A 144,179-nucleotide genomic window follows, 5' to 3' on the forward strand; every position below is an offset into this window, starting at 1 on the left:
TTATGTTAATCGAGACAATGGATTGATGTAGAGATTTACAGACTCGTTGAAGACGGATGGCAGGGAATATAACTCCAAGCCATTCAGATTAGCTGGATTCAATATTCCAAAGTCATTCTTTACCGAGCTTGTGGACCCTACCTCTGATCTTGCGGATGAAGTAAGTTATTAAGTTTGTTTTTTGAATTGGTTTTCAATTGTATTTCCTAAAACTTCAGCCTTATGTTTGTTTTAAAGTTTTTGTACTGTAATTTGGTAAACTTCAGAATTATGCATGCTTAAGGTTTTTTAGTTCATTTGCTAAAACTTCATACTAAAAGATGCTGAAGTTTATAGTTTAGCAATGAGTTTTTTCCTAAAAACTTCAGGCTAAAACTGCTGAAGTTGTTTAGTTTATTTGTTAATACTTCACATTAAACATGCTGAAATTTTTGTCATGCAGTCTCTAGTTTTAGTCTGAAGTTTTTTTTTCTCTAAACTTTAAATCATACATACTGAAGTTTTTTAGTTTATTTCCTAACACTTCATACTGAACATGCTTAAGTTTTTATAATGTAGTTTGAAGTGGGCGTATATTTCTTGCGCAAAAAATATTGCTATCACCTTCCAAGTTTTCCAAAACAAAATGTGCAGTAAAAAATTTACTTTTTGATCAGTATATGACTAAGTTGGCTAGTAATAAGGAAGAAAATGAGACTAGAGGAGAAAAAATGAAAGGGAAAAAGAGCAAATCAAAGAAAAAATGGGTGTCACGACCCAATTTCCCCTCTGTTGGGTATCGTGATGACATCTAGTCTTAGGGACTAAGTAAGCCTAACTTGTGCTGAACCACAACAATAATAAATAAAGTTTAACAGTCTCAAAATGGAAACCTTTGCTGTCACACCTCCTTTTTACCACCCGAGAGGGTATATAAGTGAGTTTTTCCAATTAAAGTGACATTATTCGAAATGAGATTATTTTATTTAATTTCTTCAGAGTCGCCACCTGGAATAGTTTATTTCGTATCCCAAGTCACCGGTTTATTTTAAAATCCCAATTCAAGGAAATTTGACTTTATTTAAAAGTCTGCGAAATCAAAAATTCTAGATAAGGAATTCTGTTAATCCGGGAGAAGGTGTTAGGCATTCCGGGGTTCCGTGGTTCGCCCACGGTCGCTTAAACTATTAAAATTGGCCTATTATCTGATTTATTACATGTTTTAAACCTAGTGTACATTTTTAACTTTATAACCGCTTTTAATTATTTAAACTGCATTTAGAATTTATGGGATTATTTATTGAACAAGTTACGATTGTCGTACACTTGCCGTTTTGGAACATACCGCAAATCACGCTACATGAAATGCGCCCGCGATTCGCGACATGTTTATTTTATTATTATTTGAAGTTATGATTGGATCACATGAAATGCACACCCGAATTGGGGATTATGTATCACGACCATGCCACGGGAACCGTACCCATAGCCGTGATAATTTAATTACGTGCCTAAAGCAAACTACGATGTTCAAGAATTATTTATTTGAGATTACTTGTGAAAGCTGAGGGCTATAGTGTTTATGAGACATGAACATGTGAAGTTGTTTAATGAAAGGCATCAATTGTTGGAAACAGAAAGATTTGCTTTATTGGATGAATGAGGCAATATAGAGACTTGCCCCAAATTCACTGCCCGTTAGATCTTAAATTTGAGAACTACTAATATGGTGAATTATGTGGGTCGTGGTTGGTGCCAAAATCATGATGAATAGGTTAGGCCAAACAAAATTAATGAAAGAGCTTTGGCCAAAATTTAGTAACTTAACTAGGGCCTTCAGTATTAGACTGAAGACTCGGCTCCAAAAGTCCCTCCAATGAGATAAAGACCAAGAATAAAACATTATGGGCCTAGCAAAATTGCTTTTGCCGAGCCAGGGATGAATCCGCCAAAGCTAGCCTTAGCTGACTTAATAGTCACAAATGAGAAGAATAGGACAAAGTTTTAACGAGCCCAAAAATTGAAGTAATTTCAGAATCTTGGCAGTATGTAGCACTCAAATTCCTACCCAAGTTATGCATTTTATAGAATGATGTTAAAATTTTAATGACCACAAAGAAAACTTGTTGACGATGCCGACTTCCATAGTGAATAAAAGAGCTGGCCTTAATTTTATGCTAACAGAAGCAGCAAATGAGGGAATTTCATCATCAATATTAAGATTTTTAGCACTCGATTTACTTTCAAAATTTGCCCAAAAATAGTTGCCAACTTCAATGAATCATTTTCCATTCTTGGTGCACATAAAACTAGTGTACAATGTAGAAATTTGCTATCAAACTAGTATAACTCAGCAGTGAGCAATTGTTCAGTTAACCAAACTGCAGAGATTCAAATATGACTTTAAGACAACGTTGGATAATTAAGGCTGCTCAAAACACATGATGCATATTAACAACACCGTTCAATTCTAAACAGAGCAGATCGAACTTAAAAGCATAAGAAATACCAACAAAAATAACATTTCCAACAAATAAATAATTTATACAATTTTCATTTCAATTAACAAAATATACAAGCCCACAAACAGAAATAGAACTCCAAAACAAAACAAATATGCGAACAATTTATGGGTTACATACCTTGCTGCATACAATTCAAATTTAATAGAGAAGGAAGCCAAATAAAGCTAGAATCGAAACTCAACAAGCAATTCTACAGCAGCAAGATCGTTGCTAGCAAAACTGAAACCCAGAAATCGGAATAGAGATAGCGAACAAGAAAAGCAAATGTTCCCCCCATGATGTTGATCAGAACTTCGATACTCACAATGACTTTCACTACCTGTCCCCAAACAATGATTAAAATGAAGTAGATGAATGGGGTTTTGAGCTTGAAAGGAGAGCAAAGAATTGCTATTTGTAATTGTGAAAATCAGAGAGTGGCCAGAAAAGTCTACAAGTTGTTTGTGTATATATAGTTTGTGTACATGGTGTTTACTAGGAGATTTCAGTGAGGTTTCTGACTGAAGAATGTGGTTTTGGGGGAAGGGGAAAACGACGCTTGTTTTCTAGGTTAGAGTGTCCGATTTTTCTGTGTTTTTTTTTAGAAAATATCGAGAAGAAGAAGAAGGAACCTATACTGTAAATGCGTCGTTTGCTCTCTTTTGTTGTAGAGCAGAGATCTCCTCAAATTAGGTCTTTAAGGTTTGGTTTTAATGAGGGGATTGGGCCAGGCGGGTTTGGGGCTGTTTTGGGGGAATTTGGATCTTAATTAATTGGGTCATTTTCGGAATTGGTCCAATTTTAAAAGAAACAAGACCAAAAATATATTCTTCCTATTTTCCTTTTCTTTGTTTTTTTCCTTTTTTCTTTTCTTTAATTAATTAAAATTTTAAATCAATCTATTTTTGTAGAAATTAAAATTCTTTATTTATTTTTAACATTAAAATGACTAATTAACTTAAAACTAAAGAAAAATACTAATTATTTAAAGACTAAAATCTAGATATGTAAAAATAACTATTTTTTGTGTTTTTTGCTTAATAAAATTAATTCCTACTTGCGAATCGAACCTAAGATGACATGAAATTAAAACGTGATAATTTTTATGATTTTAAAATATTAAAAATGCATAAAATGCAACTAAATAAAGAAAAACTCCTAAAAATCAATTAAAATTATTTTGGTCTATTTTAGGAGTTATTTCATGTAGGGCAAAAATTAGGTGCTCGCAGCTACCCCTGTTTGCTCGAAAATATGAAGAGTTTCCAGGCAAAGATAAAGTGAGCAACTACAAGCTATTTTTTGCCCATTTGAAACTCCATTTGGAAGCATTTTGAAAATGTTTGACCGAACCTTGCTTCGGAGGTTGCCTACATATCCTTGGCTATAAAGGAATCAGGTCGGTATAGTTCTGGAAGTTTTGGTAGCTGGGACTACCGAGAAATTGTGATTTCACTGTTGTTGTTGCTGCTTCTGCTTGTTGAGCTCCTTATTACACCAAAATGAAAAATAAAAAGCTAAACTAGCTAAGCCTAGTGATCGTGGCCAACCCTGCACTACTATTGAGTAGTGAGAGAGGTCGAAGCAGCTTTTACCCGATTAAGATCGGGATCAATTTTCACAGGGAGCTAGATATTGGAGTCGAGTGTCTATCTAAAGTGGAGTTGTGTATTTGCTCTCAATTGCACTTCTACATATTTTTGGTTTGATTTACTTCTAATTGTATAAAATGACAATACTTAATTAAGCTAAATAAAGCTAAGTTCAACTATTGCGAGTTGTTCAAATGATTAAAAGGCACTAGGGTAGTGACTTTCGCCTAGGTGGTCAATTGACGGATTCTTGAGTCTAAAGCTAGATTGTCACATTTGTGGAGTATGATATAACCATTGAACTATTCTACTCACTCTATACCTCTCAGTAGTTCGAGTGATTTTGCCCGAATTGACTTTCTCAAGACCAATTGGGTATACAAATTTGCACAAGCAATCAAGGTTCAAGTCAGGTATTACTATCTCTAGGTTTAACCCTTTAATTGGGGCTATCAATCTCTTGAGTACGCCCCAATTTCTTGTTGGACTAATTTCATGGACTTAGGCTCTCTTTCTTAAGAAGAGCCAAAGTCTACTAGGCATAAACTACTGTTTGCAACCACTAATTCACAATTAAAATCCTAAATTAGCCCAAATATCAAACACCCATATACAATCAAGCATCAAAACAAAAGACCCATAAATTACCCACACTAGGGTTGAGCCACAACCCTAGCTTATGGGTCTAGCTACTCATAATTAGAGAAGAAAACAAAGAAATAGATGAAGAAGAATTCATAATAATTAATTGCTAATTTAAACTTGAAGAAAAAATGTTGAAATTAAGCTAAAATTACTCAAAATAGGTAAAAGGAACGAAGTCACGAGCAACTCTTAGTACAAAACTATCTGATGGCCTAAAAATGAGAAAAGAAGCTATTTATACTAGGCTAAAAATCTTGGACAAAAATACCCCTGCGGGGCTAGTGCGGACCGCACAAAATCGAGTACGGTCGCACTAAGGCTCTGGTCTTGAATAATCAGCTCTCTAAACTCAGGCAATGTGGACCGCACGAAATTGAGTGCGGCCGCGGTGGCTTCCATTGCAGTCCGCACAAAAAGGACCGCGGACCGCATGGAGCTTCATCCTCCAAAACATCACCTCTCTGAACCTTGGCTCTGCGGACCGCATGAAATCGAGTGCGTCCGCGGTGAACTCAATGCGGATCGCACAATACCCTTTGCGGCCGCATTTTCTGTTGGCTGAACAGCAACCTCTCTGAACTTCGCTTGTGCGGACCGCACAGAATGGTGTGCGGCCGACTGGCCCTATTTTACTGAGCTTTGTCTTGTCTTGGTACTTGTGCAAGTTTCACTCCTTTTTGAGCTAGTTTTTGACACCTTGTTGATCAAACCTGCAATCAAGCACAACTTGTGAGCCTTTGGGACTATTTTGTACACAATCTAATCAAAACTTGAGTAAGAAGGAGTGTAGAATGCATCATATTCCCTAGTTATCAACTCCCCTAAACTTAAGCTTTTGCTTGTCCTCAAGCAAACAAAATAAGACCCACCCCTTAAGAGAAAATTCAACTGTCCTAAAGTGACCTCACCTAGCATCAATTGGGACTAACAATTGCCCTCAATACAAATGAATCATTAACAACATTTACTCTTTTAAATACCATGGATTAAGTGCGACACAAGAGCATCAAGAGTTGACTCAACACATCAAAGAACTCTTTCTATTACTTTGGTCATTGTGGAACCCAAACTCACACATCCTCAACTCTCCCTAAGCAAACCTCACCTTTAGGATAGTGGCACTCAGAACGAGGTTAATGGAAACACTCTCATCTCTCTCAAGAAAAAGTCACAAGTCCGGGTCTAAGTACTATATGCTTGCCCCTTATGTGAGTACCACTAATGTAAGCTTTATTCAACTCAAGATTATATAGGCTTTTGTAGAGACATAGTGAAGGCTTTTGGTTCAGGGTAGGAAATGTTTGGTCTAAGTAGGATCCATCTTCCCTTTAGCACTTCTTTTGCTTCATTTTGGCACACATTCACTTGACTTTTGAGTCATTTCACTTCTTTCTAAGGGGTTAGAGAGATACACTGTCACTCTTTCTTGTTTATTTCAAACATTTTCTCCTTTCTCAACTTTCCACACCTTTATTCTTTGCTTTTTTTGAATCCCTTTATTCATTTCTATATTGAACATTCTTTTTGTCTTTTTGCTTTTCTTTCTTTTTCATTGCCTTTCCTTTTTTTTCATTTTGTGCCTTTTTACCACTTTGTTGCAATCCTCGTCTCTCCCTCCAAACTTATAATTTTTCCATGTGCTAAGGAAAGATCAGGTACCGAGAGAGGGTATCTTTTAGAACGGGTAAAGGCTTGTATTATTGTTCTTGAAGGAAAAGGGTCTAAGGCTCAAAAGGGTTGACTAGAGATTTTATCATTGTTGGGCTATGGAAGTGTTCAAGCTATCATTTGGATCAAGGAGAGCCTATAATTTTTTTCAATTTTGAAGGCTGCATTCTTATTTTAATATAATAATATAGTACGTCAATGTAAAACTTCATGCCTTATAAGCTGAAGTTAGCATATATAAGTTAGAAACTTGAACCTTTTCTTATTTGAAGTTTATAGCTTTTGATAGTCATACTTTATAAGCTGAAGTTTTTTTCAAACATTTCCCGTTAATAGGCATATATAAATGTAACGACCTGTCTGGTCATCGGTTTTGGTTAATAGTTTACGGGTGTGAGTAGCTCCATATGATGTATTTTGACTTATGTGAATCGTCGGTTTTGGTTTTCAGGTTATTCGGGTCTGATTTGGAAGAATAATTCTCAACAAGGGAGCTTTAAATTTGAAAGGTTTGACCAAGATTGACTTTATAGTATTTGACATGGATTGGATTTTTGATGGTTCTGTTAGTTACGTTGAGTGATTTTGGACTTAGGAGCATGTTCAGATTGTGATTTAGAGGTCCGGAGTAGAATTTGACTTGAAATGGCGAAAGTTGGAATTTTGGAAAGTTTGACCAAGAGTGGACTTTTTGATATCAGGGTCGAATTTCAATTCCGGAAGTGGGAGCAGGTCCGTAATGTCAAATGTGACTTGTGTGCAAAATTTGAGGTCAATTCAGACGGAATTTGATAGGTTTCGGCATCGGTTGTGGAAGTTTGTAGTTTCAAGTTCATTGATTTTTTGGTTGAGGTATAATTCGTCGTTTTGATATTATTATGTGTGTTTTGAGGCTCGAAGTAAGTCTGTGTTATGTTATGGGACTTGTTGGTATGTTTTTACATGGTCCCGAGAGGCTCAGGCATGTATCAGATTGATTATGTATCATTTTCCTCCATGTTGTTATTGCTGGTTTCTGCTGTTACCTAATGTTTCTAGTGTTCTTCGCGATCGCGAAGGTCCAGCCACGATCGTGAAGTGTAATTTAGTCTACTGCAAATTTGTTCTTCGTGGATGCAATATAAGGTACGCGTTCGCGAAAGGTAAGTTGATTGGGTTCCACGTTCGCGATGGGGCGTCGCGTTCGCATAGAGCTGAAATTGAGGAAGTGAATGGTATGTCTTCGCGTTCGCGAAGGGTTGGTCTTGTCGTGCATTGTGTTTGCAAGGATTATGCCGCGAACTCATAGAGTTTTTTGTGTTGGTGTAATTTTGTTCATCACGAACGCGATGGTTGTCGTGCGTCCGCGAAAGAGGATGTCTGGGCAGATTATAAAGAACTCTAATTTCGAGGGTTTCAGCCATTTTTACATTTTGGAAGCTATAGAGCTCGGATTGAGGCGATTCATGAAGCAATTTTTACCATATGAATTGGGGTAGTTGATTATATTCCATGAATCTATCTTCGATTTTAGCTTTTGGTTGATGAATTTTAAAGAGGAAATTGTGAGTTTTGGCCTAAAGTTTCATAATATGAATTTTTGAGTTTTAAACATCGATTTGGAGTCGGAATTGAGTGAAACTAGTATGGTTGGACTCGTAATTGAATGGATTGTTGACTTTTGTGAGTTTTGTCGGGTTCCGAGGCGTAGGCCCAGGTGTGATTTTTGGCCGGATTTGGGATTTAATTTAGGATTCAATCTTTATCATTTGGAATTGTTTTCTTGGGCTTTATTTGATGTATTTAGGTTTCTTTTGGCTAGTTTTGAGCCGTGCGGAGGTCACTACAGGTGTGATGGCATTTTTGGAACATCGCTTGGCTTTCTCGACATTGTAATTGGTTTGTTTGAGGTAAGTGTCTTGCCTAACTTTGTTGAGGGAATTTTTCCTCCTATTTGACACGGTTTGGTACATGTGAGGGTTATACATATATGAGGTAACGAGTGTATATGTATGTGTCAGGGTTAATCATGCTCGGGGTTAGATTATGTTATATTTTTGTCCTGTAGAATTACATAACCTTCTTGCTTCATGCCTTACTTGACTTCTAGATATTAAGAACGTAGTATTAAATGTGGGAATCGAGACTTAGCCTAATATAACTTGATCAAATTTGATAAAATTCTGAGAATACATTGATGTGTCTAATTCGGTCATCTCTATGCATAGTAACTAATACATTGTTACGGCCGATATTTTGAGATGCTAGATTACATACTTGTATTGTTGATAAATTGTGGGATTTGTGGAAGTACTTGAATTATATGGCCCTTGATGGTTCATTGAATCATTGTTGGCTTGGAAAACAATGATTGAGAATTTGTTTGGAATATTCGTTTGAACACTCTCCTCGATGTTATTTATACTTCCTGTCTTGCCATTTTATTGATATTTATATGCTTAGTAAGGAAGAGTGTAAATCATGAAGGTGATGCCGTGCCATTTTGTATTCATTATCATGTGAGGAAGAGTGTAAATCATGAAGGGTGATGTCGTGCCATGTTATTAAGAGTAAAAGCACGAAGAGTGATGTCGTGTCATTTCATTTATATTGTTATGATTGTGTGTTATCGTGAGGTCATGGCACGATGGGTGTTTTCGTGCAGGCGAGGATGAAGGACATGCATTATGTTTGATATCAGTTTTCCGTGTATACGTTTATGTCTTTACCTTGGACTGTTATTGTCATAATTATAGACCTGATGTGACCTGTTGCTATTGTTTTGTCATTGATCTCTATTTTAATTGTTATTGTGTTGCTCATACCTTTTACCTGCTTAACTTGTAAATACCATGCCTATTTCCTGCTTTTTTAAATATACTCATGTTGTATCTATTCTGTAGCACTTAGTATAAGCCTTCCACCATGTTAGCCATTCATGCCCTTACTTGTCAACTTGTAAAGATCATGAATTTCCGTCTTATTTGTTATATTTGTACTTAGGCCTCCAATATGCTAGTTAATTGAAGTTGATATTCCTTGTTTTCCAATTGTTTGTTATTACTCACGTGCTTTCCGCTTAGTTTTTTGCTGTTTCCCACATGTGTATCTTTTTCCATTGTTGTTACTTGCGTTTCCTACTTTGTAATTCCTGTTATCGATATTTCTGTCATATGGTTGGTTCTGTTACTCGTACATTTGGGAGAATGAGTTGAACGCATGAAGTGCGTTGCCGTGTTAATTGATTTGTCACAAAAATTATGTATATATATGGTGAGGCAGAGATAGAAGCACGAAGGGTGTTACCATGCCGTTTGACTTGATATCTTGGATATACTTCTCATACCAGGAAAGATTGTAGATATTCTACTGTGATTCCTTTTAGTAATTGTTGACTGTCTCGCCGAGTTGTATACGGTACTTTTATCTATTATGCTTTGAACTAATTTTACTATTAATCTAATGTACATGTTAAAACAAAGAGCATCTTTTAACTAAATGCATCATCACTACTTTGACGAGGTTAGTCAAAATACTTACAAGTACATGGGGTCGGTTGTACTGATACTACACTCCTGTACGATATGTACAGATTTCCAGAACAGAGTTACTGGAGATGTCGGGTGTTGATATTGAAGATGTTCCTATTTTCTGGATATAGTTACCTCTTGTCCTTGGTAGCTTAGGTTTTACTATTCTGTTTATGTATCTTTCAAACAGAACGTGTATTTATTTGTACCAGCTTTGTAAACTCCAAGTCTTAGAAGCTCATGAGTCATACTATCAGGTCTTGGGTAAATTTGTAAATGTTCAATTATCTATTCTCTATTCTCTTATAATCTCAGTTGAGTTTTATTTTTTGTTAGTTGGCTTACCTAGCGGGTTAAGTTAGATGCCATCATGACTTGTGAATTTTGGGTCATGACAATAAGGCTATAACTACATCTTTTAATAGTCATACTTATCCATGAGGAATTTTTTTTCATTTCCTAAAACTTCACACAAAATATGTTGAAGTTTTGTCCAATAGTCTGCAATTTTTTTCCAAACTTCAGAGAGAATATGCTGAAGTTATTTAGTTTATTTGCTAAAACTTCAAACTAAAAATACTGAAGTTTTGTCTTGCAGCATGAATACTTCATGCAGAAAGGTGTAGTTTTTTTATTATATATATGTTTTTTTTTATTTTTGTGTGTGTGTTAAAGATATGTATTTCACTTACATTTTTTTCTCGCTGAAGTCATTACGTACTTTTTTAGAATCCAACCAAACCTATAAGCCGCCAACAAAAATAAGTGGTTTGTACTTCAAGAAATATATAAAAGCGTATTTTTCAATCCAAGAGCTTATTTTTTTAATATATGAAAACAATCACATTTCACATATATCATTCAATAATGAAAGTCTAATTTCAGAATATGTATCTTCCTTTAGAATGAATTTTTTTCCAAGGATTATTGAATGTTGGAGTATTTTTCAGCGTGTTTCTTGGAATATGGATGAGGTGTTGAAGAAGACAAGCAAGTTGTTCTGTTATGCCCAATTTATTTACAGCGACTTCATTTGATAGACTTCAATGATACTGATTCAGTTGCAGAGATATACCTCTTCTTTTGTCTTCTTACTTATAGAATCTCTACATCGGGAGGTTTTGTGATTTCAGATTCTACATTTTGTGTTATATCCCATGAATTTTGATCTCCCATAGTATTGACATTTCCTTCATATGTTTTGAACCATGTTTCCCTTGAATACCATTTTGATCAGTGATCATGTCACAACCCAAAATCCTTGAAAGGTCATGATGGCGTCGGACACCACTGTCAGGCAAGCCAACACCAAGAATTAGTAAATTCTCATTTTAATATTTCTGAAATCGTAAATTTCCTTCAATTAAATAATAAATGATGAATTTCATAGAGTAAGTAATAATATTTTTCGCAAATTTTATTACTGAATAATCTCATAATCATCTCAGAACCCGGTGTCACAAGTGCATGAGTATTTACTAACGAATAAAATAAAATACAATAACTATCCGGAATACAAATTTGGACAGAAAAGAAACATACAAATACTCTGAAGGAGACTCTGTTGGTTGCGAATCGTCTCACAAGATGCAGCTCACCTAAGTCCCTGTAACAACCACGTTGCTGCGCTCAGAAGGCCACTAGTCATACATATGCTTGTACAACAAAATGTACATCAAATGTAGTATGAGTACTAAAACAACGCGTACCCAGTAAGTATCCAGTCTAACCTCGAAGAAGTAGCGATGAGAAGTCAACTTCGACACTTACTAGTGGTCCAATAATATCAAATACAGTAAAGAAGTGAATAAACATAAAACAAAGTAAATATATGAAATAAACATATATAAAATTCGTGGTACAATTGTAACAACCCGACCGGTCATTCTGAGAATTTGCACTTCGGTCACCAGTTCTCGGGCATGACTAGCCACGTATGATGTATTATGACTTATGTAAATCGTCGGCTTTGGTTTTCAGGATAATCGGAATGGATTTGGAAGAACAGTTCTCAGTTTGAAGCTTTAAGTTTGAAAGGTTTGACCAAGTTTTGACTTTTTAGTATTCGATCTCAGATTTGGATTTCTATGATTTGGTTAGCTCCGTTACGTACTTGGGAGCGCATCCGAAATGTATTTTGGAGGTTCGTGGTAGATTTAGGCTTGAATTGGCGAAACTGGAAATTTGGCATTTTCTGGTCGGAAGTGGAAATTTTGATATCGAGGTCGGAATGGAATTCCAGAAATTTGAGTAGGTCCTTTGCGTAATTTGTGATGTGTGTGCAAAATTTTAGGTCAATAGCACGAGGTTTGATAGACTTTTTGATCGAATTCGGAATCAGGAGTTTTTGAATTCTTAGGCTTGAATTCGAGGGTGATTTGATGTTTTGATGTTATTTTGAGCATTTCGAGGGTTGGAACAAGTTTGAATGATGTTATGGGATGTGTTGGCATGTTTGTTTGAGGTCTCGAGGGCCTCGGGTGAGTTTCAGGTGGTTAAACGGATCAAATTCTTGTTTTGAAAGTTGCAGATTTTTCCTTCAGTTCTGTTGCAGACATTTTGTTCTCCGTGATCGCGTAGAAGGGTCCGTGATCGCGTAGGCTCATTTGGTGGCAAAGGTAGAGTTGCTCTATGTGATCCCAAAGGTAGGGTCGCGATCGCGTATGTGTATGAAGCCGTGTTTCGCGAACGCGTGGTCAGAGTCACGTTCGCACATAAGAAAGTGATCTGAAGAGGGGCTGAGGTGATTGCTCTACGCGATCGCATGAGCCATGTTGCGAACGCATAAGTCTGTGTGGTATAGCTTCGCAAATGTGCGGAGTTTATTATGATGGCGTAAGGTTAAATGAGGGCAGTCAGTTTTTGTGCTTCGCGATCGCAAGGCATTTTCCGCGATCGTGATTAAGGAATTAATGCCTCGGAAGAATATTTAAATAGCTATCTTCGCGAATTTTAGGCCATTTCTCACCATTGTTGGTCGAATTTGGAGCTTTTTGAGAGGGATTGAAGAGGGAATCGAAGGGAAACACTTGGAGGTAAGATTGTTGGACTCAATACTCGAATTTATTGTGATTTCTACCTAATTACACATGAAATTTATGGGATTTAAAGCCTAAAATTGGGAGTTAGGGCTTGGAATTTGGAGATTTTAATTTGAGTATTTGAGGGGTCATTTGTGGTTGGATTTTGATGCATTTGATATGTATGAACTCGTAAGAATGTAAGGATTCTAGTTTTGTAATTTTTATCGGAATCTGAAACGTGGGCCCGGGGGTCGGGTTTGGCCAATTTCGGGATTTTTGATATAAATTGATTATTTTCGAGTGGGCTTTGCTCCATTAGCATATTTTGATGATGTGGAACTGATTTTGATTATATTCAGAGCATTTGGAGACCGATTCGAGAGGCAAAGGCATCGCGAGCTAGAGTTTGGACCGGGTTGAGGTAAGTAATGATTGTAAATATTGTCCTCAGGGTATGAAACCCCGAATTTTACATATTTGTGCTACTATGAGGTGACACACACGCTAGATGACGAGCATAGGGTCGTGCACCGTTGGGGATTGTGACTTAGTCCGTCCCGTACGACTATTAAGTCACGTATTTGATTGAAAACTGTTTGATATCATTGTGTTTGGAAAGTATTACTATGTTTTGGGCTGAATGCCATATTTGGCCCTCGTGCCAACTGTTTTGGACCCTTAAAGGATTTTTACTACTATTCCTTACTGTTTTGACTTAATATCTATACTCAGTCATACTGTACTTTACTGTTTTCATAACTCGGTCATATTTACTCCGTTTTGACATTTTAAATAATAATTTGGGCTGAGCATCATGTTTTACTATTGCCGGAGTGGCTTGAGAAATTTCTGACGCAATGAGGCAGAGGGCATGTGTTGTGAGGATATGATGGGATCGAACTGTGCGCCGCAGTATGTTGTTACTGATTCATGATTATGAGGTTGAGGGCCTGACTTGTTATGCCATGAGGTGGCTTGTTATGAGGTCGAGGGCCAGTTTGATTATGCCATGAGATGGCTTGTTATAGCTCTTGGGTTGTAGGAGCCCCTCCGAAGTCTAAACACCCCTAGTGAGCGTGGGTACCCAGTGTGAGTGATGTGATATAGCCCGAGGGGCTGTTGTTGTTTCATGTTGTTGCTCGTGGGGCTATTCTTGATCCATGTTTTTGCCCGAGGGGCTGTTCTTGATTCATGTTATGCCCGAGGGGCTAATTATGAGGGATTGAGAGGTAGCCCGAGGGGCTGGTTCTATTGATATTATGCCCGAGGGGCGGTTTATGATACATGATTTGCTCGAGGAGCTGTTTACGTTTCTATCATTTTTACTCACTGTTTTATCACTCGTTTGAAACTATTGGAAGATGTTTTAAAAAGAAAAGGGTTTTCTTTTATTGAAACTGAGTTTGATTTATGAAATAAATGATTTCTGTACTGTTTTGGAAGCGTACTGTATTTTGTTGTAGCGTTATGACATGGTTTACGTGTTTTCTTACTGCTTAACTTTCATTTACTTTTATTACTTACTGGGTTGGCGTACTCACATTACTCCTTGAACCTTGTGTACAGATTCAAGTATTTCTGAACCCGATAGCAGGTGTTGATTTCTCAGTGGTAGAGTCATCGGAGTTAGCATGGTAGCTGCTCGACGTTCGCACCCTGCTCTTCTCCCTCTTGTATTCCTTAGACTGTTTTAGTATATTTTCAAATTCTTTGTTGTATTCAAACCTTAGTAGATGCTCGTGACTTGTGTCACCCTGATGTTGGGCTTGTGTTATATTTCGGCACGGGTTATTTAGACCTTTATTATTAGATTTCTTGTTAAATTAATGGCTTCAAATGACTTTTATAGAAAATGGTTGATTTGGGAATTCCTGTCGGCTGGCCTAGTTTCACGATAGGGGGCATCACGACCGGGTCAGTTTTCGGGTCGTGACAACAATTCCCCTCTTTACAATTTTACTCAAGCTCTCAACTAGCAAGTTTTCTCTGTAACCGGAGCATATATATATAGTGGATATCATCAAAGAGGTTGTCATAATTCAAATCAGGGAAAACCCCTCAGATACACTGGCTTCTAGCCAAATGTTACGCACGATTCCATAATAATAATAATAATAATAATAATAATAATATATATATATATATATATATATATATATATATATATATATATATATATATATATATATATAGGAAATGTCGAGGTGTATGACCCGATCTAACATAAAAGTAAATTGTGCACTGCCGAGGGTCGAACGGCGCGAACCATAGATGCATCTATTAACCTGCCAAGGAGAACGACCCGCTCCTATGAGAGTGTGGTACATACATCCTACCGCGGCAAACGGCCCGATCCCATAAGAGTAGTTAAAGAAAATACCCCGCTCGCGAATCAAATGTGCGACGCGGTCAAATGTAAATTTAAGGAATCACCCCGCTCACGGATCATACTTGCGATGCGGTCAAATATAAATTTAACATAAAATCATATCTCTTTATTGATTCTTTTCAAAATAAGGGAAATTCAGCTTGTAGTTTTTTTAAGAAAATTACCCCGCTCGCGAAACATACATGCGACGCGGTTACACATAGAGTTCTTAAGCTATTATAATATTCCTCAATTCTTTTCATAATTACGAAGTACAAATGAAACCTTTACACCTTAAATTCTTCAATTTCAACTCCTCTCGAAACATTTAATAAGCAAATTCAATCTCGCTCCCTCTCAAGGCAAACAATAAACATAAATCAATAACAATATCAACAAGGCATGATGTAAGTCTAAAACTACCCGGACATAGGCATAGCTAGTAGCTATGTACGAACTCTCATCACCCCATGCATACGTAACCCCCACAAATAGAATCACACAATAATCTATTTCACTTATGGGGTTAATTCCCTCTTACAAGGTTAGAAAGGAGACTTACCTTGCCCTGAAGTTCCATAACCGGCTCCAACGCCACTCTAACATCTCAAATCGATGCCCAACGCTCCAAAACTAGCCAAAAATGTGCAAACCAATGAAAATATACTCTAATACTCATAACAGTTCAATTTACAACAATTCCTAACTCCGCTCGGAAAGTTGATAAAATCACCCTCAGGCCCATGTGCCCAGATTTCAAAAATATTCAAAGATAACCATTACCCATAACATTATGAAATCAAATATATGGTTAATTCTCAATTTCACGCCTAAATTCGAGGTCAAAATCCAAAAATATAAATTTCTAGGTTTTCTTCCAAATCTCACAATTTTTACTAATTTCCATGATTAAATCCTTATACAAACCATGTATCTAATTTATAATCAGAGGGAATCACTTACCTTGACATTGATGACAAAGAATAAGCTCCAAACTTGCTCCAAGGCCGGCTCTCATGGACGATGAGGTGAAAATGAGCCAACCCCTCATTTTTAAAGAACACACTGCCCAGCCCCGACCTTCGCACATGTGGTCAAGTAGTCGCACCTACGGCTTCGCAGGTGCGATACACCTTCTGCTTCTGCGCCTTCTTCTGCTCCTGCGATGCATTTTATGCTTCTACACTTGCGCAGATACGGCCAAAAGCTCTACACCTGCGGTCCTTCACCTAGCCGGCCTGCTCCGCTTCTATGACTCCAATGTCGCTTCTGCGCCCTCCGTACTTGTGGCCAAAACCTCGTAGGTGCGGGTACACAAGATATCAGCTGCCTCAACTCTTCTTCAAATTCCAAATTCGATCCACTAACTACTCAAAATCCAACTGTGCCCCCCTCCCCCCCCCCCCCCGAGGACCCGATCCAATCACACTAATGTAACGACCCGACTGGTTGTTTTAAGAATTAATGCCCCGATCCCTATTAATTGCTTTTCCTGTAATTGTTTCTGCTATTTTGATTCGCCGGGATGTTTGGTTTTGCGTTTCGGAGTGTTTTGGGACACTTAGTCCCTAAATGAGAGCTTAAGCTTTAGAATTTGGACCGTAGTCGGAGTAGTGTGAAGATGGCCTTGGAATGGAATTCTATCAGTTCCGTTAGCTCCATTGGGTGATTTCGAGCTTAGGGGCGTGTTCAGATTGTGTTTTGGAGGTCCGTAGCTTATTTAGGCTTGAAATGCCAAAAGTTGAATTTTTTTAAGTTTCCGGTTCGATAGTGAGATTTTGATATCGGGGTTGGAATAGAATTCTGAAAGTTGAAGTAGCTTAGTAGTGTTGAATGTGACGTTCTTGTAAAATGTTAGGTCATTCGGACGAGGTTTTATAGACTTTTTGATCGAAAGCATAATTTGAGAGTTTTTGGAGTTCTTAGGCTTGAATCCGATGTTAATTGGCGTTTTGATCTTGTTTTGAGCGTTCAGAAGATTGGAACAAGTTTGAATGATGTTTTAGGATTGGTTGGCAGTTTGGTTGAGGTCCCGAGGGCCTCGGGTGTGTTTCGGATGCTCAACGAGTCATTTTTAGAACTTTGAGAATTGCGGAAAAGTTACAACAGTCAGTTCTGGTTTGACTTCTTCGCGTCGCGAGTGGGGTCTCGCGTTCGCGAAGAGGAGCTGGGGCTGGTGAAGGTTTAATGCTTTGTGTTCGCGAAGGTATTCCTGCATTTGCGAGGTTGTAGGGTCTTATACCTATGCGTTCGCGAAGATGGTCCCACATTAGCGTAGGAGGAGGGAAGATGGTCATCGCGTTCGCGACTGGGACATTGTGTTCACAAAAGAGGAAGATTGGCCAGTGGATTTTTGTGCATCGTGTTCGCGACTGGTATCTCGTGTTCGCAAAAAAGAACGTGTCTAGGCAGAACGTAAATTTCAAAATCGAGGGTTTTGAGTTCATATCGCAAAATTGAATTGGGAGCTCGGTAGGAGACGAATTTTGGAGAGATTTTTGGAGGGAGTTTGCAGGTAATGATTCTTAACTCCTTTTTGCTTATAACACATTAATCTAAACATGAATTCATCATCTAATTTCGGACTTGAGGTGAGAAATTGGGGAAAATTTTGGAAAAGTTCATAGACCTAATTTTCGAGTTTTTATTGAGGATTTGACATTGGATTTGGATAATTTTGGTATGGTTGGACTCGTGAGTGAATGAGAGTTCATAATCCGTAACTTTTACCCAATTCTGAGACGTGGGCTCGGGGTGTATTTTGGTTATTTTACCTAATTTCATGTATTAGCTTAGAATTTATTTGTGGATTCAGTTACTTGGAGTTATATTTACATTATGCAATTGAATTGAATAGATTTGTGCTATTTAGAGTCGAGTACTCGTGGCAAGAGCGTGGTTTCGGGTTAATTTTTTAGCCGGTTCGAGGTAAGTGGCTTGCCTAACCTTGTGTGGGGGGAAATCCCCTTAGGATTTGGTATTGTTGATATTTGAAATGCCTTGTATGTAAGGTGACAAGTGCATACTTGTGCTAATTGTTGAAAAACATGTTTTCATTAATTAACTATAATTGTGTTTCCTTACCTGTTTATTCTACTTGCAATTTAAGCCTGTTGTTAGCTTAGGGAATTATGTCTATTTGACTTAATTGTTTTACTTGCTCAAACTGCCTTATTTGGATTGTGTGCGGCATGCTAGGCTAGAAATACCTATTTTACCTTGGTTAGAATTTGAGTTGAATTATGTATTCTTCGTGCAGTTGCTATGTGTTTACTTTGGGACTATGGGACGGTAACTTGGAAGTTTCCCCTGCATGTTTACTTACAGATTGGTATTCCGGTAGATCCCGCTGCACATTTACATTGGAACTACGGGTCTGCATCCGGAGATTCCCCATGTACTGGATATTTACATTTGGGACTACGGATCGAATTTCCGATAGATCCCTGCGCATTATGAGTTGGACTATGGGACTGCACCCGGGAGATCCACTGGATATTTATATTTGGGGACTACAGGACGGTATCCTAGGAGATCCCCGGTTGTTATCTCTGTGTTGAGTTATATTCCTTTTCGTGATTATTTTGTCTCTATTATAGTTGTTGTTGTTCTTTCTATCTTGTGTTACTTCTTACTGTTACACTTAATTATATTGTCTTATTATATACTGTTATACCTTATATTTCATTTAATCTCAGTAGGACCCTGACTTTCCTCGTCACTACCCAACCGAGGTTAGGCTTGGCACTTACTGAGTACCGTTGGGGTGTACTTATGCCCTTTCTGCGCATGTTTTTCATGTGCAGATCCAGGTACTTCGACTCAGTCCTACCACCCTTGAGGTGAGGCGAGTTTTCCCAGAGACTTCGAGGTATATCTGCCGCATCCATAGACCGAGGAGTCCCTTTCTATTCTCTCTTTAGGTATTAGCCCTTCTGTATTTTCTTTTGTTAGACATTCTGGAGTTAGATACTTGTAGACATTCAAAAGCTTGTGATTTCATGAGATTCCATGTTTTGGGAAATATTGTTTCAAATTCAAGAGTTTGTATTCTATATGCCGAGCGGCATCTTAAATGCTTCGTTATGTTATTTCTGTAGTTTATGGTTAGTTTTATTCTGTTATTTCTGTTTCCGCAATTCATTAGGCTTACCTAGTCGTAGAGACTAGGTGCCTTCACGATAGTTCACGGAGGGTGAATTGGGGTCGTGACAACCAACCAGTTCTAAAACATAACGCAAACTTGGTCGAGGCCTCAAATCTCATCAAACAACATCGAAATCATGAATCACACCTCGATTCCAGCTTAATGAACTTTAGGATTTCAAAATTATACATCTGATGCCGAAATATATCAAATCACGTCCGATTGACCTCAAATTTTGAATACAAGTCATATTCGACATTACAGACCTACTCCAACTTATGGAATCGAAATCCGACCCCAATAACAAAAAGTCTATCTCCAGTCAAACTTCTCATATCCTTCAAATTTCTAAATTTAGTCAAATGACTCTAAAATGACCTACGGACCTCCGAATCCACTTCCGGACGCGCTCCCAATACCAGAATCACCATACGGAGCTATTCCCAGGTCGAAATCCAAAATGGAAATCGAAAACATTGAAATGCACTACAACCCAAATTTATAAAATTCTTCTAAAAATGTTATCTTCCACAATAGGCACCGAAATGCTTCCGGGTCATCCAAAGTCCGATCCGAACATACGCCCAGGTCCAAAATCATCATACGAACCTGTTGGAGCCTTCAAATCCTGATTCCGATGTCGTTTACTCAAAAATTCAACCTTAGTCAATTCTCCCAACTTAAAGCTTTCGAAATGAGAATTTGCTTTCCAAATCAACTCTGAACTTCCCGAAATTCAATTTCGACCACACATACAAATCATAATCTTGAAGTGGAGTTGCTCATGGCCTCAACCTATCGAATGATGCGCTAGAGCTCAAAACTACTGGTCGAATCATTACAAATCAGATTTCTGCAAATATCTTTTATTGATAGCAACAATTGCATGTGGACAGGGAAATTCATCAAGTTGGAGTTCCAAGCAGTCACAAGTTCTCTTCTTTAAGTGCACAATGAATTCCATTCCTTTACTATTTATTCTAAACAATATTAAATTAGGGTTGAACACCTAAGAAGGAATATAAAAGTAAAAAAACTATATTAGTGTATTATTACTTCAAAAAGAAAAAGTATGAAGTTTTTTATATGTAAGCAGTAAATCACTGCAACAGATATTAAAAGTTGAAGTGATTATACATTAGTTAATTACTTCAGAGAAAACATATTGATGTAAATTCTGAAGTTAATATATATACTTACAAACATTTTGCAAGCCAAGTTCATCTTCTTATTCGTCTCTTCTTTTGTCCATATTAATACTTTGTGAAAGGTTTCGTGTGCTTTTATTCTCCGTTCATAAAACCATTCTCCCAACTTTTCTTGGATAAAATCTAACATTCTTAAAACAGGCATCTCTCTAGCTTTTAGTAACACAGAATTCATTGATTCTAACCATGTTTGTTGTCAACATATCATAACGTCGCCGTGGGAACCACGATCGAACCCATATCTCTGGCGGCTTTTCCATTATGTAATTGTATGTTTTCTTGTCACACTTTTGATTTTGGACATTAACTGATTAAAATCCTCACGTCTATATGACCTTGCAGCGCTTTGAAAAAGATTTATTACCATTTTTTCCGCATGTCTTTTCTTTAAATTCTTCTAAAAGTGATAGAGGCAGATACCATGGTGAGCTTCAGGATAAATTTGTCTAATCTCATTTGCGATCAAATGGTTTCTATCTGATAAGAAAACCAGTTCACAACAGACTTCAATTGCTTTACTCATTTCTCCGAAGAACCAAATGTATGCATCAATGTTTTCTGAATCTACTAAACCAAAAGATAGAGGAAAGATTTGATTGTTTGCATCATTTGATACATAAACAAATATAACACCACTATATTTTGACTTTAAAAATATTGCATCTACTGCAATCGCAGGTCTACAAAAAACACCAACCAGCTATTGAACTGCAGGAGCAAAGAACATGTAAGCAAACATGTACGGGTGAAACACAAAAAAAAAACAAATCATAAGGTGTGAAGTTTTTCAAATAGGAACATTTGAAACTTCAGACTAATGGTTACTATTGTTTTGCTTACCGATTATGATCATCTCTTTTTATTCTAGTGTACGTCACTGGGTTTCTATGCACCATCATGTGTAGGTATGAAGGAAGAATCATGTAGTTCTCTTCCGGTGTTTCTCTTATGCAAGTAATAACTTTTTGAATATCGCTCCATGCCTTGTGATATCCAATGTAAATTTCATATTTCTTTTTCGTTTCATTTTCTACAAAGGCTGGTGTAACCTCAATCTTTTTATCCTGAACATGTTCTAAAATTTATTCACTTATAAAATTTGATGTAGCATGCTCCTGATCTGATTTTCTTACATCAACCGAGCATTCATGGTTGTTATGAAATTTATCACCCTAAAAAGTGTGGAATTTTTTATTCTGGTAGTACGTACATTCCAACCATATTTCTCCATGATGTATTTCAGCTCGTATCTCTTTGAACATGATCTAACAGCAGTGAATTCAACTTTTTGGTTTATCTCCAAGCTGTAGAAAAATTTAGTCATGCTCTTCTTGTTCTCAAAAATTGATCCTACTTTTACTTCCTCATGCAATGCATCGTGCCTAGGTATTTTACATGGTGGAGATTCTTTCAGCTTTTTCCTCACTCTTTTTCTTGATTTCTTAGAAGCAGTAGAAGTTTAAGCAATTTCTTCAATTGTATCTGATGTTATCGGTATAAATTCTGTGTTTTCTTCATTTTCATTGTTGTTTATCATTGCAGAAGGTAACAAAAACTTTGTTGGATTGTGTGTTGGTTGTCTATTTGTATTATTAGTTGTCCTTCTTTTTCTTGGGCCTCAACAAATTGGTAAGAATTTATTGTAGCGGCAGGTAATTCTTGCAGCATTCCATATTCTGAAGCAGCTGTAATGTTAGAAGGTTATCGCTCGTTGTCTACTTCTATTATTGGATGTTCTAGTTCATATTGATAATCAACAAATTGTTCTAAATCTATTGTATGTGCAAGAGATGGTTAGAAAGTTGCAGATTCTGAAGCAGTTATATTGTCATAAATGAGTTGTATCGACAAAATGGCAATTCTTGAAGGCTGAATCAGTTGTTAGCAAATGTATACAGGTTGTGAGTTCTTCATCTGAAGTTACAAGCATCCTTTTGCTTGTATTTAGTTTGATATCAAACCATATTTTTAGTGAATATTTGGTTGAATCAAAATCTGCAACTTCACTAATTTTCTTCAGGAAAGTATTGAATGATACTTGTTTATTAAGCAGAACAAGTTTTGTATCATGATCCAAGTATTTGTAATCAAAAGTCCACCTCCCACTGAAAGTGATAACAAGGAAAATCGAACTCATCCTACAGAATGAAAACTTCAGCATGTTTAGTGTCAAGTATGATGAAAATGAACAAAAAAATTTAAGCATGAAGTTCAGAAAAAATTCATTAGAAAATTACATACTGCAGGATAAAAACTTAAGCATGTTTAGTCTGAAGTTTTAGCAAATGAACTAAAACACTTCAGCTTGTTTATACTGAAGTTTCAGAAAAAGCTCATGAAAAAACTATTGAATGAACGACAAAACATAAGCATGTTTTTGTATGCAATTTTAGCAAATAAACTAAATAACTTCAACATGCATTAAATAAAATTCATTAGAAAATTACATACTGCAGGACAAAAATTTCAGCACGTTTGTCCTGAAGTTTTAGCAAATGAACTAAACAACTTCAGCATTTTTCTGCTGAAGTTTCGGAAAAAGCCCATGACAAAACTGTAGAATGAACTAAATAACTTCAGCATACTTTGGTATGAAGTTTTAGCAAATGAACTAAATAATTTCAACATGTTTCAGTATGATGTTTTAGAATGCATTAATCATATACTATACAGGCGTTAACGTAACAAACACATTTAATGTATTATTTCGCGTTGGGGTATGTATTAGTGTAATAATTACATTTCTGTCAACTTCATGCATGCTTTATACTGGACATTTAAAATTTCTCTATGCCTTTTCATATTCCATGCAGAAGTTTTTTTCACCCATATAAGTACACAATGTCTTGTGAGTTTATTGACTCAAACACATATATTTTAGGAGATAAAATACAAAAGAAAGAAAAATGGATGTTGTCATAAGGCAAATCATTGACAAAATTAAGCAACATATCATAGAGGCATTCGAGTTGAAACTCGATAAGTTCATCGACAAGTACGATAAGGATTTAGAAAAAAATCAAGACCAAGCTCGATAGGCTTGAGATGCTAGCCAGAGATGGATCCTATGATAGTCTTGGAGATGCAGCCGCTCGCCCATCTGACAGTGACGACGATGATGATACGGATGATTAGTTTTTTATTTTTGTTTTGTATAATTGTTTTATTTAAAGGGTTATTATCTTATTTCTGTTTTTATGTAATTTTAATTTTTATTTATTTTGTGTCACGATCCAAATTCTCCCTCCGTGAATCGTCGTGACGGCACCTAGTCTCTACAACTAGGTAAACCTAATATTTGCGGAAAAGAACCAAAAACATAAGAACTAACAACTAACAGGTAAATTTAAATAAGAAGTTAAGATGCCGCTCGACATATAAAATAATCACTCTCGAAATGTACATAAACTCTCTCAAAACCCGGAATATCATAAGTCACAAACTATAGAAAGAAAACAGTATTTCTATATTCCAGAGTCTAAACAAAGGAAAATACAAGAAGTGTTTGATATGAGAAAGAGTAGAAAGGGACTCCGAGGTATGCGGACGAGGCAGATATATCTTGAAGTCTCTAAAGCCATCTCGTCTCACTGATAATGCGACTGATAAGCAGTACTTGGATTTGCACATGAAAAACATATGCAGGGAAGGGCATGAGTACACCACAACGGTACCTAGTAAGTGCCAAGCCCAACCTCGGTCGAGTAGTGACGAGACCATGTCAGGGCCCTACTGGTATATATATAATAGAACAAGATAGAATGAAATACTGTAGTAAAATAAAAACTGAAACTAAACAGGAATGAAATCATAGAAGATAACAACTCAGTACACAGAGATAACAATAGGGGATCTCCCGGAATACCGTCCCATAGTTCCAAATGTAAATGTGCAGGGGGATCTCCCGCTGTTTCGTAGTCCCAAAGTAAATATACAAGACAAGGGAATCTCCCGAATACTGTTTCGTAGTCCCAAAGTAAATATGTAGTACAGGAAGATCTCCTGGAATACCGTTCCATAGTTCCAAAGTAAATATGCAGTTCAACAATAGAAATACGTCCACAACACGAAACCTACAATTTAGACTAAGTACAAGTCAATGAAGAAGCGGGAAATTCACTAAGCATGTTGTACAGAGTTCAGATAAGCAATTAAGATACGTAGACATGCTGTTATAAACTAAACAGGATAATTACATATGCTTGTGTAGCTCAAAAAAGGGAAACAAGTATTTTACTTAATGAAAACGGAGTTTTGCAACAAATAGCCTGAGTACGCACTCGTCACCTCACATACACGACGTTCATATATAAAAAACAACACCAAATTATAAGGAGAGTTCCCCCACACAAGCTTAGATAAGCCACTTACCTCGAACCAAGCTCAATCAATCAGTCACAATGCCTTTCTCACGAATATCCGGCTCCGAGTGGCCCAAATCTAGCCAAAATGAATTACATAACATAAATATAACTACAAGAAACCAATCTAGCTAATGAAATCAAAGCTAACGCAAGAAATTGGAAAATCACCCAAAAAGCCTCCTCGGGCCCACGCCTCACAATCGAATAAAAGTCACAAATTATGAACACCCATTCATTCACGAGTCTGACCATTCCAAATTTACTCAAATCCGATATCAAAATCTCGATCAAAACCCCAAAATTCGGCCTAAGAACTTTTCTCAATTTCTCACCCAAATTCCTTAATTAAATGATGAAATCAACTATGGATTAATGGAATACAACCAAAAATGAGTTAAGAATCATTAGCCAATAGCTTCCTCTGAAAATCCTTCAATTTATCACATAAATCCAAGCTCTCAAGGTCAAATGGTGAAAAATGACATAAACCCTCGAAATCATCTCTTTTCTGCCCAGCAAACTCGCTTTTGCGAGCCTTCAACCGCACATATGGTACCGCACCTGTGGGAAAGCATAGCAAGTGCGAAAGTCACTTACGAAAGTTGGGTTCGCATCTGCGGCAATGGGGCCGCACCTACGTGAGCGCGCCTACAGATACATGTCCGCTTCTGCGGTCCTTCGCCGCATCAATGATTCCTCCCTCTCATCTGTGGGCATCGCAGATGCGGAACTAACCTCGCACCTGTGATCCCAGCCTGGGCTGCACAAATCCGCTTTTGTGCTTGCTTCTCTGCATATGCGAGCCCTCGCCTGTGGTGTCCCCACTGCAGGTGCAAAAACACCAGATGTCTAAAACTTCAACAATGACCTAAGTCCAAATTTCAACCCGTTGAGCATTCGAAACTCACTCGAGGTCCCCGGGACCTCAACCAAATATACCAACAAGTCCTAAAACACCATAAGAACTTAGTTGAGCTCTCACATCACATCAATCAATGCTAGAATCATGAATCACCCTCCAATTCAACCTTAAAGAACTTGAAACTTTCAAACTTCTAAAACCGATGCCGAAACCTATCAAACCATGTTTGAATGACCTCAAATTTTGCACACAAGTCATATTCAACATTGTGAACCTACTCCAACTTCCGAAATCGGATTCCGACCTTGATATAAAAAAATTCACTACCGGTCCAAATCTAAAAAAAATCAACTTTCGCCATTTCAAGCCTAAATGAGATATGGACTTCCAAAACACAATCCGGACACGCCCCTAAGCCCAAAATCACCCAACGGAGCTAACAGAATTGACGGAAATCCATTCCGGAGCCGTCTTCACACAGTTCCAACTATGATCTAAATTCGAAGACTTAAGCCTCTTTTTAGGGACTAATGTCCCAAAACACTCCAAAAACCAAAACGAAACCCCCCGGCAAGTCATATAAGCAGAAACAGATACGGGGGAAACAGTTAATAGGGTATCGGGTCTATAACTCTCAAAACAACTGGTCGGGTCATTACATCCTCCCCCTTTTAAAACAATCGTTCATCCTCAAACGAGCATAGAGACACACCTGAAGTGGTGAAAAGATGAGGATAACGGATGCGCATATCTTATTCGGTCTCTCAAGTCGCCTCCTCGAGCGGCTGACCCCGTCACTGAACCTTTACTGATGCAATGTTCGTTGACCTCAGCTTTTGAACCTGCCTATCCAAAATAGCCACTGTCTCCTCAACATAAGATAGATCCTTGTCCAACTGGACTGAGCTAAAATCCAACACGTGAGACGGATCACCGTGATACTTCCGGAGCATAGGAACATGGAATACTAGATGAACTCCTGCTAGGCTAGGAGGTAAGCCAAGCTCATAAGCAACCTCTCCAACTCTCCGCAACACCTCAAATGGACCAATTAACCTTGGGATCAGTTTTTCCTTCTTTCCGAACCTCATGGCGCCCTTCATAGGTGAAACACGGAGCATGACCCGTTCTCCAACCATGTAATGTAACATCGCGAACCTTCCGGTCCGTATAACTCTTCTGTCTGGACTGGGCTATGCGAAGTTTATCCTGAATCACTTCTCTAATGCATCCTAAACCAAGTCCGTACCCAATAATCTAGCCTCCCCCGGCTTGAACCAACTCAATAGGGACCGACACTATCTATCATACAGAGCCTTATACGGTGTCATCTGAATGCTGGACTGATAACTATTGTTGTAGGCAAATGCCAAGGGGCAAGAACTGATCCCAATAACCTCCAAACCCCATCACACACGCACGAAGCATATCCTCTAGAATCTACATAGTGCGCTCAGTCTGTCCATCTGCCTGAGGGTGAAATGTTGTGCTCAACTCCACCTGAGTACCCAACTCATGTTCTACGGCTCTCTAGAACCGTGATGTAAACTACGTACCTTGGTCAGAGATGATAGACACCGGCATGCCATGAAGTTTAACAATCTCGCGGATATAAACTCGAGACAGCTGCTCAGAAGAATAGGTAGTCATCATATGAATGAAATGAGCTGACTTGGTCAGCCTATCTACAATCACCCAAACTACATCAAACTTTAGCTGAGTCTGTGGGAGTCCAACAATGAATTACATAGTGATACGCTCTCATTTCCACTCTAGAATCTCTAACTTCTGAAGCAATCCACCTCGTTGATGCTCATACTTCACATGCTGGCAACTCAGACACCGGGCTACATATTCCACTATGTCCTTTTTTATTATACGGTACCAATAATGCTGCCTTAAGTCTTGATACATCTTCGTGGCACCTCGATGAATGGAGTACCGCGAGCTATGAGCCTCCTGAAGAATCAACTCACGCAATTCGCCTACATTGGGCACACATAGCCTGCCCTGCATCCTCAATACACCATCATCTCCAATATGACCTCTTTAGCATCACTATGCTGAATCGTTTCCTTCAAGACAAGCAGATGGGGGTCATCATACTGATGCTCTATGATACGATCAGAAAGAGAAGATTGGGAGACCACACAAGCCAAAACCTGACTCGGCTCAGAAATATCTAATCTGACAAACTGGTTGGCCAAGGCCTGAACATCCAATGCCAATGGCCTCTTGGCTGCTGGTAAATATGCTCAACTCCCCAAACTCTCCACCCTGTGACTCAACGCATCGGCCACCATATTGGCCTTCCCGGGATGTTACAAAATAGTGATATCATAATCCTTAGGCAACTCTAACCACCTCCACTGACACAAGTTAAGATCCTTCTACTTGAACAGATGCTGCAAACTCTGGTGATCAGTGTAGATCTCACAAGGGACACTATACAAATAGTGACTCTAAATCTTCAAGGCATGAACAATAGCTGCTAACACAAGGTCATTGACACAATAGTTATTTTCATGCACCTTCAGATGTCTGGACGCATAGGCAATCACATCAACACTATGCCGAGGCCAATTCGTGAGGCATCACAATAAAGTTTATAAGATCCAAAACTTGAAGGCAATACAAATATTGGGGTTGTAGTCAAAGTTGTCTTGAGTTTTTGGAAGCTCTCCTCACACTCTTCCATCCACCTGAATGGAGCACCCTTCTGGGTCAGCCTGGTCATAGGTGCTACTATAGATGAAAATCCCTCCATAAATCAATGGTAATACCCCACCAAACCAAGAAAGCTATAGATCTATGTAGATGAGGACGATCTGGGCTAACTCTGCACTGCTTGCACCTTCTTCGGATCCACCTTGATCCTTCACTCGACACCACGTGGCCCAAAAATGCCACTGAATCCAACCAGAACTCACATTTTGAGAACATTGCATATAATTTCTTCTCCCTCAAGGTATGAAGCACAGTCCTCAGGTGTTGCTCATAATCCTCCTAACTCCGGGAGTACACCAGAATGTCACCAATAAAGACAATGACGAATAAGTCAAGATAGGGCCAAAATACACTGTGCATCAAATGCATAAATGTTTCCAGGGCATTGGTCAGCCCAAATGACATCACAAGGAACTCGTAATGATCATACCGAATCCTGAAAGCAGTCTTCGGGATATCTGGCTCCCGAATCTTCAACTGATGATAACCTGAACGCAAATCGATCTTGGAAAACACTCGGGCATCCTGTAGATGATCAAATAGGTCATCACTACGAGGAAAAGGATACTGGTTCTTCACTGTAACTTTTTTCAACTAGCGATAATCAATGCACATTCGCATAGAACTATCCTTTTTCTTCACAAACAAGATAGGAGCACCCTAAGGTAACATACTAGGCCAAATGAATCCCTTATCAAGCAAATATTGTAACTACGCCTTCAACTCCTTCAACTCAGGAGGGGTCATACGGTAAGGAGGAAAGAGATGGGCTGAGTTCCCGACAACAGATCAATACCAAAGTCGATATCTCTATTGGGCGGCATGCCCGGAAGATCAGCTGGGAATACATCTGGGAAGTACCTCACTACTGGGACTGACTCAACTATAGGGGTATCAATACTGATTTCTCTCCCATAAGTTAGATAGGCGTCACATCCCTTCTCAACCATTCGTTGAGCTTTAAAAAACGAAATAACTCTGCTGGGAGTGTAATCTAAGGTACCCCTCCACTCTAATCGCGGTACACCTGGCATAGCCAGCGTCACTATCTTGGCGTGACAATCAAGAATAGCATAATGGGGTGACAACCAGTCCATGCCCAAGATAACATCAAAATCTACCATGTTGAGCAATAATAAATTGGCTCTGGTCTCAAAACCACTAATATTAATCAAACACGACCAATACGCGTGGTCCACTACAAGAAAATCCCCCATAAGAGTAGACATATAAATAGGGAAACTCAAAGAATCCCGAGATATGCCCAAATGCGGGGCAAAATAAGATGACACATAGGAATAATGGAGCCTGGATCGAATAGAACCGATGCATCTCTATGACAGACCGGAACAATACCTATAATGATAGAATCAGAAGTAAATGCCTTTGTACGAGCAGGAAGGGCATAGTATCTGGCCTGGCCTCCCCCTCTAGGGTGACCTCTACCTCCCCGACCTCCACCTCGAGCTGGCTGAGCAGGTGGAGTGGCATCTGGTGCCGTAATCATAGCTTGGGAACCCTGTGGAGCATGATGTGGCTGAGATGTCTGTAGAGGTGCACCCCTCCTAAGTCTGAGGCAATCCCTCACCATATGGTGAGTGTCGTCACACTCAAAACAAGATTTAGGAGGGCGTGGCTGCGGTAGCTGGCTCGGGCCAGGTCTGCTAGATTGACCGCTAAAAGCACCTCGTGCAGGAGGCACACTAGATATTGCAGGTGCATAATGGGGCTCCTGAGGTCTAGGATGAGCTGGAATACTATTGGCAGCTAGAAGAGCTGAATGAATGGGGCGACTCACATAGACCCTACCATGTCGAACTGCGGCTGAGGCATGGGCACCAGAATAATGGCCAGACTCTCGAGACCTCTTGGCCTCTCTCTCCTCCCTATCTCGAGCAAGCATGCGCTCCACTCTCCTAGCAATATTCACCACCTGCTGATACGAGATATCCATCTCTAACTCCCGGGCCATGCTAGTCCTGATGCCGGGAATGAGTCCCTTAGTAAACTGACGGACCCTCTCTCGAACTGTAAAAACCAAGGCCGGTGCATGTCTATCCAAGTCACTAAATCGGACTGCATACTCTAAAACAGTCATAGAACCCTAGCACAACTGCTTAAACTTCGCGCATCATGTGTCCCTGAGGCTCTGAGGGACACAGTTTCTCATAAACATATCAGAAAACTAAGTCCATGTAAGGGAAGCTGCCTCAGCCGGACTGTCCAACTCATAAGTACGCCACCACATGTAAGGGAAGTTGCCTCAGCCGGACTGTCCAACTCATAAGTACGCCACCACTGATAGGCTGCTCCTCGAAGATGAAAAGCAGTGAAAGAAACCCCACTCGACTCTGCTATGCCCAGAGTGTAGAGGATGCGATCGCACTCCTCCAGAAATCCCTGAGGATCCTCTGATGGTAGACCAATGAATGTACGAGGGTCATACTTCTTATACCTCTCGAGCCTACGATGATCCTCCTCAGAAACTACTACCCTGCCCTCAGGCTGAACTAGGGCCACGGGTGGTACCGGTATAATCTCTGAAATCTGATCAACCTGAACCCGCTGCTCTGGGGTGTGGGCGGCGAAGGTTTGTGCTTCTCCCCAGCTTGAGATATGGCTAGAGCAAGGGGAATCAAACTTGCCTGAGCTAGAGTACCAAACATGCTCAAGAACTATGCAAGGGTCTCCTAAAGAGCTGGTGTAGTAGCGGTGGGCACCTCAGGTGTCTGCTCTCCGACTGGAGCTACTAGTGGCTCCTCTATAGCAGCCCGCTCGGGTGCTCTGGTTACACCGTATGGGCTTCCTCGACCTCTACCTCGGCCCCATCCTCTGGCGGCTCTAGCAGGGGGCGCGGGTGCCTGGTCATATCCGGCTGCACGTCTCCTCACCATATGTGGAGAATAGAAGACAGAAGTTTAAATTAATAATTTCGCATAATAAGGAATCAAATGAAGTGGAATTTTCCTAACAGTTCCAAAGCCTCCCGAAGATAAGTACAGGCGTCTCTGTACCGATCCGCGAGACTCTGATAAATCGGCATGAGACTCACGACTCCTAGAACCTAGAGCTCTGATACCAACTTGTCATGATCCAAATTCTCCCTCCGTGAACCATCATGATGGCACCTAGTCTCTACAACTATGTAAGCCTAACATTTGCGGAAAAGAAATGAAAACATAAGAACTAAGAACTAACATGTAAATTTAAATAAGAAGTTAAGATGGCGCTCGACATATACAATAATCACTCTCGAAATGTACATAAATTCTCCCAAAAACCGAAATATCGTAAGTCACAAATTACAGAAAGAAAACAGTATTTCTACATTCTAGAGTCTAAACAAAGGAAAATATAAGAAGTGTTTGACATGGGAAAGAGCAGAAAGGGACTCCGTAGTCTGCGGACGCGGCAGATATACCTTGAAGTCTCTAAAGCCATCTCGCATCACTGATAATGTGGCTGATAAGTGGTACCTAGATCTGCACATGAAAAAAATATGCAGGGAAGGGCATGAGTACAGCACAACGGTACCCAGTAAATGCCAAGCTTAACCTAGGTCAAGTAGGGACGAGACCATGTTAGGGCCCTACTGGTATATATATATATATATAATAGAACAAGATAGAATGAAATACCATAGTAAAATAAAAACTGAAATTAAACAGGAATGAAATCATAGAAGACAACAACTCTGTACACAGAGATAATAACATGGGATCTCCCGGGATACCGTCTCGTAGTCCCAAATGTAAATATGCAGGGGGATCTCCCGGAATACCGTTCTGTAGTCCCAAAGTAAATATGCAAGATAGGGGGATCTCCCGAAATACTATTCCATGGTCCCAAAGTAAATATGCAGTACATGGGGATCTCCCGGAATACCGTTTCGTAGTCCTAAAGTAAATATATAGTTCAATAATAGAAATATGACCACAACACGAAATCCTACAATTTAGACTAAGTCCAAGTTAAGGAAGAAGCAGGAAATTCACTAAGCATGCTGCACAAAGTTCAGATAAGCAATTAAGACACGTAGACTTGTTGTTCTAAACTAAATATGATAATTACATATGCTAGTGTAGCTCAAAAAAAGGGAAACAAGTATTTTACTTAATGAAAATGGAGTTTTGCAACAAAACTCGTGTACGCACTCGTCACCTCATGTACACAGCGTTCATATATCAAAAATAGTACCAAATTCTAAGGGGAGTTCTCCTACACAAGGTTAGGAAAGCCACTTACCTCGAACCAAGATCAATCAATCAGTTACCACACCTTTCCCACGAATATCTGGTTTCGAATGGCCCAAATCTAGCCAAAATCAATTACATAACATAATATAACTACAAGAAACCAATCTAGCTAATGAAATCAAAGCTAACGCAAGAAATTGGAAAATCACCCAAAGCCTCCTCGGGCCCATACCTCAGAATCGGGTAAAAGTCATAAAATATGAACACTCATTCACTCACGAGTTTGACCATACCAAATTTACTCAAATACGATACCAAAATCTTGATCAAAACCCCAAAATTCGGTCTAAGAACTTTTCTCAAATTTTCCCCAATTTCTCACTCAAATTCCTTAATTAAATGATAAAATCAACTATGGATTAATGGAATACAACCAAAAAATGAGTTAGGAATCATTACCCAATAGCTTCCTCTGAAAATCCTTCAATTTATCGCCTAAAACCGAGCTCTCAAGATCAAATGGTGAAAAATGACATAAACCCACAAAATCCTCTCTTTTCTTCCCAGCAAACTCGCTTCTGCGAGCCTTCAACCGCACATGCGGGAAAACATCGTAGGTGTGAAAGTCACATATGAAGGCTGGGTCTGCATCTACGACAATAGGGTCACACCTGCGTGAGCGCGCCTGCGGATACTTGTCCGTTTCTGTGGTCCTTCGCTGCATTAACGATTCCTCCCTCTCATTTGCGGGCATCGCAGATGCGAAACTAACCTCGCACCTGCGATCCCAGCCTGGGCTGCCCAAATCCACTTCTGCGCTTGCTTCTCCGCATATGTGAGCCCTCGCCTGTGGTGTCCCCACTGCAGGTGCAAAAACACCAGATGTCTAAAACTTCAACAATGACCTAAGTCCAAATTTCAACCCATTGAGCGTTCGAAACTCACTCGAGGTCCCCGGGACCTCAACCAAATATACCAACAAGTCCTAAAATACCATACGAACTTATTCGAGCCCTTAAATCACATCAAACAATGCTAGAATCACGAATCACCCTCCAATTCAAACTTAAAGAACTGAAACTTTCAAACATCTATAATTGATGCTGAAACCTATCAAACCACATCCGAAAGACCTCAAATTTTGCACACAAGTCATATTTAACATTGTGGACCTACTCCAACTTCCGGAATCGGATGCTAACTCTGATATCAAAAATTTCACTACCGGTCCAAATCTCCAAAAAATTCAACCTTCGTCATTTCAAGCCTAAATGAGCTACGGACCTCCAAAACACAATCCGTACATGCCCCTAAGCCTAAAATCACCCAACGGAGCTAACAGAATCGACGAAACTCCATTCCGGAGTCGTCTTTATATAGTTTTGACTACGGTCCAAATTTCAAGACTTAAGCCTCCGTTTATGGACTATGTGTCCCAAAACACTCCAAAAACCAAAACAAAACCCCCCACCACCCCCACCCCAGCAAGTCAAATAAGTAGAAAAAGATATGGGGGAAGAAGTTAATAGGGGATCAGGGCTATATCTCTCAAAACGACCGGCCAAGTCGTTATACTTTGTTTAAAGAAATCTTATATTTTTGTTTTAATCTTTTTGTGCGTCTTTTTTTACATTAAATCTCTTTAAACTCAGAAAATAACTAAATACTACAAAATTTCAGCATTTTTAGTATGAAGTTTTAAGAAATGAACAAAAAAAAACTTCATGATGGATAAGTTATATACATAGTTGTTGCAAAAACAAAGATTGTAGAGAAGTTTTAGGAAATGAAGTTTTTGAAAAATAACCTCCAAATATTACATACTGTATGTTGTAGACTTAAGGACAAAAATTTAAGCATGTTTGGTCAGAAGTTTAGACAAATGTACTAAAAAACTTCAGCATATTATAGACTGCTCGACAAAACTTCAGCAAGTATTGGTATGAAATTTAATAAAATGTACTAAATAAGTTCAGCATCCATTAACATGAAGTTTTAGCTTTAACATGTGGCATGAAGTTTTAGCTTTAATGTAATTTTAGCTAAATTTTAATTCGTGTTAATGTAGTTTTGTTTTAATCTTTTTGTGTGTTAATTTTTTTTTTATTAATTCTCTTCAAATAACAAAAGGAAAAACATAATTTTTCCTTCAGCATATTTCTACAAAACGGCAGCATTGTTGGTATGAAGTTTTAGCAAATGAACTAAATAACTTCAGCATGCATTAACAAAAATTCACTGGAAAATAACATACTGCAAGACAAATACTTCAGCATTTTAGTGTTGAAGTCTTAGAAAATGAACTAAAAAACTTCAGCTTGTTTAGACAGCAAGACTTCAACATGTTTTAGTATGAAGTTTTAGCAAATGAACTAAATAACTTCAGCATGCATTAGCAAAAAAAATTCATAAAATTACAAAATGAAGGGATAAAAACTTCAGCATGTTTATCCTGAAGATTTAGTAATAACTAAAAAACTTCAGCTAGGTTAGACTAAAGTTTCAGAAAAAGATCATGACTAAACTGTTGAATGCAGGACAAAACTTCAACATGTTTGGGTTTGAAGTTTTAGCAAATGAACTAATTAACTTCAGCATCCAATAGCATGAATTTTTAGCTTCAACATGAAATAACTTCACGCTAAATTAGGTTTAACGTGAACAATCTTCATGCTACAGTAGCATGAAATTTTAGCTTGTATTTGATTAAAACTTTAGAATTTAATGTGAAACAACTTTATTCTATATCTTTCATGCAAAGTTTTTGAAGATCTATAAGTGAAAAATTCATGTTTCATCCGTCAAACAACTTCATGCAAGTGTGATTAAATTAGCATAAGTGAAAAAATCTATATGCGTTGATAGAATTAAAACTTAAAAAGCATGATGAATTACGAAAATAATTGCAGAAACATATATCATGAAGATCAATCAGTTTCAAAAACTAATTTAAATTCTGAAGATGAATTGCAATACTTACAATGTATTTTGTAATTTTGAATTCAAAATTTGAATCTAGTTCAACTTTCTCGTTATGACAGAGATAGTGATTATGGCAGATGTGAGAGGAGATCTGAGGAGGGACGGAGTGATGGAAGAGAACGGTAAAGCGATTAACGTGTGATGCATCTTTTATATCTTTTGTCAGGGGTATAATAGTCATATTATTACGGCTATTTTATCAGTTGACTATCAAATTAATAATTTTTAAAAATAGGGTACAAATTAAAAGGTGGTACAAATATATGATACGATTGCAAATCGGACTAATGTTCCTAGGGAAGTGCACAAATAGTTGCTTTAGCACCACTATTTAAAGAATAGCCGAAGTTTACAAAAAGTTTAACCATATTTCATTAACCTAACTTTATACAATAATAGCAACAATAACTTACCTAGTGAAATCCCATAAATCAAATGCAGTTCAAACTTTGGGTCTGAAGTTGATCTTAGTAGAGCCTAAGTTCTCCATGTTAAATCTTATTTTGTTCAAATTCTATTCAATTATTAAAAAGTGATTACATTTTTAATAATTTTTAGAAGTTAGTTATGTTTTAAACATTTTTATCACAAGCGACTACTTGGTGTTATTTCTATTTTTTTAATGTTATATTTTGCAAGTTATGACAAAGGAGCAAAGTGAATAAATTGTTGTTTTCAGGACCCCTATTTTAAAGAATAGCTAAAATTTAAAAGTAAAACACCTCATAATCAAATTTCACATCATGGGGGTTAAAGTTTCGAACTTCAATCATCTGTCACAACCTAACCAACAAATGTGTAAAACAAGAATCCAAAAATATGCATAGTTATAGCTTAATTGAAACCAGTTTTGAGAAATATATACTCCATTTATCACTTTACACAAATAGTATTTGACTAAGCACAACATTTAAATAAATAATTTTGAAACGTGTCGTTTTAACCATGAGATTTATGTAGCTATAAGAAAAAAAAAAGAACATTTAATATTCAATTAATATAATAAATTGATTAATATTAAAATAGTGACACATAAAGGGAAATGGAAAAATAAACTTTGTAATTTAAAATATATAATTCATGTTTAGCACATGAATTAAAGTTTCCGGAACCAAACCGTCAAACATTCTCTTGCCAACTTGTGTCCCATTGATCATCAGTTTCAGTTAGCTCCCCTTAAGGTAACTCTATTCAATCATCAGTACTATTCAATAATCAGTAATAAATCAGAACAAAGAATCATTTGCGCTTTGCTCTGGTTTCATTTGTTGGTTTTTTTCGCTATTTGGTTTAATTATCAGATGGAATCGAAAGATAGAGTTGGAGAAATAGACCGGTTAGAGAGGGGTTTGTTAGTGGAGCATGTCTCAGAAGAAGAATCCGAAGAAGAAGTTGTTTATACGGCGTCGTTTGAAGAAGCTGAAGATTATTTCGTAAAATATCAAACAGCTCGATGGGTATTGTATTCGTTCTTGCTAATATTAGCATGGGGAATAGGGCTAATCATGTTGCTTTACTTGCCCCTTCGGAGGTATATTTTGCGCAAAGATATCCGCTCCAGAAAACTTTATCTTACTCCCAATGCCATTGTTTACAAAGTAGAGTAACTCCTTTTTCCCCCAAAATTCTTTTTTCTTTTACTATTTACTGCCTCGTTCTTAATTTATCTGATGATGTTTAATTGTGCATGAAGTTTTACAGCTTGTTTGAGTGGTTGTTACCTATTGTATCCTATCGTATTATTTGTTTTGATCGTTAGTTAAATTTTATTGTATCGTATCATTAAGTCTGTCATTACGTAACGATGAAAAGTGTCGCTTTGTGCAATGACAGATTTGGTGTGATGGCGACGTTACCTTGGTTTTTACTCTCATCTTGTCCTTCCTTATTATTAAATAATCATATTTTATCATTTATTCTACTTTTTATATAATATTTCTACTTCGTATCTTATTTTTTTCTTAGTAATATTGCAAGTCTATTCTTCATATTGTTGGCGTGTGACATCATGAAATGAAGGCAAATGATACAATCTATCCAAACGTTGTATTCGTCAAATAATACAATAAAATACGATACACTATGAAATGACATGTAACAACCATCCAAACAAGCTCTTAAGAAAGAAAGAAACCCTTTTATTTGTGTGATCATTGAGGGTAAATTGGGAAGGTTAAAGTTATATTGTTTCTAAATATAGAAAGTTGTCATTTTTTTGGGACATACTTAAAAAGAAATACCTCACATAAATTGGGATGGAGAAAGTACTTGTTTTGCTTCTTTGACCGTGTACCATATTGATGTGTGCATGTTAATGTATAAAAAAGATAATTTTTTTGTACACCCTTATTTAATCCATTTGTGCTAACTTGCAATCTTCAGTTTTTGTGATCTTGGGCAGTTTGATTAATTAGCTTGATATTATGCTATTATGTACCATGAATGCAAATGTGACTTTTACTTGAATTGCATATAGTAAGATTTTCTGCATCTGGTATAGGTGACAAAACCAGTTCCATTTCCATGTTTTGGGGATTTGAAGAAGGAGAAATATGTTTTATTGCCATCAGTTGCTGACATTATTGTTGAACAAGGTAAAAGTGACTTTCTTACTCTGCTGATTCTGCTGTTGGTATATGTGGTCTATTGCCAAGTTGACGTCTTTTTGAATTTTCTAGTTGAGATGGCATCCCCCAAGAGAAATTTTTAGATGGATATTATTTATTTATATATGTTCCCAAATGAACTTGGATGTGTTTACCTTTTATTGATGACTAATATTTCTTAGCCCAAGAGTGTTCAAGTTACCCATGCATGAAAAAGGAGAATATTTCAGGTTCTCATTTCATGGATTCGTTGAAGTTCCTTTTTGATCCTTACCACATGAAGTGACCCAAATGCACCTGACTTTCTCCTAAAATAAGTCATAGTAGCTAATACGACGTGGGCCTTCTAGATGCTCCTGGATGTGAATCTTGTGACAAATTTTTAAACTTGACTGGGAGGATACAAGAGAATTTTAATAACTGGCTGGAGCTTTTTGACTCGACCTACAATGTGGTACTTAAAAGAAGTGGAAAAAGAACCCTTACCACAATCGTCTAGTCGTGACATTCAATAATGGTTAGTATTGAATATCGATCTTTTGCTTAATCTCCTATGGATCTGATAAAAAATTAAGGATCAAAAGTACAAGTAACAGACCAAATGGAATGCTTCTTTCTTTTCGAAAGAACGGAAAGTGACAACAAAAATTAAGGACAGGAAATTCATCTTTTGGTTAAAGCTTCACCATAATCTTTCTCTGTTATTTGGTCAACCAGTACTTCATCAGGTGCATAAAAGCTCTACTGCTTGGAGGCATTTCTTTCTGGATAACTTCTTGTGGATTATCATATCAAAAGTCTGCAAATACAGATAACAAACACTTGCAGAAATGCACTTCTGTGATATCTTTCAGTTTTAGGCTTGGTACAACCAAAACTTGAGACTTCTGAATTGATGTAATTGCCAGGTTACTTACAGTCCCTGTGTGGGGTATATTCTGTAAGAATTGAAAATGTTGGTGTGAGAAGGTCCCCGAGTGATGATCTCCAAATCCAAGGAATTGCAGATCCTCTTGATTTCAGGAAGGTATGCTTTACCTCTAGTTATTAACTTCTTGTTAATATTATTTTCTCTTGGAGAGATACTAATAATTCCTCCTTAAGTGAGCTTGCTATAGGTTTGAGAATTGTGCCGTGAATCTAAGATATATGTTGACTTGTGAACCAATGATTCGTTTTCTAGGCTGTTCTAATGCGACTATCAAATCTTAGAAGTGAAGCATTCTCTAGACAAGCTTCAGCTGTTGATGATACTTCGAATTTGAGAATCGGTTATTCCTCTGCTGCTTCGGTATGTTGTGACTAGAGCAAGTCTTTTGTGTTTCTCGATCTCTTTTCTGCATTTCCAATAGCAAATTCTTGGTCTCATTTTTGTGATTGGCAGATGTCCCCATCGAGATCCATCAGACCTGATTCTATATCTCATTCGGGAGACCTTGCTGTATTACAGAAGCTGGAAGAAGTTGGGAGTTCCGTTAAGGTAAAAACAATACAACTTCCCCTAAATCAACATGAGTGTCTTCTGCTATCTAGTAATGCATGGGATTTTGTTCAGAGGGTTCAAAATCTGATTGAAGAACACCACTTTCAAACACCAGAACATCTGGCTTAAGGTAAGCGCGTGTACACAGGAAAGTCATATAATTCAGCGGCCAACTCTGTTCATTACTTTCGATGGTTATATCACTTTGTTATTAACTGCACAGGCGCATTTGTTCATTCCAGATGCTTGGCAAATGAGTTAGGATGTTTCTCTAGGAAAACTACAATTTCAGATGCTTTTTACTATGTGGGGTTTGCTTCCTCATTCCGTAGCAAATTTTGTTTGCTCAGAGTAGCTTTTTTGGAAGAAGAATTAGGTTGTCTCTAGTCAACATAGGTAACTCATTCAATTAACTGTCTCATCTAGAGTTTAAAAAATCATTTTGCTGTGTTTATTGTGGAGATATCTGCTGCAATAAATTACATCTCATTCGTACTTGAATACTTCTTTCAGACACTGCTACTCCCCATACATATAGACTGACTTTTGGAGTAATTGGCAAAGCATTATTGTGGTATTCAATCACCCAGTGATAGTGATGGCGATGGAGACAATTCAAAATAATTTGGTTAGTGCAATTTAATGCATTATGAGTCTTCATAGGATGACCCCATCAATGCAATAGTAGGTAGATTCATCAATGTGCATTAGATTTGGAGGTCATTCCCGGAGTCCGAAACTGAAATGATGTCTTTTTGGGCATAAAATACGTTTATACACTTAAAAAAAGTTACATTTTTACCTAAAACAACAATTTGGGCCCACTAAATATGTTCTGCAGGACTGACATTTGTTTGTTAGTGTAAAACGTATTATAATACTATGTTTTACTTAAACGTAATATTATACTGCGTTTTACACTAACTTTTGGGCCCACCAATAAGTGTTCCGCGGATAACTGACATAACAATAATTCAAAAAGTCCGAAACTGAAATGACGTATTTTTGTACTTAAAATACGTTTATACTGCGTTTTACTTTAACGGAAAGTTAGCCATTAAAGTAAAATACAGTATTATACTGCATTTTACTAAAAAATTAAATTTTTTTATAGGAAAACGCTATATAGTATTACGTTTAAGGAAAACGTAGTATTATACTGTGTTTTCCTTTAATAAAATATAACCCCTCCTTCTTCCCCACGACAGATCTTCCATTTTTAAAAAAAAAAAAAAAACCCTCCCCCACCATTCTGCTGGTCCCCCCGAATTGGGCCCCACCCGTCACACAAAAAGTGAAGAGCGTAGGTCCCGCATACAACCCAAGCCTTGGATTCCTTCTTTCGGGGTCAAAATTTCAAATTTCCGATATTTCAAAAAATATAAATCGAGGTATTTCGATTTAGTTTATGTCGAAACTCGTAGAGCATATGCATATTTGTTTTCTTGAATGTGTTTCCACGTTGATTTATGTTATGTTTGCGATTAAATTTGTATGTTATTTTCACCCGGATTAAATTATTAGTGTATTAAAAAAATAGTTAAAACTTGAGAAATTGTTTTTATTGTTAATGAAATTATTCACAAATATATTTTACTGTTTTATATGTAATTTCGTGAATGTTATGTTCATATGTTTGTTGTTTTTATTTAGTTTAAATTATTTATTTGCTTAAAGAATAGTGGCCTTTTAGCGTAGTAAAATATAGAGCTTTTTAGCGTAGTAAAATATAGAGTCTTTTAGCATAGTAAAATATATAGCATTTTAGCGTAGAGTCTCTGTAGTTTAAGTATGTACTAACTACAAACTCTATCCAATTACACTTTATAAAATTAATTATTTAATTTATAAAATAAACTTACAGAACTAACAAATTAATATATGTTGTCAAATTAAATATCGAGCGTGAAACTCATAGTTGTATACCCTGTCCAATTAAAAATTAATTATTTAATTTATAAACTAACAAAATTCTAAAAATATTGAAATTGACACACAAAAGAATTAAGGATAGTTTGGTGCTACTGGGCCTCAAATATCTAGCCTGGAACCCATATCTAATTACTCTGTCCAATTAAAAATTAATTATTTAATTTATCAAACTAACAAAAATTTAAACTTATTGAAATTGACACACATAATAATTAAGGATAGCTCGGTGCTATTGGGCCTCAAATATCGAGCCTGGAACCCATAGATAATTACTCTGTCCAATTATAAAATTAATTATTTAATTTATTAAACTAACAAAATTTTAAACTTATTGAAATTGACACATATAATAATTAAGGATAGCTTGATGCTACTGGGCCTCAAATATCGAGGCTGGAACCCATAGATAATTACTCTGTCCAATTCTAAAATTAATTATTTAATTTATTATAACACACAATTTTAAAAATATTGAAATTGACACACATAATAATTAGGGAGAAGTGTACGGTTAGCCACTAATAATACATGTATTTACTTTTAAGTCATTGTTTAAAATGTCTTTAGCCTTTAGCCACTGCTTTAATAAATTTTAACTGCCCGGACAAAAATACTCTTCTGCTCATGTCCTTAACTTTTATACTTAACTTCAGGACTATATGTCATTAATTTTTGACTTGGAACTCTAAGTTCAGGACTTCAGGACTACATGTCCTTAACTTTTGAACTTAACTTCAGGACTACATGTCCTTAACTTTGAACTTGTAACTCTAAGTTCAGGACTACATGTCCTTAACTTTTGAACTTGGAACTTAAACTTCAGGACCAAATCTCCTTAACTTTTGAACTTGTAAGTCAAAGTTAAGGACCTATTGGGTGTGTTTGGTATGAAGTTTTCAATTTTTTCCATGTTTGGTTGGCTAAAATGTTTTGGAAAACATTTTCCTTATCAATTCATTTTCCTCCAATTGGAGGAAAATGTTTTCCTTATCAAGAGAAGGAAAACATTTTCCAAAGCTCCTTCTCAACCTTCCCAACTCTCACCAACCCACCCCACCCCCTCTCCAAAAAAGTTTTTTTTTTTAAAAAATTTCAGTTTTTCCGTTACCACCCACCCTACTACCCCTTCACCCCTCCCCCCGCCAAAAAAAATTACCTTAAGTTTTTTTTGCAATTTTAAATTTCTGTTTTTTCATTTTTCTACACCACCCACCCCAACTCCCCCCTCCCCGCACAAAAAAAAATTTACTTTTTTTTTTGTAATTTAAATTTCTGTTTTTTTTACTGCCCACCTGCCCCCCTGCCCCGCCCTACCGAGAAAAAATTTAAAATATATTTTTAATTTTATTATTTATTGGTTTAAAAGCTCAAAATTTTACAAGTTCCAAAATTATGAGTTCGGAGGTTTATGTGTTTGGAAGTTTACGGGTTCGAAATTCCGTGGTTTTGAAAGTTTAGCGGTTCGAAAGTTTATGAAATTTGTGGGTCCGGAAGGTTGTTGGTTTGAAAGTTTATGGCTTCATGTTTATTATATCTAAATTATTTATGAATACTCTTGAGAAGTCATTTTCCTTAATTTGGGTACCAAACACCGGAAAATGAATAAGATTACTATTTATTTTCCAAGAAAACATTTTCCGTTATACCAAACACACCCATTGTCCTTAACTTTTAAACTTGTAACTGTAAGTTAAGGACTGTATGTCCTTAACTTTTGAACTTGGAAGTCAAAGTTAAGGACCTATTGTCCTTAACTTTTGAACTTGTAACTGTAGGTTAAGGACTGTCTATCCTTAACTTTTGAACTTGTAACTATAAGTTAAGGACTGTCTGTCCTTAACTTTAGAACTTGTAACTGTAAGTTAAGGACTGTCTGTCCTTAACTTTTGAACTTGTGTCCTTAACTATTGAACTTAACTTCAGGACTTCAGGATTACATGTCTTTAACTTTTGAACTTGCAACTCTAAGTTCAGGACTTCAGGACTATATGTCCTTAACTTTTGAATTTAACTTTAGGACTTCAGGACTATATGTCTTTAACACAAGTATCTTTGTCCTCAATTTTTTGGCTTTTTACCATATTTTTCCTTATCTGTTGTTTAAGAAAATCTAAAAGTCATTTTTTTAGAAAACCAAAAGTCACGTCCTTCCACGTCTGTGATTATTATGAGTGAATGGTTTACCAGGCAATTCAACTCCTGAAAGCAGACACAAAAGAAAATGAGAGGCTTATAAAATTTACATGATTAATGCATTTCGTTTCTTCTATTCAAAATTGGATTTCATATATGAAAATAATGGAAACACTCATACGGACCCTAGATTGCCATTGCAAAAGGAGAAGTGGAGCTGTAAGGAATGAATCTGAAAATGGCGTATTTCCGTTTGGGAAGGAAAGGGTAATACTACCTTTTCATATTAATTTTAATAGACTAGTGGCTACTTTTGTTCAGCATTAAAAATGATTGATAAAAAGTAAATACCACTTTAAAAAGTGGCTACCTCACACAATTTTTACTAATAATTAAGGATAGCTTGGTGCTACTAGGCCTCAAATATCAAGCCTGGAACCCATAGATAATTACTCTGTCCAATTATAAAATTAATTTATTAAACTAACAAAATTTTAAACTTATTGAAATTGACACACATAAAAATTAAGGATAGCTTGGTGTTACTGGGCCTCAAATATCGAGCCTAGAACCCATAGATAATTATTCTATCTAATTATAAAATTAATTATTTAATTTATTATAACAAAAACACATAATTAATATTGTTTAAATTGTAGTAGACGACATGGACTTGCCGCATGTGCATCCTGGACCAGCCGCGGATCAGATATTAGTGTTACAGGGCGACCATAGGTCCGCCTATGTATGGGAGGGACATGTATTGGATCAGACTCTCCGCGCCAGGAGACCGGACGACTTGTGGGACTTTTTGAGGGGGAGAGCTTTCCATGCCTGCGTAGTCCATTGCCTGCGTGCTACGGGCTTCCTTAAGATTTTTGAGATTGGGCGGATGTAGCTCGACTGGTCTCTCATCACGGAGTTGATAGAGTGGTGGCGACCAGAGACGCACATTTTTCACCTGCCCACTGGAGAGGCCACCATCACGCTTCAGGATGTTCAGGCTTTGTATGGGTTGCGTGTTGATAGACTGGCCGTTGCACTGCCCCAATATATGAGAGCTATGACGCGTCCCCAGTATTTGGATTTGCTGGGGCAGTATACTGGTTTCAGACCACAGGGTGAGGCTGCAATTAGAGGGGGCAGTCGCATTTCTGTGACAGCTATCAGACAACATATGGAGGTATTGCACCCCGACATTACCGACGAGACAGAGGATCTCCATATTGACCGGTACACGAGGTTGGCGTTGTTCCTTCTTTTTGGGGGTGTCTTGTTCCCGAACACTTCGGGAAATCTAGTGAGTCTGCGCTTTCTGCATCATCTGCATCAGCTAGATGAGTTACCCCAGTACAGCTAGGGTGTTGCTGTTCTAGCATACCTGTACAGGAGTATGTGCCGAGCGAGCAAGGGCACCCAGGTGGACATATGTGGTTTTCTGTCGCTTCTACAGGTGACAACATTTTCGAATACTCTGTTCATTACTCAATTCTATTGGTGGGCTCAAAAGTTAGTGTAAAACGCAGTATAATACTATGTTTAAGTAAAACGTAGTATTATAATACGTTTTACACTAACAAACAAATGTCAGTCCTGCAGAACACTTATTTGGTGGGCCCAAATTGTTGTAAAACGCAGTATTATAATGTGTTTTAGTAAAACGTAGTATAATACTGCGTTTTACTTTAACGGCCAACTTTCCGAATTCAGAGTAATGAACAGAGTATTCGAAAATGTTGTCACCTGTAGAAGCGGCAGAAAACCACATATGTCCACCTCGGTGCCCAGGTTCGCCCGGCACATACTCTTGTACATGTATGCTAGAATAGTAGCACCCCAGTTGTACTGGGGTAACTCATCTAGCTGCCGCAGATGATGTAGAAAGCGCACTCACTAGATTTCCCGAAGTGTTCGGAAATAAGACACCCCCAAAAAAAAAAGGAACAACGCCAACCTCGTGTACCGGTCAATATGGAGATCCTCTGTCTCGCCGGTAATGTCGGGGTGCAATACCTCCATATGTTGTCTGATAGCTGTCACAAAAATGCGACTGCCCCCTTTAACTGTAGCCTTACCCTATAGTCTGAAACCAGTATACTGCCCCAACAAATCCAAATATCGGGGACGCGTCATAGCTCTCATATACTAGGGCAGTGCAACGGCCAGTCCATCAACACCCAACCTATACAAATCCTGAAGCATGATGGTGGCCTCTCTAGTGAGCAGGTGAAAAGTGTGCATCTCCGGTCTCCACCGCTCTATCAACGCCGTGATGAGAGACCAGTCGAGCTACATCCGCCCAATCTCAAAAATCCTAATGAAGCCCGTAGCATGCAGGCGATGGACTACGCGGGCATGGAAAGCTCTCCCCCTCAAAAAGTCCCACAAGTCGTCCGGTCTCCTGGCGCGGAGAGTCTGATCCAATACATGCCCCTCCCATACATAGGCGGACCTATGGTCGCCCTGTAACACTAATACCTGATCCGCGGCTGGTGCAGGATGCACATGCGGTAAGTCCATGTCGTCTACTGCAATTTAAACAATATTAATTGTGTGTTAAGTTTAAAATTTTGTTAGTTTTATAAATTAAATAATTAATTTTTAATTGGACAGAGTAATTAGCTATGGGTTCCAGGCTCGATATTTGAGGCCCAGTAGCACCAAGCTATCCTTAATTCTTTTGTGTGTCAATTTTAATATTTTTAGAATTTTGTTAGTTTATAAATTGAATAATTAATTTTTAATTGGACAGAATATAAAACTGTGAGTTCCACGCTCGATATTTAATTTGACAACATATATTAATTTGTTAGTTTTGTTAGTTTATTTTATAAATTAAATAATTAATTTTGTAAAGTGTAATTGGATAGAGTTTGTAGTTAGTACATACTTAAACTACAGAGACTCTACGCCAAAAGGCTCTATATTTTACTACGCTAAAAAGCTCTATATTTTACTATGCTAAAATGCCACTATTCTTTAAGCAAATAAATAATCTAAACTAAATAAAAACAACAAACATATGAACATAACATTCACGAAATTACATATAAAACAGTAAAAGATATTTGTGAACAATTTCATTAACAATAAAAATAATTTCTCAAGTTTTAACTATTTTTTTAAAATACTAATAATTTAATCCAGGTAAAAATAACATACAAATTTAATCGCAAACATAACACAAATCAACGTGGAAACACATTCAAGAAAACAAATATGCATATGCTCTACGAGTTTCGACATAAACTAAATCGAAATACCTCGATTTATCTTTTTTGAAATATCGGAAATTTGAAATTTTGACCCCGAAAGAAGGAATCCAAGGCTTGGGTTGTATGCAGGATCTATGCTCTTCACTTTTTGTGTGACGGGTGGGGTCCAAGAATTATTTTTTTTTAATCGGGGGGTGGGGACCAACAGAATGGTGGGGGAGGTTTTTAAAAAAAATGGAAGATCTGTCATGGGGAAGAAGGAGGGGTTATATTTTATTAAGGGAAAACGTAGTATAATATTACGTTTTCCTTAAACGTAGTACTATACTGTGTTTTCCTATAAAAAAAATTAATTTTTTAGTAAAATGCAGTATAATATTGCGTTTTATGTAGAAATGTAACTTCTTCTTTTTTAACTGTATAAACGTATTTTAAGTACAAAAATACGTCATTTCAGTTTCGGACTCGTCATTCCCTGCGGTGTGAATGAAAACAACTCCAAGAAAAATACTTTTATCCCATTAGCATGCAGTCCCTCAACTATTCCAGAACAAGAAAATGACATTGTATAGTTGCTCTCAAAATAATAGCCGAAAAAGTGTATTTGCGTATATATATATATATATATATATATATATACAAATTCTATACACTTTTTCAGTTACCAAATATAAATAATTTTTGTGCGCGGGATAAAGGTGAAAAAAGCTCATGCCAAAATCCATGTAAAAATAGAGTAAGATGACATTGACACCAAGAAGGTTAACGTTATACTTAGATACAAAAGTTTATTCAGTTTATAAGATTATGTTGGATAGACTTTTTAGAACCATTGTTTAAATTTTGACCTTATTAAGAAAAGTCTATGGGAAAAATAGCCGCATGTTAGAATTTTTGAAGCACACAGGTCAGAAGTCGAAAAGCGGTTCTCGCAAAATTTTTAAGCACCAGGAATTCAGCCACCTCAATGTTAGAAAAATTATGGTCATCCGTCAAGATTTGCGGCAAAATCATGACGATCATTATATTTTTCTGTATTGTGGGTGAAAATTTTAGTGATCATGATCATAGTCAGGAGGATTTTGTCACAAATCCTTACAATCATAATTTGGTGAAATTATGACGAACATTCTTTAAAAATTGCGCCGGGCTATTTTTTTAAAAACTTTTGTTGCCGGAGTCAAAAAATCAACAATGGCACAAAAATATCCTATTTGTGTCATCCTTCCAAGCATATTCAATTTTTAATTTACAATGAACCAAACATCCATTAGAAACTCCATATGCACTAAATAATTTAATGATTAATAATCTTTGTATTAGAATCTCTACGTTATAATACTTGCCGTATTTTCTCCACAAACCAAACAACCCCGAAGGTTATTATTATGGCTTAAGCTAGGAAAGATTATTCTGATACGTTGCAAAAAGAAAAGTAGAATTTAATTGAGTATAAAAATAGAATAATGAGATATTATGGATAATTGGATATCTTAATTTCCAGCGGTGTCATTGTGTTTGGTTCACGTGATCCTTTTTCCGGTTAGTTTAATAGTCTCTTTGGCCAAGTTAAAGGTTTTTTTTTTTTTTTGTCAAAAGTATTTTTCTTAAAAAAAAAAGTTAGAGATTTTTGACCAAGCTTTTTGAAGGGAAAAAAAGTGCTTTTGAGTAGAAATAGAAGCAGCTTATGAAAAGCAAAAAAAAAGTAGTTTATCCCCAAAGGCATTTTTGAGAAAAAATACACTTAAAATACTTTTTAAAAGTTTGGCCAAACACTAATTGCTGCTCAAAAGTGTTTTTCAAATTGATTAGCCAAACACAAACTAATTTTCACCTGAAGTACTTTTTTGAAAAACACTTATGAAAAAAATACTTCTCCAAATTTTAAAAGTTTGGCCAAACAGGTTATAAGTCAGTTAACAAACAAATCAATTGATTTTTGTGTCCTTTTATCAATTATCATTGTCCTAGCATTTCTATTTTCTGGCCACAAGTTAATTGATTCCAATCTCCATAAGGTCTTTTGTTTGGACAACCCCCTTTACCACCTACTGTTAATTCCTTCAATTTTCTACATTTATAGGTGATGGTGGGTGCTTATTTTCCTGATTCCTAAGTACTATTTGCTCTATTTCAGAACCACTAGTAACCACCAATATTATTTTTCTAACTTTGGTGTACAGAAGAAAAGATGGAAAACTAAATGTTCAAAAATATTTTTAGGTATTAGAAAGTCAATGGCCCTATTGAGGGATTTGGACATTGCATGACCGATAAAAGAAAAAAAACGCCCCCTACCAGATTTTTTTTAGACAGAATGACCTAAATGGTCTTGTGTCACCTTGTTCAAAATCCATATTTTAAATCATTCTGACCGTGTGTATCTCACTTGCTTGACGTGAATGATACATCATATTCCATGTCATATCCCTTCTCCATTCACAACGAGAAGGTGGAGGGGAGAAAGAAGAAGGTGGGGAAGGGAGAAGCGTACGTCAGAAAATAGTTGCCTAAAAAAACCTTCCAACATCATAAATCACATTCTTCATGAAATCTATTAACCTAGACATTACAATTAGAATTGTAAATTGAATCATGAAGCAACTTTAACTTAGGATAGGACCCACAAAACTACCAATAAATAGAACTAGTAAAGTACTCCCTTTGAATTCCCCATGAGTGAAAATAACAGAAAACGTCAAGTGCAGTCCCTTGCCATCTAACTGTGAATTTATGTACATGCCTTGAGCTCTACCAATCTCTTTGGACTTTGGATCTACACCTTCAGTTACTGGATCATACACGGCAACCATTGTTGCATCCCTATTCCAAATGCAACTTCTTTGAAAAAGAAGAACTAGTATAAATTCCAGAACATATCAGCCATGAAAAGTAGGAGGGGAGAAGCGTACAGGGGAACAAAAAGGGAGGAGGTGTTGTTGGGTGTGGGGGTGACGAAGAAGCGTACTGGGGAACAAAAAGGGAGGGGAGTGTTGTTATGGGGGGGGGGGGGGGTTACAGTGCGGAAGAAGAAGAAGCGTTTGGGGGAGGGTCACGCTCATTATCCGCGTGAATTACACTCACTTTGTCCGATTCAACCATTATTTTGTCATATGTGCTTGGTCAATGGTCAGACGGGTTTAAAGTATAGATTTTGAACAAGTTGAAGTCTCTGAATGAAAAAAAAAAGTAAAGTAGAAGGACCGACATGATAAAGTGACACAAGTATAAGTGTCATTTAGGCCATTCTTTTTTAATAAAGAGGGACTTAAGTAGACTCTGGCCGCTTTCTTGAAAGTAATTGATAGACACTTAATTTTTATAGAACAAGCTGGCGATAATCATCCCCCCCCCCCAATCAGTAGGATTAGTACATAGTAAATGATAAGCTAGCTAGAAACATAGGCATAATTTACTATGTTTTGACTCTCTTTAATTTTTTAGTATATTTACTTTTATATACTTTAATACCCTTAATAAAAATTCTGGTGAGTTGATGGGGCACTTGCAAACCTGCTCTCTGCTCCCACTCAATGCAACATAGAGGGGTGTGCTACATTAGTGTAGTTCCTATGAGACCACAAATTTCCTATCACTGTTGAATACTACTCCCCCATGCCTGTCTATTTTAATTATTGCAGTCTCTTTTACAAGTGCCTTAAGAAACTATTGATAAGAGTGCTTTTTGATTATCATACTCTTGTTTAATACTCTTATGGTTCATAATAAGTGATATTTTTGTTTTTTTATTTTGTTCAAAATAAGTAGTATTCATTTACATAATCAAGAAGGAATTAATTTTATTTTTTCAAAATTTACCCTTATTTACATTTCCTAATAAGTCAAAGTAACAATATGCAAATTCTAATAAAGGGTAATTTAATTAATGCATCTTTTTTTTTTTCTAAAAGTTCGTATTTTCTTAAGGGGTGTGCCAAAGACTAAAAAGTCACTTATTATAGACCGGAGGGAGTATTTTTTACTTTTAAGTTTTCTATGCTATGTACTCAATATTTTTACTTTCAAGAACATTTAATACTAAGCAAAATATAAATAAATGTTATAAATATATTATATTATGGATGTTCATTTAGTACTCCGTTGTAAATAAGCTTCCTGAAGAAGCTTATCCATATGTGACTCCACCGTAAATATGTTTATCTATTTAGTATTATATTGGAAATAAGCTTCCTGAAGAAGCTTATCACATCGGTACCCGGTTATGGATAAACATTACCCCCAGTAGAAGTTTATCCATACCGGGTATAATAAGCTTATTCATTCAGTACTCCGTTATGGATAAATATTGCTCTCAGTAGAAGATTATTCATATCTGGTATAGTAGCAGCTTACACAGCAGCTTGTAGCAGCAGCTTACAGAGCAGCTTCCTTTCTTCTATAAATAGAAGAGATTTCAGTTCATTATGTACATCAGTTTGAGTTCGAATAATATATCAGTTTCTCTCTATACTTGTCTTTACTTTACAGTCTTTATTTTATAACACGTTATCAGCACGAAGCTCTACCATCTCAAGCAAATATTTTGAAAGTATCTGAGGTAAGAACTTTCTTTTCCTAAATAATGTCAAATCTTTCTAAACTTGAATTTGTAGCCCTGGATATATCGGGCAAAAGCTACATGTCTTGGGTGCTTGATGCTGAAATTCATCTTGATGCGATGGGTCTGGCAGACACCATCAAGGATAAAAATCAGGCATCAAACCAAGACCGTGCCAAAGCAATGATATTCCTACGCCATCACCTTGATGAGGGCCTGAAAATGGAATATCTCACTATTAAAGATCCAGTCATACTGTGGAATAATTTGAAAGATAGATATGACCACCTGAAGATGGTCGTTCTTCCACAGGCACGTTATGATTGGACTCATCTAAGGCTACAAGATTTTAAATCTATCAGTGAGTATAATTCTGCTATGTTCAGAATTATTTCCCAATTAAAATTATGTGGTGATAATATTACTGATCATGATATGTTGGAGAAAACTTTCACCACTTTTCATGCCTCGAATATGCTCCTGCAGCAGCAATATCGAGAGATGGGATTTAAAAAGTATTCTGAACTTATCTCACATCTTCTTATAGCAGAGCAACATAATGGGCTATTAATGAAAAATCATGAAAGTCGACCTATTGGTTCTTGTCCATTCCCTGAAGTGAATGAGACGAACTTCCACCAAGCTAAACGTGGAAGAGGTCGTGGCCCCAGTCGTGGTCATGGCCGTGGTCGGGGAAGAAACCCCAATCATGGTAATAATAATGCACCAAAGAAGCCTCCTCACCACCAGCAGTGGAAAAGGAAGGAACAAAAGCATGAAGCGGTGCAAGCGCCAAATGCAGAAAATGCATGCTATAGATGTGGAGGAAAAGGGCACTGGTCACGTACTTGTCGTACGCCAAAGCACCTGGTTGAGCTTTATCAAGCCTCCCTGAAGAAGACAGAGAAAAATGCTGAAGCAAATTTTATTTCTGAAGATAATTTAGACTTCATGCATTTGGATGTAGCTGATTACTTTGCACTCCCAGAAGGAGAAATAAGTCATGTAATCGGTAGTGAATCTGTAGAAATGTAAATATTTTAATTTTTGTTGTTTGTAATAGATAGTATGGTTATGTAATTGTTGTACATAAATAAAAGTTATGCTTTGATAATGATGTTTACTATAATATATTTTATTTATGTTATTTTGAAGAATATGGATAATCCTCAAATTATGTTTGGATCAAAGACAAATCATGAAGATATTTGTGTTATTGATAGTGGAACAACTCATGCCATATTCAACGATCAGAAATACTTTTCTTATTTGCATAAGGAAAAAGCAAATGTTTCAACAATTTCTGGTAATATAAGTTTGATTGAAGGCTCCGGAAGAGCCATAATATTTCTGTCTAAGGGAACAAAACTTATTATAGACAATGCATTGTTCTCCTCCAAGTCCCGAAGAAACTTGTTGAGTTTTATAGATATCCGCCGAAATGGGTATCATGTAGAGACAATAGATGAAATGAACAGGGAATATCTTTGTATTACAAAGAATATTTCTGGCCAGAAATGCATTGTAGAAAAGTTACCAACTTTATCTTCTGGCTTATACTATTCAAAAATTAGTACAATTGAAGCACACTCTATCGTAAACCAGAAGTTTACGGATTCAAATACTTTTGTGCTTTGGCATGGCCGTTTGGGCCATCCCGGATCAATAATGATGAGACGAATTACTGAAAATTCGAGTGGGCATCCATTAAAGAACTTGAAGATTCTTACAAATGACGAATTTTCTTGTGATGCTTGTTATCAAGGAAAAATGATCACTAGACCATCACCGATGAAGGTTGGTATTGAATCCCCTGCCTTTTTAGAGCGTATACATGGGGATATATGTGGACCTATTCACCCACCAAGTGGGTTGTTTAGATATTTTATGGTCCTAATAGATGCATCTTCAAGATGGTCTCATGTGTGCCTACTATCATCTCGCAACCTGGCGTTTGCAAAGCTATTAGCCCAAATAATTCGATTAAGGGCACAATTCCCAGATTATCCTATAAAGGCCATTCGCCTTGATAATGCTGGAGAATTCTCATCTCAAGCTTTTGATGATTATTGTCTATCAGTTGGGATAAAAGTTGAACATCCTGTAGCTTATGTTCATACTCAAAATGGCCTTGCAGAGTCATTTATTAAACGCATGCAATTGATAGCAATACCACTACTTATGAAAACAAAATTGCCCACTACTGTTTGGGGCCATGCTATCTTGCATGCAACATCACTTATCCGTCTCAGACCGACACATTATAATAAATATTCTCCGTCACAATTAGTTTTTGGTCATGAACCAAATATTGCCCATCTACGAATTTTCGGATGTGTTGTATATGTGCCAGTAGCACCACCACAACGTAGTAAGATGGGACCACAGAGAAGGATAAGAATATATGTTGGGTTTGAATCACCCTCTATTATTCGCTATCTTGAACCATTGACAGGAGATTTATTTACTGCTCGATTTGCAGATTGTCGGTTTGATGAAACAAATTTCCCACAATTAGGGGGAGAGAAAAAGGAAATCAAAAGAGAAATTGTGTGGAAAGTTTCATCATTATCTCACTTTGATCCCCGTACCCCTATATGTAATCAGGAGGTCCAGAAGATCATCCATTTACAGAATATAGCAAATCAAATGCCAGACGCATTTACTGATTTGAAAAGGATAACTAAGTCACATATCCCAGCAGAGAATGTGCCTATCCGAATTGATGTCCCAGTAAGACCATCTACTAGCATGAGAGCTAGTGAACCTAAAGCACGCCTGAAGCGTGGTAGGCCTTTGGGTTCTAAGGATCGAAATCCTCGAAAAAGAAAATCGACAAATGATCAAAATGATACTATGAAGGGATCTCCTGAAGAGACCCAAAATCTGATTAATTTTGAGATTCCTGAAGAAATCAATGAACCCGAAGCTCATGTGAGTGAGGAACTTTTAATAAGTTCGAACGGTGATGGGATTAATTTAAATCGATTTGAAATAGTGGTGGATAATATTTTTGCATATAATGTTGCACTTAATATTATGCAAGATAGTGAGGATCTTGAACCTCGATCTGTCGAAGAATGTCGACAAAGATCTGATTGGCCAAAATGGCAAGAGGCAATTCAATCGGAATTGAAGTCACTTGCTAAAAGAGAGGTCTTTGGACCAGTAGTCCAAACACCTGCTGGTATAAAACCAGTTGGTCATAAATGGGTTTTTGTGCGAAAAAGGAATGATAAAAATGAAGTTGAAAGATACAAAGCTCGCCTTGTTGCACAAGGATTCTCACAACGACCTGGAGTCGATTTTGATGAAACATATTCACCTGTTATGGATGCCATAACATTTCGATATCTCATCAGTTTAGCACTACATGAAAAGCTTGAAATACATCTAATGGATGTAGTTACAGCTTATCTGTACGGTTCACTTGATAATGAAATTTATATGAAAATTCCTGAAGGATTTAAAATGCCTGAAGCAAAATCTCAGGAAATGTATTCAATCAGATTACAAAGATCTTTGTACGGTTTAAAGCAATCTGGGCGCATGTGGTATAATCGCCTTAGTGAATATTTGCTGAAAGAAGGTTACATAAATGATGTTATTTGTCCATGTATTTTTATAAAGAAAATGGCATCAGAATTTGTTATACTTGTTGTTTATGTTGATGACATAAATCTTGTTGGAACTCCAGAAGAGCTTCAAAAGGCAATTGAATATCTTAAGAAAGAATTTGAGATGAAAGATCTTGGAAAGACAAAACTTTGTCTTGGTCTGCAAATTGAACATTTATCAGACGGGATCTTTATCCATCAATCTGCCTATACAGAAAGGGTCTTAAAACGCTTTTACATGGACAAAGCGCACCCATTGAATACACCAATGGTTGTTCGATCACTTGAAGTGAATAAGGATTTGTTCCGACCTACAGAAGAGGACGAGGAACTCCTTGGTCCCGTAGTACCCTATCTCAGTGCAATTGGTGCACTAATGTATCTTGCTAATGCTACAAGGCCTGACATAGCATTTTCTGTTAATTTACTAGCAAGATATAGTTCTTCTCCTACACGGAGACATTGGAACGGGATTAAGCATATATTGCGATATTTAAAGGGAACTCTTGATATGGGTTTGTTTTATGCTAACAAAGATAGTGCAGACCTTGTTGGTTATGCAGATGCAGGTTATTTATCTGATCCCCATAAAGCTCGATCTCAAACCGGCTACGTATTTACATATGGAGGTACTATCATATCATGGCGCTCCACAAAGCAATCTATTGTTGCTACTTCTTCAAATCACGCTGAGATAATAGCTATTCATGAAGCAAGTAGGGAATGCGTATGGTTGAGATCAATAATTCATTTTATTCGAGAAAAATGTGGTTTGGAATGTGAGAAAAGACCCACAATTTTATACGAAGACAATGCTGCATGCATAGCCCAATTGAAGGGAGGATTTATAAAAGGAGATAGAACGAAGCACATTTCACCAAAATTATTCTACACACACGATCTTCAGAAAAGTGGTGACATTGATGTGCAACAAATCCGTTCAAGTGATAATCCAGCAGATTTATTCACTAAATCTTTGCCAACTTCAACTTTTGAGAAGATGGTATACAAGATTGGAATGCGGAGACTCAAATATTTGAAACAAGGTTTTCATCAGGGGAGTAAAATACGCGATGCACTCTTTTTCCCTTACTAAGGTTTTTTCCCATGGGGTTTTCCTTATAAGGTTTTTAATGAGGCACCTAACAATGCGTATTACTAAATATGTGTACTCTTTTTCCTTCACTAGAATTTTTTTCCCACGTGGTTTTTCCTAGTGAGGTTTTAATGAGACACATTATCTTTTAATGAACATCCAAGGGGGAGTGTTATAAATATATTATATTATGGATGTTCATTTAGTACTCCGTTGTAAATAAGCTTCCTGAAGAAGCTTATCCATATGGGACTCCACCGTAAATATGTTTATCTATTTAGTACTATATTGGAAATAAGCTTCCTGAAGAAGCTTATCACATCGATACCCGGTTATGGATAAACATTACCCCCAGTAGAAGTTTATCCATACCGGGTATAATAAGCTTATCCATTCAGTACTCCGTTATGGATAAATATTGCTCTCAGTAGAAGATTATCCATATCTGGTATAGCAGCAGCTTACACAGCAGCTTGTAGCAGCTTGTAACAGCAGCTTACAGAGCAACTTCCTTTCTTCTATAAATAGAAGAGATTTCAGTTCATTATGTACATCAGTTTGAGTTCGAATAATATATCAATTTCTCTCTATACTTGTCTTTACTTTACAGTCTTTATTTTATAACAATAAAATAATTATACCTTGATTTTCTAAAACGATATCTATTTTGGACCAAATATATTTAGTAACTACGACAACTAATATGGACAAGAAGGAGTACTATGACAATGACAAGTTTCTAACTCATTACTATCCCGTCTTTTACTATTATTATTCTGCTTCAAGGAAGCAAACCAAAGAGGTACTCCCTCCGGTCCACTTTAATTGATTTTTTAACTTTTTTATGGTTCATAATATTTGATTTTTTCAGATATCAAGAAGGAATTAAGTGGGCGTTTGGACATAAGAATTGTAAAATTCCAAAAAAAAAAGTGAAAAAAAAATTCAAGTGAAAATGGTATTTAAAAATTAGAGTTGTGTTTGGACATGAATGTGATTTTGGGTTGTTTTTGAAGCTTTGTGAGTGATTTGAGTGAAAATTTTGAAAAACAGTTTTTTAGAGTTTTTCAAATTTTCGAAAATTTCTAAAATGCATCTTCAAGTGAAAATTGAAAATTTTATGAACAAACGCTGATTTTGGAAAAAAGGAAAAAAAAATGGAAAAAGGAAAAAAATTCTTATGTTCAAACGGGCTCTAACTTTTTTTTCAAAGTTGCCCTTAGAGTAAAAGAGCCTAGGAGTATTTTTTGTATTTCTAGTGAACAAATTAAGGTTAATATGATCAATTTCATTGTAAATTATGTGAAAAAATAAAATTAATTTCTGGGAAGAGTAAAAATTATAATTAGAAGAAAGTTTTAGAAAGTTATGGAGTAATATCTTTGATATTTGTGGTACTTAACAAATACCTAGATATTCTAAAGTCTTGGATATTTAAGGAAGATATTAGTAGAAGATGATAGAATTGTCTAGATTATTTTTGTATCTAGAATCATCCCTAGACAAGTATAAATAGGAGTAGCCTTAGGTATTTGTAACCAAGCCAAAGCCAAGAAAGCCTTCTTTCCTAAACAAAGTTTTCTTTCCAAAACTTTCATTCTCTTTTCAAAGCTTCCCTTTCTTTAGTTGAATCCTTCAATCTTAGTTAACGATATTGGGCTAGCAGAAGGTCTCCGGATAATACTTTTCTTCTGCTATTCTTTACATGGTATCAGAGTCATAGTTGGCTTCTAGATATATTTGCAAGGTCGGGTTAGTAGTTAATTCAACTGATTTCTCTAAATGGATTTGGGTGGTCGTGCTAATGGACTAGGGACGAAGCTATTGAACCAGTCCAACTACAAGAAATAGAAGACTTGTATGAAGATATACCTTGTTGGTGAGGATTTGTGGGAATTTATCAATGGGAGTAACATAAGTCCTCCTGCTTACGCGCCAGAAAATAGCAATGCGCGTAAGAAGTGGAAAAATATTAATGCTAGGGCAGAGTTTATCCTAAAGAAATCTATATCTCCTAATTTATTTGATCATATTATAAGGTGTAAATTAGCTCATGAAATATGGAGGACCTTCGATTGGCTGTTCAACAAGAAAGACGAAGCTCATCTACAGATTTTGGAGAATAAGTTAGCTAACACCACTCAAGGTAATCTCTCTATCGCCGAGTATTTTTTGAAGGTTAAAAATCTGTGTTCCAAAATTTCTCTATTGAATCCGGACGAGGCTATCTCTGGAGCACGAATAACAAGAATTATTATTCGTGGTTTAAAAGCAGAATATATTTCCTTTGTTATATCGATTCAAGGATGGGTTCAACAATCATCTTTGGAAGAATTTGAGGATTTGTTGTCGTCACATGAGTTACTAGCTAAACAGATGGCTAGTGTATCTATTAAAGAAGGAGAAGGAATTGCTCTTGTCGCCGATAAGAGAAACTTTAATGGAAAATCAAGAGATATCGTGCACTTTCGATCATCAAGTGGTTCAAGCTCGCCAGGAAAGAAGGGGGAGTCTTCTAGCAACGGTAAAAAGCCTTTAAAATGTTATCGTTATGGCAAAGTTTGACACATAAAAAGATATTGTCGAGACAAAGAGAGCAATATGGCTCAAACCAAGAAAGTTGCTGAAGAAGAAGAAAAAGAAAAAGACTGGGGAAAGTGCTTCGCAGCGGAGACTCGAGCAATAAATGCCAACGCTTCCCTAAATTTTGAAAGAGATTGGATCGTGGATTCAGGATGTGGGCACCATCTCACTGGAGATCAATCCAAATTCTCCACCTTTTCGCGAATACAACAGACATGATGTCATTGTTACAACAGATAATACAGTCCATAATGTGGAGAAGGAAGACACTGTTATAATCAACGAGAAGCAAAAAGGCACTATCACCCTCAACAGTGTCTTTCATGTTCCAGGTACGAAGAAAAATCTTTTTTCAGTTGCAAATGTTGTAGATGCATAAAACTATTTGCTATTTGGCTCATGTGATGTGAAGTTCCTCCAAAATATCAAGGTGCTCAGGGCAGATATCATTCACTCAGGTAAGAGAGTTAACGATTTATATGTCTTATCTAACTCTAATTCATATATTGAGAAAGATGAGTAACAATGATAACACGCATCTTTGATATGCTAGACTTGGACATCTGGATAAATTAAAAACCATGGTAAAATTGAATCTAATAAAAGGATTGCCTAACTTAAGAAAATTTGGCGGAGGAGAGATTTGTGAAGGATGTTAATACGGAAAGGCATATCATCTTCCATTTGACAGATTCTTGTCAAGGTGCAATGCCCCTCTAGAACTTATTCACAGTGACTTGATGGGGCCAACTAGAGCTCCTTCATTCTCAGGCTATTCTTATTTGCTAATTTTCATTGATGATATTACTAGATTCACTTAGGTATATTTTATAAAGCACACGTCAGAAGTTTTCAATAAGTTTGTGGAGTTCAAAAAAACAGTTGAAAGTGAACTCGATTCCATGCGGCTGCGAACTGATAATGGTGGCGAGTTCACTTCAGATGAACTCACATACGCTGGCATGGCATTAAAAGAGAACTCATATATGATGATACGTCGCAACAACATGGAGTGGCTGAAAGAAAGATTCGACACTTAGCTGAGACATGTAAGAGTTGGCTTCATGCCAAGAATTTACCTAGATCCTTGTGGGCTGAAGGTATGAAATGTGCAGCGTATGTGATTAACAGGATGCCGCTTTCTTCAAATAATACGAAGTCTCCCAATGAATTAATGTTTGGAGAAAAGCCTAGCGTTAAACACCTCCGAGTTTTTGGCTCTATTTGTTATGTTCACATTTCGGATTTTCATCGGAGCAAGTTGGATGCCAAGGCAAGAAAATGCATCTTTGTCGGATATGATGAAAGAAAAAAGGGTTGGAAGTGTATAGATCCTAAAACTCATCTCTTCATTGTTTCAAGGGATGTCATATTCGATGAAGTCTCTTTGTATTATGGAGTTGCGCAAGAAGGGGCAGGTTCTAAACCCTTGAACCTTGAAACATCAAATCTGCCCATCGTAGGTACTTCTTTAGATAATGTAGTTGTCGAGGAGCTAAGAGAAAGAGGGAGCCCGATAACTCAACGATATGAAACTCAACAAGGAGATGATTCAAGTGTTTCAAGAAGGCTAAAAAGAACTATTATAAAGCCAACTCATTTCAGAGATGAAAATTTCGTCCGCACATACTCATGTTCCTTTGCAAAACCAATTAAAGAACCTTCAATCTTTGAGCAAGCAAGATGAGCCAGAAAAATAGTACTGAAATCTTCACCAAGACACGTCCTAAAGCATTTGCGACAAGCTTGGGATAGCTTCCAAAAAATTACTTTAAGGGGGAGTGTGAAAAAATAAAGTTGATTTTATGGAAGAGTAAAAATTATAATTAGAAGAAAGTTCTAGAAAGTTATGGAGTAATATCTTTGATATTTGTGGTACTTAACAAATATTCTAAAGTCTTGAATGTTTAAGGAAGATATTAGTAGAAGATGATAAAATTGTCTAGATTATTTTTGTATTTAGAATCATCCCTAGACAAATATAAATAGGAGTAGCCTTAGGCATTTGTAACTAAGCCAAAATCAAGAAAGTCTTCTTTTCTAAACAAAGTTTCCTTTCCAAAATTTTCCTTCTCTTTTCAAAGCTTTCTTTTCTTTAGTTGAATCCTCCAATCTTAGTTAAAGATATTAGGTTTGCAGAAGGTCTCCGAATAATATTTTTCTTCTGTTATTCTTCACAAATTAATGTTAAAAGGTTGATTCCTTAAATGAAAAAGTCTAATTGAGCAAAGCAAAGCTCTGAAATTCAAATGAAAATTAAATGGAGAAAAACGGGAAGTATGAAGGGTTGTTGTCTCTCAAAAAGTAAAGATTGTTGAGGGAATTTAATGAAATTTAAGTAGTTCAAAAAGATAAGAAAATTTTAATTTGAAGAGACAGGTTGTGTTCCATAAATAGGATTGAAGGGGGTGGTTGGTACTTGGTATAGTATATTAAATGGAGGCACCCAAAACTAACAGTTGAATGTATTAATTTCTCACACTAGTCTAATCTCTATTCAATACTACCATGTCTGACTTCCAAAATGGGGAGGCCCAACATTGTTGGTGGCCTACAACAAAATTTCGATGAGGGGCCCTAATTTATTAACAAAATAAATTTTTATATTTTTGTTTGAAATCTATTTGTTTAACTGTTTTAAATGACAATATAGCTAATCCGATCCATTTAAATTTTCATAATACATTATTGATCCTAATGCAAAATTTTTATAGGATAGGTATTTAACAAAAATTAATTCTTGTTATCTTATTGAGTATACAGATCAGAGTATTATCTTCTACTTGTAATATTTCCTTTAACGTCGGCTCCCACCCTCCAAGAACTCCCCACCTTGGTCTTGGGATAACTTGAACTCACAATCTCTTGGTTGGAAGTGGAGGATGCTCACCACTAAAGCAACTCACTCTTATCGAAAATAAAAGATATCTTTATACCTTTTAAATAAAAAATCAAATTTTACCCACTAAATAAAAAAAATCAAAGATATCTTTATACTCTTTAAATTATTAAAATATCAACTAGTGCTAGTCACAAATTAAAATTTTCTTTTTCCTTTTTGTATTAAATTATTTACTTTTTAACATTAAGATACTCAATTTTTATATAAAAAAATTAAAATTACTACCAAAAGAAAGTGGGGTCCCCAAAATTTGGGGCCCCTAAGCCATTGCTTGTGCTGCCTTACCCTTGAGCCCCCTACGAAAATGGATAGGCAGATAGCTATGCACGATTTTGACGTTCAACGGTTTTCTTTTTGTTAGAATTTAGAAAGAAAAAAATGTTTTTCTTTTTTAGGTAACTGAAATGTCCAAATAAAATGATCTACTAATTTTACTCTCCATCAATAATTATAGTCAAATACACGCATGCAATTATGAAATGAGCTCAAATATGCCTTTATTTTTGATGAAAAAGTGTTAGTCACATTGTGAGTAAGCTAGGAACGTAACCAACAAATTCAACTTTGAGCACGTGAAATTAAATTTAATAAAGTTTTTACTCTATTTTTTCCAGTTATATCCCTCAAATAATCACACATGCGTATTGAGGTACAACAAAATCTTATTAGTAGATTGCAAAAGACGAGTCAACATATTCTTACATGAAATTGTACCGAAATATTTGCTTAAGAAAAAGGATATTGTGTAAATTGAAAAGCAAGCAATTATGAAGGGATGCAATTTAAATGCGTTCATGATTTTGCCAAAAAGAAAAAAGAATACGGGCATTAGGATAAAAAGTAAAACAATAAGGTGTGAACTGTAAAAAAAGAAAAGAAAAAGGACAACATGTTATAGCCTGTTTGGCCAAGCTGGAGAAATCAGCTTATTTTGAGAAGTGCTTCTTTTCAAAAGTGCTTTTGAAAAAAGTACTTTTGGAGAGAAACAGTTTGTGTTTGGCTAATCAGTCTGAAAAGCACTTTTGAGAAATAATTTGTGTTTGACCAAGCTTTTTAGAAAGTGCTTTTGAGTGTCAAATTACGAATAAGGACATGAATAGATTTACTTAATAATTAATATTATAAGTAAATAAATAATATCAAAATTTTGTTAGTACATGCAATAATTAAAAAAAATTCATTTTATTTAAGTAAAATATGAAAATAAAATTTAAAAGTACTTAATTCTTTTTATATAAGTTAAATATATTAAAATTCCTTCAACAAATATAAAAGCATTCACCCCTAAAATCACTATATATTAGAAAGTTTTCCTCAAAATAAGAAGAAATATTTATAAATTAATATCCTAAGTATTAGGTTTAAGGGTTATTTTGGTATATACTATATTTTGTTAAGGGTATTTTAGGTAGGAAGAAAAGCCAAAACTGCTTCTGCTTCTGCTTTTGGAAAGAAGTTACTTTTTTCTGCTTCTCTGCTTTTGCTTCTTCCCAAAAGCACTTTTTTTCCCCAAATAAGCTTGGCCAAACACCTCAAATTAGGGGGAAAAAAAAGTACTTTTAAGAAAAAAAAGTGCAAAAGAGATTCTGGTACTTCTATTTAGTTCGTCAGCTAAGAGTTTATGGTTAAACTAGATGACATACCTGTGCAATGCACAAGCCCAATTGTTTTTTTTTTTTCTTTAAATATTTCTTGGTCTATTGCTAATTACCCACTTTATTTGTCTTTAGGGAAAGAAAAAAGAAAATAGGCGTTTGTGTAATAACGTATAGAACCACATTTACCTGTATTATTTTTTTTATTTTTTGCGTTATGTGTATTTTAATTTTTCTGAAATTGTATTTCTATACCAATCACTTTTTAATACTTGTCGAAGTCTAACACTTTATTATACAAAGATTGCAACACTTCAAGTACAATGCAGAGTATTTCTACACAACTTCTACACATTTTTATTTTAAAAAAATAATTTTGCACCACCAAACTTAAAATTGATTATAAAAAAATGATTGAAAAGTCAATTAAAAAATAAGTCGTGATGTATTTTCTCATTGTTTAAATTGAGTATATATAGTTTTGCTCTTTAGTATTTTCAATTGTGTTAGTGTCTAATTTTTTCTTTTTATATTAATCAAAATTTGAATAATAAAGCATATTCATTTTATTTCCAAATAGTTGGCGAAAAAACCTTTTTTGTTCTTTGAAATAATAATCATATTTTTTAATTATTCACAATTTTTAATAAGAAAATTTGACATATTCTAGGGTGTAATACAACTTTCTTTACCATAATGTTAAATTCTTTATTGAACACAGAGGAAGTACCCAACTAACTTTAATCAAAGAGGGAAAAGTATAATCTTGCATAATGATACTTCTTATGCTGCCTACTATGTAATAAAGAAAAAAAATTCCCAAATTAGTTGTCTTAATCTTTTGTTCAGATTATTCTTAAATATTTTTTTATAGAGGGAATCATTTTTATACCATTTGAACAATATTTAATATTCTATAATAAAAAAGGAACTTGAAGCTATATTTTTATTCTTAAATATTTTTTTCTCATTTTATAACGTATTCCAATTAAAACTGAAATTAATGAGGACCTCTATAAAATGATATAAATTGATACTAATATAAGAACACCTTAATAAAAATTTGCATAATTTATTGCCACTTTTAAAAAAAAAGTAGTCTATACCTAAAATAGTCAATAAATAAAACAAAGAAATAATACTTAAGGAGATAATAAAATTGTTATATATAAATGTATGTAACCATTGTGTGCTTTTAACCAAATGAACATTGAATTATAGAATTACCAACCAGATAATTTTTTTGAGTTAAAAGTACTAATTGGAAAAAGAAAAAAAAATTCTGAAGGTGTGAAGTAGTATGCTTTAAACAAATTGAAGAGTAACATTAATTAAGTAGTGCATTTAAAGAAGATAATGGAAAGTGGGGTCCACCTGAAGAATTCAATAGTTTGGACCACGCTACTTTTATTTTTTCCGGTCATTAGAAACCAAAAATCAGGCTTTTGAGCCTATTGTATAAGCAAACAATGCAGTTATATTTTTGAAATGACCATGATGTCCTTGGTCGACCTCCTCTTCTCTCTTTCTATATAATAGAAAAAATTTAATAGCCATGTTGCTGCCTGGATGGGGCAATAGAATGACTAAATGAGTGGCCTAAAGAAAAATAATGATTAAACAACAATAATAGAACCAGTCTAATCCCACAAGTGCAGGAGCGGAAGCACGCCTAATGAAGTAGTGTCACGGGATACCACTTCGTCAATTATTTTTACTAAATATATGTATTAATACTGTGAGGAAATGGATAAGTACAAAACAATGACATCAATTGACATAAATTATTTTTTGGTGTGTTGGTTATATGCTTGATTTTGTTTTAGAAGGTCGGAAGTTCAAACCTCAACTAGGATTTTTTTTTTGTGCAAATTTTTGAGAGGATCTGTATGGTTAAAAATTATGATAAAGTAGAATTGAACCTAAGACATTTTCTAACTTGAAACTCAACAAAACCAATAGACTAAAAATATTTCTTATCTAGAAGTATGATAATTGAAGTTATTATTCTCGTACTTGTATAAATTTCGATACCGCTTACAAAAATTTCTACGTACGCCTCTGCACAAATTGGGTTTAGAAAGTATAGCGTATATGCAGATCTTATTCATACCTGGTAAATAAAAAGATTGTTTCTGATAGACTCTCAGCTCTCAAGAAAAGGTGAAGAAGAAGAAGAAGAAGAAGGAGAACAAAGAAAAAGAAAAAGAAGAAGATGAAAAAAAAGTAGCACCAAAAATAACAACAAGAAATTAACATACACATAATAAATACATACTATTAATATTTAATTAATTAAATCAATCCAACTTTAGTCCTCAACTAGAGAATATTCACGTTGTTCATTTCCGCTATTCTGCTAAATGCTCAATTTGTGCAGATGCGAAAGCAGAATTTTCACCAAAGAAATATAAACACAAAAAAATTAAATACGCAAAAAAAATTAAGGAAATTCATCATCTAATATATATACATGAAATAAAAAGTTGACATTATATACACAATGTAATTTTTGCGACCCCTTCTGCCTACCTAACTCCACCTTGACCTCCACGGTGGCACTCTTCTCCCACTTCTATTTCGGCTAAACCCAGTAATTTTAACCTAATTTTCGTATTTGTCTTACAAGTTTAAATTGAACAATATATTTAATTTATATACATAACGTAACTCTTAGATTCTTACAAATCTAATTGAACTTTATATTTAATTTATACATACAACGTGACTCTTCGATTAAGTATATTCTATGTGATTAGACTTGACGGTAATAAACACAATTTTAATTATCTCCAAATAAAGTATAGTGGGAATATACCAGACTATTATTTTTTTTTAAATGTATATAAGTCGGTTAACTTTTTTGGATTTTGTAAGACTATAATTTTGTTTGCATAGAGTGGTGGTAGTGACACATCAGACATAGATAAGAAGCAAAGAATAGAGTTTAAAGAGGGAAGAACACTTGGCTGGTTCTGTCTGTAGGACGACTCAGATATTATGTTATTATTTTAAAGAGGAAAAAAAATAAGTACTAATTAAACAAGGGAAAAATAAAGAAAATATTAAAAAACAGAAAAGAAAAATATAAAACTTGGCTCTGAAAGTAGTGAGAGCAGAGAAAGAGATCCAGGAAAAAGACAGCATTTCGATTTCTTCATCTCTCTCAGATTTAACCAACCCCACAAATATATTACCCCCACACCCTACGTCCCTACCCCCCTACCCCCTACCCCCACCCACCAACCCAAAATTTCTTTAATCTCACCCCCTCCTCTTCTGCTCAGAGGAGTTGTTCTGAACTGAACTCTCCGCCCCTTACCCCCAACCACCACCCCTTGCATTTGTGTCTATACTGTATAGATTTTGAGTTTGCACTACATTGATATAAGTTATATAGAAAGGGATTTGTATATTGTTGATCGGAGAGTTTTAAGAAATGGCGTCATCGACGGTATCGTCATGGGTAATGGGTTCAACATGCATGTCAGTCGCTTGTGAAAGAGAACATGATAAACATTCTTTGTTTGGGATTTCTTCTAAGTCTAAATGCAAATGGGCTTCTCAAACTAGAACCAGGGTTTTGCCAAAGTCCAAATCCACTGCGCAAATAGGTAATTTTATTAAATTTAAGAATTGGATTTTACAGAAATGAAAAGTCATGCATTTGCTTTATTTTGTTGTTGAGTGAGTGTCTATTTTAAGAGCTGCATGGTAAGATTCTTATAGGAGTGTGATTTTATGTTTATTAAATTGGCTTTATTGTAGTCCAGAATTTTGCCACCTCATGTTGGCATTGTGTGTCATGTGAAATGAGTGTGAATTTCTGGGATAGATCATGCAATTTGCTTGTAGCTTGATTTTATGGTAATTTCTTTTTTAGTATTAGAGACTGAAAAGAGTTGTGTTGTACAAGTGTCTACGCTTGTACGTATTGTCTGCAACAAGTTTACGAGTTGTGATTATTGGCTGCAGGTATTTCAAACTTTATGGGTTTTGGATTTTTGAACAACGACTTCAAGTAACTTGGTTCTGAATTTAATATTTGTACATATTTAATGATTTTTTTAATACAAATACACTGTTCGAGCAGAAGTTACCGGGTTTGGCCAATCCCGTATGTAGGCTTCTAGCTCCACCCCCTAATTGGCTGGACGTAAAGGAATTCATTTCCCTCCTTTTTAGTAGAAATATTTTTTTCTTTGAGAATATTCTCGCGGTGAGCAAATGTTAGTAAATGATTTGATCATGGAAATGTTGTAGAAAATATTTTCCTGTGATGCCAAACACTCCTGCGTCAATGTACATGATTGGGTTTTCTTTGAAGTGATCACACAGAACTATAGAGATCTTCAACATCATCTTCTAATATGGTTTCCCTTTAAGCTATCAACTTTCCTACATTGATTTTGACGTGCTTGGCCGCTCCTTGTATTAGGGGAGGTAATGGCAATTGCTGCCCAACCGGCCATGGAAGTTGCAGTAAAGAAGAAACCTCTGACCAAGGAAAGGCGAGTTGTTGTGACAGGGATGGGTGTTGAAACACCGCTTGGTCATGATCCCCATGAATTTTATGAAAATCTGCTCCAAGGTGTCAGTGGCATAAGTGAGATCGAAGCTTTTGACTGTTCACAGTATCCAACAGTATGTGTTCTTCTTGGGCCTGTTTATCCAACTTTAGTTATTTAAATGTTGTTAATGAGGTCCAAATTTGCAGAGAATTGCTGGAGAGATCAAGTCTTTCTCGACTGATGGTTGGGTTGCACCCAAACTTTCTAAAAGAATGGACAGGTTCATGCTTTACATGATAACAGCTGGTAAGAAAGCACTGTCAGATGGTGGAATTACTGAAGACATTATGGATGAATTGGATAAAAGAAGATGTGGAGTTTTAATTGGCTCTGCTTTGGGTGGAATGAAGGTGATCAACTTCTTCTTTTTTCCTTTAATCGTAATTGTGATGAAAATTTCACTGGTTAAATGTGTCAAAAAAAAAAATTCTTTTCCATTTTCATTTTTTGTTTATATGCTTCTGGGACCAGCTCTATTTGGTTGCTAACATCTCATATACGGAATCAACAACCTGTACATGATTGCCCATGTATTGCAGTCTCCTCCTAAGCAGACCAGTATGTAGGCTCTAGAGTCTTTGCTAGAACCAAAGTAAGTGACTACTGTCTAACTGACTTGCTTTGTTTGTGCAGGTTTTTAATGATGCAGTAGAGGCTTTAAGGGTTTCGTATAGGAAGATGAATCCTTTTTGTGTTCCATTTGCAACTACAAACATGGGTTCTGCCATGCTTGCCATGGACCTGGTTAGCCATTAAGATTCAGTTGCTATCTGTGATTTATGATTTAAAAAATCCCAGCTCTGTGCATTTGTTTACAAACTCGATTGCAGGGATGGATGGGTCCAAATTATTCAATTTCAACAGCATGTGCTACAAGCAACTTCTGCATATTGAATGCTGCTAACCACATCATTAGAGGTGAAGCTGTAAGTTTCGTGCCTTTAAAGTCATAGAAAGCTTTCGGAAGCAGGGGATTCATATCATCTTACTGTTGTTCATAGAGTTCCCTATGCATTGACAGATGTGTCCCAAGGATTAACATGCTTAGTGGCTTAGTTCTCTTGTTTTTACACACTGATAATTTGCAGGACTTGATGCTGTGCGGTGGATCAGATGCAGCAATTATACCAATTGGTATATTATATGTTCTTTCTTACTTGAAGTTTGTTTATCAAGCTGAGGTTGTTGATTACCTTGCAATAGTTATAGTTTTAAATAGCTTTTGATGTTATTTTTGTTTTCTTTTGCAGGATTGGGAGGATTTGTTGCATGCAGAGCGCTTTCACAGCGAAATGGTGACCCTGCAAGAGCTTCTCGGCCTTGGGATAGTGTAATGTCTTGCAAATCTTTTGCTCTTGTTCCTCTGTTTTCGCTCTAGTTGTAAACGTAAACTTTTATGTGGCATGGAGTGGCGATTCTAGAGCACTTACGCTATTCCTATTGCAGTTCTTGGGTTTGTGACCTAATAGGGAATTAGAAATTTCCAGATTTGTATTTTTCTTTGGTTGACTGAGTTGCCTATCCAAATTGCAGCTTCCATTCCCTGAGATTGAACTTGACGTATGTCATATTTTCTTCAGAATTTATGACCATGTATCCCCTTTGGTTTGGACTCATGTGGACTCAGTGGAAGGAGAGGCATGTGAGAAAAATTTGTAGGAATTGGAAACTCCTGTTTTTATGTTAGTGGAATAATTATATTTCTGGTATTCGTTTGGAGCAAATATGATATTCCAGTCACTATTCACAGTTGGATGCTCTTTATCATCATGCCTCTTTGCGGGATTCTCTACTTTTTGTATGCATCTTATAGGAGCATTCTTCCAATCAAATCAATAAAAATTATACTCCATTATATATTTATTTCCATGTTCTAGCTCGTAAGCTGCTGTACTTAAATGACTTGTAAGATGAAGCAATAGCACTACAAAATTTCAACCCTATCATCCTCTGTGTGTGTGTGTCTCAGAGTGTGTGTAATTGGTGAGAATTGCTTCTTATTTTTATCTTAATCCTGGACAGAATCGCGATGGATTTGTTATGGGTGAAGGAGCCGGAGTCCTGCTTCTGGAAGAACTTGAGCATGCCAAGGTGATTTATGTTTCAAAGTCTATAAATGCTTTCCTTTTAACCCACTTGTTGATCCTTAAACAAAATATGGAAGATAGAAAGCCAATCCCTGGCAACAGAATTCTTTTAAGTTTCCTTTTTTAATTTCATGAGCAGCAAAGAGGTGCAACTATCTATGCTGAATTTCTGGGTGGAAGTTTTACTTGTGATGCTTATCACATGACAGAGCCTCATCCTGAAGGTAATTCTCTCTCTCTCTCTCTCTCTCTCTCTCTCTCTATATATATATATATATATATATATATATATATATATATATATAAAAACCATTTTTTGATCACCTTTGGATAGATGGGTAGTCTTTTCGTTGGTTAATAAAAAGGTAAGCTTTTGGCTGCAAACATCAGAAAAAATTTTGAACGTTCAAATTTCTTGATTTCTAGATGGACATGTCTTACACCTTTTCCCATTATTCTTCTGGGCTGTCTACGATTGCCTTGCTTTTTGTTGAGGATGACATGTGCGAATGTAAGATTTACTTTGTGCATGATGAAATCAAAGAGTCTTAAGTGTAATTTATCCATCCAACAACTAGCTGTGACATATAGGCCTCCAGAATATGATTCCATCACTCTAACAGCTTATACTCTGGAGGGGTCCAAAAATTGGTGAGAAAGTCGTTTGGCTTAAAATAGTTGTGGTAATACATCTCCTAAACCTCTTCTGTACTTTTGGCTTTAAATTTCTGGCGCCTTGCCTTTTCTAACAACTGTAGCCATATGTATTCTTGAATGTGTCTATTCATCCATCTCATAAATGTACCACCCTAACCATACTGGATTTGATCCTTTTATTTTATGTTGGCTTATTTTGCAAAAAAATATTTCTTCTCTTTTGTAATAACTAATAACTTGCATGTTTTTCTTAGTCACCAAGATTTTGTTCCACAAAGGCATTAACTCCTTTATTGGCATTTTATAAGAATTTCCTTTCATGGGATGCATCAGTAACATGAAGCTCCTGAAGGACTCCTCCTTGTTGTCCACCTATTTTGTCATGCTTGAAGTCATTCCTTTTCTCATGTTAACGGCTCTCGAAATAAACTGCTTCTTCCTGGTTCTTAGTGAGTTAAATGATGCACTACTTCTGTGCTCCTTTTGTGTTTTGACTAAGTTGGAGATGCAGTTATACTCATCAAATCTAGTTCCTCAAGTTCTATGATTTTCTGATAATTGTACCTGAAAGATTCTTCTGGACCAGATAGATTGGCTTGCATAAATTGTAGCTTACATAGAACGGAAGATAGCTTAACGTACTAAGAATGCACGATCTGATGTTTACTGAGATATACAATAGAGAAAAGGATAGCTTTGAACTCTCTTATCCCCCCAAACTAGCAGGAACTGGAGTCATCCTATGCATAGAGAAGGCATTAGCTCAGTCAGGGGTATCCAAGGAAGATGTAAACTACATTAATGCGCATGCTACATCCACACTAGCAGGAGATATTAAGGAGTATCAAGCTCTTCTCCATTGCTTTGGCCAGAATCCAGAGGTTAGATTGAAGTTCTCTTATTGAAATACTGTGCCCACACCATTCCTCTCAGGTTTTCATTTCAGCTGTTTATCAGTCGCTGTTCCATGTTTTCAGTTGCGAGTTAACTCCACAAAATCTATGATTGGTCACCTGCTTGGAGCTGCTGGTGCTGTTGAAGCTGTGGCAACTATTCAGGTGCTGTTATCTCATAATCCCTCCAAGTGTGCTGCAGCTGCAATTCAGTTGCTTTCTAGTTTATTGTGTAACATCTCATCCAACTGTTTTCTTGCATAATGTTATATTTGCTGGCTGAAAATTGTGGTATAGCGGTGTGTGTAGCCTGTTAGGTGACTTGTTACATTACTTAGGTTTCAGACTGTTGAATAGACTAAATCAATATTTTATTTATGTAACATCTACTTGAATTAGAGAAGGTCTTTATTAATTCACATATCATACTATTTTTCACAGTCCTTTAGGGGGGATTGGGGAAGCAACAAATGATTTGGTTCCTTGCTTGCTTGTGTCCTTCAGACCTTAATTGCTTTTTGTGAGAGAACTTGTGGCTGCTAAGACAGAGAGCACAGCAAAAGCTGTTTTACTGAGGAAGCTGCACATTTTTAAATTTTTATAACATGAATAGCTTTCCTTTGAATTTGAGTTCAATCATTCATATCATATACAGTAAAAGAAGAAAAGATATACATGGTTGTCACCATCATTTGTGAGTGCAAAATGCAAATGTATGCCAATTGGTATAGAGGACATGTTGTGTGACCTAAAGAAGGGGGAAGTAAAGGGACTGGCTGACCGTTTACAGAGAGGAAAATTAATAAATGCTACCTGCTGGCGTTAAAGATGTCGAACTGCTGCTCAATGTAATCTCAAGTAGACATAAATGGCTCATAGGAATTGAAACATCAACTGACTCCGGAATCTGGAAAAACTAAACCTTAGTGATGATGCCATCCTTTAGAATTGCTACTCTTTCAAGTTAAAGAATTTCCGAAGGGTTATGATTTACTTCTGATCTACCAGTCTGAAGTGTTGAGCATAAACCTGGCAAGAGTGGCAGTAAGGATTTGGGTTTAGACCTCCATATAAAAAATGAAGAGCATGTCAAGATATGTGCAATATCTTGTTGATAGCTGCACCGTTTGAGATCCAAATCCTCCGTCTCCACTTTGTACAAAGTTCATCCTCTTAAAAAGGTGCTCTATAAATGATGGAACGGGTATGCAAGCATTAACTACCAAAGAATTAGTTTCTAGCCGAGGAATCTGGGTCCGCTTATTCAGCATATTCATCTTTGGAGCCTTAATGCTAATAGTGGTATATAGACCAACTTAGTCAAGGTGAGGGTATGCGGTAAAATGAGTTCTTGTAATGTTTATTGTAGCCCGGAATATTGTGTCCTATGTAGTTTCTGATGCTTTTCATGTTGGATGGAGGTTTTCTTGTATTATCCTCCATCAAAAGACTACGTGTCAAAGTTACCCATGAATCCTTGCCTCGAAGTTAAATCGTCCATGCTACATTAATTTGTTATCTGAAAATGTTGCTACAGATGTTATAAATGATAATGTAATGCAGGTATTTTGCAATCAATGACTGACAAATTTTTATGTACCAAAATTACTCCATTAGGCCTGGGTTGGGTCTTCTCTGATGTTTAGACTAGGGAAAAAGACATGACAAATGACACTTCTGAGGTCTCGCTCTGTGTGTGTGTGTGTATATTTGTAAACAGGTTAACCTATACTAGACTTTTGGGTGTAATTTAAAAGTTTTTGGTAGCTAACTGTTTTATCATCAAATAATAGGGGAAAAAGATCTGGAGAAAGTTTATAGAAAGTTTTATGTAAAAGGAAGACGTACCATATTCATAAGAAAAAGACAGCATACTTGTACAATACGTACCATATTCATAAAAGTTTATTGTATTCTGAATTTGAAAGAAGAAAACCATACTTGTAGAAGACATTTACAAGGAACATTGGGGTGGGAGTCTTGACACAATGCATAGGGGGAACTTTCCATCGTGGTTATTTTATTATTTAGAAATAGTTGTTTTTTGCAATCATTTTCGCTGCTGGGAGTTACTCCAGCTTGAAGTTGGGAGCTCTAAATAATTGGTAGTAGAATAACTTCGTAACCTTAAATTATTCAAATACATGTTGATTGAAGAAGTAAAAGAGCCAAATTGTCTGAGTTTTGTTATTATGGGGGTATACTCTTTTATTTTGGCTACAAATGGAGCTATAACAGTTGTTTTTCAAAAAAGGAATTGTAGGATAAGTGGCTAACTATTTTTAGATAACTCTAGGATCATTTACTTCCTCGTAGTTGACAGGTGATGCACAGTGTAGTTGTAGTTAGATTTATGTCATCTCTGTTCTTGAATATGCTATGCAACGTAATATGCGCTAGACAGTGGAGAGGATGATGAAGATAGGCACTTTCTGCACATTTACTTTAGCATTATGCGGATTCGTGTTTTTGCTAATTTCTTGATGATAAATTTATCTGATAGAAACTAGATGTTGCAGAATTTATTCTTAAGGTGATTGATTATTGTGGATTTCATCCTATAAAACTCTCTTGGTTATATTTTTGAACGTGGCCCTTCTTTGCTTAACCTATGCAAAAATTATCTGGCTGGAATTTCAGACTGACAGTTAAATTGGGACTTTGCATTGCAGGCAATACGAACTGGTTGGGTTCATCCAAATATTAATCTGGAAAACCCAGATGAAGGCGTGGTAAGGATTTATCTTCTGTGCATTCTCAACGATTTCTTGTCATTAAGCATGGTTTATCATCATCACTATAGAATTTTATCAGATGAAAACTGCAAAGAACACTTGCGTGTCAAGTGTACAGAGTTGGTCACCCTTCGTGGCTTGAGTAGCTAGATTTAAGATGAAATTCACAGCTTTTCTGAATTCGTTTCTGTATCATTAAAAGCTGGTTTCCGGAGGAGTGTCGTATAGAAATGAAAAAACTCACGAGTTACAATGGCCATGTCTATTGGTTTGATTCACATTGTCTGCATTAGTCGACTGATCTCTCATATTGCAAGCAAGACAGATTTCTTTGTGATATGAATACAAAGCATGTGATATGTCCTCTCTCCCGTGGTTCCCTATTGCACCTTTTCACCCTTAGTTGACCTGGTAATCACCGCAGCTGATGATATGTATATCTATGAAACAGGATACAACTAAACTTGTGGGTCCCAAAAAGGAACGACTGGATATTAAGGTGGCATTATCTAATTCATTTGGATTTGGTGGCCACAACTCATCAATCTTATTTGCTCCTTACAAGTAGATCTCTCGGGCAATGTTGGTGCATCTGACAGATACAAAAGGTATGTAGATTCATGCTTGTCTGTATTGAGGAAGTGAGAAAACTTAAAAAAGGCGTGTATTTTGAAGAACATATGTTTCATTTATTTCAGGAATATGGGGAAGGATCGTTAATTCCAGAGTCACTATGGACACTCTTAGAAGAGACCTGTGTCTCAAATGGCGGTGCTACTGCGATGTAGAGAATTCCTTTTTAGATGATTGTTGGAGACAGAAGAACCTGAAGTGCAGAATGGGCAAAGGATCAACTTCTTCTCCATAGTGTGACAATCTCCTTGTCTCTGCTAAACTGAAATCTTTTTCTTATATATCCTTACACATAACAGCCACATGATTTATGGAAACTGAGTTGGCATGTGACCTTTAGGCGGTTGCATATGGCCCTTAATACCTAGTGAACTAGTTTCCTTGTATAAGCGGAGAATGCGATATATACTATAACAGCTTTTAATTTTGACTTTCCAAGATTTACTGCACTTCTTGACATTTATTAACTTGAGTGGACAAACTCTTTAACTTTCCCAAAGGGGATATGCGGGATGATTACATTTATATCCAATGAAGTTGTATGCGTCTGTAGTGCAGATTCTCAGATATTTAACTTGATTAATACATATTTTAATCTAACTAGTATATGTATCCGCGCGCGAATTAGTTCAAAGAGATGAACAGCAAAAGAGATAATAGAAAAAGATGTATATGTAGCATTAGCCACGGGAAATACCAAAGTCCTCTCCATTGTTGCATCAATTAAAGTGACGTTGCTTGTTACTTTTGCCTTTTGAGCACTTATGCATAATCTTTTCTTTCATATTCTTGACAATAGTATCTTGCATAGACTGCTTGAGATCATACGTCAGTCATCTAATATAATAACATATTTCTTTGTGGGTTCGACTATATAATTTTAGAGTTTGAAATTCTCACACAGAAACTTCATTTTAGGAAGAAAAAATACGCTAGATGCGACAAACAAAACTCAAATATCACATTTGGAACTCATTGTTATGAAGAGATTTGTTCTTTATTTTGTAGCACCAACTATTATTAATTCCTTCTTTAAGCACAAAACTTCGAAATCATATTGTTTCAAATATCATTACACACCTGAAAGGGGTGTGAACTTCTTTTAGCCCACTACAAAGTAGAATATAATGTTGAAAAGTTAATGTTTGTGCCATATTACCCCTTGAAAAAGCATAATATATAAAAGACTAAATATAATTGTACATGATTAAATACAACTGTACACGAGGCTTGCTAAAATATATGTTTCCTTATCAACATATGCTGTCGAACAGAAGCTCTTTCCACTGGTTGATAAAGATGAAATGGAGGTTACAAAAGTACATATCTATGTCCAGTTCCGAATGTTCGGGGATTTCAATGCGTGCTTTTGCCCTTCTATTCATAATTACCCATTCTTTTTCTGCACAACAGTGATGTTGTCCTGCATTCTTTGCTCGCTTTAGTGCTAGTTGATTATCTCTCTCTAAAGATGCAAGTCTAAACTTTTCTGCCACAGGCAATTTTTCTGTGCTTGAAACTGATGAAGCTGATGTTCTAGTTACAAATATAGATACTGCGCCAGTCCGAATAGTCCTGAACCTGTCCGAATTGTACCGGGCATCCTTGTCATGTGCTTGTCCGATTTGTCCTGCACCTGTCCGATTTTGTCTTTGACTTTGGCTCAAAATTGTCCGCTTCATGATATGAAGCGAACACATATAGAAGGTGACATATCCTCTCCTGATAAACATAAAATACAAAGGGTAAGTTGCAAATCTACAATCAAAGATTCATGTGTTATACAACAGTTTGTTAAATGTAGTACTATCGGGCAAAAAAAATTGTAGTTCAAGCAACCAATTTAGAAATGTGTATTTAATGTATTATAAGCTCATTTATTTGAAAGACAATCATTCATGAACTTTTAGCATGTGCTTGTCCGACTTGTCATGTGCCTATCCGACTTGTCCTGCACCTTTTTGATTTGTCCATATGAAGGCAGCATTTGTAGAAGGTGACATACCCTCTCCTTATAAACATAAAATACAGATAGGTGTCAAACACAATATACATACTTGCCTTATGTGGGGCAATTTCTAACTTTAGTATAACAGTTCTAACTTTTTAACTCTAATACTTCATGTTCTAGCAAATCACTTGAAATAAGGTTGGGCAAACCAACTTGAATTTAATTCCTTGAAAAGAAAAAAAAGTAATTAAGAACCAAAATAGCGAACAATCACCCAAAAGTCGCCTGAATCAATAGTTTCTCAAGTTTTTAATCAATGCAATCCATTAGTATGATTTTTGTTCTTTTCTGTCACATTATTCTTTCTTTTATCATAATTATAAATCAAGTTTGAATTATTATTTCATATGAGACTATTTCTGAATAAACATGTATTTACAAATAAACTACTTTATGATTTTCATCACGAGTTACAAATAAGAAGGGGTTGAAGATTGTAGTGATGATGGTGGATAAATAACAAATGAATTTTAAAAAATTAGTAAATAAAGATTTTTTAGATTCATTTAGTTATAATTATTCTTATTCGTTTTGAATCATGTTATATTTTTATATTATTTGTAGCACAACCTATATAATTACAATATTTGAATATCATTCAAAAGTTATTTGAAATTATATGAGTTGTTTAATATAATTACAATGAACTTTTATTATTGGATAGATAAGACGATAATTATAATTTAGTTAAAACGTATGATGTAACGTGCTCAAATAAATCAGATCAGTAACTAAAATTTTTTAGTTTCCTATACATTCGGAAAAGGCAGAACTAAATTATATTCCGTGCTAACACAAAGACGATATAACTTTATATTTTTGAATTTTCTGAATTTTAAAAACAGTAACTTGTATCATTCAGTAATACAAAATTAAGCAATCCAGCCAAAAAAGCTTCACTCAGAAGATAGTTTTCTCAAAGCAGCTCATTGGAGATCTATCTTAACTGAATTCGGAGCCTCCAACCGGGGATATTAACATGAGTGTTCCAAGATTTTAGTATCTAGTTACAAATGTATGTCAGTACCAAACCATACCCAATAAGTAAACCTTACCACAATTAGTTAACAGAGGCGGATTCAGGATTCCAAGATGATGGGTACACTAGTGGATCTAAAATTTATATTTGACGGGTTTAACTTTAGTCTTGTCATGAACCCACTACACTTTTGAAATCGTAAGTTCAAAATTAGATTCATTTTAAAATTTTAGTGATTTTCATATATATATATATATATATATATATATATATATTTCTATACTCCATGTCGAAAACAAAACCGTCCAAAATGAAATTTGAACAGCCAATTTCACTTGTGGAAGTGTAACTAATAATTATTGCACAATAGGAGTTTTTAAGCATTGGTGCATGTACATATATTTAAATAATTTTAAAAAATATAGCATTGTTATACATGATTTAAGAAGAGGAACATGGGTTTACGTGAACCCATACCCTTAACCTAGATACACCTAATAAAAGAACGAGCCAATTTGCTGAATTGAGCAAGTTGCGTTGCAACAATTGGTTGGAGAGAAACTTGAGGCAGCTGAACTTTTCTAGTATCAAAACCCCGTGCTAAAATGAAATCTCTCTGGGTTGCAACAACAATTCAAATGATTTCGAGAAATTTAGCAAATCGCAGGTGACTCAGATTACTTTCATGCACCAACATGTTGCACTTTGGTAAGAATATTACAAATAACCAACTTAAATAGCTAGCATTTGACGCATTCGCTAATTTTCCTATGGCAACTACGAATACTCGATTTCCTTCCTACCTCCTTTTCCTAGACATTCCTATCCAAAAAACAAATCACTTCAACATGTGATATACAATTATACATGGACGAATTAAATGACAAGATGACATCAAAAAAGTACATGGGGCGCCAGATTGCTAGAAGCCCCAAGTGCAAACTATGGCACAAACTAGCGAGCCTCTGGGCTGAGGTCTCCATTTTGACCTAGCATCAACAAAGCAGATTTCACACCTTAGTCTTTTTGGAGCTGGCTTTCTTTTTAGTTTTGACTCTCTTTGCGGACAGTATGGACGATGCACTCTTGCCTTCAAGATTCTTTGTTAGCTTCACAATGCTTGCCATTCCTTTTCGTGCTGCTGCTCGATGTTCAGGCCTACGGCTCATCATCTTGCGGTCAAGGGGCCAGTAGGCATATGGCTCAAGTTTGTCTTTCCTCTTGACATCACCACCTGCCTTCTTGCTTGCATATTCTGTTCCAGTGTAGGCCCATCCTGAATCAGACGTTTTCCTCCGTTTCTGAGTTTTCCTTGAGCTCTCAGAAAAGCGACTTCCTGCTTCGCTTCTTACATCAAAATCATTAGTAGGTGGCTTGACTCGTTTTTGCTTCTTATCTCCCTCTTGAATAATCAAACGGCCTTCAGAGTCTATTTCTGCTTCATCTTCTGACTCAGACTTCCGCTTGAGATTGCCAGATCCTCTAAGAGCTGACCTGGTCTTCTTCTGGTCAAGTAAGTCAAGTGGCTCGTCGTCTAATTGATCATACAGATCTTCCTGCAAACTCTTGGCTGCTTTCCGTGTTTTCTTGGACCTGGAAATATGGCATACACCCACTCATCTTACATGTGAAATATAGTCTAAACTAGAAAGCATCACTAAAGATTACAATAGCTTCCAGCGTCTGTAAAACATCCTCAGGATGATAAATAGTAACCATTACATATTAAAACATTCCCACTGACCGTAATAAAGATGCTTTGGAGTCTGATACTAATGTAGCCTTGCTCCTACGACCAGCATCCATATATTCTGCATCACTATTCTCAGATTCTCCGTCATCGTACTCAGAAAAGATTTTTGTATGATTCCATCTGCTTAGCCTGTAATAGGACAGGGATGTTAATACCATAGGTATTTAAAATAATGCTTGAAAAGTTACCAAGCACTGAAAATAAGAGCTTCTTATCCATGCAGGACAAAAAAGATTAGTGATCCAAAGAGCCATAGTCCACCTTACTTGGGATAAATCTGAATATTGAATATTGGTAACCGCCAAAAAAAAGGCAAATATATATATATATATATATATATATATATATATATATATATATATTGCTGATAAATAAACTTGTCCAAATCAACAGAGGTACATAAAATGCTCCAATATATCTTAGTTGCTTCCCATGTGTCAAGCATCAAATATTCTTCTGTGTATTATTCTCAACTTCAGTATGCAGGTATATAGAGGAAGGAAAACAACCTTGATGTTGTTGCTTTTGACATATGAGATCTGCTTTCCTCAGAATTCGACGCGAGTTTCCTATCACTTCGCTCCTTGATCTGCTTTTTCATCAGAAGAATAAATAACTCATCTGAACATTTAATATTCCACGAGCATTTTCACAGGTTTAATTTCAGTTCATGACAAACCTTTCTTATATTAGTAAGGAGTTTCATGTGGTCTTCAGGCATCACCTCTTTTACAGCATCCAGACCACACTTCTTGATAAGCATTTCAATAAGCAGCTTAACCTATGAAAAAGATAACATGCACGCAACCACCTTTCAATCAACAAGCCATCTTTATAATAGAAGAGATTCCAAAAACCAAAATTATATAAGACCATGGAAGATGTACTAATTGCATACAGGAACCAAAACCAAATGAAAACACAGTAGTTTGGGATCTAGGAGAAAAAAAAAACCTTGGCTTTGAAATGCTTCTTGGTATTATTTTCCCAACCAAGAAGGGCCTCTACCATGCTCCTTAAATGTGCTTGTAGTCCCTCAGCCGGCGACTTTGAGACCAGTACCTTCAATAGCCCTAAATTAGCCTGCATTTAAGACAAGTTTCAGGTGAGAAAAACTTCAGAATATGGCAGGTGAACACTGGTTTTCCACAATGTAGTCTTAATGCAGACTGGAACAGACCTTAATTATTTCTTTGTTTTCTCTCTTAAGGAGAAGAAATGTTGATGGAAGGACACTGTACGCAGCAGAAACAAGGTCGGTGAATTCATAAGCCAGGCGAGCTACGCCTTTAACTGCTGCACTGATCATATGAGGTGTATCTCCAGCAATACCCCCAGCAACCTGCAAGTGAAAATGCCAAGGACAACAGTGCCTATGTCAAACAGAAAGAGGCCACTCCATTACGTAAATTCATCAAATTATTACTTATCGTACCATAGTAAAAAACTGATGCAGGTTCTCCTTTCTGCCACCTCTCTCTTCATCCCCACAAGCATGGCCAATTTGGACAAGAAGCTCGTACGCCCGGTTCCTTGTTTTCTTGTTAGGCTTACATGGAATCCTCAATAATCTCAGTACAGGAATTAAATAATTATAAACGTTTTACATTTATAAACCGTTCTTCCACCTAGGCAGCCAAGACTAGTTAATGGTGAGAAAGTTATTACGTTACTACAACGTTCTAAAAGCTCTCATAGCAAAATGATCATGAAAGAAGATAGTAACTGTTTTAAGCACTAACTTGACCCTTTTGCTAAGTTACCCAATCCTAAAGAGAAATCAAAGACCATTAATCGAGGCTATAAGTAACAAAACAATCTTTTACCTGGGATTTTGTGGTAATTCGAGGACACAACCACATGAACTAATAACAAAAATAAGGAGAAGAATGATGACAGTTGGAAAATGCAGAGCTCAAGAAAATGATAAAAGTCCACTAATTTTGGAGTCAAGTATCAGTAGAAGGAACAAGACTAAATGTAAACTGATGGAATTAAAAGAGGAGAGAACAAAAAATGTGGATACTGAGTGTAGTTTGTACAATCGTTTTCCATCCGGGACCTACAAAAATTAATGCTTAGCCCACTGTGCTTCAGAATGCCGTTTCACATGGAAAGACTACTAAACTTATAGCATGATTAGGCTAGAGACATCTAAAAGTTAGAGGACATACTTCAAGCCTTAGGAAAAAAACAAAATTTATTATGAAAACCTTGATAATAGCTAGCAACTTGTAGCCACTGCAATTAGCAAAAGGCTCAAACTTGATGTTAGAATAGCAAAAGGACTAAAGATATTACTAGAGCATATATTTCCTATAGATTCATCCTTCTATACCAACTATGGGAGAAAAATCATTAAGGATAAATGGGCACATTTACAGCAAAATAAATTCCTTTGGGAAAAAAAATACTAGTCAGCTCTATAGCAGATGAATAATAGACAAACCTCTTTGAGTGCAAGCAAAATTTCAGTCATAAAAGAAGTAATACTGTCACGCCTCCTCTGTTCTGGGTCATCCTGTAGAATGCAATGAAGTGTAAAAAACTATGCAATGCTATGAATCTGCACAAATTTGAGGCGTCACTGTTTTATCCACAAGAGGATATGTGTCACCTTTGTAACATGGACAATTAAAGAGTATAGACAGTCAAGTCTGTAACGTTTGGCTGAAAAATGATTTGCAGGTAGTGCTTCAATCATCAAATTAAGCAACTTTTCGGTACTTCTTGAAATAAATTCATCTGATTCCTGTCCAAAGAAGTTGCAAAACTTAATAGCCACAAAACAAATGTGCCAAAAATATAAACGAGAAATCATAAGAGAGGTGCTTTAACAGTATAGCTCAGATTTCTTTCTTCAGAACTTGTACCCCTTTTAATCTGAATATTTTCAACCATGCCAATGATATTTCACTTACTCAACTCACAAGTTATTTATACAAGTTGTTTTAATTTTTTTGGACATCACCATCCAGTCCTACATACGTTAGAAGAATACTGAGAAGAAACAACAACAATGCCTTTACATGATATTTGGTGACAACACTTACCCGAAGGATGATGGAAAGAACTTTATATGCCTTCTTCTGGATCAAGCCTTCATCATCCTGTGCCTTATACTAGTTATTAAATCTTCTACATCAAAAAACTGAAAGGTGCAGAAGCAAACACATAACTGACACCAACCATTAAAGCAGGCTCTATTGCACCAAACAGTGCATTAGTATGTTCAGCATCTAAACCAGGCAAGAGAGAAACCGCCAGATCAAATAACTGTGCCCTAAATGATAAGAAGCAAGAGATATTGATTCAGTTAACACAAAGAAAAAGGGACTTTGACAGCAGAAGGAATGAAACAAATGTGATTTTGATCATCCTACCTCTTTAGCGACAAAGAACTTTCACTGGATGAGTCATCAATCTGCATTGAATTGGAACTTTTGGCCTTCTCTGCCTTCCCAGACTCTCGAGTCACCTTCAAAAGCTCACGCATGGTCTTCATAAAGAACTTTCTTACTTCCTCCTTGTCAGCAATAGGAGCCAATTCACGGATTGTGCTCTGTATGTAATACGTATTGTTCGAAAAGTGAGCTAACAAGATATTTTCCAATCATTTTCTTACAAAAAATAAGTAATGCTTTCAGGTCTGACGACTTCGGAAAAAACATAAAGAGATGCCAATACACCAAATTATGGTCTTTATAAGTCATAAATGGGCTATAAAATTTGTGCGGTAATTATTTTGACCAAGTAAAAAATTCAGGCATACTGAACCACAGAAGAAAATGTAAGTGTACACTGTATCACAAAATATGAATAACATACAAGCTTTGGATTGCCAATAACAGACCTTGTCAACAGCTTAAAAGAGACTGAAATACTATAACATACATCACCTCTAATGAAAAATGTGACAAGACTACCAAGTGACAGCATCTCAAATGTGACGGATAACTAAAAACACAATTTTTTAAAAATTACTGAACTACACAAGCAACAAGGACGAGGAGAACCTTACATAGAGACCTTTTAAATCAACAAAATCTACTACCTCCATAACAATAACAATGGCCTGGTTTGGAGCAAACTGATCAAACCAACCAATCCTCAGTCTAAACGCAGATTAAAATATTTTTTGCAAGGAAAAAACCTTATAGATTAGGCATAAAATAATGTTAATAATTAATCAACAAAGGTTTGTTTAATTAAAACTTCAACCTGAATATAAACGATTCAGTCAATAGGGGAAAGGATCCATTCATGTGTTGAGTCTCGTTTGACTGAAAGATGTGGCCTTTTGGATCCCATTGCTTGATAACATCTTTGGAGCAGTAAAGAAAAGATGTGGTCTTTTTCTTTTGTATTAAGTATAATGCCTTTGGATAGCAACTAAACACATATGAGCAAAGTGGTCGAAATGGCTACAAGGACACAGAAAAAACTATTGGAGGATATGTTTCCAACGGCCTCTTTGGTTTCTTACATGCTACTGAGAGAATTAGCACAATATAGATATAGAATGCAGTTTCTTCTTCTTCTTTTTTTCTTTTTCTTTTTCCATTGGAGTGTTTCACTGTTTCTCTAATGCAGTTGTGACTGTGATTCAAAGATTCATATATCAGTTACAACACTAACAAAAGAAATTCATCCATCTGAGTATCTACATTGGCACATTACTATCCCCATAGGGTAATAATACCCTTTTTTACGTTACCTGCAAAGATCCACCAGTATCCTTAGAGGATTTTCGGAAGACTCCGGAGAGAACAGACAGCAGTTTAGGAGCAGAAAGACTCAATGCATTCAAGTTATCACGTGCAACTTGCTGGTTATAACGCGCAATGGCTCGTTTTTTGGGAACGCTCATTTCAGTATCAGACAAATCCACTTTTCCTTTTGAAATGCTATCGTTCTGCTGAATGAGGATTTGCAAACTGGAGCATATTATCCCACAAACATCAGGCTCTTCCCGTAAAGCTTTGCTCAAAACCTTCTCCAAATCCTTAAAGCTTTCAGCAGTGTCCACAGGGTAATTGCAAAATGAGGGTAACAACGACCACAATGAATACACAATTCCATCAACAGTTCTCGCAGTATAAATCTTTCCCTTGCTCTCGAGCTACCACAAAACATAAGAGTGAGCTCAGTGTAAATAAAAGAGGGGCACAAGAGGTGTCATTTAGCATAAACATACCATTGCAGACCTCTGCTTCATAGCTCCAACCATCGACAAAATTGAGTTGGTAAAGAAACTTAAATGCACACCAACGATGTTTTGCTTTAGAATTGGGAAAAGCCAGATGTTGGACTCCGATAAATCTTGCGCGTCCAATTTAAGAGGAAGAAGAGTTAGAAAAGATTCAGGTCCCATTGCACCAACAGCTGATCCAACACATTCGTGCAGCTGTTATCAACAAATCCTTAAATCAGCAGTGTATACTATCGGATAAGAAAATGCTATAGCTAGACAAGCTCACAAATCATATCCCAAAAGAACATTAAAGAACTAAAGAAAAAAGCAATTCAACAAGGGAAAGGGTCCAACACACATTCATTGGTTATATCTGTACATTTTTATGGGCTTTTAAAGTATATCTCACACTTATAAATAAATTTATCTCATAACAAAAACTCCAAAGACTATGCCAGGAGCAGCAGACACTGATAGTGGTTCGCTATCTTCCTTGGATCCCGAGAAAACAAAAAGACAATCATCAGCCGAAGGAGTTCGCTGATCCGTTCTTCTTGTCTGGTCTCAATTCCTCTTTATCTTTTTTTCCTCAAATGTCTCTATCCTATATTTTTCTCAGTCACTTCTCAAGTTGGTAGCAATTAGTCCTGTTTCTCTTTTCTGTCAGAGGGCCTTGGCCAAACTTTTTCTATACAGCATCAATCCAAGATGTCTTCAAACCAGAAGGACGTGCTACTTCATCCATTGTCTCTACATCTAATGCTTTCAGGAATTTCCACACAAACTTCACCTATATCTGCTCAAAACTGCTTATCAAGTTCTATTATTTCCTCATTTAGCGAATCAGATTGATCTGGATAGAAATCCAAACACGCTTCCTTTCCTTTGTCCAAAGAAGTCTATTCAGAAAACCTGCAATGCCCTCTCACCATTGTGATAAATTTGATCTCTTAAGCTATTTAACCAAATAAATTTAAATGCATGTAAAATATTAGCCTATTCTCCAATGAAAAAACATTACCTTATTTTTACCAATCAGACAATCTTTTATTAGTTTTTAGCCAATCTAATCATTTTTGTTTGTTTATACTGCATCTGCCATGACTATTTCCTTTTTTTTTCTTTGATTGATAGCATATGCCATGACTATTTAGTTTGTAATTTTTCCTTTTCGGTCCTAGTTTCCAGATACATAATTATATTTGTTCATTTGCGAATTTCAAAGTATTAGGATCATAACAACAGGCTTAAAATTGTGAGATCTCCATTAGACTCAATGTCTTAGGAGCAGCAACATTCCTGCATCATATTAATTTCTAAAAAATCGAGGCTTTGAAAATCGAAACATAAGCCCAGCTAATAATGGAGAAGTCAAATTTGATCATCAATTCAAATTGTCACACAGAGATCAAATACAAAAAGCAACTGAAACTGTTGTCAAAAAGGTCAAATTGCAAATAGTGGCAGCACCAGAATAACTCGGGGGGGGGGGGGGGGGGAATAAATACAACAACTACGACGACTCAGTACCAAACAAGTTGATGACAAAAGGCATTTCCATGATTAAGCTGCCCCAAAAGCAAGGCTCACCTGTCTACGGTAAGGGAAGTCTTCATCTGGCAACTTTTGCATATCAGCCAAACTCTGAAGTGTTCCCTTCAGAAGGTGAGAAGAATAGTGACCTAAAAAGAAATCAACAAAGAGAACCACTTCACTTGACATCCCTTGGTTTATATATAGAAAGAAAGCAACACAGAAAAGCATATCTAGCTCACTGTATCACCAATTGCATCCAATGATTGGGATACAATATTCAAGATAAAGAGTACATATGTGTGCAGACACACACCCATACTTGGGAATGGGGTGGATTAGGTCAGAAGCAGCTGACAGTGTTCATCACTTACTATTGGCATAGTCAGTAGTAGCAGTAAAAAAAGGACAGCCCGGTGCACCAAGCTCCCGCTATGCACGGGGTCTGGGGAAGGACCGGACCGCAAGGGTCTATTGTACGCAGCCTTACCCTACATTTCTACAAGAGGCTGCTTCCACGGCTCGAACCCGTGACCTGCTGATTACATGGCATCAACTTTACCAATTACATAGTAAGTAGTAGCAGTGATGCAGCTAAAATTAAAAAATGGGGTTCAATCAAATTATACCGTGCAAGTAGGGTAAATACAATTTCTTTGTCTATATATAAATTGTTGAATCGACTTAACATAAGAGAAGCTTCTAGATATGGCTTTTTTTTTAAATCCCCTTGTTACAACTCCTGGCTGCACCACTAATCAGTTGTAAAATACTAGGAAAGCAAGAAGCAATAATAAAGTACTCAATTTTATCAAATTGAACTTCATTTTAGGAAGTCCAATTCCATGGAAATTGATTTGAATAAGTGTCAGATACTGTGTAGACAGAATATTTTAGATCATTCAACAACTAGAAATTAAATATCGAGATTTACAACTTAAGATGGCTATATTTTTTTTAAAGAAGATAATAAGCAGTGCAACCACCTAGCTTGTCAAACATGGCAACCACTACTTGAAATGACATGTCCCAGACTGCTGCATAGTGATAGGTAATTAAGCTCTCAATTGTGGCACAGATTTTTTCAATGATAGTTGGTCCAGATTTCCTCATATCAGTATTAGAACTAATTATGTCATCCACACCCTGTTTGATCAAGTTTTCATCAATGCATTCATGTATTAAGCTCTTGAGTGCCTCCAGTGCAGCCCTTATTGCTTCCTCGTGCTCAGAACCCAGAACATCTGAGGACCATAAATAACAAAAAGTAATAGTCAAACAATAACTATCAAAATCAGAACAGAATTTATAGGTGCAGTTGAAAGCCTTCTTTTTGCGGTATGAAACAGATTGATTCTTAGTGTAATCCATGCAAGGTAAGGAAATAGGAAAGAGACCTACCACTAAGAGAGTTGAACACCATAGGGAGCTTAACCACACATAATTGCCTGTTAATCGAATATACTCTTCTCATCCCAATGCCAAGCAAGTGAGCTGTGAATGTCAGAGTATCAGCAGATGACTCATTCGCAGAAACTGAAGTAGCTAATGAACCCAAGAGGTCCAGAAGCACTTCTGCGGATACTTCTGCTGTCGGATGGATACAAAGAGCACTCAAACCATCTGTAATGCGCCTATTAACAAGAGGCTGATGCAACTCCAGTAGAGACTTGAAGTACTTCAAAGTACTATTCGAATACTTTGAAGACATATAAGGAAGACAAAGTTTCAGAGCATCCAGCACGTGTAAGACTTGTTGTGCTCCTTTGGGTCTTTCAGAGGCATTTCCAGTTGTTCCTCCTGCAAGTAGAAGGGACCTCTCGAAGAGATTTGTGATGGCTTCACTTGCAGGTGCCAATAGAGGAGCAAGCATAGGTGATGCCTGAAAGTTTTGCAAGACATCACAAATGCAACTATGCGACATCTTTCTCACCTGTTCCATCGATCAATCCAAACAAGAAGAAAATTCAATGTCAGTGTACTTGACCATCCTAACTTTTGAGTTGAAGCATTATGTAAATGCAAAGAAACATTACAAGTAAACAGATATCAAATTTTTATACTATAGTTTCCCTGTTCTCTAATTTCTGCTTCCATGGGGAATTGAGATCCATGTATCTTATAAATTTTTCGTTGAACTGCTTTAATTGTTGTATTTTCTCATTCTTTGTTTTCTCATCAAACGCAACTTGATAACAAAATAATCTCAAATCAAAAATAGTAACTTCTCCTTGTAGTATTATAAAATCTAAAAAAGTATCAGAATTGCTGGGCATGGCTGTACGCCAATAACCTTTTGAAATAAACATAACATTACCTTAACTATCAACTCACAAAAATATCATTCTGCTCATACACAAATCTTTTATGACACAATCATTATAACTTTGTTACCACCATGACGTGTTGAAATCGAAAAAGTTATCAAACTGTAGATCATGTAAACATGCATCCTACTTATCATATCACTACACGGGAAAATTCTAAGCTTGTGAAAGCACAGTCTATTACTTAGTTGATAAAGCTATCTTGTTCTTCAAAAACCTTCTTTTACTATGGTGCTAACGCAGGATAAAAGAACCTGGCTCAACCTTTGCTCTAACAAGAAACATGGACTGAATAATATAACGATCGCCATTCAAGAGAATAAACATGAAAACCCATTCCTTAAGTAGCCCCTTCCCACATCATGAAAATACTGTTCCCCATAAGATTATCTCAAGTCACCTTTCCGACATGAGTTTAACTTATATGCACTGACAATGTAAATAGTGTATTTTCGCCAATTATAAAAGATTGATTTTCATTTCTTAAGACTGGTGTTGTCAAGGGCTCATATAAGGCGCAATTGAGCCCTTAGCGCTTCCCGTGGCTTAAGCCCCACTTCAGTGTAGGCAAGCACTAAGGCATGAGCCTCATTGCCCACGAGTTCTATCTTGAATCGAGATGTACTAAACAACAAATATAATAAGCAAATAACACATTAGTTGTTGAGGGAAACATTGTGAATGAATTTGTTTCTTTTTTCTTGAATTACATAAAATATACATATATATTTATTTTTTCTCCTTCATTGCACCTTTTTTTTAATAAAGCTTGTGTTTCTTAGACCTGGAGTGCTGGAGCTTTGGACCTTTGACAACACTGCTTAAAATTACCAATCAATGTTTGTATAGAGAATTACCTGCAGCGTCAGTACACACAACTTATGCTCTTCCAACATTTGCAATTTCCATATTGTTAAAGAAGCACTTGATAGATTAACCAAAAGAAAGGCATGCACTAGGCCAAAAGAACAAAAATAATCTAACTTCTTATTAAAATTGTTAAAAGAGAGAAGGAAAGTAGCGACCTTTTGGCGATCATCCGTTAAATAACAAATAAACACACCATAGAGTTGAGCAACATCCGACCAGTTCCCTTTGGATCCCACAATTAGCAAGTGCATAACACACTTTAAGCACCCAATGATCCCTTCGATACCAATGGTCTTTAATCCAAGCAATTGAGTCATAAGGTTAGACAAATACTCGTATTTCTGCTTCAAAATGGCTTTGTTTATTCTAGGAAGGACGAGGGATAAAATCGTGGAAAGTGCATCGATTAGGTGTGATGGAGGCCCTTCAGGGGAGGAGGTATATAGGCATTGGAGCGAGGAACACGTGGCGCCGAAGTAAGTGATTGGGGTAAGAGGAAGGTTCTGGTCTTTGAGCTCCTGTGACATTGTACCAATGGCGGTGCAGATGTGGACGTGGTGTTCGTTGTTGGGTGAGCTAAATTGTGATAGTACCGTGTTGCAGAAGTCATCTGAGGACACGTCAGCATTTTCCGGTAGATGAAATTCCATCTCGACGCCTTCCATGTTTGTGAGAAACCTCTGAATGCGGCGGCGGATACAAACACCCTCTGCAGAACTCAATAATAAGTTTTATATTAGTCAAAACTGATTCTTAAATGCAAATTAGCAGAGCTATTAATAGAAGCAAATACAGCAGGTTAATCCAATTCACAATTTTTTTTGATTTAGCAGTAAACTTCACTGCAAAAAGGAATAGGCTTTTGGTCTAACTAGAGATGAGAAAGCATGAGAGAGACAAAGAGAGTACCTTTTGATTTCGTCTGCAAGGAGAAGAGAGGTGTTTGTTGCAGAAAGAGGTAGAGGAGAGGAGCAGGGTAAGCGGAGGAGGGTTTTTGGCAAGATTTTAGGCGCAAAATTGAATTTGGGCTTTATTTGTTTGTTTATCGCCCACACTGCTTACAAGGAAATTGGACCTGGGCTAAGGTTCAAATTCAAAATGGACCCGAAGTATAGGAATTACACCATGTAACCACTTGTAACCAAAAATTGCATAATATGATACTTTTTGAGGCGATCTCTATCTTTTGATCCCCGTTTGCTCCATGGACAGAGCTTTAAGGTTAGAAGTTAAAAATGTTTTTCCTGGGACAAGCGAAATGCAACACTTGTTAAATTTGAAGTTCTGGCCATGAGACAGAAAGGGATAAAAATTCAAGACTATTCACTTTGGATATTATTTGTGTACTTCACCGGCTCGTAACACTCCAATTATAAATACATATCATTTTTAAACATTATTTAAATTTTAGCTCTAGGCTTTCAGCTTTGCCAAATCTTAACTTCAAACTTCGTGTCCAAAGTTTGAACCAAAGATGTGGAGTTATGTTTTGACATAGCCTAATGTAGACATGTAATTTTTGACCCTCCCCAAGATTTTTTATATTTTAGCACGTAAATATTTAATTTAGGTATAATATCGCTATTTCAACTAATTTTGACTCTTTTACTTTATTTTATTACCAAAAAAATGAAAATTACAAAAAAATAGCTTCATTAATGTTTTTTTAGTCATGTTGAATCTTGAAAAATACCAAAAATAGTTTTGTGTTAACGGTCAGTCTTATTTTAATAGTTATTTTACTTAAGTAGGACAAATTAATAAATGAGATCATATTTTAGTCTCGTTCGCGGGGAAAGAATAAAACTTGGGCTCGAGCAACCCATTTTTAGGCCTAATTTTTGGACCTAGCCCATAATTCCCAAACTCATAATTCTTAGGCTCATACCCCTTAACTTAAAAAATACTGCAAAACATAGATCCCTATCTTCTATAAAAGCCAACCTAAAAACGCCTAAAAACCCATCAGATCCGTCGTTTCTTTAGCAAAAAATACAAGACAAAAAAAAAAGAGCTGACCTAAAAGGACCTAGAGAAAAAAGCTGACAAACGCCATTTTTTAACCAAAGAGCCCTCCCTTATCGTTTGGATCTTCTTCTTCGGAGAAGAAAGCCAAAATTTCATGGCTTCTTCCTAATCAAAAAGGACCAAGGAGCTAGACACTTGAAGCACCAGCAAATTCACCGTTGTAACACCGGAAAACACATACCCCTCCACGATTCTGTTTCTTCTTCAACCAAAACGAACAACCAGCCTATCCCTGACCCCTCCACAACTGCCATAGCATTCCTTTCTCTTCAAGGAACAAACCATCCACCATTTTCATAAGAGACCACCATGAACAGCCACGCACAGCAGTAGCCAATCTCCTCCCCTCTATTATGTAACGAAAACACGACACTCATCTCCCTCTCGCCGAAAAACACTTACACATAGTCACACACACACACAGAACGGGAAAAGGGACAGCAGCAAACTTGTTGAGTTTTTGTGAGCATGAGAGGCACGTGAATCTGGTTTCAAGCTTCGCTTGGTTTATTACAGATATCGTTCATTCAATTTGTTTTGAAATCGCGATTGAGGTACTATCGGAGGCGAGGTTGTTCGTCGAGGTCTTTGTACGTGGTTCGCGAGATTTAAACGATTTGTTATTATACATTTGAGGTCTAATTCTTGCTTTGTTCCTCTAATCTCTTTTATCGTGCTGCCTATCTTATAAATGGCTTGAATATTGAAAGTAAATGTGTTATCTTTGTTGGTTGCCCAAAGTAGTTTGATGTCATGAATATGATATTTTAGTAGTTTGGATATTATTGTTGATAAAGTCTATATAAAAAAGAAATTAGTAATAGTGCAAAATAGGATGAATGCGTCATGGGATTTGGGTCGAACGGAATTAAAGGTCTTCTGGCCTTAAAATAGTTCTCGTTATTTTACTTCTTATTTATTATTTAATCGCTAAGAGTATGTTCAAGGCGACTACACCGTTAGAGTGCTTTAGGCGCGATTAATAACAAATCATCGTGACTATGGGTACGGTTCCCGTGGCATGGTTACGATACGTGAATCTCAATTCGGGGGTGCATTTCATGTAACCCGATTATAACAACTTCGAATAATAGAACCCTTTGGAATAATTTGAGGCGTGCGTGCCATGCCAAATAAAACCCCTAAGCCCATGACCCTCATATAATTAATACTAACTCTTTGAAAATCGAGGTGTGCCATCAATTAAATTTTCCATGGCCCTCGCAAACCTTGTTATTAATTTAGAATTTCGTAGTTGCTTTAGGCGCGCTATTTAAATTGATTTTCTTTTATTAAATTTGGGTGTACATTTCATGTGACCTAATTTCAATTCTTAACAACGTTAAATAGAATGTGTCGCGAACTGCGGGTGCATTTCATGTGGCGTGGTTCAAGGCATATTTTAAATAACGTTGAATCTTCCTAAAAAAAGTTAAAAGCGGTTAATAAATTAAAAATGCACATAGGTTTAAAAGTGTTTTAAAATCAGATAATTAGGCCAATAATAATAGTTGAGCGACCGTGCTAGAACCACGAAACTCGGGAATGCCTAACACCTTCTCCCGAGTTAACAGAATTTCTTATCTGGATTTCTGTGTTCGCGGACTATAAAATAGAATCAATCTTTCATCGATTCGGGATTTAAACCAGTGACTTGGGACACCATAAATTATCCCAAGTGGCGACTCTGAATTTTAAGTTAAATAATTCTGTTTCGATTGTCACTTAAATTGAAAAAAACTCCCTTATCCCCTTTCGGGGTAGGAAAAAGGAGGTATGACACCTAATTTGATACTTATATGTCTAAATTTAGAAACTCCAAACTCCTAATTTCTAACTTTAGACTCGCATGTTTGAAGTTGATTTTAAAAAGGTTAAATATTAATTTTTTTTTATAAATTTCGAATTCTCTTTAATGGGGGTCTTAAAAATAGCTATTTATACACTTCGCATATATTGAACATGCTTATCCTTATAACTTTTATAGAAAATATTTGAAGTAAACTTAAACATTAAAATGTCAAAACCATACCCTTTAATTATACAATCCATTATATTATATTATGTATTAGAGTTGTAATAGTTTAATACTGGTTGCAAAATCAGTCCTACAAAGTGCAATGCAAATCCTTTTAGTAGGGACATGTATTATTTGATTATAACTTCAAGTCTTTTGAAAAGTGTTTAACCGAAAAATAGATTTTTGGTCAAAGCTTATATTTAGAAAAAAAGGGGTTACTGATAACCAAGTTTTACTCCACTTTTACGATCAGCTATTTGCAAAATAGTGAAAATTATAGAGAGAATTAACAAAGAGAAATAAGGAATAATTCAATAATCAATCCCTAAAATCAAGGTTGTGAAGCAAAAAATTGTCGAATGTATTTTAGTAGTACTTGGAACTTGTCCTTACAGATAAAATTTTGTATCCTTATATAGGAGTGTACAATCATAACGGTTTTCTTACATAATGGGCATTAATTGTATTGATTACCCATAACCGTAACTGGCATATTTTATTGATATAAATGCTTTATAACTGCTTTGATTCCCCTTCCTTATTTACTTCTGGTTCATGTATCTTACCTTCTTTTTTATCCTTATTCATTTCGTGCTCGCCTCTTAATTGACAACTGTGAGGTCCGATTTTCTTCTTTGTACTGTCTCGTGGATGTTTCTCCCATACCTTTCTTGTATTCTTAATTCTATTAATTGAGAATGTCATTTGTCGTTATATCATTGCTCCATGCGTCATGTAATGTCCGCATACTAACATATCACGTGTAATAACTTTTTACACCAATATAGATAATTTCCCCCACTTTCTGAATATTCTCACCTGAATATTCGGGAAGTGGTAAACTTTTATGGCGGGAATTCTCTGTTGCCATTTTTCGAGTGTTATCATGTCTCCTTCAGAATCAATGCGATGCACATCACATCTATTTAACACCCACGCCACATGGCTTCTAACGATTTGCTCTGCAGTTTTTCAATGCTTTTTAGGGGTTTTCTGCAGTTGCATCAGTCATGAAGTGACGGTTCCATTATGACACTTCATAATGACCAACTTTAACAATGATCGAGTCTCCTTATAAATACTCCATTCTTTTTTGATTTCTTAGAGTCTTCTTTCCTCAGTATCCATCATCTTATCCCTTCTTTGCATTTTCTGCATCCTTTCTTCTGTATTTCTTTAGACAATCATGTCTTCATCAGACCCTCACAAGGTTGTAATTGTTGACGAGTTTGTTCCCTCTAATGCTCATACTAGAAGTAGGAGGGGTGGTAGGCTCCGTAGTCTTGGTTCAATTTCTAACTGTGGTTCTTCTTCCCAGAATAGTGTTGCTAAGCCATCTTCTTTTGAGCCTAGAGCCCTTTAACCCCTAGATCTTCTTCTAAGAATAGAGATTTAGCTGATCCTGTACGCGAACCTAAAGTTGCAGAGATCGTTCCTCAAGAATTTTCTTTCATTAGTGATCGTGAAACCAAAAGAAATCAAGTTTCTTCTATGGCCTCCCTCAATCCTGATGAACTTTATCCGAGTTTGATCACTACTGGTCTTCTTTCCCTGGTTCGAAGAGAATGTTACTGGAAACAAGATTTCCCAGTTTAGTTCCTGGTGCCAACCAGAGAATTACTTCCTATCATGCTGGTTTTTCTTTTGTTTATACCTACCCCTTCACTTTAGGGTTTCAAACCTCCTATTGATCCAGTAATCATTAAATTCTGCCGTTATTTCAATGTATATCTTGGCTAGATTGGCCCCATAGTACGGAGGGTTGTTGCATGCCTTCATTATTTAGCAAATCTGGTTTCCATGCCTTTCACTTTTTGGCACTTGCTTCACCTGTACTCCCCCAAACTATTTTGTGAATGTTTTTACCCTCGTGGCTAGAAGTAAGAGAGTTTTGGTTAGCCCTAAAGAGGATCGGGGCCGTGGCTGGTATGCTCATTTTGTTGTTGCTCCCACTAGTGGATTAGTAGGCGAAGAAAATATGTCTTTCCTAGAGAAATGAAACTTTTCACGTAAGCTTTTTTTTAAAAAAATATCTCAAAGGTTTTCGTTATAATCATATACTCAATTTTTCAGCAACCATGAAAGTTTTTGATGAAATTCCCAACTTTCGTGCTTGGGTAAAAAAATTGTTAACAGCTACACCTATAAAAAAAAGGTCCTAGAAGTAACTTTCTCAAAAATTTAGTTGGAAAGTGAAAGCGCACGGTAATTTTTACCTTCATTATTTTTCCTTTTCTCTTCCTTATTTGTTCAAGAATTTCTCACCCTTCCTTTTTTATTAGGGTTTCCTATTCATGGCATTAGTCACGCGTCTGTTCCATCAACCGGGCTTTCTATGAGTCTTGCTCGGGAAAGAATTTTAAGTGCTTCTTCTTCAAAAAAGAAAACTGATAGAGCCCATGGCTCTGATGGCGAAGACGAGATAGAGGAGAGGTCTTTAGTACGAAGACCACGAGTTAGGAGTTGTGTGATTTCTAATGATGAGTCGACTCCTTCTCGTGACCCTCCAACAAGTTCAATCCCTTTTAGACTCACGGATGAGCTAGAGAGTGCTCCTTTGTTGATTTCCGATGAAGATGTTGTTGATCCTCCCCCAGGTTCTGTTGATGGATTGTTTGCTCATGACTTCGAGGGTAATGAAGCTTTTGGACCTGTTTTTGAAGAATTGCCCCTTGCTTCCCTTCCAGTTTTAGTTTCCATTAACCATCCCGTGTCCTTACCTAATGTTACTTCTACTATCTCTGTCGCGACTGGTTCTACTCCATCTGCTACTCTCGTGACTGCTTCTCATGTAGAGGTCGGACCTTCTGTCAGAAGGAGGGGAATGAGAAGAGTTATTGTTGAGGTTCCTGAAGGTGAGAACTTATTAGGAAAATCTGGTCAAGCCGACGTATGGTTGAAGCCTCTACTAGGTCTCGTAGAGAAGAAGAAGAAGTTAGAGAGTCATAGCTCTCTGACTTTAATGAATGATATTGTTCATTATTCTTTGAAGGTACAAGCTTAATTATATTTCCTTTATTTTCTCTTTCTTATTCATAACTCTTTCTCCTTGTTTGCAGATCAACTTGATTGGTAGAGAGCTTATGACAAGAGTTTCTCAGACGGAGCAACAAGTTATAGATTTTCGCACCGAAGCTGACATCAGGAAAGAATAATTCGATGGTCTTCAACTGGAAAAGAGGTTTTGGTGGAAGAAAAGAATGTTTCGGGACAACAAATAAGGGTGATTGCTGTTGAATTAGCAGTTGAAAAAGCTTCTTCTAACCATGTTGGAAAGAACAAGGATATACTTGAGTTCTATTTCACTGGACAACTTTCCAAGGCAACTGAAGAGATAAGGAGTTTGAAGGACCTCCTTAACCAGAAAGAGGTTTATGCGGGAGAATTGGTTCAAACACTTACTCAAGTTCAGGAAGATCTCCGTGTCTCTACTGATAAAATTCATTCTTGGAAATTTCTCTCGCCCCTTTGAAGACAGCTTACGATGCCTCTGAAGCAGAAAAAGAAGAGCTCGGAGCTGAGATTGAACAGCGGGAGAAGGATTATGATATCTCGAGGATAAACTATCGTTGGATGTGATATTGGCTTTCTTTAACACTCACATCGAGACTCTAATTGAAGCCAACCAGGAGGGTTTTGACCTTATTGCTGAGACTGCTAAGGCTAAAGAAACAATTGATAAAACTCAACAACGTCAAAACTTTTCCTCACCTGAAGGCGAAGGTCCCGAGGGTGAAGGAGATGGACTTGTTCCTAGTGAGGCTAATGTTCAAGCCTCTTCTTCTCAAGTAAATCCTTCTTCTCCCATTGGTGATGCTCCCATGGATGATGCTCCTTAGTTTTTTCCTACTTTTTTGTTTATGTTTAGCTTAACAACTTTTTTGGAAGTTTGTTGTTTTTGGGAATGTTGTTTTTTTACCCCTGGCTTCTGTTGGGGTTTAATAACAAACTAATACCTATATTTCTCCCAAGGCTTAATATATATATATATATATATGCTTCGGTTACTTTTACCATTTATTCTACTCTTTGATATTTGAGCTTTTCCTTGCATTTAAAAAATGCTTTAATAATCCGTGACTTTAATAAACATGTGTTTCTATAAATAAAAAAAAAGGGCCCTTTTATGTAAACGACACTAATGAAGATGATGTCTCATCTTCATATTGGTGTAAATGTATGAAAGACGAAGTAAACAAAAACGAAATAATTTGAGAAAGTCTTAACTTTGAACTTTCAAATAAATTTCGTACAACATTTTCTCTATTATTCGTTCAACACTTTCATAACTGCTTTCTTTGTAGCAGATTTGCAGATACAAAAGTACAACACTTTCATAACTACTTTCTTTGTAGCAGATTATAAGATACAAAATCGGGTCTATTATCCAGTGACTATATTTTGGCCTTAATCTAAAACTCGTAGGTACATGGAACGTATCTTGTATCATTTTTGTGAGTTCACGCCTTCTCAAGGTTGCTTCAAGGTTTTTGATTCAGGCCTGCTTTTTGGCTCTTTTGCTTCTTTGTCTATATGCATAGTCCCCCCCCCCAGTATTAGAGCTTTGAAGTATGAAATCTCGAACGCTGGGTTACTCTTTCTTTTTGGTCCATTCCTTGAAAAGGAAAATACAAATGGGACTCTGAGATATATGTTTAGATGATGACTGCATAACCCCTTTTTCATCAAAAAACTTACAACCTAGAACGAGAATAATTTAGTATTCCGCATTACTTTCGGGTTTAATATCATCATTTGGTACGAGCTAGCTTTTTCCTATCATCTAAAATTGTTAGTAAAATTCAAAAGAACAAAAAATAAAATTGTATTTGCGTGATACCTGACCATAGGTACTTCCTTCGTCTAGAAGCGGTACTTCTTTAGATGAACAACATTCTAGTTTGATGGTAGTATGTTGCCATCCATAGTTTCTAACTCATATGGTCCCTTTCCTGCGATGCCACGAATCCTATAAGGGCCTTCTCATTTCGGACTTAACTTTCTCGCATTAGCCGCTTTTGTTGATCGAAACACCTTTTTGAGGACGAAGTCCCCAATCTTGAAATATCTCAGATTGGCTTTCCTGTTGTAATATTGCTCAATCATCTGTTTTTGAGCCACCATCCTTATCAGCACTGCTTCTCTCCTTTCCTCTAGTAAATCCAAATTCATTTGCATTTCTTCCTCATTTAACTCCTCAGTAACATGTGTGTATCTCGTACTTGGTTCACCTATTTCTACTGAAGTAAGGCTTTAGTGCCATAGACAAGTGAAAATGGAGTCTCGCTCGTGCTTGTTTTTGTTGTCATTTGATAAGACCATAATACCCTTGCTAACACTTCTGGCCACTTGCCTTTTGATTCTTCTAGTCTATTTTTCAAGTTATTAATAATAACTTTTTTTGTTGACTCAGCTTACCCATTGGCTATAGGATGGTAAAGTGCATATGTAATCCGTTTAATCTGCCAACTCTAAAAGAATTCTGTGATTTTCGTGCCTGTGAATTATGGGCCATTGTCACACACGATTTCCTTTGGAACTGTAACGACCCGACCGGTCATTTTGAGCTTTTGCACTTCGCTCGCCAGTTCTCGGGCATGACTAGCCCTGTGTGATGTGTTATGACTTATGTAAATCGTTGGTTTTGGTTTTCTGGATAACCGGAATGAATTTTGAAGGAACAATCTCGGTTTGAAGCTTAAAATTTAAAAGGTTTGACCAAGATTTGACTTGTTAGTATATGATCTCGGATTGAAATTTTTATGATTTGGTTAGATCCGTTAGGTGATTTGGGACTTAGGAGCGTGATCGGAATATATTTTGGAGGTCAGTGGAAGGTTTAGGCTTGAATTGGCAAAATTGGGATTTTGACGTTCTCCGGTTGATAGGTGAATTTTGATATAACGGTCGGAATGGAATTCTGAAAGTTGGAGTAGGTCTGTGGTGTCATTTGTGACTTGTGTGCAAAATTTCAGATCATTCGGACGTGGTTTGATGGACTTTTTGATCAAAAGCGTAATTCGAAAGAATTTGGAATCTTAGGCTTGATTTCGATGTGATTTGGATGATTCGATGTTGTTTGAGGTGTTTTGAAGATTTGTACAAGTTTGAGTAGTGGTATATTATGTATTTGTGCTTTTGGTAGAGGTCCCGGGGGCCTCGGGGTGATTTCGGGTGGTTATCGGAAAGTTTGGAGTTTGAGTTGTGCTGCAGATTTTGTTGTTCCTGTCATTTCTGCACTTGCGGATTGGGGACCGCAGGTGCGAGGTCCGCAAAAGCGGTTATGTGGTGCAGGTTCGCAGAAGTGGTCGTAGGTGCGGTTTGGTCCCCACATCTGCGATGACTGCAGGTGCAGGTGTGGTCAGGCAACCGCAGAAGCAGAAATTTGCCTATTAATGAAATTCCGCAGAAGCGGAGGATTTTGCATAGATGCGGCTCCGCAGATGCGATAGTGTGACCGCAAATGCATTTTTGCTGGGTCAGAACATATAAATTTCACCCTTCGCGATTTTGAGTGGGTTTTCACCATATTTCATTCAGGAGAAGGCTTTGGAGAGCTAATTGAAGAGGGAATTCGGGAGGGTTTTATGGAGGTAAGATTTTTGGACCCTAAACTTGTTTCTATGATGAATTTTAACATTGTAAGCTTGAAATCCATGGAAAATCAGTAGCAAAAATGGGTAATTAGGGCTTGAGATTTATAGACCTTTGAGTGGGGATTTGAGGGGCCATTTGAGGTCCGATTTTGATGTTCTTGATATGTATAGACTCGTGGGAGGATGAGGATTTTATTGATGTGATTTTTGTCGGAATCCGAGATGTGGGTCTAGGGTCCGGGTTTAAGCAATTTCGGGATTTTTTATGTAGATGGGATATTTTCTACTGTGCTTTGTTCCCTTAGCATATTTTAATGGTTATGTTCTGATTGTGGCTAGATTTGGAGCATTCAGAGGTCGATTCGTGAGGGCAAAGGCATCACAGGCTAGAGTTTGGACCGGATCGAGGTGAGTAATTACTGTAAATGTTGTCCTGAGGGTATAAAACCCTGGATTTGCACATCGTTATGCTATATTGAGGTGATGCACACACTATATGACGAGCATGTGGTCGTGCACTGTTGGGGATTGTGACTTAGTCCATTCCGAATGATTGTTTTACCTCGTATTTGACTGAAAACTGTTTGTTATCATCATGTTTTGGGCTGAATGCCATATTTAGGCCTCGTGCCAACTATTTGAACCCTAAGGGACTTTTCTTGATATTTCCTCACTGTTTTGATTTTATACTTGAACTCAGTCATGCTATATTCTACTGTTTTCATAACTCAGCCATGTTTACTCTGTTTTAACACATTAAATGATATTTAAATGATATTTTGGGCTGAGCATCATGTTTTACTGTTGCCTGAGTGGCTTATGAGATTCTAACTGAGTAAGGTCGAGGGCCTGTATTGTGAGGATACTTTTGGGTTAGGCTGCACACCGCAACAGTGATACATTGATTATGATTATGAGGCCGAGGGCCTAAGATTGTACGACACGAGGTGGCTTATTGATATGAGGTCGAGAACTTATGTGATTATGCCACGAGATGGCTTGATATTGCACTTGGGCCGTAAGGGGCCTCTCCAGGAGTCTGCACACCCCCAGTGAGTGCGGGTACCCATTGTGATATGAGATATAGCCCGAGGGGCTAGTGACTGTTCTATGATATTGCCCGAGGGGCGGATTCTGTTGATATTGTGCCTGGGGGCGGATTCTATGCATTTATCTGTTCTAGCTGCTTTGCATTTAATTGCTTAACTGTTAAAAAGGCATTTCTAAAGAAGCTTAAAGTGAACTAAATTGACTTTATATATTTCCACTGTTCCATTATTTTCACAGCCTTTTTTGCTTCTTTATAGCCTGTTGATGTGCCTTTACGTGATTTCTTATCGCTCAATCTTCATTTATTATTATTGCTTACTGAGTCAGAGTACTCACATTACTCCCTGCAGCTTGTGTGCAGATTCAAGTATTTCTGCACCCGGTAGTGGGTATGGGTTGATTAGAGGCAGAGTCATTGGAGTTTAGCAAGGTAGCTTCCCGACGTCCGCAACACTGCTTTTCTCCCTCTTGATGTCATTAGGCTGTATTTAGTATATTTTCAAAACATACGTTGTATTTTAGACCTTAGTAGATGCTCATGACTTGTGCCACCCCGATGTCGGGTTGTATCTATTTCCGCACTATTCATTTAAACTTTCTTTATGCAATATTTGATTAATTAAAAAGGCTTAAATTGACTTATTAGAATTACTGAAATGAATTTGGGGATTGTGTCTGCTGGCCTTGTCTTCACGAGAGGCGCCATCACGACCGAGTCTGGTTTAGGGTCCTGACTAGTTGGTATCAGTACCTAGGTTACATAGATCTCATGAGTCATGAACAGGTTTAGTAGAGTCTCGTGGATCGGTACAGAGATGTCTGCAGCCTCCCATTGGGAAAAACTTCACATTCTTGAATTCTTATCATGCATCATTGATTCAGCTTGAAAAGTAACTCTTTGACATCCTTCCACGCGTTTGTATGCGTACATGAGTGCTCGGTATCAGATGTGATCGATAACTTGTGATTCCTTGATCGAGGGGCGAGATGTGATCTTGGCGTGTTGATGTTGGGCTAGTCTAGAGGACTCGAGGCTGGATTTTGCCTATAGCATGAGCATCGAGATGTTGATTGTGTGAGCACGTGCTTTTGAACTTATATGTTCGGTAGTGTCCCTATTAGTAGAAGTAATGACTGGATAGCTACGTGATGAGTATGTTTTGACTGCAAGGTGTATTCATATGATTTGGAAACGACGAGAAGGGTCTACTAGAGGATAGAAGAACTATTAGGTACTTGATTTTCATCTTGATTTGAGGTATAGCCCCGAGTTATGGGTGTGTGAAGAATCTCTTCATGTCTTCTAGTTGGGAGTAAGTAAATTTCATGTTGCGGTATGAGTTCAGACTCAGGAAGATTAAGTGACTGCGTAATGTTTATGACTGTGGAAGGTATACAGAAATGTTAATTTGAGGCGAAGTAGGTGGGGTTATCTCCTGTGGAGTGATCTGAAATTGTGTGATCCTTATGTTGTATGTTAGAAGATCTCATTTACAAGTGAAATATATGTGTTGCAATTTAAATTTGGGTCGCTGAAGAGAGTGGGTTTAACTATTGCGAGAGTGAATGCGAGATTTGCAGAAGATTTGAAGTACTAGATGGTTAGTGTTTCACGAGCTTAGGAAGGATTGAGTTTAATCTCACTATGGTACTATGGCAGCAGTATAGTATATGCGTTATGAGTTATTGTATGTGTTTTGATCTATGGCTTCGAGCCAAGTGAGGGAGTCTGCTATTGATTAGTTGGTTGCACGGTTATGTGCTATGTTGGTTCCATTTTGAGGCGTACGGGTTAATCAGCTATGGCTTGCGGAGATTGAGACCGAGAATGGCTCGAGTAAAGGAAATTTTTTACAAAGGTTATATTATGCTTCATAGGTGTATGAGAATCACGAAATGTCTTGAGTGGTTATTGGTAAAGGGTGTACGGTGCATAGAATAGGAAGTTGCTGGTTGCATTAAGGTAAGGTTACACTCTGCGGTGTCGAAGTACTAATGAGGTACAGGTTGTTTGGTTCGTTTGATCAGGCTAATTGCAATTTGAGTAGAGTGAATGACTCTTGAGAATGGTTCTAGTGGGTTCCAAATTTTACATGTGATAATGGGAGATTTTTCAAGTTGTATTTTTGGCTAGAAACTGAGGTTTGTATTGGAGGATGTCAAGACCTATGGCAATTCTATATCAACAATGGGATTCTATTTATCAGCATCAGGAAGGTGAAGGTAACAGATTTAGATTCGCAGGATGTCTTTTCGGGGTATGTATTTTGAACGTGGTGCTTTTGGGAATATTTAAGGGAGTACTTGGCGGCTTATGAGCCTTAGACAGTGTGGATTTATGCTTGGGTTTCGTGTGGTGAGTCTGGGTTGAGGAATTGTGATGGTATATCAAGAAGGAGTATCAAGTTAAAGGTAAATCAGAAGGAAACTTGGATAAATGGGACAACTTGGTAGTAGGCCGGATCAGTATGGTAATGATATGATTAGTTCCTTAGATGCTTATGAGGTAATGGGTTTCTACAGGTGTTTCACGGCAATGCTCTTGGGTTTTAGTGGCCTGCGTAGCTTGGTTGAGTTAGAAGGATTCAGTCTTGACAGATTTGGTTTTGTGCAAAAGGGAGTCGGAGAGTTCTTGATGGTTTCTACCACGATTAGAGAAGCGTATTTTTTGCGAGTGCAAGAAGCATGGGATGTGCAGTGATTTCCTTCTAGACGGGATCAATGAAAAGTTCTTGGTTAGTTGAGTATGTAGTTGCTTGTGGCTTGGAAGGGAGATGAAGTTCTCATGTTGTCCTAGGATGGTATGGTATATGCGGTATGTTGTGTAGGATTGAGATTTGCGTGTGTAAGGTTACAGTTCAGTTCTGAAAGGAAGGTCATAAAATTCTTAGGCAGCACGGGCAGTTTCAGATGATTAAGGAAATGGTATTACTAATTGGTGTGACTTGACGGGGGTATATGTTTCAGAAAAAAGGCAATGTGATTGAGATTGATGATACTTCATTGGTATTGCGACACTCTCTTGTTGGATCGGCTGCTGGTATTCGAGTTTTCTTGGTGGTACAGAAGAATTATAGGAGTACCTCTCATGGATATTAGGGTATTTAAGGTGTGTTGCATATTCAGGTAGAGTTAGGATCAGATATGGTGAGCCGTGTGCTATACAGATTGGGAGACTGGGAGTCCTCATAGACAGGTTAGGTAGTGGTTGTGAACCGCGTACATCGGTCTTGTGTGGTAACTATTGGGAGGTTTAGAGACTCGAGTGGATCCTTATTGCTTGGTATGTTAGTTTTTGGATGTGATATTGGGTATAGACTGGTTGTCTCCGTGTCGTATTATTCTGGCCTATTGCGCTAAGGCGGCGATGTTGGCCATGCAGGGAATGGCACGGATTAAGTGGCAAGGTTCGACGGATTATGTTCTTAGTAGGGTGGTTTCATATTTCGAAGACCTAGCAGATGGCTGGGAAGGATTGTCTTTCTTATTTGGGATTTTGTGATGGATGTCAGTGCAGAGACTCCTACCATTGATTCAAGTCCGGTGGTTAGGGACTTTTCGGATGTGTTTCTTGTGGCCGGGCATGTCGCTGGGCAAGGTTGTCGATTTCGGTATTGATTTGATACCGGGCACTATATCGTATGACACCGACAGAGTTAAAGGAGTTGAAGGAGCAACTTTAGGGTTTCCTTGATAAGGGGTTTGTTGGCAGGCCAACATGGATATGTGTTCTAACTTGAGTCAGCTTGGTTGGCTCTGAGTTGTATTGTTGAAGGATGTGTTGATTCGATCGTTATTGATCTTATTAGTAATTTGGGGAGATCTATGAATTACCTTTCCGTGTTACTAGGCATTGGGATTTGTTGGTTATAGGCACGTGTGGTGCGGTGTTATTGGGGTCTCTCAGTAGAATTCGAGCGGGAGGAGTATTAGATATTACTCGGCAGATGGCGCATCGGTTGTGTCCTTTCGGGTTGTATGATGTTATGTCAATTGTTTCGCCGTGGTTATGATGATTTTCTTTGGTTCTAGATGTCAAATTGCGCGTCGTTGTCGATTTTGAGCATAGTGACTTGAAGTGTTTCATGTGGACCAGTGTTTGGATGAGGTCGCGCATTAGAGCGAAGCTACGTAGAGATATGATCCTGCGGGTTGGATTCGTGTGTTTTATTTCTATGATGTGAGATGGGTTCTCAGCATTGTGTGTGGTGGTACTGGTGAGCTTGTGGTACATCTCTTTCATTTAAGTCATTTTCATGATTTGAGTATGTTCGGATTGCTACTTATTGGTGCGCGGATTGCACAAGTTGTGGCTTTAGTCTGTATTGATGTGTCATGTCACCAGAGTGGTTGTGTTGGATTAGATGAGATCGTTGGGATCTTTAATGAATACAAACGGATTCAGTTTCAGCATGCTGGAAGGATAATATCTAGGTTCTGTTCAGAAATTCACTATGGTCATTGCCAAAGGAGAAGTGGCTTCATGAATGGTTGATCTGAGAAATGATTATGGCTTTCTACGTGTTTCATTTATCTTTGGCAGTATATGAAAGTGTCGGAATGAGACTTTAGTTGATAAGAGGTTTATTATCGGTAATCGGTTGTTGTGTGTAGCTATCGTATTGTGGAAGTTATCGCTACAAGTTTCTGAGTTATGCGATATATCTTGTGATTGCATCGAGGGTTGCTGATATGGTTTGTTATAGCTTGTTCGGACTTATTCAAAGTATAGATGCGAGATTCTGATCGTATTGGTGATTTCAGAAGTGGAAATGTGGTTCTATGGTTTATGGGCTAGATTGGATTGTGAAATTTCAGTTACATTGTGTTATCAGACCTATATGAGATAGGGTGACATGGTATCACCCCCGAGTATGTGCATGGTAAACTTACACAGTGATTTGATGGTCTTCGGAACAATTACGGGCACGTTCGAGGATGAACGTATGTTTAAGTGGGGGAGGATGTAATGACCCGACCGGTCGTTTTGAGCTTTTGCACTTCGCTCGCTAGTTCTCGAGCATGACTAACCCTATATGATGTGTTATAACTTATGTAAATCGTTGGTTTTGGTTTTCAGGATAACCGTAATGAATTTTGAAGGAACAATCTCAGTTTGAAGCTTAAAATTTGAAAGGTTTGACCAAGATTTGACTTGTTAGTATATTATCTCGGATAATTTTTATGATTTGTCCAGCTCCGTTAGGTGATTTGGGACTTAGGAGCATGATCGGAATGCATTTTGGAGGTCCGTGGAAGGTTTAGGCTTGAATTGGCAAAATTGGGATTTTAGGGTTCTCCGGTTGACAGGTGAGATTTTGATATAAGGGTCGGAATGGAATTTCGGAAGTTGGAGTTGGTCCGTGGTGTCATTTGTGACGTGTGTGCAAAATTTTAGATCATTTGGACGTGGTTTGATGGACTTTTTGATCAAAAGCGTAATCCAAAAGAATTTGGAATCTTAGGCTTGGTTTCGATGTGATTTGGTTGATTCGATGTTGTTTGAGGTGTTTTGAAGATTTGTACAAGTTTGAGTAGTGGTATGTTATGTATTTGAGATTTTGGTAGAGGTCCCGGGGGCCTCGGAGTGATTTCGGATGGTTATCGGAAAGTTTGGAGTTTGAGTTGTGCTGCAGATTTTGCTGTTCCTGTCATTTCCACACCTGCGGATTGGGACTGCAGGTGCGAGGTCCGCAGAAGCGGTTATGTGGCACAGGTGCGCAGAAGTGGTCGTAGGTGCGGTTTGGTCCCCGCATATACGATGACCGCAGGTGCGGGTACGGTCAGGCAACCGCAGAAGCGGAAATTTGCCTATTAATGAAATTCCGCAGAAGCGGAGGATTTTGCACAGATGCGGCTCCGTAGATGCGATAGTGTGACCGCAGATGCGGTTTTGCTGGGTCAGAACATATAAACTTCACCCTTCGCGATTTTGAGTGGGTTTTCACCATATTTCATTCGGGAGAAGGCTTTGGAAAACTAATTGAAGAGGGAATTCAAGAGGGTTTCATGGAGGTAAGATTTTTAGACCCTAAACTTGTTTCTATGATGAATTTTAACATTGTAAGCTTGAAATCCATGGATAATCAATAGCAAAAATGGGTAATTATGGCTTGAGATTTAGAGAATTTTGAGTGGGGATTTGAGGGGCCATTTGAGGTCCGATTGTGATGTTCTTTATATGTATAGACTTGTGGGAGGATGAGGATTTTATTGATGTGACTTTTGTCGGATTCCGAGACGTGGGCCCTGGGGCCTGGTTTGAGCAATTTCGGAATTTTTGATGTAGATGGGATATTTTCGAGTGGGCTTTGTTCCCTTAGCATATTTTAATGGTTATGTTCTGATTTTGACTAGATTTGGAGCATCCATAGGTAGATTCGTGAGGGCAAAGGCATCGCGGGATAGAGTTTGGACCGGATCGAGGTAAGTAATGATTGTAAATGTTGTTTTGAGGGTATGAAACCCCGGATTTGCACATTGTTGTGCTATATTGAGGTGACACACACACTAGATGACGAACGTGAGGTCGTGTACTATTGGGGATTGTGACTTAGTCCATCCTAAATGATTGTTTTACCGCATATTTGACTGAAAACTATTTACTATCATCATATTTTGGGCTGAATGCCATATTTGGGCCTCGTGCCAACTATTTGAACTCTTAGGGGACTTTTCCTGATATTTCCTCACTGTTTTGATTTTATACTTGAACTTAGTCATGCTATATTCTACTATTTTCATAACTCAGCCATGTTTACTTTGTTTTAACACATTAAATGGTATTTAAATGATATTTTGGGTTGAACATCATGTTTTACTGTTGCCCGAGTGGCTTATGAGATTCTGACTGAGTAAGACTGAGGGCCTGTGTTGTGAGGAAACTTTTGGGCCGGGCTGTACGTCGCAACAGTGATACATTGATTATGATTATGAGACCAAGGGACTGAGATTGTACACCACAAGGTGGCTTGTTGATATGAGGCCGAGAGCCTATGTGATTATGCCATGAGATGACTTGATATTGCGCTTGGGCCGTGAGGAGCCCCTGCAGGAGTCTGCACACCCCCAGTGAGCGTGGGTACCCATTGTGATATGAGATATAGCCCGAGGGGCTGGTGACTATTCTATGATATTGCCCGAGGGGCGGATTCTGTTGATATTGTGCCCGAGTGGCGGATTCTATGCATTTATTTGTTCTAGATGCTTTGCATTTAATTGCTTAACTGTTAAAAAGGCATTTCTAAAGAAGCTTAAACTGAACTAAAGTGACTTTACATATTTCCACTGTTCCATTATTTTCACTAGCTTTTTCTTCTTCTTTATAGCTTGTTGACGTGCCTTTACGTGATTTCTTATCACCCAGTCTTCATTTATTATTATTGCTCACTAAGTCAGAGTACTCACATTACTCCCTGCACCTTGTGTGCAAATTCATGTATTTCTGCACCCGGTAGCGGGTATGGGTTGATCAGAGGCAGAGTCATTGGAGTTTAGCAAGGTAGCTGGCCGACGTCCACGACACTACTTTTCTCCCTCTTGATGTCATTAGGCTGTATTTAGTATATTTTCAGAACTTCCGTTGTATTTTAGACCTTAGTAGATGCTCGTGACTTGTGGCACCCCGATGTCGGGTTGTATCTATTTCCGCACTGTTCATTTAAACTTTCTTTATGCACTATCTGATTTATTAAAAAGGCTTAAATTGACTTATTAAAATTATTGAAATGAATTTGGGGATTGTGTCGACTAACCTTGTCTTCACGAGAGGCGCCATCACGACCGGGTCCAGTTTGGGGTCGTGATAGGAACTCCAAACTGGCATATAATGTTTTGTCAAATAAAATCCCTGACTTCTTTTTTTCGCAGTTGTTTGAAAGCTCTTACTTCTACCCATTTTGAAAAATAATCTGTTTAAACTAATAGAAATCGTACCTTTCCTTTAGCTTGAGGTAACAGACCTACGATATCCATGCCCCATTTCATGAAAGGCCATGGCGAGATAACTTAATGTAACAATTCTGTTGGGTAGTGCATGTTATTGGCATATCGTTGACACTTATCGCACTTGGCTACAGAGTTTTCTGCTTTTTCTTCCATTCTTAACTAATAGTATCTTGCTCTTATTAAAGTCTTTACCAATGACCTTCCCCCAGCATGATTGCCGCAATGCCTCTCATGTACTTTCCTCATCATATATTCCATTTGTGAAGGGCCGAGACACCGTGCCAAAGGACCTCCGAATATCTTCCGGTATAAATTTCCACAAATTAAGCAATACCAGGCGGCTTTTTGATGAAGCAACTGTGACCTTTTCTTGTCTTTGGTTAAGATTCCATACTGCAAAAAGTTAACAAACTCGTTTCTCTAATCCCAAGTTAGATTATTAAAATTTACCTCGTTCTTGTCCTGATCGAGTGCCGAATGAAACAAATGTATTACAATGACATTTTCTATATTTGTTATTCCAGTAACAGATGCGAGATTGGCTAGCGCATCTGCTTCCACATTCTCCTCCCTAGATATTTGTACGGCCTTCCATGACTGAAATTGTCTGACTAATTTCCCTACCTTTTCTAGGTATTGTTGCATTCGTGCCTCTCTTGCTATGTATGTCTCCTGCATTTGTTAACTACTAGCTGCGAGTCACTTTTGATTACAGTCTGTTCTATTACAAGTTCTCGTGCTAGTTCCAAACCTACAATCACAGCTTCGTACTCTGCTTCATTTTTAGTGATGGAATAACATTTTATTGCTTGTCTTATGACTTCTCCTAAAGGCAGAATTAAAACAATACCTAAGCCCGCTCCTTTAACATTCGAAGAACCGTCAGTAAATAAAATCCAAGTCCCCGGATTAGATCTAGTAAATACCTGTAATTTCTTTTCTGCTTCAGGAACTAAATTCGTGTTGAAATCTGCTAAAACATGCGGTTTTATTGCAGTTCTGGGCTAATATATGATATCATACTCACTGAGTCTATTTCTCACTTAGCTAACTTACCAGATAGTTCTTGTTTATGCAATATATTCCTCAGGGGAAACGCAATTATTACAAAGATAGGATGACATTGGAAATAAGGTCTCAACTTTCTAGATGCCATAATTAATGCTAGAGCAAGTTTTTCTAGATGAGGATATCGTGTCTCGGCATCTAGCAACGATTTACTAACATAATATATTGGAGATTATGTACCTTTATCTTCTCGTACCAACACCGCCCTTACCGCCACTTCTGACACAGTAAGGTAAATAAGCAGTCTTTCTTCGTCTTTTGTTTTGGCTAGCAAAGGTGGATTTGACAAATATGATTTTAGGTACTTGAGGGCTTGTTGGCATTCATCAGTCCATTCAAACTGATTCTACTTTTTCAATACCGAAAAGAATTTAAAACTCTTTTCCGATGATTTTGAAATAAACCTCCCTAGGGATGCTATTCTCCCTGTTAATCTCTGCACTTCTTTTTTGCTTGTGAGTACATCCAGTGTTTCCTCGATAGTTTTGATTTGTGCCAGATTCACTTCAATACCCCTGTTAGAAATAAGAAAACCTAAAAACTTACCTGAAGCCACGCCAAAGCACATTTTTTTGGATTTAGCTTCATATTGTATTTGTGGAGAATCTAGAAAGTGTCTGGAATATGTTGAAAATGATCTCCCGCTTATGCTGAGTTGACTAGCATATCGTTAATGTAAACTTTCATAGTTTTTGCCAGATATTCTTGAAATATTTTAGTCACCAATCTTTGGTACGTGGCTCCAGCAATTTTTAGACTAAATGACATGGTTTTGTAATAACAAGTCCCCCTATCTGTGATAAACGAAGTTTTTTCTTCATCTAAAGCATCCATCTTTATTTGGTTATAACTTGAATATGTATCTAAAAATATCATAGCTCATGTTCTGCGGTAGAATCAATTAGTTGATCTGTATGCGGTAAAAGAAACGAATCTTTAGGACAAGCTTTATTTAAATCAGTATAATCTACACAAACTTGCCATTTTCCATTCGTTTTTGGAACTACCACAGTATTAGCTAACCAATTAGGGTATTTTATCTGTCGAACGACCCAAGTTTTAAATGCTTTTGTACCTCATCTTGGATTAGTTGATTTTTGAAGGATCACTACTTCCTCATCTTCTGCTTGACAGGTGGATATGATGGGTCCTCATTCAGTTTGTGGGTCATCACCTCCGGTGGTATACCTGTCATATCTGAATGCGACCAAGTAAAGCAATCTGTGTTAGTTTTTAAAAATCAATTAACTTACCTTTTATTTCTAGGTTTAGGTTTGCTCTTATGTACACTTTTCGGTCTAGCCAGTGTATAAATAGCACCACCGCTTCGAGTTCTTCGATAGTTGTCTTAATGTTTTCATTTTCTTCTGGCTCTTGAATAACATGGGGTCTTGAATCAACATTAGTTTGTCCTGGAAAGCCTTCAGTTGAGGTTTGTATTGCGACGTCCTTAACAGAATTCTGTAGTTGCTATTTCTTGCATGCTACATCGTTTACCGTGCTTGTAACCACCACTAAATTGATACTTCTTGAAGCTCGTTGATCTTCACGGATCTGCCAAATCCCCTACTGTGACGGAAATTTAATAACTTGATGCAATGTGGACGGTGCAACATCCATATCGTGAATCCATGGTCTTCCCAAAATTATCAGTGCGTAATTGTGAGGAATCATCAAGTTGTCCGCATCATCATCATCAAATGTTAAACTGTCTCCATCCAAGATTTGACGAACTCGCTTCCCACGAGTTACTGTGACCTTTGATGCCTTTTTTGCAGCTGTATATGTCATACCATTGACCTCGTCTCCCCCTAGTTAGTACATTGACTGTTCTTTTTGGAGATGGGGGTTTCAGGGGTTCTTGTCTATTCTTCATATATGATTTTCTACCTTTCTCGCTGAACAAGTCATTTAGATAACCTTGTTTCAACAAATGCTCGACTTCTCCCTGTAGTAACCTACAATATACTATTCTATAGCCATGATCATTTTGAAATTCACACCAGAAATCTGGATTCCTTTTACTCGGGTATGATCTCATCTCTTTAGGCCATCTTACCTTATCTTCCATACCTTTTAAAACAGCCACTAACTCGCATGTGTATTGGAGTTGTTGCCTCATGCATCCCGTTCCTTTCTAAATCTAGATGAAGAACCCACATCTTTTTTCCTTGATATTGACTCAAATTGTGTGTTTCTTGGTTAGACCGAGAATCTCGCCCTACATGTCCTATGTAAGGCTTGTAACTATTTTTCCCGGTCCTTCTTTCTGATTTTGAACGTCTCGATCCTACTTTTTCATCAACGCTTCGCTGCTCAACCGTATCTTCTTCTATCTACAACTTCATGTTATACTTATTGTACACGTTATTCCAAGTTGTTGCTGCAAATTCTCGTAAACTTTCCTTCAGTCTCCTCTTGGCTTATGAACTTTTCTCGTTCAGATTGCTTGCGAATGCCATATCTTCCCAGTTATCAGGTACTTGTGGTAACATCATCCTCTCCAATTGGAAATTATCTACAAATTCTCTAAGGAATTCTGTATTTCCTTGTTTTACCTTAAAGATGTCCTCCATCCTTTTTTTTAACTTTCTGAGCTCTCGAATGTGCTTTTATAAGTGAATCTTCAAGCTCAAGAAAAGAATCAATAGAGTTTTCAGGTAAAAGAGAATACCACGTTAATACTCCTTTCGTGAGTGTTTCACCGAACTTTTAACCAAAACTGATTCGATTTCCTGCTTGGTTAAATCATTGCCCTTCATGCCAGTTGTGAATGCAGTTACGTGATCTCGAAGGTTAGTTGTTCCATCATATTTTGGAATATCAGTCATTTTAAGCTTTTTAGGAATCAACAAAGGTGCTGCACTTGGCTTCCAAGGCTGTTGTGAATATTTATCAATATCTACCCCTTTAATCATAGGCGGTACACTAGATATTTGCTCTATGAGATCATTTTGCTCTTTCATCTGTTTATGTAAAATTAGTACCAAACTTTGAAAATTAGAATTATTTGGTATACCTGACCTTCCATCATGAAATTCACTGGGATTTCTAGGGTTGCGGTGTTAACTGGTGGAATTCCTCCACTTCCAAAATTGTCGAGCCTAGAGCGTGGGTTTTCTAGGATTGTGGTGAGAAGAGTTTGTGGCGCAGTTGGCAATCCCCTAACAAAGGATTGAAGAGCACTCCTCACATGTTCTGCAATCAATTGCTTTAGAGCATCTTGTTCGACAGTTTGTTCATCCCCTTGCTGATCATTAGCGTGTGAGGTAGATCTTTCAGGTGATCTATCACGGCAGTGTTGAGGGGATCCTTGTGGAGAAATGAGAGGTGAAGTTTCTTCCTCCTATGGGTTCAGCTGGTTGTTATCGTTAACAGTTGACATAGTTGTTTGTCAGAAAAAAATTTGGAAAGTGAAAAGATTATCATATTCCTGGTAACGGAACCAATTTGTTTAACTAAAAACTAGATTTTTGATCAAAACTTATATTTAGAAGAAAACAGGCTACTGATAATCAAGTTTTACTCTACTTTCACGATCGGCTATTTGCAAAATAGTGAAAATTATAGAGAGAATTAACAAAAAGAAATAAGGAATAATTCAATAATCAATCCTTAAAATCAAGGTTGTGAAGCAAAGAATTATAGAATGTATTTCAGTAGTACTTGGAACCTGTCCTTACAAATAAAATTTTGTATCCTTATATAGGAGTGTACAATCATAATGTTTTTCTTACATAATGAACATTAATTGTATTGATTACCCATAATTATATTTTATTGATATAAATGCTTTATAACTGCTCCGATTCTCCTTTCTTATTTACTTTTGGTTCATGTATCTTCCCTTCTTTTTTATCCTTATTCATTCTGTCCTCGCCTCTTCTTTGACAACTGTCAGGCCTGGTATTCTACTCTGTACTATCTCGTGGGTGTTTTTCCCGTGCCTTTCTCGTATTATTAATTCTATTAATTTAGAATGCCACTTGTTGCTATATCATTGCTCCATGCGTCATGTAATGTCAGTATACTAACATTCCACGTGTAATAACTTTTTACACCAATACAAAAAGTTGGAGGTTTGATACTTGGATTTCCTGTTAGGGAATTATATGTACTCCATCCGTTTCAAATTAGATGAGGTACTTTACTTTTTGGTCTGTTCCAAAATAAATAATGTACATAACAGATATGGAAGAAATATAGAGTAAATGACTCAACATGTAAGTCTGGAAAACTTTGTAAACCATAAAAGACTTATAATGTCATGCACATGCGTATGAATATCATGTCGTACATAGGTACATATTTCATAACATCATTGTAGACATGTGATTTTTGACCCTCCCCAAGATTTTACATATTTTAGCATGTAAATATTTAGTTTAGGCCTAATATCGCTATTTCAATTAATTTTGACTCTTTTACTTTATTTCGTCACAAAAAATAAAAATTACAAAAAATACTTTAGTTTATGTATCTTTCATAAATTTAAATAAAAAAATAAATTGTATATTTAGAATGAAGAGTTAGTTTTGGGTTGGTTTATCCCATTTTAATCTTGTAGTCCATTTTTTAGTCTTTGGCCCAATTTTGAGGCCTAATAATACCAAACCCATACCCCCTTAACCTAAAAACCCTTTCTATATAACCAAAAACCAGCCTAGAAATCCCTAGACCTAGACCCTAAACAATCCGCCGCTGAACACAAAACGATCCCCCCTCCCCCCGGATTCCATCTCCCTCGACACACCCCATCGACTCTTTTCTTCTAAAACAAAAACACACCCAGACCTTAACCTTGCAGGTTTCTTCTAATTTTGGGAATAGAACCTAAAAAACTTAGAGCTAATGGACAATAAAACAGACCTAGACCAGTTGACGACCTTTAGTCCAAAACGAAAAACAAATCGAGAACAGTAAAGAAAACAAAATAAGTAAAAGCTGAAAACAGTAAGAGTCCAAAAGCTCGTTTCGAGTCCTTTTCCGGCGAGTTTCGAGTTTTCCAATTGAGTTTGGATGACTGTTTCTATCGGTTCTTTGTTGAAGTCGTTGTTCGAGTTTCCGTTTCAGTCGCACATCAAGGTACTATCGTCGGTTTCCGGTTCGAGTTTCATACATAGTTCATCGGATTGAGGTCCATTGCTAAACCTTGTTATTGATTAAATTGTAATGATTCTTCATTGTGTATTTTGATATAGAATGAATTTTTGCTCGATTTTTAGTTTACACAATGGCGTGTGTGTGCTGTTTCCATTTGGTTTTGTTTTGTCACAATGTTAATGACTACGTATAATGTTGTAGAAACAGACATTTGGGTTCAATGATTATTGTATATCTTGAAATGTATATTGCTATACCATTGCACCTGGAATTTGAAGGCAAAGAATGTTTAGAAATTGGAATATCAGTTAACTCTGTAAATAAAGCAGGTGAGAATTTTTCATCATGTAGTCATGAAAGGCAGCAGCTTGCAGGCCACTATGCCATGCCTAGAGAGAGTCAACCCCGTTTCCTCACTGAGAAAGAATATAGAAGCTATGGTCTTCAATCAGCAAAGCGTCTGTAGCCTACTGCTTCTGCAGTAGTTGGCCGCAAATTGGATCATTATGATTCTGAACAAGGAAGGGAGCAGCTCTGAAGGAATCCTGCCAGTGTCAGTAGCGATGCAACTTTAGCACGGAAAGAAACTGTATACTCTAAACCTTTATTTCTAAGCGAAAGGGAGTACCGAACTTATGGCCTTTACAATTAATCCAAACGTAGCAAAGAATAACTCAAAAATCGTTAGTATGCTTTAGGCACGTATTAATAAATTTGTCATCGTGATTGTGTACATGTTCGCGTGACATAATTATGATTTTTAAAATAAATTGAGGTATGCGTTCTCGCAACTTCGGCCAAATTTTATTAACAATTAATAAAGCGTTATTAATTGTGGACACGTTCGCGTGACATGATTTTTGACGCGCCAAACAAATGGGTACATGCACGCGTGACCTATTTTAAGATAATTTCTTAATTAAAAGAGGCAAATGCACATAGGTTCTAAAATGAGTAATTAGACAATTTGATTAAGACAAGTATGATCAAAGCGACCGTACTAGAACCACGAAACTCGGGAATGCCTAACACCTTCTCCCGGGTTAACAAAATTCCTTACCCGGATTTTTGTGTTCGCAGACCGTAAATAGAGTCAACTTCCTCGATTCAGAATTTTAAACCGGTGACTTGGGACACCAATAAACTATCCCAAGTGGAGACTCTGAATTTAATATAAATAATCCCGTTTTGGTTGTCACTTAAATTGGAAAAACTCCCTTATATCCTTTCCGGGGGTGTGTAAAAAGGAGGTGTGACAACTCTGGCGACTCTACTGGGGATAAGAACCTAGAATCTCTGGTTTAGGGTTCAAGAATTCGAGCTTGTTAACATGATTTTATTTGGCTTTATTTATTGTTAATATTATTGTATTTGTGAGCCTAATGTGCTAATTGTTGTCTATTTATTATTTTGATATTGTTTGAATTGTATTAAAATGCCTTCTTATGCCTCCCTTTTGAGTCTTCAAAAAAAAAAAAAACGGTGCACACGTTCGCGTGTCCCACTTTTTCTGTTAGAAGTTATACCAAATAGAACGAGGCCAGGCCAGCAACAAGGCCGGGTTGACTTTCGTGCTCCCGGTACGTTGCCCCCTCTTCGGCTCGAGTTGTCCGCTTGGGTAAGCCAGGTCAAGAACACAACCCTAGGTTTAAACTTAGAATAACATAACCTCATGCCAGATTCCTAGTAGGCATGTTTGTTTGCATCATGTGCATTTGACTTTGGGGACTCAACACAGGGGTTGGGTCTGTTTAGGACAAGTGTACCCAAAAATAAAAGACCATCCCGATGGATCCTATGTGCTACATGTTGCAATCTTCAAGGGTAAAAGGGTCATTTGGGCGACCAATGATAGATAAGGGCAAATGAAATAAAAGAGAGGGTGAAGTGTGAAAATAAAACAAGTAGGGCCCAGTTATGTTTTCTTTCACATTTTTGTTAAGAAAAAGAAAAAAAAACATGAAAAAAAAAGAAAAGATTTTGCACTTTTTCATCATTTTCCGAAAATCAAAAATAAAAATAAGGGAAAAGAAAATCCAAAAAGAGTTTACGTGTTTCATCATTTTTTTTTCAAAAAAAAAAGACAAAAAACATATTTTCTCTAAATTAGTTATTTTTTTTCTCGCCCGTATCCAATCTGTCCGAACTACGCATACCTGATTCTCGTCTCTCGGGGCGGGATACGTAGGCAACCCACATAGGGTCCGTTCTTCCTAGTGAATCTTAAGTTCTTGGCTTTGCGGGGTCTTTGCCAAATTTTGCACTTCTAGCCACCTTTTGGCCACAAAAGCTATTTTGCAAAAATAGCCTCAATCATGTCTTGCATGTGTCGCATAGGGAGTGTTATTGTCTCACATAGTGTTCTAGGTCTTTAACTTTATTTGGTCTTAATTTTCTCATACAGGTGTGGATCTACTTACCGGAGTTTGAGCATGACAGACACCTCGGGACCATCCAGTCAGGATCGCTCACTCAGAAATTGCTTAAGGAGATTTTTTATTTTTATTTTTTATGTTTTGAGTTTGTTTTTTCTTTTTATGTCGTCTTTTACCTTCTAGTTTTGTACAGTAATGTCGAATTTTTTGTTATTGTACTTTTATTTTGTATTTGAAAAAGTTTGGTGTAACTCAAAAATCCAAAAAAAGAGATTTTGCATTTTATATTTCCGTTAGAATTTTCTTTAGAAATGCTACTCCTAGAAATTAAAAAAAATAAAATTTGAGGTGGTTTTTCCTTTAGGAATTAATATCTAGAACTTAAAATAAAAAATTGCTTTTATATTTCCTTTAGTATATTGATACTAAAAACTCAAAAAAAAAAGAATTTTCTTTTGATACCTCTTTAGAAGTTTTCTTAAAGATATCAAATTCAAAAATAAAAAAGAGAGTTTTCTTTTGAGGTTTTTCTTTGGGAAATTAATAAAAAACAGAAAAAATTATTCTTTTTGTTTTCACTAGAACTTTAGGACATTATATATAGAAGCGAAAAAGCATACTTTATCTTTTGTTTAATCTTTAGAGTTTCCCTTAGGTAATCAAAATTGAAATCCAAAAATATTTTTTTTATTTCTCGTTTCGAAATCTTTCTTCAGGATATCAAATGAAAATTCAAAATATTTTTCTTCGGTTTATTCTTTAGGTTTCTTTCCTATAAAAAAGAAACAAAAAATATTTTTCTCTTCTAGGATTTTTCCTTAATAGAGTATTTGTTTCAAAAAGAAAAAAAAAGAAAAAAAACCGTTAAGCTTGAGTTTAGAATAAGTTATAGAACATTAAGTCTAGAAAACTCAAAAAAAAAAAGAGATTTGTTTCTTTTATTTCCCTTTTCTCATCAGAGTAGTCATTAAGGTAAAAAAAGAAAAAAGAAAAAAGAAAAAAAAGAAGAGAATGTTAGCTTATTCCCTTTATTTCCGATCTTCTCGAACTACGCAAAGCTTTGATTCATGCGGTGTCATGATACGTAGGCAACCTACATAGGGTTCGATTGAATCATTTTTTTTTATTAAAAGAATAAAAAGAGAAAAAAAAAGAAAAGAAAAAAAGAGATGAAATTATGGGATGTGAGAAATGAGGGGAAAGAAAAGAGTGATAATTAGGAAAAAAAGGGAGGAAAATGAGCAAGCCAAGAAGTGCTAGAAAAGAAAGAAAAGAGAAGATTGAAATGAACAAAATTGGGATGATGCCAAGTGACCTTGTGACCCTCGAAGTCATTCTAGAACCGTTAATTGTTGCTAGGTGCATTGCACACAATGTGATATTTGCAGCTGTTAAATGCCCTAACGCTAACGTGATGAACTCATTTTGTTCCTTTTTGTTATCTCCATTGAGCAAAAGGGTGGTTCGTTTGTGGTTCTTAAGGTAACTCATCAATACAACACAAGGTCCAAGAGCGAGGTAGTCATGACTGGCAAAGAGTTGAACACAAGGATTATTGATTCGTCTAAGGGAATTATTGAATGAGAATCTGAGTTGAAAGAAGAGGTCTTAAGGGTGAAAGGACATATGGCCGAAATATACCAAGCTTGGATTAGTGGGCGTCCTCCACCATCAGTTCCCACTAACTACACTGAAAGCCTTGTCACCATTCCGCCATTGTCACAAATCCAGCTTCCCACTGTTGCTGATGTCTACCTGCAACCTTTTCACACTTCACCCGCCAAAACCACCTCATATCCCGCTCCTTTGGCCACTCATGCTTTTGTATCTCCTCCTCCAAATACTTTTCCTCGATACTCTAACGAGACTGTGCTCAAAGTCGCCGATGCCCAATATTATGCTCCACAATCAACTTTCAAAGTCTCGAATCCATACTCTCATGCTCCTCATTTTGAGCCTCCCGGTGAAACTAAAAAGCCTACTAAGATAGTGGAGCAAGATAAGATATCCAGGAAGGTAAAAATCTTAGAGCAGTCTTTAAGAAACATACAAGAGATAGGGAGCCAGATGAGCGTGGCTTACAAAGACTTGTGCTTGTTTCCTGACATCCAATTGTCTGCTAGGTTTAAGATGCCGAAGTTTTATTTGTATGACGAACATTGAGATCTCGTGGCCCATTTGAGAGGCTACTGCAGTAAGATGAGAGGTGCCGGTAGGGAGGACAAATTATTGATGGCGTATTTCAGTTAGAGTCTGAGTGGGGCAACTTTGGAGTGGTATACCCACCAAGACGCTAGTAGGTGGTACACATGTGATGATATGGCTCAGGCCTTTACCCAGCACTTCTAGTACAATATAGAAATCATCCCTGATCGTATGTCCCTCACCAAGATGGAAAAAAACCTAATGAAAGCTTTAGGGAATACAGGCTCAGATGGAGAGAGCAAGCTGCTAGAGTCAATCCCCCGATGGAAGAAAAAGAGATGGTCGAGTACTTTCTTCAAGCTCAAGAGCCAACTTACTTTGGGCATTTGATTACGGCTGTGGGTAGGCCTTTTAATGATGTGGTAAAAATGGGAGAAATGGTAGAAGATGGGTTGAAGTCGAGCAAGATCATGAGCTATTCTGCTTTAAAAGCAACAACACAAGTAATTCAGAACGACACAGGAAGCTTGCTGGGTCAGAAGGAACACGATGATGTTGCCATGGTTGTTTCAGAGTCACGACGTGGTCCAAAGGGTCTGCCTTAATATAATATACCCAGCCTCAACTCCAACCCCAAACCTAGCCCCGAGCTCCACATAATCCACCTTAGTATTATCCTCCGAACAATGTCTGATTATCTGTCCAACCACTAGGTCACTCCCTATGACGAGCGCCAGCACTGCATAATGCATTCTTGCCTTCACAACATTTTCGAGCACCTAACACCCCTACAAAATAGGGGCAGGGAGGGGAACAAAGGCAAAGAAATAGTTTCACGCCAATCGGGGAGTCCTACACAAGCTTGTATGAAAAGTTAAAGCATTCTGGCCTGATTGAGTCGCTCCTTGGCTATACTCCAGACCCATATGCAAAAGGTTTTGATCCTACTGTACGATGCATGTATCACTCTAACGTCCAAGGGCATAACATTGAAGATTGTCATGCTTTGAAAAGGGAAATAGAAAGAATGATTCAAGAAGGGATAATTGTGATCAAGGATAGTGACATGGAGTACGCGAATCCTCTTGGGAACTTGCTGACTGAAGTTAATGATATTGAAGTTGTCACACCTCCTTTTTACACTACCCGAAGGTAGCACAAGGGAGTTTTTCCACTTTAAGTGATATTATTCGAAATGGAATTATTTATTCATTAAATTCAGAGTCGCCACTTGGGATGGTTTGTCTTCTGGTGTCCCAAGTCACCGGTTTATTTCTAAATCCCAAATCGAGGAAGATTTCGACTTTCCTTTTGAAGTCTGCGAACTAGAAATTCTGAGTAAGGAATTTTGTTAACCTGAGGGAAGGTGTTAGGCACCCCCGGATTCCGTGGTTCTAGCACAGTCGCTTAAACTATTATAATTGACCTATTATCTGATTTTAATACATGTTTCAGCCTATGGTATATTTTAACTTATTAAACCGCTTTTTAATTATTTTTAAAGAAGATTTAACATCGCATAAAATATGTCTTCGGATCACGCCACATGAAATGCACCTGCAATCCGAAACACATCTTATTCAACGTTGTGAGATTTAGAGTTGGGACACATAAAATGCACACCCGAGTTTAAGAAAGGTAATATTATTAAAATACGCGCCTAAAGCAACTACGAGTTGTTAATTTTGCGAGGGCCAATTTACCTAAATGGCACGCCTCGATTTCTAAAGATTCAAGATTAATTAAATGAGGGCCATGCATTTTGAGATTTTATTTTGGCGCAACACACTCGATTCCAATTTTAAAGGAAATTCAAAACTAAGCTTTTGAGGGCCATAAACTATGTCTTCTTAAATATGGCTCACCTCAACTTTACTTTAGGGGAATCTAATTAATTAATAAAGACTAAGGAAATTTTATTTTCAGGGAGAGTTTAAACTAAATTTAGCAAATTGACAGAGAATAAAACTAAGTGTTTCTGTCATCAGAAAAGATCTGAACCAGCGACAGGCCCAATTAAAAGGGTACAACTACTTATGACAATTACATGGGGCTGGCCCAATGGGAAGCCCAAGTCAAGGATGCAGAGTCAACAAATACAAAGAAGCTGAGCATAACTGGGCTGAAGCGGGCAACCCAGTTTTGTAATTCATTGTTAAAGCTTGAAGCAGACTACATCTTTCATAAAAAACACAAAAAATTTGAGCAAATGTTGGCAATCTTTTAAACAATGGCAAAGTGCATTTTTAAGGCCAACATGCATTCTTCAATAAACAATAAGCTTCCTAATGTGACAAAAAGCTTGTTCGACAGATTATTTCATAATTTAGCATCCCAAATCCAAAATACACAAATTAACTTAAACATTCTAAATTATACATCCTGTTTTTTTAAATGGAAAGAGGTACATGAGCAGGCCTTTTCTCGTTTTTTTCAATCACCAAATAAACCTTCATTGTCAAAGAACACACATAACCAAAAATCAGAGTCATCACATATTACTATTGAAACTAGCACACTTAATGAATTTGCCTTAAAACCTTATAACTATCCGAAACAAATGTCAAAAATGCAGTAGCATGAGTTGAATTTGTTCAGATGCCCATACCAACATTTAAAAGAGATAGAGAAAAAAAATCACAGGTTTAACAGTCCATTCCTAAACATGATAAGAGTAATCGAATCCAAATAAGATTAAACTAACAGAACCTAAGGTTTAAATATAAGCTCAATACATATTTGATATTCATGACCTAAATAAATACAATAGAGAATGCACTGAACATAAATTGATTGCATGCATACTCAGCTAAACTAATATCTGCATCTCCAACAAGGCTTCAAGTCTAAGCTTTCATATATTGATAAAGGTCCAAGAGGTACCTGGTTACAACAAAGAACAACAGGGGAAAATAAACTTGAAGTTGAAGAAAACCAGCAGTAAGGTATCAACAATATTAACACAGCCAAATAGCAACCAAATCAATCCTTCCAAGCTGTTTTTGAACCCAGAGTGAGCCAGAAAACTCTTGAAAGATTTCAGACTTGTGAAGATAACAGCAAAAACCAAGCTAATTTATACCAAGATGCAAAAGATTTGAAGTATTTCACACTCGGCCGTCTTTCAAATTTTCAGGATTTTTTAGTCTCCAATTTTCTAACGTGCTAAAGAAGAAAGTGTGCCTTTATAGGCAAGCTTTTTGGGGCTGCAGAAATGAGCTTAGTTTTGCACTTAAAACCTTTCAGAATTTTTATTTTTGCTCAGATACCCCTAGTTTAGAAATCAGTTTTTCATGTAAGTCCTAAAGGCACCTTCTAGGCAACTTCCTATTCAGTTAACAGATATATTCCCTAGCCCAAATTCCCAAATTAACCCTCAATACCCCTGTTTTTACTGTTCTATTGGTTTGGACCCAGGGGTACTGGATCTCTAGGTCACTTTAACAGCCCAATTTTACCTGGGCCTGGCACCCAAAACCCAAATCCAAGCCCAAACAGAATCAAGTCCAAAAGGTTCAACAAACGGGCTTGGACCTAAACAGGAAAAGAAAATTCTTCTGAAACAATGTACTCGAGAATAAAATTAATAAACTGTAATTAGTCTAATTGAAAAGTTACTAACGCTGAAAAATCAGTTACGCGCTAAAAATAATTCTGATTACTTCGGGCAGAAAAGAAAGGAAAAATAACAAAAGTACCAGTGAAGGAAGGTGAAGAAGAGGGATGAGATAGTATATACATTTATGAATAGAACACATTAGAAGAAGAAAAAAAATGCAAATTAAAGCTAAATCCTTGATTAATTAACAAAGAAACCAAAACTCTAATTTAAATTACTGAATTAACAGAAAAGGGAGGAGAGATTCGAGCTATTGACCGGTAATTGAACTTAAAGAAGAGGCAAAAAGGGGTATACCAATTAAGCCTTAGAACCTTCGAGAACACTGACGACTTCAATTCGAACTCCGGTGAACCAAAACTCGACCAAACAGTGAAAATTGCAACACGAATATTAGCCGAACTTTGTTCATGGCTAATGATTCGTGCAACAATCATCAACGTGTGCCAAAAGGAGCAAAACAGAGGCTCAAAAAGATGGAAACGCTCAAGAACTATTTTTCCGAAATTTGACCAAATCCACGGAAAGGTCTTCTTGATGTTCAAACAAAGTTATTTTGTTGAAGAAGCTGGGTAATTCCCGAGGTATTTACTATGGATTGAAGGTTTAATCCGAAAAACTTTGGAAAAGGAGGAAAAAGTTTGGATTTTTATTTTTTGATCTGAAATTCAGAGAAATCGGGTGGTCTTTTGGTGAAATTAACAGTGGGACAAGACTGAGGAAACGAAGGCTGTTGTAGGGTGAAAGTTTGGAAGGGTTTGGAGGTGCTCCACTACCGTGGGATGATTTTCGGGCGGCGGAGCTGTGGTGTAGGTGAGCGGCAATTTTCAGGGACAGGGGGCCTAGGTTTGGTTTAAAATGGGATTGATGAAGACTGAAGGGAAATTGGTCGTTTAATGGGTTGGGATAAATGAAACGACGTAGTTTTATCACACAACTACGTCGTTTTAGAGTGAAGGGGGCTGGTCGGGTTTGCTAGGGATTGGGCTTGGGTCAGGGACAATTTTGGACGGGTAGTTAGGGTGGATTTGACCCAAATTGGGTCTTTATATTAAAGACTCTCTTTTTCTTTTCATTTTCTCTTCTTTTTTTTCTTCAAAATTTGTTAATTACAAATAAAAAGGTAAAAATCTGATTTAATCCTGAAAATTAACTTAATAACTAATTGCTTCTCAAAAATTAATTAAGTCCTAATTTAAAAAGAAAAACTATGATAAATTCGAAAAAATTAAAAAGTAAAATGCAACAAGAGCTATTTTTGTGATTTTCTTTCAATTTCTGTAACATTAATTAACTAATAAATCAAAAAATATAAAATAAATCCCTAAAATGCAAATACAACATATTTTGTATTTTTTATGAATTATATAAACTAAATATGCACACAAAAATGCAAATAAACACAAAATCATGCAATAATTCCTAAAAAATCAAATAATTAAAGGAAAAATCCTAATTTTAGGAACTCTGTAGGAGTTATTCATGCGAGGCAAAAATCACGTGCTCACAGAAGTTGGTAATGGTTTTGGCAATATTGATGTGGAACTCAGTGGTTAAGATGCCGTGCTTGGTAATTGGAAAGATGCTCCATCTCTTGGCTAGCTGGGGAGGAGTCTTGGTAGTTTATTTTGTTGGCATTTCTGTTGTTCGGGTTATTTTCAGGGTTGTAATCCGAATATTGTCTTGTGACTCAAACCCTTCTATCCTTTTATTTTGACTAGTTTGTTTAGTCGTAGTAGCTCGTTTGGTGTTGTCTGGTTTTGTTCCAGGATTGTAACCCCAACTTATTTTACTTGTTTTGTTGTTCAAACCCTTTCACCATATGTCTAATGCAATTTCCTATTTTCTGTTATTTCTAGCCGGTGTTTGTTTAATTCTCTTTCCCTTTTATAGTTCTTTTCCTGCTGACTCTAGTGACATGACATGCACGCATATTTCTCAGCCTGATCTTAAAAGTAATTTAGCTATGAAACAATGAAACAATTTTGAAGATGATAGGGACATTTGAGGGAAATAAGTAAAGGCATTTTGAGATCACTTCAAGCCCGAATTGTGTGAAATTGGGCCAGATAGAACATAAAGAAACACTATTGAAACGCATCCTGTCGCATCAGGTCAAAGCTAAAGGCAAGTTTGCCCCAAATTGGCAGGGCCGTTCGTGGTAACGAGAGTGTTGTCTAATGGTGCTTTGTATTTAACAGATGTAGAAGGCAAATATGTGGATATGGTTATCAATTCTGATGCAGTCAAAAGATATTATATATGATTTCTTTAGTTTGTTTAATTGTGTTGTTTGTATTTGGCATGCTTTGAAGATTGGAATGACGAAGGCATTTTATTCTGCTATCTAAACACTTTATCCTTTGTTACCCCTTTAAGCCTTATTTATTTTCTTTCATATCCCTCTTTTGGAATTAGAAGCAGAGTTTAGAAATATGATACAGAAAAAAAGGGAGAGAAAAGAAAAAAAAAGAAGAGAAAAAGAGAAAGAAAAAATGGAAAAAAGTAAAGAAAAGAAAAGAACAAAAAAGAGAGAAAAGTATAAAGACAAAGCAATTCCTATGTCATGAACTACGTTCGACCTGATTCCTTTTAAGGATACGAAGGCAGCCTCACGGTTTGGTCTCATCAAAATAAAAATTCAAAAGCCTCCAAGCAAAGAAACTGGGGCAGAAGTTGTGGTTGTTGTAAGAGATCTGATTTCAAAAGTTGTAATTTTGAGCCCTTTTAAGCTGTTTTTGAGCCTTTATGATACCCTTTATTTCTAATCCTATCCAAAAGCCTACATTACGGTCCAAAGAAAGACCTTCCGATCAATCTTTGAGTAGTGCCAAGTCAAGCGAGTTAGAGTTATGATTCTCATTAGGGGCAACACTCCGTTCTACACAAGGAAAACAAAAAATGAGAGAGTCTTATCAGCGAAAACCTTAACATGCACCATAAGGCAATGGTAAGTTGAGAGAAAGAACAAAATGAGAGAGGCTTGATGGTGAAGACCCTTCAGGCACCACAAGTCGAATAAGGATCGTGAATCAGATAGGATAATCGGAGCATTGAAGCCCAGTTTCATGGTTTAGGGGGATAACAAGAGTTGAACATCAGACTTGCTTGACAGTTCAGGCCACTTAATCCGAAGATGCATGTCATGGTCATTTGAGTTGGTATCCACATCTGATAAGTTTCTACTTTGTAGTTTTCTTGTTAGGAATCATCTCTTTCCATTGTCCTTTATTCTGTTCCTTTTGTCTTGTTTACTTCCTCTTCTTGAGTCTGTTTGGTCAAAACAAGTGAGAAATGACTTCAAAATTTGCTACCAACTTTTCAATTGCACAAAACGGAATCTGTCTTTCACATCAAAGTGGCATAAGTCAGGAAAGAACAGTAGGCGCACTGAGTTGGCAACAATCAACGTGCTTTGGGATTCATGTGAAATGCAAAGGTTCAGTATATGGCAATTCATCAGCATAATGTAACAAATAAAGAGTATTGGGTTTGAACGGATCAGAGGTGTTTTCTGTGATAAGGATGACATAGAAAGTGTTTAGTCAACGAACAAGCAATGTCTTTCAAGTTGAAATCAAAGTTATCACGACAAGTGAAAGAGCAATCGCCACAAAGTCAAGGCCACAAACCAACCACCATGTGTAAACTAACAAGTTTTCTTTGTCTGAAATAGGGGTGAAGGTTATGTTCATATCAAAGCTTGGAAGATTTTGAATTTTTTATGGGGTAATACCCCAGTTCTGATTACGCAAAGGCTATTGAGAAGATCACACATCACCCCTAGGAGAAACACTTCCTAGTCTAAGTCGTTCAAGTTATATTTTGCTCTAGGAGACACACTTCCTAAATCGAGATTCCACCCCTAAGAGGCACACTTCCTAGTCTTGGTAATTTAAATTCATCCCTAGGAGATGCACGTCCTAGTTGGAGTCATTAAAGTTTCATCCCTAGGAGACGCACTTCCTAGTCTAGGTCTTTCAGGTTATATTTTATTTTAGGAGACGCACTTCCTAAATTGAGATTTCACCCCTAGGAGACGCACTTCCTAGTTTGAGTCATCGAAGTTTCACCCCTAGGAGACGCAATTCCTAGTCTGGGTTTTTCAAGATATACTTTTAGGATACGCACTTCCTAAATTGAGATTGCACCCCTAGGAGACGCACTTCCTAGTATTGGTAATTTAAATTCATCCCTAGGAGATGCACGTCCTGGTTGGAGTCATTAAAGTTTCGCCCATAGGAGACGCACTTCCTAGTCTAGGTCTTTCAGGTTATATTTTGTTTTAGGAGACGCACTTCCTAAATTGAGATTTCACCCCTAGGTGATGCACTTCCTAGTTTGAGTCATCGAAGTTTTACCCCTAGGAGATGCACTTCCTAGTCTGGGTCTTTCAGGTTATATTTTATTTTAGGAGACGCACTTCCTAAATCGAGATTTTACCACTAGGAGACGCACTTCCTAGTTTGGTTCATTCAAGTTCATTCCTAGGAGACGCACTTCCTAGAGTCATTTAAGTTTTACCCGTTAGGAGACGCACTTTCTAGTCAGGGTCTTTCAAGTTATATCTTGTTTTAGGAGACGCACTTCCTAAATTGAGATTTCACCCCTAGGAGATGCACTTCCTAGTTTGAGTCATTTAAGTTCGGCCCTTGGAGACGCACTGCCTAGTCTGGTTCATTGAAGTTTTACCTATAGGAGACGCACTTCCTAGTCTGGGTCTTTCGAGTTATATTTTGTTTTATGAGACGCACTTCTTAAATTGAGAGTTCATTCATAGGAGACACACTTCCTAGTTTGGTTCATTCAAGTATCACCCGTAGGAGACGCATTTCCTGGTCTGGGTCATTCAGTTTTATTTTTAGCAGACGCATTTGCTAGTCAAAGTTTCTTAGTTTTACTCATAGGAGACACACATCCTAGTCTAGTCTTTAGTTTACTCTCATCATTGCATCAATAGTATAAGGGGTTTACAATTTTGCTAACAACTCACAAATCTTCCTAGTGCAAATTGGGACAAAAATTTTGTTTGTTTTGTTTATTTTGATTGCAGGCACTCGCATGGAAAACAAGGGAACATAGAAAGTTTTAGTAATCAGGAGCCCGCCTAGAGAACAAAGGAAGACAATTCAAGTTCAAGGGAAGACAGTTCAAGTTTCAAGGGAAAGCAGTTTCGAGGGAACATAGAAAGTTTCAGCAATCAGGCGCTCACCTGGAGAACAAGGGAAGACAGTTTAAGTTAAAAGAGAAGACAGTTCAAGTTTCAAGGGAAGACAGTTCAAGTTTTAAGGGAAAACAGTTTCGAAGGAAGAAAGTTCAAGTTCAACAATCAGGCGCCCACTTGGAGAACAAGGGAAGACAGTTCAAGTTTAAGGGGAAAGCAGTTTCAAAGGAAGATAGTTCAAGTTCAGCAATTAGGCGCCCACCTAGAGAACAAGGGAAGCCGATTCAAGTTTCAAGGGAAAACAGTTTTGAAGGGAGATAGTTCAAGTTAAGCAATTAGGTGCCCACCTGGAGAACAAGGGAAAATGGCTCAAGTTTCAAAGGAAGATAGTTCAAGTTTTGGAAATCAGGCACCCACCTGGAAAATAAGGGAATTCACTTCAGAATGCAATTCAAGTCAGCAACAAAAGAAGCTCGCGGCAAGAATAAGACCGTGGACCAGAACCTCGACGGAACGACACCTCGATCGGCTCTCTACCTCGGTATACTCCATTATCTCACTCACTTCTGAACTACACGTGGCCTGATTCCTTTATAGCCAAGGATATGCAAGCAGCTCAGAAACCAGGGCTTGGTCACATTCTCCTTTCTTTTAGCTTTTGGTCTCTCTAAATAAGGGTCGGGTCAAAAAACCTGTCAAGTCGTTCTTTGTCTGAAAATACTTCATGTTTCCAATCAAAGAGGGGCAGCTGTAGATATGTGATTTTTGACCCTCCCCAAGGTTTACATATTTTAGCATGTAAATATTTAGTTTAGGCCTAATATCACTATTTCAATTAATTTTGACTCTTTTACTTTATTTCGTCACAAAAAATAAAAATTACAAAAAATATTTTAGTTTATGTATCTTTCATAAATTTAAATAAAAAAATATACAAAAATAGTACGTTATTTTTATTTTTATATAATCTTGAAAACACAAAAATAGTTCCATATTATAATTAATTAAGATTAGTTTTGTATTTTTATATTATAAATTGTATATTTAGAAGGAAGAGTTAATTTTGGGTTGGTTTATCCCATTTTAATCTTGTAGTCTATTTTTTTTAGTCTTTGGCCCAATTTTGAGGCCCAATAATACCAAATTCATACCCCCTTAACCTAAAAACTCTTTCTATATAACCAAAAACCAATCTACAAATCCCTAGACCTAGACCCTAAACAATCCGCCGCTGAACACAAAATGACCCTCCCTGGATTTCATCTCCCTCGACACACACCATCAGCTCTTTTCTTCTAAAACAAAAACATACCCAGACCGTAACCTTGCAGGTTTCTTCTAATTTTGAGAATAGAACAAAAAAAACTTAGAGCTATTGGACAATAAAACAGACCTAGACCAGTCGACGACCTTCTGTCCAAAATGAAAAACAAATCGAGAATAGTAAAGAAAACAAAATAAGTAAAAGCTGAAACTAGTAAGAGTCCAAAAGCTCATTTCGAGTCCTTTTTCGGTGGGTTTTGAGTTTTCCAATTGAGTTTGGATGACTGTTTCTATAGGTTCTTTGTTGAAGTCGTTGTCCGAGTTTCTATTTCAGTCGCACGTCAAGGTACTGTCGTCGGTTTCCGGTTCGAGTTCCGTCCATAGTTCATCGGATTGAGGTTTATTGCTAAACCTTGCTATTGATTAATTTGTAGTGATTCTTCATTGTGTATTTTGATAGAATTTCTGCTCGATTTTTAGTTTACACAATGGCGTGTATGTGCTGTTTCCATTTGGTTTTGTTTTGTCACAATGTTAATGACTACGTATAATGTTGAAGAAACGGACATTTGGGTTCAATGATTATTGTCCATATTGAAATGTATATTGCTATACCTTTTTACCTAGAATTTGAAGGCGAAAAATGTTTGGAAATTGGAATACTAGTTAACTCTATAAGCAAAGCAGGTGAGAATTTTTCATCATATAGTCATGAAAGGCAGCAGCTTGCAGGCCACTATGTCATGCCCAGAGAGGTTGAGAGTCAACCCCATTTCCTCACTGAGAAAGAATATAGAAGCTATGGTCTTCAATCAACAAAGCATTTGCAGCCTACTGCTTCTGCAGTAGTTGACCGCAAATTGGATCATTATGATATTGAACAAGGAAGGGAGTAGCTCCAAAGGAATCCTGCCAGTGTCAGTAGCGATGCAACTTTAGCACGGAAAGAAACTGTATACTCTGAACCTTTATTTCTAAGCGAAAGGGAGTACCGAACTTATGGCATTTACAATTTATCCAAACGTAGCAAAGAATAACTCAAAGATCATTAGTATGCTTTAGGAACATATTAGTAAATTTGTCATCGTGACTGTGTACATGTTCGCGTGAAATAATTATGATTTTTAAAATAAATCGAGGTATGCGTTCGCGCAACTTAGGCCAAATTTTCTTAATAATTAATAAAGCGTTATTAATTGTAGACATGTTCGCGTGACATGATTTTTGACGCGCCAAACAAATGGGTACATGTACGCGTGACCTGTTTTAAGATAATTTCTTAATTAAAAGAAGCAAATGCACATAGGTTCTAAAATGAGTAATTACACAATTTAATTAAGCCAAGTATGATCAAAGCGACCGTGCTAGAACCATGGAACTTGGGAACGCCTAACACCTTCTACCAGATTAAAGAAATTTCTTCCCCGAATTTCTGTGTTCGTAGACCGTAAATAGAGTCAACTTCCTCGATTCGGGATTTTAAACTGGTGACTTGGGACACCAATAAACAATCCCAAGTGGCAACTCTGAATTCAATATAAATAATCCCGTTTCGATTGTCACTTAAATTGAAAAAACTCCCTTATATCCCTTGCGGGTGTGTGAAAAAGGAGGTGTGACAATCATCAGCCTCTGAGGGCATCCCATCATATCATCTCGAACACTGTGGGCAAAATCATCAACGTATACCAGCTGATCAGGTGTTGGTGTGTATATAACGCCATAACCTTTTCCCGTATACCATCCATATACATATAATATACATATATATGCATATATAATGCCATCTAGTCATAGGTCAATGTACATGAATGCAATGCATGAGAATTACGTCAATAAAATCTTTTAGAGTGTCATAAGACCAGTATGTCTTTGAGTAATATTATGAAGTAAACCTTTTTTTTAACTTACGTATTTTTCTGAGACCCATGAATAGATGATAGAATAATATGACACATGGGGAATCAAGAGCATAAGCATCTCTAATACTGCTATGAATAGAGTCATTTATGGAAGTTGTGCATTTTTTTCATTTCGTTCATGTCGTATAGATCATGCCAAAAGAAAGAAGGGATAGCCTTAACATACCTGAGTCGATTCTCTTGATAATTCCTCTAGCACACATTAATTTCGACACACGTCACGACAATATCGGAGTAGAAAAAAATTCGTATGATATTCTTGAGAAAGATTATACCGTGCTTCCTTAGAATTTCATCTTTCGCATAATCAAATCTTGTATGAATTTTTCGAAGCAATTTCACGTTTCCATCTCTTGCATTCTTGGTCACTACTGGATTTGGTCTTGATTACAAGGTATCATATTTTGGCTTGGAAGAATCATTAATTTGGAGTGCTTTTTGATGCATAACTCACCCATCCAATTTTCATGATTGGAAAATATACTAATTTCCAATAGTTGGTCCAACAAAATGAGTCCAATTTTCAAGTTTGGTTTATTTTATGCTACCACCTGCTTAGGCTATGAATTGGTGGCAATGTGCTGCCATGTTTACATAAATCCAACGTGGATATTTCCCCCTCAATAATTATCCAACAAATTTTACTTAAATATTTATCCACAAAATAATTAATCAATTACCCATATAATTAAGAATTATCTCACTTTAATTAAAATACTACCCACTTTTAATACACTCTATACACATTACTATCATGGCCATGTGGTACCTTGTATGATATTAGTCCATAAATACCAGGTATTTTAGCTTGGGCTGTATTTTATCCCAAAATGTCAAACTTCGACGAAACTCATTTTTTTCGATTTGCTTACCCTCTCAGCTTCACGAATTTACTTATCCTTTTTTTGAAATAGCATAATGCTTATAATCTCCAAATAATCTTCTCCTTGAACTGAGGTCAATTATCTTACAACAATTTCACGTAACTACATGTAACGTCGTCGTAATAAAATACTGCAGAGCGTAACATTGTCGTAATGTAATACTGTAGGGCGTAACATCATCGTAACATAATACTATAGGGTGTGACATCATCGTAATATAATACTGCGGGACGTAGTATCGACGTAATACTGTGGGGCGTAACATCATTCCCTCCTTTGGAACATTCATCCTCGAATGTTGACTGATGCACTTATCATTCTTATAACCCATAGCTCTTGCGAATACTTAATATTCTCCTTTCCATTTAGGCAACCGTTATTTGAATAAATCCAAAGGCCACGACATTCTCCCCTTTAAGCCTCTTTCTCACACCACGACTTGTAGTCAGAATCCTTTTAATCTTGTAACTGTTGCTACCTCCTATCATGTAGCCTGTACGACTCTAACTTTGTATGTGCGCCTATGCGATGCTTCTCTCCTCTTTCCTCCAGCTCTTAGCCAATATCTAGGCCTCACTTTGTGAACATATACCAAATTATGTCAAGTTGTCCCTCTAGCGTCATTAGCTTTACTACCTCTAAGTAGGTCATACTATATCATAACTCTTACTTTGATTTATCCTTACTGAGGTCTGTGACCAAACTCTAGGTTACTCTCATTGCTTATCCTATATGCATAAAGCTAAGTCTTTTAATGCTTCTTCATTACTGTTCATCTTAAGGCTGATGGCCTAATCTCATCTCGTACTTTGTACCTTTCATTACTGATTCACCTCAGTGTTGATCTATAATCTTCCATTGATAACTTTAAATTTCTTACATAATACATTGCCACTAGGGCTTATGTCTCATTGGGGAACATCTGAAGTGATTAGACCGATCCATCTAGGGGCGATACCATGCTTTGATAATTGTATGTCATAGTATCCCAATGTGATTTACCTTAGGTGGGTATTTTAATCCCGTACAATTCATGAAATCCTATTTAAATCATTAATCAATTGAAGGACTAAATGTCATCCTTTATCTGTCACAATTACACCCCCATTCTACTGCCAGGGCAGTATTCCATTTCTTCTAAATTCTACTAGTATTAGACTCCTTTGAGTTCATTTAGGTTATAGTAAGCTTTGTATAACTTAGAGAAACCCTCAGCTCTTCTTGTTTTCATGGGCTTAATCCTAAGGACTTATCCATTTTTGTTACCTTATCACTCGCCCTTTCTTATCCTTACTCATGTCTTCTAGAAACTTGTCGCTTCACCATACAATAGCTTGCGACATACACATATCTATTTATATTACTTGCAACCTTGCAACTTGGTTGCATCATAGATTTCCTTATGTCCTTATGGAATATCAAGCGAGACATCATATCGCCTCTAACTCTTCTTTACTCTCTTAATCAGGCGTCTCGATACCTAGACCATAGGCTGGAGGATATGCTACTGACGATGCTGCTATTATTCCTAGATATTGAATCCCCACATTACTAGCCTTCTATCCGAATTAAGGACTATTCACAACCTTCTGTATTTGAGTATCGCATACATTGTCCACCTTTACCTTACTTACCTTACAATCTTGCATCACATCTTGTATCTCTTTCATGACCTTTCTTCCACATAGGTATAATTCACATCCATAACTTGAAGCTTTATTATCATACTTCACCTCTGGTGTATACATAGAGGGTGTTTGGATTGGCTTTTAAGCTGGTCAAATTAGCTTTTAAGCTCTTTTTAGCTTTTTTTAGTGTTTGGCAAAGTCAAAAAGTGCTTAAAATAAGTTAAAAACTACTTAAAACAAGCCAAAAACAATAAGCTGGGCAATCCCAACTTACTGCTTTTTGTCTTAAAAGCTATTTCTGCTGAAAAACTACTTTTTTTAAGCCAATCCAAATGGGCTCATAATCCGGTGAGAGCTTCATACTGACTTCTTATGAGGCTGGTATTCTTCTGATGCCCTTATAGAATATGGATACTGTACTATCTCTCTTGTACCTCTGATATTTAAGAGTGATCTTGTAATGTTCTCAATCATGAGGTCTATAATTTTCTGGATCCAATAATCAGACTCCTGATTTACTTACTTGATGTAACTCTTTAGTCTCCTTATCCCTTTGATCAACCCTCATGTTGGCTTAAGCTATCTTCCCGATCTGCGGTTCATGGTATTAGTTATTACTTTAGTCCTTCATGGATGCTATAAAATATCTAGGATATAATCTTTTAATAATTCAATTCATTGTCTATGACCTGGACACAATTCTTTCTTTTAACTTATATCAGAATCTTCTACAACTGTATGATTGTCAACATATATGTATACTCTGAAACCGCAAGTGCATTCATAATGTAACCAACTCTGGATCATTGATCAAATAGTTCATTCTCAACTTTCTTTAAACGTAAGCTATTACTTTTCCTGGTCTTCTGCCTCCTTGTTACATGTATACTTAGATTATCTTAGCTCCCACGCATGTCAAAATTTTTGTTCAACTCATATGATCTCAAATATTACTTTTGATTTTTACTCCCCGTTCGTTAGCCATGGTAGGTTCCACTCTTTTATAGCGTGCATACAATGTTATAGTGAGACCCTTTTTTTTGCATAACCATTTGTTTTTCTTCGAGTTACCATGTTTAGGTTGAAGCCTTCTTCCTTATTTCCTCAGTTAGTCTTTCGTTGTAGTACTTAGGGAAGACCTTTTGACTCTTGTAAAGTTGCGAGCTTATTACATCGCATACCCGATGGAATTCTTAATGCTCGTACTCACCTATATTTATTCGTAGTTCTTGCTTTCACATCCTTGTGCTTGTAGGGTTGCTTCTGAGCTGATATTTTGACTATCTTCCCAGTGGCACTCTCTTTTATTTCCATAACATTCATACGATACCTTTAACTACCCCAACTCCTATATGAATATTTCCCAAGTAATACAATGACATCATTGTGAGGTTGAATTCACTATATTAGGTTTTACTATGTTTATCTTGCACGATCTACTGACTCATCTGTAACCTCCTGTTTAGCTATAACTAGGCTCTTCCTGAATTAGCTACCAATTACTCGTTGGCTCATTCTCATATCAATGTTCCATGTAATCTTTCTTGGGTTATTTTCTTGTCTTAACTTACCTCACGTACTGGCTCCTTATCTATCAGTAACATCCCGGGTAGGAACCCTTACTCCCATTTTTTTTACGTCATACTTACATAGTTGTACACGGCAAAATCAGAAGACTTGATTTCTCACCGACAAGACATTTCGGGAGCATGCCCCGGGATCCCGAGGGCAGGGGGTCACAACCGAATCCTCAACCTCGGGACTCATCAAAGCCCGACTCGGAGAAAATGAAGAACGAAGCCAGGACAGAGGGGGAAGTCCTCTAGGCACATGGCTACATCTGACAGGCCCGGACTATCCAGAGCCTATGCTGAAGCATCATGTCAAGCCATCCCATCACCATACTTTGTAGCCAATCCCCACGTACTTGTAACCGAGTCTCCCCTCCTATATAAAGGGGACTCGCCCCACCTTGTAAAGGGCTGATGTTGCTCTATTTCTCCACAAGTGCAATAATCTCTCTCTCTCTCTCTCTCTCTCTCTCTCTCTCTCTCTCTCTCTCTCTTTTCTTCTAAGTGGTCCATCCTCGCAGGCTCGAGACCTCCTTAGCATTTATCATTTTCTTACTTGTTCTTCACCGTATCGTTTAGTATTGGCAATATAGAGCCTTGCTTTATCATACCTCTAACTGTTATCCCATCCCCGACCATCCTCGATATCCCGAGACCGATACCAACGCCGACCCTGTGGTCCCATCAACCATCTCCGAGCTCAGGCAACAGGCCCCTTTGGTTCGATTACTGCCTCGCCTTAACTCACATTTTATCTTTATACTTCACGCTCTTAGTATTAACTGCTTTAACAACCAAATCGGGAATAAATCACGTATTTTTAGAATCCCATTTGGAAATTTAATTGTTGTTACCATTTTCACGGTAAACAATAGCTTTCTGGAATCATAGCATATCTATAACATCTGGATAGGTGCAATCTCATTCCTTTCTCATTTTTATCGCATTCTTCCTTTATCATTCCATATTCCCCCCTTTAGGTGAGTACTAAGACTTGGATCTCAGACGACCTTCCTATAGATGTTTTTTCTCTTCATCTTTGGCGTCCTTTCACATTATCAATGACCCTTACTCGCCTTGCGGTAATCCTTCTACACCAAGAATAACAAAATTCCTCACTCGCGATGGTGACACATAGTGTAACTGGCACATACAGTCCCTTAAGCTTAACTTTGCTCATATTGCTTGCTTTAGGGAAGCGTCTCCCTGAATGACCATTCTCTGAATTCATCATAGATTTTGTTCTATTGTCCATTTTATTATCGCCGGAATGAAATCTGAAACTATCATGATGCTAACTATTATCAAATCACTCAGTTCCTAATTCATGTTTAGTTTATCTTGTTCACCAGTCCATACTGATTTTTATTATTCTGGGGTCTAACTTTTCCTTCTGTTAATCACGTTAGAGTCGCGAACTTATTTCTCGAAATGAGGATGTGACTGTATGGCCTATGCTCTTTTGTTATCTTAAGGTCCATCACCTTTCGTCTCTTTCTTCATATGGCTATAGATTCTGTAACACTCTACTTGTCATCCATGTGTGAGCACGTGATTTTTACCCTATATGAATTATTCTAACAAATTCAAAACAAAATAATTTCTTTCAGTGTTTGCAATTTTGTGGACTTTTGTGGCATTTGCTGTTAATTGGTCGCGTTTTGTTTGTGCGTTTTAACTAGTGAAAAATACAAAAATATGTTGCATTTGCATTTAGGGTTAATTTTACATTTTAGGATTAATTAATTAGAAAATTAATTGTTGCATAAAATGAAAAAATCATAAAAATTAATTTAATTTGCACTTTTAATTTTAGCTTCGATTTTGAGTAGCTTTCTTTTGTTAATTTGTTTTTAATTAATTGTGTTAATTATCATTTTCGGTTTAATTAGTTTTTTTAGTTTTAGGAATTAATTTTGATTTTAATTAAATTTCGAAAAAAAAGAAGAAAAAAAGGGAAAAAGGAAAAAAAGTCTTGAATTAACTTTGTTTTGAATAGAAATGAAAAGGGTTGGGCCAGTTTTCAAACTAAAACTCCCAGGACCAAATCTCCCAATGAGAAACCCGTCCAAACTACCTGAAATCTGGCCCAAACCCAGATATTATCCGGCCCAAGCTGGTAGTCTCCAAGACCTGTAAAACGACGTAGTATGAAAGCGATACTACATCGTTTTGAGTTCAGCTCCATTAAATTGATCTTAGCCGATCATTTCTCAGCATCCAACGGTTGTGAAACCCCTTCTCTGTTAATTAAGGTTGTCCAAAACCCTTTCTTCATCTCTTAGACCTCTCGTCTCTCACCACCGCCCACCACCCACCGGAATTCGCCACCGGTGGCGGTGTATCGCCAAACCCCACCAAATCTTGACCATATCACCCCCTTCGTCCCCACATCCCAAATATCCATCCCGTTACCTTCGAATCATAGCCTAGCTCGTCAAATCTCAGATCAAAGACCAAAGTTCCATGAACCTTAATCTTGCTCCCTTTATCAGAGTTCGAGCATTTCTGGGCCGATAATGGTTCGAAGTTTATGCCAGCCGACTTTTCTCCTTGAGAACGAGTGACTAGCATGGACTTCGATTCGTTTCGAAGCTCATCAGCCTCATGCAAGACCAAAAACCAGCAAGTCTGTTAAACGATGCCTGTCTCTGATAGCTTTAGTATGTGTTTCTCCTTCTTTATATCATTTTTCTCTAGTTTCGGTTGAATTCTCGTTAACATAGTTCATTGAGAATATAATTGTGGTTAAATACTCTTAAGTCGCATGTTCACTGTTTATTTTGCTTGATTCATTTGTTTGGTTTTACCCGATTTTGGTTTATAAGGTTCGAATTATTGCTAAATTGATTAAATATTTTTTTTCTTTTTGATTTAAATCATTTGAGTTCTCTGAGACTCATTTCTTTTCCTCCCTGCATTTTTCTTTCGTTTGACATGAACATCCTGGGTCATTTGAGCTTCAATGCTCTTTGATTGATGGTCTAAAGTTGTAAGTTTGGGCTGTAGTATACAGACCCATGGGTTTGGGCTGGGTCTTGGGATAATTTGACTCAATTTTGGTTGCCTGAGGGTAAATACAGGGGTCAAGGGTCAATTTAAGGATTTGAGGTTTGAGGGAATCATTTTCTGTTAGCATAGAAGGTTCTAGAGGATAAGATGAGAGCTGAGGGTTTCAGATATTTTTTCTAAAAGGTTAAAAAGGGTAAAAACAACTAAGAAAGAATTGGTAGAGAGGGAATTGGTCAGTTGTACTAGGGCTGCCTTAGGCATGCCTATATATGATCTCTTTCCCTTCATTTCCAAGCAGCTTTTGAACACTCCAAAAATACTGAAAATCAAAAACGGCTGAGAGAAGTTATTCTGAAAATACATTGAAATTTTTGCATCTTTTGGGGTGGGAATTAGATCTGAATCTGCTCCCTAATCTTGAGTTTCAACTGGAATTTAAAAAGCTTCAAAGAACTCTGGTTTTATCTGGGTAAAAATGGTTTAAAGAGCTGAAATTGCTGGATTTTGGAAAACTGTTTGATTTGGTTTTACTGCTGACCTCTGCTGCTATACCTGCTACCTTGGTGTTGCTTAGCTGATTCTCAAAGCTCTTTGTTTATCTTTGCTGTAACCAGGTACTCATTCGACCTCAAATGACATGTTGAAATGGAAATGAAAATGTTGATGATACCATATTTTACGACAGTCTATTTTTGATTATTTGGTTATGTATTCATGTAGTCTTGTTAAGTGGTTATGTGTTCATTGAGTTGTCATTACTAAAGCATTTGTAACGTGGATGAGTAATTTGGTCTAGTATGGTTTGAGTTATGGGCTAATAAGAGTGTTGTTAGATATATTTAACCATGCTTTTGGTACTGTTGGTTTTAATGTGAGATTGTGTTCAGAAGTTAGACATGTGAGCCTTGTTAATTAACTTGTGGTTATTTACCTCTTCCAGATTTTGGTTTAGGCGTTTGAACAAATTCATTGCATGTTATTGTATTTTGATAGCTGATTCGAATGGTTGTAATACTCTATTGAAGCCACTATTTAGTTTCAATGTTGATTAGTAGTAGTTCTGACTTTAAGATGCATAATATTGGCTGTTTTTGAGCATGAAGTGTGCTATGTTGCAATACAGGAAAATCTCTTATTTGATTTAGGTGAAATCAACCTGTGTTTGCTTTCTTTTCAAGGTTTAGAGTTAGGCAGTTCCAAGTCCATTGTTAATAAATGAAGTCTTTCTGAAACCTTAAATTGTTTTCTTCTTGTTGGAGATTCGAATTGGTGACTTTCAATGATGAAACGAGCTGCATATGAGCTATTGATAATCAGGAACTGTAACTTCATTTCAGCATGTATGTTAGCATCAAGAATGTGCTTTGCATTGGCTCAAGGTCGTTGGTGTTTGTTCAAACTCTAAAACTGCATAACAATGCAGTTTACTTCAAGTATTAGTTTTAAATCTTGAAATTGGGCTGCCATCGTTGGCCCAGTTGTGATCAATTTCCCCTTCTGTAATTAGATTATCAATCTGGGCTTCATGATTGAGCCCAGTTGTCTCTCGTGCTGGGCAAGCAGTAATGGGCAGCCAGTCGTTGGGCTTACGTCCAGCCTAGGCCTTTTAACAATCAAACATTGGTTTTATCTATTACTAGCTCATTAGTTATTAAAGTCTAGCTTAAACATTGGCTTAAAATAAGTAGAAATCCCCTTATGTCTTTTAATCAATTAATTACGCTCATTAATTAGTTGAGGTGTGACATATTAGCCAAACATACATTTTATGGCCCTCGAAAGAGTAGTTCAAACATCCTTTGAAATTAGAATCGAGGCGCACCATTTAGTGAATTTTCTATGACCCTCATAAAGTTAAGAACGCGTAGTTGCTTTAGGCGCGTTATTTTAATAAATAACTTCCTAAGCTCGGATGTGCATTTCATGTTACCCAAATCCAAATCTTAATAATGTTGAATAAAATGTGTTTCGGACTGCGGATGCATTTCTTGTGGCGCGGTCCAAAGACATGTTTTAGATGATGTTAAATCTTCTTTAAAACAAATAGCGGTTTTTTTTAAAAAAGTTATTAAAATGCACATAGGTTCAAAATGTTTTAAAATCAGATAATTATGCCAATTATAGCAGTTGAGTGACCGTGCTAGAACTACGAAATTCGGGAATGCCTAAACCTTCTCCCGGGTTAACAGAATTCCTTACCCGAATTTCTATGTTTGCGGACTGATAATAGAGTCAAATTTCCTCGATTCGGGATTTTAAACCGGTGACTTGGGACACCATAAATTATCCCAAGTGGCGACTCTGATTTCTAATAAATAAACGATCCCGTTTCGATTGTCCTTTAATTGGTAAAACTCCCTTGTATTTATACGCTTTGCGGGGTGTAGTAAAAAGGAGGTGTGACAGCTCTGGCGACTCTGCTGGGGAGCGAACCCAGAATCTCTGGTTCAGGGTTCAAGAATTCGCTCTTAGAATAATTGTTATAGTTGGTTGTATCCATTATTTGATTTTGTTACATGATTTGGGCCTAATGTGCTAATTGATTGCTTTTACCACTTTGATATTCCGTGAACTGTATATAAACTGTTGTGAAATCCTTTTCTTTCTGAGTCTTCTAAATCATGAAGAAGTGTGCACTTCGTGTGACTTCTTTTCTGTTAGAGTCATATTCCAAATTTAGAACGAGGTTCGGACAAGTTGCAAAGCCGGTGAAGCTTTTGTATTCCCGGTACGTTGCCCCCTCGGCTCGAGCTGTCCGCTCGGGTAAGCCAGGTCTAGAACAATAAACCCAGGTTTTGAACCTAGTATAACAAGACCTCACACCGGATCCCTAGTAGGAACGTTTGTTTGCATCATGTGCATTTTGGCTTTGGAGACTCAACACAAGGGTTGGGTCTGTCTAGGATAGGTGCACCCGAAACAAAAAGACTATCCTGATGCATCCTACTTGCTACTTGCGCATTTATGTGCTTTGGACTTGCATGCTGACCAGTTTATATTGGGAAAAGTTGAGGAAAATAGCAGTATGAGGGTTAAAGAGAGTTAATCGCCTCTTCTAAAAAGAAAGGAGAAACAAAGGTTGGTGTTTTCAAAAATAGTTTTATTTTCCAATGAAATAAAAAAAATAGTCATTTTCAAATAAAAAGTAGTTTGTTTTATTTGCCCGAGTTGCGCCAGTTTGATTCTCACAAGGTGTGAGATACGTAGGCAACCCCCATTGGGTCCAACTTCCTTTTTGCGAAAGTAGCCAAAAGAACAAAAATTTTACTTTAATTTGAAAATAATTAGGGTGATGCCCTTCTTGTTAGAAATAGCCGAATGTCCCTAAAAGGGCGCCGGAAGGCTGTTTTTGCAAGAATAGCCACTTTTGTCACTTTTAAAGGTTTTGGCTGGTTAGCTGACACAGCCTTAAATCTTTGTTTTTGAAGTACTGAAAGGCCGTGTTGGCAAGGCGGTGATGTTTTGTGGAAATTTTGAAAAATGGTCATTTCTCTTAAGTCAAAAAGAGTCATGGTTGTCTTTTAATTAAAATCACCTTAATAAATGTGCTGGATGAGCACAAATCAAAATGAACCTTTCTTAGTCCGTGAAGAGATCCCTTTGGAGCTACATATGTGGTGGCATGATTTGGGGGGCGACAAGCAAGAAAGTTGTGACAAAAGCATTGGGCGGTCTTATTGGGCTTTTGAAGGTCAAGCCCAGAAAAGACGTGATTGAGGCCTTGATACCGTTTTGGGACCCAACACATAATGTGTTCTACTTCACTGATTTCGAGTTAACTCCTACGCTAGAAGAGATAGTAGGCTATGCCGGTTTCGAAGGGAATCTCAGAAGTCAATACCTAGTAGCACCAAGAACAGTGACCCCCCACAAATTTTTGGACTTATTAAGCATCAGTCGGGACATCTGAGACGGAAATCTGGCCAAAGGATTTTGTACCTTCTACTTTTTGTATCGACGTTACGGGAATCCCCGTGGCTTCGAAACACCAGATACCGGTCTTACTCATGCTGGAAATCAAGACAAGTGGGAAGCTCGGAGAGGATTAGCTTTCATAGTGTCGTTCTTGGGTATCTTGGTTTGCCCGAGAAGAGACGGGAACATAGAGATGGGGCTAGTAGGGATAGCCGACTTTATGATGAAAAAGGCAAATGGGACTATAGTGCCGCTGATCTTGGCAGAAATCTACCGAGCTCTCACTCTCTGTCGAGAAGGAGCAAAGTTCTTTGAAGGGTGCAATATGCTGTTACAAATATGGATGGAGGAACACCTTTGCCACCGTCCCGGCTACTTGAATTGCGGTATGACCGGCCTTGAGTGCATTAAAAAACATGAAAAGCGAGTAGAGGGTTATGAGTTTCCGGATGGTACGAAAGCATGGCATGCTCATTTGATATCTTTGACAACAAATAAGATCGAATGGTCATTCGGATGGCTCTCGGTCTAATCTATATGTCGGTTGAGGTGTGTTTTTTGCTGTTGATGGGTCTGCGGAGTATACAGCCTTATGGTCTGCACAGAGTCTTACGTCGGTTAGGCCGATACCAGACTATCCCACATAATGAAGATTTAAGTTGGCAAGTCATTGAGTTAGATCCAAAAGCTGCCTTCCCAGAAGAGAAAGTACGCCGGATTTGGCATCAGTGCAGATTCTTAGGGCCTAATACTCAAGTACGAGACCTATCCAGAGGCGAGGTGGAGCCTAGTTATACTGCTTGGTATGGTAAAAGATCCCGAGCGCAACATGAACCTTACAGGCCCGCAAAGAGGCCCCATGTCCAACAATTTACCAACGGAGCACAAGTGCAATGGGACTGGCTGACCAAAGAAAACGAGTACAGGGCTACCATAAGCAAATTGGAAAAGCAAGTCAGAGAACTTCAATTCGAGAATAGGTTGCAGGTCGCGGTGGATGAAGGAGAAAAGAAAAATCTAGCCAAAGAAAATGAGGCCCTTCGAGCTCAAATTCAGAAAATGAAAGTAGCAGCAAAAAATCCAGCCCGAAGCGACAGAGACGAAAAACTCATCGCTAACCTGAGGCAGAAAG

General features: G+C 37.0%; 4 protein-coding genes across 8 annotated transcripts; 3 read left to right on the forward strand and 1 right to left on the reverse strand.

Annotated features, from left to right (window-relative positions):
• Nucleotides 1–36,862: 36,862 nt before the first annotated feature.
• LOC104217788 (uncharacterized) lies at nt 36,863–41,361 on the forward strand. Of its 5 annotated transcripts, none has more exons than XR_011401222.1 (8): nt 36,863–36,955; nt 37,076–37,372; nt 38,275–38,368; nt 39,289–39,407; nt 39,564–39,671; nt 39,765–39,860; nt 39,936–40,259; nt 40,377–41,361. XR_011401222.1 is itself a non-coding variant. In XM_009768112.1 (8 exons), the coding sequence occupies exons 2-7, from the start codon at nt 37,076–37,078 to the stop codon at nt 39,990–39,992; spliced, it is 771 nt and encodes a 256-aa protein (XP_009766414.1). In that variant the 5' UTR covers nt 36,863–36,955; the 3' UTR covers nt 39,993; nt 40,087–40,364. The 5 variants fall into 5 exon arrangements, 4 of the variants coding, with proteins under 4 accessions (XP_009766414.1, XP_009766415.1, XP_070008830.1 ...); XM_009768112.1 differs by lacking the exon at nt 40,377–41,361 and having other exon boundaries at nt 39,936–39,993; nt 40,087–40,364; XM_009768113.1 differs by lacking the exon at nt 40,377–41,361 and having other exon boundaries at nt 39,936–39,993; nt 40,106–40,364.
• A 16,913-nt stretch (nt 41,362–58,274) lies between these two features.
• LOC138872725 (uncharacterized) lies at nt 58,275–60,037 on the forward strand. The gene is made up of 3 exons (XM_070151138.1): nt 58,275–58,973; nt 59,149–59,329; nt 59,880–60,037. The coding sequence occupies exons 1-3, from the start codon at nt 58,275–58,277 to the stop codon at nt 60,035–60,037; spliced, it is 1,038 nt and encodes a 345-aa protein (XP_070007239.1).
• Nucleotides 60,038–66,625: 6,588 nt separating this feature from the next.
• Nucleotides 66,626–75,508, forward strand: LOC104218880 (3-oxoacyl-[acyl-carrier-protein] synthase II, chloroplastic-like). Its single transcript, XM_009769466.2, has 14 exons — nt 66,626–67,108; nt 67,933–68,138; nt 68,212–68,415; nt 68,699–68,809; nt 68,896–68,991; nt 69,154–69,199; nt 69,316–69,395; nt 70,088–70,156; nt 70,292–70,376; nt 71,536–71,690; nt 71,787–71,867; nt 74,375–74,434; nt 74,889–75,045; nt 75,136–75,508. Exons 1-13 carry the CDS (start codon nt 66,934–66,936, stop codon nt 75,003–75,005), a joined length of 1,485 nt encoding a protein of 494 aa, XP_009767768.1. The 5' UTR covers nt 66,626–66,933; the 3' UTR covers nt 75,006–75,045; nt 75,136–75,508.
• Nucleotides 75,509–78,702: 3,194 nt separating this feature from the next.
• Nucleotides 78,703–90,734, reverse strand: LOC104218881 (uncharacterized). The gene is made up of 19 exons (XM_009769467.2): nt 90,647–90,734; nt 89,893–90,446; nt 87,942–88,473; nt 87,527–87,784; nt 86,598–86,689; nt 85,011–85,220; nt 84,531–84,935; nt 83,197–83,375; nt 83,003–83,096; nt 82,867–82,923; nt 82,431–82,565; nt 82,263–82,334; nt 81,249–81,362; nt 80,994–81,155; nt 80,768–80,896; nt 80,493–80,594; nt 80,323–80,402; nt 79,805–79,942; nt 78,703–79,653 (listed from the first exon to the last, which is right to left on the reverse strand). The coding sequence occupies exons 2-19, from the start codon at nt 90,400–90,402 to the stop codon at nt 79,071–79,073; spliced, it is 3,852 nt and encodes a 1,283-aa protein (XP_009767769.1). The 5' UTR covers nt 90,403–90,446; nt 90,647–90,734; the 3' UTR covers nt 78,703–79,070.
• Between the last annotated feature and the right edge of the window lie 53,445 nt (nt 90,735–144,179).

The sequence above is a fragment of the Nicotiana sylvestris genome, chromosome 7 (assembly GCF_000393655.2).
Source record: "Nicotiana sylvestris chromosome 7, ASM39365v2, whole genome shotgun sequence".
NCBI lineage: Eukaryota > Viridiplantae > Streptophyta > Magnoliopsida > Solanales > Solanaceae > Nicotiana > Nicotiana sylvestris.

What these genes read in the sequence shown, in the direction of transcription:
- LOC138872725 (XM_070151138.1), top strand. Translation starts at nt 58,275, where the DNA reads ATGAAGATATACCTTGTTGGTGAGGATTTGTGGGAATTTATCAATGGG. An exon ending in AATGTTATCGTTATGGCAAA is followed by an intron (nt 58,974 to 59,148) that starts GTTTGACACATA and finishes TCGTGGATTCAG; the next exon opens with GATGTGGGCACCATCTCACT. An exon ending in CAGTGTCTTTCATGTTCCAG is followed by an intron (nt 59,330 to 59,879) that starts GTACGAAGAAAA and finishes TCAAAAAAACAG; the next exon opens with TTGAAAGTGAACTCGATTCC.
- LOC104217788 (XM_009768112.1), top strand. Translation starts at nt 37,076, where the DNA reads ATGGAATCGAAAGATAGAGTTGGAGAAATAGACCGGTTAGAGAGGGGT. An exon ending in TGACATTATTGTTGAACAAG is followed by an intron (nt 38,369 to 39,288) that starts GTAAAAGTGACT and finishes TGTAATTGCCAG; the next exon opens with GTTACTTACAGTCCCTGTGT. An exon ending in AAGTTGGGAGTTCCGTTAAG is followed by an intron (nt 39,861 to 39,935) that starts GTAAAAACAATA and finishes GATTTTGTTCAG; the next exon opens with AGGGTTCAAAATCTGATTGA.
- LOC104218880 (XM_009769466.2), top strand. Translation starts at nt 66,934, where the DNA reads ATGGCGTCATCGACGGTATCGTCATGGGTAATGGGTTCAACATGCATG. An exon ending in CCATGCTTGCCATGGACCTG is followed by an intron (nt 68,810 to 68,895) that starts GTTAGCCATTAA and finishes ACTCGATTGCAG; the next exon opens with GGATGGATGGGTCCAAATTA. An exon ending in AAAACCCAGATGAAGGCGTG is followed by an intron (nt 74,435 to 74,888) that starts GTAAGGATTTAT and finishes TCTATGAAACAG; the next exon opens with GATACAACTAAACTTGTGGG.
- LOC104218881 (XM_009769467.2), bottom strand. Translation starts at nt 90,402, where the DNA reads ATGGAAGGCGTCGAGATGGAATTTCATCTACCGGAAAATGCTGACGTG. An exon ending in CAATAGAGCCTGCTTTAATG is followed by an intron (nt 82,924 to 83,002) that starts GTTGGTGTCAGT and finishes TATAAGGCACAG; the next exon opens with GATGATGAAGGCTTGATCCA. An exon ending in AGAAGCATTTCAAAGCCAAG is followed by an intron (nt 80,595 to 80,767) that starts GTTTTTTTTTTC and finishes TCTTTTTCATAG; the next exon opens with GTTAAGCTGCTTATTGAAAT.